Raw genomic sequence first — 114,597 nt, 5'->3', positions numbered from 1 at the left:
TCACAGCACTGGGGCTCGAGTCCTGGCCTGAATCCTCCTGGGGCTTTGCTCTGGCACTTGGATGGTGGTGCCTGCACCTAAAGCAGTCCAGCTGGGCTTTGGGTATGGCTGGTACATCCCTGCCTGCTGTGGAGGTGAGACTGCATTGCCCTGGGGTCACCAGAACACCGAGGTGTGCTCGAGGCACTGTTGCAGAGGGCATGGCAAGCACAACGCTTCCCCTTGAACTCCCCAAGTCTGGTAGGATCCCAGTTGGGCTTTCCTTCCTTTGGCTGCAAGCTCTCTGATTGTTCTCATCTTTTTGTTCATGATTTATAGGGATTCCTTGGTTATCTAGTAGGGTATCTTTAATGAAAAGTCACAGCTGCTTCTCTGAACCTGGGTGGTCCTCTAGGAACTCTAGAGGTGGGTGAGGGGGAACAAACCACCAAACAGGAAAAAACAGCAACACCAAATTTCCCATCAATACATACAGCTGTTCATTTGGGTTTTCTTGAAAAGCTCCTGACTCAACACTGATACTTACAAGAGCATCACAAGTTAAGTAGTGAATAAATTAAGTTCTTCAATTGATAAATCCCTCCAAAAATAAAATCTAGGCAAGCAGTGATATTTCAGCTAAAGTCACAGTTGCCAAATTAATTCCAAAAGCACACATTGCATACAGTGTATATTCATAATTAGTATTATTCACTATGGGAGCATTAAGAAACAACTGGTTTTGACAGGATTATTTAATTAATCTTTTGAAGCCTTTCAGATGTTCATCAGCCAAGCAGAATTTCCCCTCAAGCATAGTAGCTTTACAATCATAACCACGCTGTTAATTTACTCGCCTCAATTTGAAGTGAGTTTGTGGAAACTTTTCAGCTTTGTCTTAATTTTTTGTGTTGCAAAATTTTGTGTAGTCTACTGATTTGTTCCCGAAGTCTGTTTCTGTGGCTCAGCATAATTGATGAGGTCACTGTTGTTAAAGCCAATGTTTGCCCAGTTGTGGCTGCTGTGCCAGCTCACCTGTTGGGCTGGAGATGTGAATCTTCTTGGTGGTGGTAAGCAAGGATGGATTCAACTTAATTATAGCACAAATGTAATCAGACTCTGTAAGCTCCTGAAACACTGCAACATTTTGTCTTATAAACTGGGCTCCTCCATTGTGAGTAAACTAGGAGTTGTTCAATCCAGTCTTGGGGAGTCATAGCTTCAGAATGCTCTTCACAAATGCTAAACAAAATTTGCTTTTAAAACTTCTTCAGAGCAAGTGCTTTTTCTTAGAAATTTGGACTGGCTTAATTTTGCTGACTGTAGGGTATGTAAATACTGAGCAGCTGTCATGGGGAGCTGCAGATGGGACCACCTTTATCTCAAGGAAATTTTTCTGTATATAATGATATAAAATGTTTATACTGTGACGGCTGTCAGAAAACACTTGATGTATCACTTCTGTAAGTCTTTTTAATAGTAACTTTCATCAACCATACCTACCAAGCCTGAGTCTAGTTAGGCCTTTTTTAGGACTTCAGTATACCCTGAACACTGCCAGTAGAGTTGTAAAAGATCATAAATGTATAACACCAAAGAACATTTATTAGTAAGCTCACAGAATAACAGAAAAATCCAAAATTGCAATAGGTTTTAAAAAATTTCTCAATTTTGACCAAAACACTCATCATATTTGTGATTAAATAAACTCAGATTTTAAAATGTGCCCTTGTTGTAACTGCTGCCCAGCTGTGCTTCACAGCTGCAGCTTTAGGCTGTGTAAGCTGCTTTTGCTTCCACTCATCACCGCTGCCTAGGAGAGTGATGCTATCAAGCAGAGCTGAGGTTCATTCTCAGTTGGAGAAAGTTCTGTCTGACAGATGAACTGCAAGGAAGTACTGAGCATTGGGGAGAGGGAGAGAGGTCAGTTTTGTGTGTATGAAGATGCAGGTTGCAGCAGCACTTCCTTGGGTTTTAGTTTTTTTAGGCTGACTTGATCCTGTATTGTATAGGTAAACACGTTGCATGTGTTGTTTGTTGTGTTTGCTGCTTCCACGTTTTTATATCAGAGATCACTAATGTTGGAGTGGTGGTATGAGAGCTGTGTTACATGGCAGTGTATTTTTAATAGAGCAATTTTTGGTGTTCAAGGAACTCTCAGGTTTTATGGTAGTTGTTCTTCCCATCCATGCTCAGTTTGTTGGACAAGAACAATAGTAACTTTATTGACAGTTTTCAATATCAACAATATGTTCCTGTGATGCCCAGTCCTGGCAGGTGCTTAGACCATAGAGTCGCTGAATGGTGTGAGTTGGAAGGGACCTTAAATACAATCAAATTCCAACCCCACTGCCATGGGCAGGGACATGTTTCTCTAGACCAGGTTGCTCAGAGCCCTGTCCAACCTGGCCTTGAACACTTCTGGGAATGGGGCAGCCACAGCTTCTTCTGGGCAACCTGTGCCAGCATCCCACCAGTCCCACAGTAAAGAATTTCTTCCTCATGTCTAATCTAAACCTACTCCCAGTTCGAAGCCATTCCCCCTTGTCCTGTCACTACATGCCCTAGTAAAAAGTTTCTCCATCTTGTAGGCTCCCTGTCTGCTAATACATTATCAAGGTAGCTCAGGAATCACTTGTTTGATACTGACAGTTTAAAATAAGTGGAATTGTGGATTCTTAGGAAGTGATGCATTTGATATACTGAGAAGTGTGAAAGGAAACTTAAAATCCAGCATTGGACAGCATATTCTTAGGATTGATGCAGTAAATCAACACAGGAAGGTGTGTGAGTTGATGCTACCAAGTACAATCCTGGTACAGCTCTGAATGTCAGACCAAAATTTTCCTGCAGGTTTGATTTGAACTTGGCACTCCTGTTAAAAGCAGCAGTACATCCTCCAGCCACCTTTCTATAGCCAAGGCAGCAGGAGCTGTGATGAGTGAGTTCCTTCTGGAAACAATTCCTGAAGTGTTGCATGTATCTAACCTGGAAGCTATGGGACATTGTTTTCAGGTTGATGTTTCTGCCCTTTGGACTCTCTTGAGGTGTACTTGCAATGAAAATGAAGCTTGTGGTGAAGCTCAGCACTAACCACTGATGGGAAACAATGTTCCTAATGCAATAGCAGGGGACACACCTGTTGGGCTGACTAAAAAAATCTGTGTCTTCAGTCACTTAAAATTACTTTGACATTGGAGTAGAGTGAATTCTGCTGCATCTGAGGTAATGCTTTGTGGTGCCTGTTCAGCCATTCACTCACTGACCACAAACTATTTGGCTTCCATGGGAGCAAATAAAATCTCTAGCCAGTTTTTGTGCTTGACCCTTATTTCTCAAAAGCAAGGACAAAAGCCCCAGTAGTGAGTGGGGCTAGGTAGCCCCAGTAGAGAGTGGCCCAGTGCACTAGGCCAGAGCAGCTGGAGTGTTCTGGAAAGCCAATGTCAAAATGTTGATCTTTCTGGTTCTATTCTGCTGCTGCTCCCCCCTTGTTGCTGTGTGTTGGTGCTAGTCACATATTCCAGCACTGGTGGCTGGGTTCTCTGCAGCTTGGTGCCAGAGCTGAGGTTTGTCCTCTGCCCTGTCCAGCTGTGTCTGCTTGCTTTGTTCCAATGCTCACTGCTGCACTCTCTTGTTTTACCTGGTTTTTTTGGTTTTTTTTTGTTTTTTTTTGTTTGCTTGTTTTTTTTTTATCTTGTTAATCAAGCCTGTTTCACAGTGTGAGAAGCTGGATAGAGCTACTGATTCTAGCTCAGGTCCTGTCCAATGCAGTGTCCAATCCTGATATTAACATCTTTCTCAATCTCAAATGGAAATCTTCTTGAACAGTAAATATGTACACTGCAAATGCTGTTATTACCTTCCTACTATCTGTTTCAAGCCTTCCTCACTGAAATTTAACCCTCCCTACTTTTTGTCCATCTGTGGCATGGAGAATAGATTTTGCCTCTCTCTCTCTTTTCTTCTTACATCCTTGGCAGCTGAGACTGCTTCATATTTCCCTTCAGGCTCCTGCTAAACCCCCACAATGAGTTCAGCTTCTATTTGTATGGAGAGTGTGTCCCATGCTCATTCTGAGCACAGAACTCCAGCTGATTCCTTCCATCCCAGCTGAGCTGGACCTGAGGATTACATCAGCCAGCTTTTAGCTGCTGTGTCCTGGTATGGAATTTACCTCTTAAAAACAGGATGCCACTTCTGACCCAGGAGAGTTTGAATATGCTGCAGGAACTAGATGCTTCCAATGGAGCTGCTTGATTATTCCCAAGCCTGCAGTCGTGCTTGCTGCTTGCTGCCAAAATGTAAAATCCTGTATTAGAGCTGCTTCAGTTCAATTTTTCTACCATCTGTTTCTGTGGTTAGTCAAGTTTGTTTTGAACTCCTGTCAGGTCATGTATCCACAGCCTCTACTTCACCTTTCTCTGGCACCTGCCCAATGTTACTGATTAAAAACACAGAGTGGCAATGGAGCATGAAGAGACCCCTGCAAAATCTTCCTGCTGTGTGAGGATGAAATAGTGATAAATATTCCCCAAGCAGGATTTCTCAAGAAGCTTTATCAACTGCTCCAAGCAATTTTAATCCCTACTATGTTTCCTTAGTTTGGAAATATCACATGAAAGAGTATTAAATGCCTCATAAAAGTCAACATATGTGATTATCTGCTGCTTCTCACCTTATGGCTGTGTTGTTGAAGGGAAATGCACTGGTTTGAAATGAGCTGACAAATTTATGCTGGCTTTCATTCATCATCACATTACTCTTCAAATGCTGAAAAGAACAAAACCTGAATCTGATTATGTGCCCAGAAAAAGTGTGGAAGATTGCAGTTGGTTTGATCTATCATTTCCTTTTTCCCTTTTCCAAAGATTGCTCTTTTAAATCACAAGAAATCTGTTAACAACTTTGTTAGCCACTTTTCAGAGTTTTCTGTTTTAGTGCCAAGAATAAGACCTAAGCTGATTGAAAAATCTCACATCCCTCCATACTGATGTGTCAAGATCCCCATAAGTTCCCATGAGATTGCTGGTGGTATATTTGGTAGGGAGAATGGTGGGTTTGTACTGCTGTGTTTTGTCTTAATGTGGTGTTTCTACAAGGAAGGGTGATATGAAGAAAGTAAGAAGTTCTCATGGTGTGCAAAGCCCTACTAATGTGCCTTCAATTGCCTCTAGAGGTAAAAGGAGAAAAGTCCTAAGCTGTCACCAGAACTGATGTTTACCAAAGCCCTTCAGCTGGAATAAAGATATGAGATAAATCTCTGAAGCATTTTGTGATGTCCTAAGTGCCCAGTGATGGTAAACAAGAAAGCAAAGTCCTGTCAAAGTCAGCTACCATGACCCTCAAACACAGGGTAAGGGCTGCAGCTCTCTCCCTGTCCTGGTGCTTTGCTGTCTCAGGGAGGTGGAGTGGTGTGCAGCTCAGGCAGTATCCACAAGCATCTGAAATGTTCAGTGGAGGCATATTCCTACCTGTCCTTCCCTTGGATTTACAGTAGCTACCTGATTTTTTCTGGTCCTTAGGCTTTAGCTGAGATTGAACACCTACTGCTTACCAATGGGCTCCTGTTATTCTTTTCCTCCCAAATCTGACTGAAAGCCTCTCCATCGTGGAAAGCTGACAAAGAATCTTCCCTTGTCAAAAGGGTTCTCATCTTCCTCAACAGCTCATGCAATGCCATTCCATAACTGAGGGTGACAAAACCATCTTGGAAACATTACCTTCCCTCCAGGAAGCTTTTGGCTTCAGCTGACCCTTGAGCAGAAGGCTTAGGATTCCCCAGTCCAGAGCAACATCCCCAGTATTTTCTCTCCTGCTTTTCTAAGTGCCTTAGTTGATTGTCCAGGGTCTCTTCCTGTGTGACTTGGATATCTTTGTGTGCTTGGGTGCAGAGAACACATCTCCTGGGCAGGAGCCCTTCCATCACACCCATCTGAAAGTTTCACCAGCCCCTGCTGCATTTTCATTGCAGTGATGACTGTGATTTGGTTTTTTTTGGCAAGACATTTGTTCTTTTCTACAACAAAGAATGAATTCTTGCTTGCTGGCAGGATACTGGAGCAGCATAACAAACCATCTTTACTGTGGTGCTACCTGCTAAGAGTGGAAGCAGAGGAAGCCTATCATACATTAATTTCCTTTCTCCTTACCCTAGCAGGTAGAGTGAGCAACAAATCACTTTCTTCCAAATTACATTTTTAGTAGAGGACTGTTATAATAACTCTTCTTGATCACCTCTTTTCCTAGACTAAAGCAGCTTAAAGTTCTTACCTCTAGACTCTCCTTAATTTGTCTGCATTGGTCCCAAGACTGGAGGCTGTCCTCCTGTCAAGGCTTCACAAAAACCTGTTGGAACAAAACCAACAGCATGATTCTTCCTTTCCATGTTATGCTCCAATTGAAGTACCTTATAGTTGATAAACCAAATCTATCACTATGTTGTCTCTGTCAGCATAAAGTTTGGATGTTTCTCATGTAGAAGTGTGGCCAAATTGCACCAAGTCTGGGCTGGACTTCAAAGAGATTTAGATGTTAATTAATTTTATTTAAGCACCTGAATACTTTTATGAAACTGATCTCTTGCATATTCTGTTGAAGTTGACACTTATTATTATTAAGGTGTAATAGCCATAAATATAGATTAATGGTTTGGATTTAGGACCCTGACACCTTGATTGCAGATAATCAAATGTCACTTTATTCCAAGGCCTGAGGCAGGCAACTGAGGTGCAATATCAGCTCCACTTACACTGTCACTATCTTGACATGAAATCCTCAATGTAGTGCTGTGAAGGGGAGACAAAAGCTGCAAGCTTTGCCCAATTTCCTTTGCACTTCAATAATCTTTACATTTACACTTCCAGCGAGGTGTCAAAGATCTGGATGTTATATTTTTGAATGAGAATTGAAATAAAATACTTCAGGCATGAAGATAAGTCCTTGAGCCTGAATTCTCAGTGAAATACCAGAAGACCACAAAGAATCAGAGACAAACTTTGTCCTGACAGGTTTTCTGTGCAATTAATGTATTTTTATACAGTGCTAACTTAGTGTAAAGACTCCAATCTTGTGAATAAAATAAAATGAAAAAAAAAACCTAAAGGCAAACACTTGTTTAAAAAAACCAAATGAGAACCAAAATTCCACACAAACAAACCAAAAAAATTATAACATAAAAGTGAACAAAAACCCACAAAGAGCAAAAGCCAAAACAAACACAAAACCCCACAAAACCCATCCCACACTATTGCTATCAGGCAAATGGTAGCAATTTCTAGGCCATTGCAATTTGCAAAAATCTTCCAGATTATGTGGGGCAGCTCCTCAACTATAGCTGACCTTTCCTAATTAAAACAAATTCAATTAGTAATTTCTAGGTTGTAAGTTGAAAGCACCACTATCGCTCTCCCTTCAATGCAGTAACATTTAAATATCCCTTTAATCTGAAGTAATTAGTTAGGAAATACACTAGAGATCATCCTGGGACACTCTTCAAGCAAACAACTGGTACTACTTAAAAGTTTGTGTCTGCTTGCAAGTCATACACTTATGAAAACCTACACCCAAATTCTATAAAAGCTTTCACCTAAGCTACAGTCCCTTTCTGCTTTTTGAAATGTGCAATAAATCCCTGTGCAAATATAATATCATGCTTTCACATTTCAGTCAATAATCTCAAACCCAGCAAATCTCAATTAATCCCCACAGCAGCACATTCTCTCTCAGTGGGACATGGAAGACTATTTCTGCTTAAGAAATCCATGAAATGAAGAACACAGAATCTAGCTCACTGACCCAAAATCTATCTCAGAGTAAGGAACAAGGCCAGAAAGACTTACAGTGCTGGTCCATCATAAAGAGCAGCACTTGCCTGAGGGAAAGAAACTCTTTGATTTACTTTAGATTTACTCATTGTGTTAGGCTTCAGCAAGGGAATGTGCAGGGCAATTTCAAGACCAGGTTTCAGGATTACCCATTCTCTGGGGATAAACTTCAGGGCAGGTTCACCCCTGTCTGAAGCACCATGATTGATGCACACTGTGATATTTGAAAAAACAAAAAGGTTGAATGCCACTTTCTTTGCTTGGACTTCCAGGACACCTCTTTTATTTGTAGCAATTACTTGGAGGCTTTTGTCTGTAACCCTAAGAACTGGAGACTTTTTCTCTAAAATAAATACATAAATTGCAGATTGCTATACAATCAGGTGACCCCAAGAGTTCCAGCCTTATGAAATACAGCAAACACAAGTGTGAGATTGCAGTGTAAAAACAATGCTTGCCACCTTAACTAAACATTTTCTCCCAGACTGAAATGCTCCTTTAGTGCAGAGAAGCCACAGAAGAAATTCTGCATCATATTATCATATAATTACATGGGCTTATTAAGAGCAATCATAGTAAGAACTGAATAACTCCTAATTCCCAGGTCTGTAATGAGCAGGTTACTGAGTTGCCTTGGCTGTGCACAGCTTTCTTTCAAGGCAGCAATTAGAGCAGACCCAATTGTGAGCAGGGTTAGCTGACATGTGGCTTGCAGAACAATTTACTTTGACTGAACTGTTGTCACAAGTTGTTGAATTTGCAGTCACATTAAATCCTCTAGAGCTAATAATAATCTGATAATACAGAGAACATTTTTTCTCTTTCCTTTTTTAATGCATATCTGAGAATTCAGAAATGTAAGTTTAAAGAATAATCTTCCTCTGTCCTGACCTTATGATTTCTCTGTATCTTTGAATGGTAGAATTAGAAGTGAGAAGGAAGGCCTGCTCCAGTTCTGATGTACAATTAGACCAAATTTAGTATGGTAATATTAAAATGATTGTACCACTTTGGTGAGGTAAAGTACACGTTATTCATACCTACCTGTTAAGTTCTGACTGGCAGCCATGATCTACTGTCATTCCTCTGTTCATCTGGCAGGTGTCATTGGCTTAGTAGAAAGCAAACAGTAAAATTCAGGTTGGGTAACTACTGAAAAATCATCTTTTCCTCTATTTTAATTTAATTTGTGCAACATTCTCCAAAACACGTCAATGTGTATGTCTGTGCCATTCTAGAAATGGTTTTTTAACATGAATGAAATTCAGCACTGGTCACATGCTTGGGGATGAGCACTGAAGGCATTTCCCTCTCTAGCAGGAGCATTTCTTACCTGGTGACTATTACTGTACTGAGCAGGGGCCAACCACTGTGCTACTGTTTCAGGGAACACTTGAGGACAGCAACTGATGATCTGAAAACTTGGCTTGGGTGAGTACCATTTGCTTCTAGCAATATTCACCCGCAGAAGTTGGATGGGAGCATGAAAATATAACAGCACAACAATTCTCTTGTGCTAAATAAGGCAGGTTTTGTCTGTCCAGGTGTTTTAATACACCAGCTCTCTTCCATAAACTCTAAGTAAGTTGTAGTACAAATTTATTTGTTTTCAAGAAAATCACAAAATACAAATCAAAGGCTTCTGTCTCAAAATCCAAATATAATACATCTCTAGCTTATAGAACTGATAAGAGATGGACTAACACTGTTTGAAAAAAGTACTGTTTTTCACATATTCCTCAATGCAAGCACTAAACAATCCTTTAATTTCAGAGAGCTTTATTAGGAGACTTTCTTACAAGAGTCAGAAAGAAATATAATGCTCATCGTTGTTTTCTTGTTCATGGTAACACACAAACAAGCCCTAAAGCAATGCAGATTGTTGTGCAGATATAATTTGTAACTCGTGGAATTTTTTAACATCTTCATAGGTTTCACTCTGGATTGCTGCACAACTGAACCAAGGCAGTGAAAATCAGAAAGGTGTCTCAGGCTGCGGTTTTAACTGCCGGAGGGAACGGAGCATGGCTGCACCTTTAACGGGATGCTGGCAAGGACTGGCATTGTTTAGCAGAGCCTGGAAAAGACCAAACAGGATGGGGTCCTGTCAAACAGCTCATCAGCCTTACAGCCAGTACTCCGAGTCCTGCCTTTAGAGAATTTCTTTTCAAGTCCTGCTATGTGTTCTTTTGCAGCTGTGTCCACAGCAATCCCCACTGGCCTCCTCTTCCGAATTCTTGGTTTTTTTCCTCTTGTGTTCATACTGCACCTACTTAAACAATACCCAAGTGAGCTTTGTGGCTAAACCTTGTACTTAATAAGATTCAAAGCTCTCCTCTTTGGGCACCACTCCTGACAACACAGAGGTGGGTTCGGTTCGGCCCTGCCCGGGTGAGGCTCTGAGCTGCTGCCCTTCCCTCAGCCGGTGCGAGGCCGAAGGCAGAGACTACAGGGCGACATAAGAACAATTTACTGAAAAGGACAATGAGAAAAGAAGACGAAAGTAACAGCAACGATATTAATAATAAAAGGTACAAGACAAAGAAACTGTTTACACAGAAAAAAACCATGACGAAGAATCAACCAGCTCTGCCCCACCACACCATTCTTTCCTCCCCTGAAAGACTGAGCATGTCCCTCACACCCTCATCACCTTTCAGTGAAGGGAGATGGCACCGAATCTGCTACCGTAAAAAATTAACCCTGCCCTGGCGAAACGGGGACACACATCCACTTTACTATAGCAGTCCTCTTCCCTTGCTGGGCTAGGTTTCAATGCTGGCAGCTGATGGAAAGAAATTTGTTTGAATTGGACTGGTAATGCTTGCTGTGGGCACACATTCTCCTCCCTAACCTGTGACCCTCTTTTTAACATCCAGCCCCTCCTCTCAGGTAGTTTATTTCCTGCTACAAGACCCTTCTAACACCTGAATAATCTAATTTAACCTAACGGTGTCCTATTAAACCTGTGGGTTAGCAGAAGAACCCATGTGGAAGAGAGGCCATCAGAGACAAGGACAGTGCCCTAGCACACCAAAGAGCAGCAGCTTTTCCAAAAAGACCCTGTTTTACTAGCAGCAGTGAAGAGATGGAGATAAATGCAGCTGTGAATTAGTGTACAAACTGGGTTGTCAACAATTTCTCATTTCCGGTCAGCACTACTTTTTCCAAAACATCTGGTATTGATACTAATCAATTCTCCAGCTTTGATTTTCCAATTTTTTTTACTGTTTTACTACTATCTCTTGCACAATTAATGCAAGTTGTTTGTCCCCTTTTATGGCCACCATATGTTGGAAACCTGAGCTCTGAAGGCAGACTTGGCTCTGCACAAGCTGTCGCAGTGTTTGAGTGGAGCTGCTGGAGCTCTGCCCGGGGAGGTTCCTCCGGACCCATCCTGCTGCACTTGCTGCTGTTTTTTTCCCAGATTCAATAATATTCCTGATAGTTCTAGTCATCAGGGAAAACACTTGCACAAACACAAGCAGGAGCAGTTCCTATAATCCCCATGGATTGTCAACAATTGAGAGACTGAGCTGGAATTTGATATCTGTAAAAGACTCCAGTGAGAAATTTTCCAGGTTTATGTGCTGTTCTGTCTGGTAGTTGTTTAATGTCCAACTCAGAAATAAAAAACACCATTGTCACCAGAAATTCTTTTGATGACTATCTGAAAAATACTTCTAGCAGGATCACTATTTCCTCTGATGTCTCTTAGAAAAACAAATTAAGTTACTCAGAAAACAAACGTCTTGTATATTATTTTGACAAGAAGCCCAGTCAATTCCCAATGTTTATGTAAGTATTATGTCCTGAAAAAAATAGCCTTTTTATCTGGGATATATAATTTTCTGGCAGGTAACTTGTCTGTTTTCAAGCCACAGTACAGGAGATTTCCCATACAGGTGATTTCAGTGTAACTCTGAACTAGAGTCTTGGATTCCTTCAGTGACAGGGTCTGTTGTCCTGCACAAGTGAAGGCAGCACCAGCTCTGCCTGTCTTAAATGCTGACAAAAGCTGCCCTGATGGTGAGCATGAACACTGAAAAACAAGACTATTGCAGTATGAACCAGTTGTCAGCTTGAGGATGGACTTTTCCTTTATCTTTCTCCAAACAGGTAAAGGGAGAGGTTTCAGCATTGTCATTTTCTTGTGGAAGAAGTAGTTCTTCCTGCTCTGGAAGAAATTTTGAGGAATTGCAAGACTGGTACTTTTTTTTTATTATCATTTTTCTCTTTTAAGCATTGTTATTTCTGTGTCTTTAAGCAGCTTTGCACTGTGGATCACATCTATTTTGAAACCTAGAGACTAAGTTTTGTATGAATACCAGTTAGAGAACCTGAATCCTTATCAGCAAGACTCAAATCCCATTAGTATTACATTTTGCATAAAATATTCAGAATGAATTACATATATTTGTAGGGCAAAGGAGCAGTAAATTAGTAAATAGGAAAAAAAAGTATGTAGGAAAGCATGGCTTGGAGTGTGTATCTGAGACTTGGGAAGGTATGCATAATGAATAGGTAAGCATGCTGTTGAATTTGGATAGATTCTGTAGGTGGATGATGGAAATTACACAGCACTTATGTGTAAATAATGCACAATCACTTAGTAACTCTGACCTGTTACTTATAAAACAGAGGAAAATTTTTGCCAGGAAAAGCCTGACAAGAATGCTCAAAATAAGTCTCTGCATGAACACGCACAGCTCCCAGCAGCCATTACAAAGGCAGTATGGCAATTTGGGAATGGTATTTTGATTCACCTCTCCTGCCCTCACTCATCACAAGGTGTTTTTTGCAACTCTGTGGATGAGGGATTCCATTGCAGTATGTTCAAATACTGGAGGGAAAATTCACCTAAAATGTGTGTCTTCTCTACATGCAACTGAAAACAAGTACATGCAGAATCTAATTTATTTATAAAATCTCAGAAATGGGCATGTGCTGCTGTAGATGAATCTAAAAGAACAGCTGGCTCAAGCTAGATGCTGTGGATTGAAATACTAATTAATGTTTTTCTAAAGGCTGAATCTCATACTGCAATTCACCCCAGGACTAGGGAAAAAAGATATTCACAGCAAGAGGCTGAGCATTGCCAGTGTTTATATGCTATTGAAACTTCAATCAAAAGCAGCACAAATTTACCCTGAGCTCTTCCTCTGCTTCCACATCCCTAAGTGGCTCTTTGCAATAGAGCACAGTGTTTGTATTTGGAGCAAAACAATTGTAAATACAGAAGCCAGCAAGAAACTAGTGTTTTCTATATCCTATTTTATCTATTGCCTCTCTGCTCTGGTAATTGCCGTGGTGTTGGCAGTGGAGGGACCCCCAGGTAACTCTGCCTAGCAAGAGCATGAAAGATTGCATTGTCTCCAAGAGGGGCCACATGATGGGGAGTCCTCCTTCAGACCCTCTTCTTTTGGTAAGTAACCAGATCTTTTATAATCTGGAGGAAATAAATCCTCTACATATTTTTCCTATTACAGAAGATGAGAAAACCCCTATAGCTTCTCTTTGATTTCCACAAATTAACTGGAGGGGACTAAGTTGAAGGCCTGAGTCTTTCTCCAGTTGGCAGCAGTGTTTTGGTCTTTATTTCAGCCCCTGGCCTCTGAGGCACCAGGACTCCTGCTGTCCTGGCAAGTCACTCCAAGATAAAATAATGCTGTGCCTTTGGTAGCTTCCCATCAGGCTTTTTATTGCCCCACTGGTGAAGTGCCCCTTCCTTGCTTGGGGAGCCTCAACAGCCTCTCTCTTACTGTTTGTTAATAAGACCAAAGGAAGATATTTCCACAGTACAGAACCCAAAGTTTTCCTCCTGTCTGACATGCTGTCTAAAAAAAATTGATAAAGGAATTAAATATTTCAGAAAACATCATAAATATTTGTACTATTTGTACTTGAAGGTGATGTATGTTTGTCTCTGAATATGGAAAACTAACTCCTGTCCGGTGCATTCAGAATGGATAAACAAGGTGACAGAATGAGGATAAATGCCTTTAATATGAAATCCTTGTTTCTATATGGACATATAGCTATATTTCTCATACACAGTGATGTATTTTCTGAAGTGTTTTTAAGGATTTATAGCTCCAGTTCTGCTCAAAAGAAAATTCACCAGACCACGTGGAAACTCTCTCCTTCCTTTAAGTAGTTTATTACACAGGCAAAAGAGGCAGCTGCTGAAGGCAGAAGCCTGAAAGGGTCAGCAAAAACCCCACATGAGGCAGCCAGTCCCTTCTTTGCCTACAAGAAGAGGAATTACTGCTGGTGGTGAGGGGCTTGTGGGGCAGGGCTGCTCTGGTGGGGGGCAGAGGCAGCTCTGCCCCATTGTTTGGTGGGAGTTGTATCAGGAGATGTTCACTGCAAGAAAAGAGAAGTTCAGCTCTTTCTGTCCTGTCAAGAAAACTTACTCCTGTCCTGACCCATGCAACATTGAACCTCTGTGGAGTATGAGTCTGTGTTCTAACACAACACTCTGATGTCAGCTGAGCTTCTCTGGTGTGGTGGGGGAAGCAAATAAAAGCATGGAAAAGGGGCTAAAATATATCTGGAATCTTCTGCCCTGATGTCAGTGGCCATGATAGCTGCACAATTGCCATGCTGCAGGCAGCCTTTTTCTCAATCAAAACACAACAAAAGGGAACAATTCTCAATGTTGGCACTGTAATTTCATTTCTAATGGCTTTCCTACTATCTGAAGTGAAAGCCCAGCACTGCCAGAGGGCTCTTGAATGGTTTTGACCAATATAAACAAGTATGCAGATGTGATTCTTCCTTTGCAAGCTGATCCCATCATGTATTTACCTAAGCTATTCTCTTCTGGGGGTAGCTTGATGACACACTTCCAGCATAAGAATCACTAAACTAGATTTAGTCATGCATACTTGAGTCACAGACTTGTGTTACTTAATTTAGTACAAGCCATTAAATATTTTTACCTCTGTATTAGGGTCAGGATAGGAGAACTAATCCAGAGAGATTCACGGAGGCTTTATGTGTCATACAAAGTACTCAAGCTAATCTTCCACACTCAAACTTACTCCTCACCACATGTGACTGAGGGAAAAATCTACAGAGGGCACACATTTCATGTATTTACATGTGAATTTGCTGAGACAAGTGTGCATATGTGCAAGGGAAATATTAAACATTAAAACCATCTTCATTTCAAAGCAAAGCATTTCAAGGTGAGAATAACGATGTTCAAGGTCAGCCATAACAGAGGCACAGAATCCCCAGCTGGTCTGACCTGAGGATGTTTTGTTGATACAACATGGAAGTATTGCAGTGGCACAAAATACTGCTTAGTTCAGCATTGCTACCTTGGAGCAGGATATGCTTGTTGGGGTTTCAAAGCACATGGTTTATTAATATATTAAGAGAGTTACACTGGTGCAAACATCCTTGCTACATAGAGACCTAAAGTAAAAAGACACATTTGGCATAATCATTTTGGAAATCTTAATCTATTTATCCTCTTTAGTATTCATCTTGTTAAACATGTACAGCACTAGATAAATTGGTGCTACTTAAATATTTATCAAATGTCTCCCTGCATGTTTAAATAGCAAGCAGGCAGCCAGTCATAAACATCAACATTTTTTTATCACTCTTCCAGGATCATCTGCATTTCCTCTTTGCCCCTCAGAGGCTCAGCATCACAGTCAGCCCAGTGTCACAGAGCAGGGAGAAGCGGGCAGGGTCTCAGGCTGTGCCAGAGGTGTGGGAGCAGAGCCCAGAGCCCCTGGGGCTGAGCCCCGGTGCTGGCACAGCAGTGCAATCCCTGCATGGGGCTGCAGGGCTGGAGCTGTGCTCAGCTCCTTGCACGGGCACCCGCTGCTCTGCGGGGCACAAAGCACGCGTTTCAGCACATCTTTATTCAGAACAAGTTTTGTTTACCCCCATGATTCCAAATCTCACTCTGGCTTCAAGCTGTTGTATTATCACAACCTTTTTCTGCAAATAAGCTTTAAAAACCTAGTTTGCATCATTACCAGGGATTTTAAAAGCAGACCAGAAAGGAGAAAACTATTTTAATATGAATTACAAAATCATAGCAACAACCGTGAAGACAATCTCATCCCACTCCCCTATTTTACTGGTGACTGATACATTTCAGCAGTGCTGAAGTTTGTGCCAGGTGCACACAAGGAATTGCAATTAGAATTTGCTTCCAGCCACGTTTCACACAGCACCGGTGCCAGCCAAGCACAAACATGCATTCCACTGCTGGGCACTAGAAGGAGAAATGGAAGCAAAGTGCCCTGAGCAGACCAGGGCATGGGCTCTGACAGACCTGGGCTCTGACACCAACAGATGTCCTGCAGGTTCACTGGGCTCATCACAGTTGGTTTCAGCTGTATGAGTGATGACAGGACTAGAGCACAGCCATGGACATCTTGCACTGCAATAGCAGCTCCCCCTGAGGAGCCATGCACTTCACAAGCATCTTTGCTTCCCTTTTACAGACAAGGAAATCAGTGAAAAAGAGGTTATAACTTTCTGTCATATGTAGTAAAAGTTGGGGACAAACAAACCAACAAAATCAAACCTCTCTGACTCCTAGTTTTGTGCTATTCCCACAAAAATATGTTTAACCCTGCACCATGTGCAAGCAAGAACACTGATTGTTCATTATTCTTTTCATTCACACAATAGGACATTTACCATCAATAGTTCAGTGACAATATTTGAAGTTATTTCAAGTAGAGTTTTTGGGGGCCCAATTCTGTGCCTTTCAAAACTTTCTTTAATGATACAGATAAAGGAGTGGAGGGTGTCCTTATAAAATATGGAACTGATGCCAATTTGAGCAAGCATTTTGGAGATAGATTTATTCAAAACAGTCTTTAGAAACTGGGGAAGTTCTAAATCAAATATATGAAATCAAATAAAGTGAAAAGGAGGAAAAAAAATCAAACACACACCCAAAAAAAACCCAGCCCTGAAAATACATGCCTTACCAGCAGTATTGCATAAGAGATTCTGGATATTGCAGGAACCAACCTACACACTGAGTATGTGCCTACCAAGAAGGCAGATTCACCAGTGCATGAAGAAGAGGCTCTTTATGATGTGGGATGTTGTTAGGTTGCTTTCCTAAGGAAAGTAGCTCTCAGCTGGACAGCATGTTTACACAGGGGAATATACATGCAAATTGGAGAGAGGTCACAAGACAGAAATGGCAACACGACTCTTAGGATAGCTTTGAAGAACTGGGCTTTGATCCAGAAACCAGAGGACCAGAGAAAGGACATGATAACATGTTCCACTGCATGTTTCAGTTTTCCAAACATTGTTACAAAAAGGACAATCAATTATTCCCCATGTCCACTGAGGGAAGGATGAGCAGAAATTAACCTAATTTTCAGCAAAGAATATTTAGGTTAAATGTTAGGAAAATTTTCTTATTATGAGCATAATTAAATGTTGGACCAGACTGCCTGAGGGACACAGTGTGAAGCACTGTCTTCAATGGAGGTGCTAGAGTGCAAGTTGGACAAGTGCTTCAGGATGTTCTGGGAAGAATTTGCTGCTGGTGGGGGAACTAGGGAACCTTTCCAGTCTGTTTCTCTACACATGTGGCATTTCTCCTGTTATGAGATCCACTGACCCAATAAAATGTAATATTCTTGACACTACTATCTGTCTTAATAATCATCTGTCTTCATAGATGCTTCTGGAGCAAAAGAGAGAGGATACAGGATTGCTCCAACTGATTAAACAATTCAGCTAACAAGACTGAATAAAAGCACTCCAGATAAATTATAAATTATTTTGGTCACAAATAATTTAAAAATTACTTCATACTATGATCAAAGCACTGCTAAATCTGTACTAAACCTCTTCCTGACCACCAAAAAGAAGTGACATTTTGCAGATTTGAAATACAGCAACTGAGGTAGCCTGGATACAAAGGTTAACCTAGACAGATTAATATGAGCTTGTATAAAGCTCTTAATGCTATTCCAAATGCTAATAGTGACTGACATTATAGGGTTTCTTGGAACTGATTTAGAAAGACAAGAATTGTTTGCAATAAAAGTCTGTTTATCTTACAAGAAGAGATAGAATTCCTTAACTAACCAGCAATTTAACTAATTATGATCTCAATTAACAGAAAAAATATTTCTAAACATGGCATTTATCTGTCTGTATTCCCAATGAACCATACACTGCTCTTCAAACAGGGCTCCAGAAGCACTGCTGAAATATATGTTGGCAGAAAGCTGTGAAAAAGGACAAGTTTTATTTTAATCATTTTGCCAGCCAGTAAAGTGAATTGTTTCCTCAAGGTGAAAATGAGTGGGACAGACATTCCTGGTGAGGGGCTTTAGATTCTCACTGTCCATCCCCATGTCTGCCGTTCCATGCCCTGGGATGGACAGCTCCTGGTTAAGCAGTAAATGATCCTCAGTGCTCTTCAGCACACAGGTGCTCTGTGGAGTTGCTTTTGAAGCTTTTCAGCCATGTACATTTCTCCTTTTTATTTCAGCCAAACATATAATTTTCCCTTTTCCTTTTTTTTTTTTTTCTTTTTAGTGAAATAACAAATGCGAGACTATTGTGAATCTGGCAAAGGCATAAGAGGAATTTTGAGAACCTCAGGGAGCTGAGCCATTTCACTGAGAATAATCTTAGCTCACAAATAGAACAGCAGTCCCTGGTAGTATTGCAAATCCTGCTTCAGCAGCAAAAATATCTTAGATTTTTTTTTCCCTCTTAAAGAAAGAGAGAAGATAATATACTTTAAATCTTTAAGTGTCTCTGCCAAGAACTTTGGACCAGATGATCCTTGAGGTTCCTTCCAATCTGGTATTCTAGGATTCTGTGATTTAGGCTTCCAGTTATGAAATACTATCTCCTCTCCTTCATCACAGAAGAACCTCAATGTTAAAAAAGAAATTGAGCTTCTCAGAAAAAAATCAAAACACAAGGTACTTACAGAAAATAATATCAAAATGGCTATAATATAAAATAACTTAGGCTGGAAATTCAACTGGAAGAGTTTTTCAAGTGTGGTATTCTGTGTCCTTAAATACAAACTAATAACATTTGGTGCGTACCAGAATTCAAATTTGGCCAACAGCTAAACACACATTTATCTCATCTTGCTGAGTTCAGTGTAAATTGTATTCATTCCCATCCAAGGCAATGTTTCCTAGTATTTCTGGGAAATTTTATAGATTCACATAGGCAGGAAATATTTTTGATGTGATCTCTCTGCTCTTTGGCAACTCTTGGGCAGAATTACTATGCATACTTTTTTATAACATTTTGCTGGGTTTTGCTCTGTGTATTGAGATATTCTGCAAACTACTTAAATCCAATTACAAAACCACTGCACTGTGCATGTTTCATAATATGAAACAGCTGCTAAGGAAAGCTCAAAATACATCTCATGCTCTTTTTAATTACATGCATTTACTGTACCAACTCTCAGCTCATACAGAATATATAAACTAATACATTTTACTGCAGTGAATTGTGGATTACTTTTTATAGGATGATTGCTTCTACAACTACAGCACAAATTGGGAATTTATTTATTTCCAGACTACAAATAGCAGAGGGTAACAACTACAAATCTGAAAAAGCAAATATTCAAGCTCATACAGAGGCAAATGCTAGGATGACCAAGATACAACAGAAACAGAAAGTTTAACTAAAACATGGTGAAAATTACTACTATTTGGACTATGCCTCTAATCCCCTTGTAAGGCCTTTCTGTGGCTGCCTCATCAGATGGGCAGAATGAAATGCAGAGGAATTTAATGAAGTATCCATGTAGTGACAGAAATGGGAACAGGAGTTTGCAATCTAAGCTCTAAGCAATTAGACCCAAGTATCTGTAATTCAATGTTGAGGGAATTAAAGAGCAGAAAGGCTGCCACAATATGAATGAGGCTCAGATTTATAGTTAAAGCATTAGAATAATAAATAATGGCTTCCAGATTTGTCAAATGGCCTTTTCTACCTTAGCAGCTGTGGACAATTTGCAGGCTTCATATGCTGAAGGGAATACAGCTGCTTTCTAATTGAAATTGGCACCAAAATCCCAGTTTTTTATCTGTCATGTACACTTTGGACCATTGCCTGTTCCAAGAACAGTCCCTCTTTTTAAAAACTTGTTTCATTATTTAACATGTTTTTTCCTAATACTTTATTAAGAAAAAAAGAGAAAAGTATAGAAATTCTACCTGGCAAGATTCAAGAATGGTGTTACACTATCATAATATTTTCAGTTTGTCAAATGACAAGACTAGAATAATCTCATAAAGGTCAAATGGCACCAAACAGTGCTGGGTCAAGATGTAGAGGTGAGACTTGAAGACTTACTGTCACCATTGGGTGGTACCACACCTAATTCTTTGGTATTGCCTGGTACTGTGGACCCACTACACTGGCCATCACTATTGCAAGGCTGCTCAAAAGACTGAAAAAGAAACTGGAAAATTAAATCAGACTACTGAGGTGAAAGCTAAAATTTTAGTCTTTAATGATGAGAGAAGATGTCTGTTCAAACATTTCACAGTACACCAAATTCTACTCTCATCTGACACCCAGGTACCTCTTCCGAGGATTTTGCCATACCTGCTAGCTTAATATTGAAACTAGTCTAAATTTTCCTGGATTTGTGTATGTTGTGCATATGAATCACATGCAAGGTAATCAGAACAGTCCTCTCTGGCTTAAAGAGAAAGAAAAATATAAATCAAGGAGCTTATGAAACAACACCTGCCCATTCCTTTTTTCCCAAGATACAGTACAGACTAAAGAGTGCAGGACTTGCTGCAGTCCCTTTTATGAAAACAGATGATGAGCAAACTCAATGAAAGTCAGTCTTTGTTTTGTTCAGATTATGGATTATGTGTGCAAAGTCTCTGTTTTCTGTGTATATGAGGGCCTCTATTCCCAGGGCAAAGGTGGCAGACTGCAGGGTACTCAGGTGAATGACCTGCACACCCAGACTTCACTATTCTTTAAACCATACCAGTCTGGAGACTCATGTGGACTTATGGAGTCAGGGACTGGGCACTTGAGCACGGATCAAACAAGATAACAGCATGGATGCAGCCCTGCTGCACTCATCAGCTCCCCTGGGAACTCAAGCAGGGAGGGAAGCTGCAGCCTGCAGCAGGGCAGAACCAAGAGGCATTCTGTGGCTCTTGGAGCATGAGGCTGATTCTTGCTCTGCTGCCTGAACAAATACAGCTGTGTGCTACCTCAACTTGGGCCACATTTTAAGATTACATATTAACTTTAAAGGAACAAATCTCAGGTGTTCTCCAACATACATGTTCTCTATTCTCAAAGGCTTAATGTTGCCATGTAATACTTACAAAATAAAAATCATTTGATGTTCTGGCATGCAAAAAGACAAGTAAATGGGGCTAAAGGTCAGTTTTCTTTTTCATATCTTACATGCTTCAACAGTAGAAATATTTCACAATTTCTTGGTCTCCTATAGCTTAGCAGCAGGAAGGTAAAATACAGGAATAATAAATTAATGAGAACATTAGGGAAAGAAAGAGCCAATCTTCCCAGAATTCTGAAAATACCTTCCTTGGGAAAAAAATAATTACCTTATAGAAAAAAAATGTAATTTTGCTTGGATCATGTTATCTTCAGGGCTGCAGTATTTTTCTCAGCCAGAATGAACAGTTTTGTATCAAACTTGAGAAGACTAAGTGTGGTAAGTATATACTTACCACAGTCAAGGAGGGAGCTGGAGCTGTGAGGTGGCAAAAGGGAGAGGCTGCACTCCTGTTTTGTGTGATAACAACTTGTGGGTAGTAGACTGCTATCCCAACCATTCCATGGAAATTGGGAGCTTGGGATGAGAACAGAAATATTGGGTGAATTTTTAAGTGTGGAGCTGAACATAAGGAGAGGGAGGGAAAAGTTCATCACCTAGACCATAAAACCTGGACAATGATAAAAATTGCTCTCTGCTCACACTAGAAGAACCTTAGGGATCAGGTGCTCAGCACAACTCTGTGAAGGGCTTATAAAACCCTAGCCTTTACTATCCTGGTAATAAATTTACAGCTGAGGTATAGTCTGTATTAGATAAATCGTTATACCTCATATAGTTCATTTGAGGAGACTTGCAGTAGGTGTAAAGTTAATAATAGAAACTGGAGTGAAGGGGCCCTGTCAGGTTAATCCTATGTGTGTTGTTTATGAGCTCCCTACAAGATGTTGTAGGTGGTGGTGTCATTGTCCCTGAAAACATAATGTACAGATGCCTTCCTTTCTTGTGTTTTGTTGTGCTATAGATCATTTAATACTGATATTAAAAATAACCTTCTTCCAATCTTCTTTACTCACGTCAGACAGCATTTACTACAGAGCAAGCAGACAAAACAAGGTCACTGCAGCAGCTAAGCTCCTGAGGTAGGATTACATTTTGTGGAAAGCATGGGATAGTCACCCTGTGCTGAGGGAGCTTCTGCTTGTCAGACAGTAATAATTAGAGATGAAAACCAATCTTCTTTTTCCTGAAAAGTGACTATCCAGATCAATGACTTTGCTTCTGTGATAGCATTCATGTATGTACTCAGTTTAGCTGATTAAATATTTTTGTATTGTTCTGTTCTTACTTTTATTGGATTCATTGTATGTGTAAACTGTGTATTACAGCCTCTCTGGCCTCTGCCCAAGCAGTCCATCTCAGATCTCGGCCTTCAGAAGAAATTTATAAATGCATTCATTAAAAAAACCCAAAATAATTAAGCCACAGGAGAGAAGAAGAATCTATCAGTTCTAATGTCCAGGTGTCCATGACAGTAGCCCGAGATGAGGCCACTCTCTAGGTTCGTGCTGTCTCACATACAGCTGCTGGCCACTAGCATTCTCTGCACAGGTGAATTTGTTAGCCAGGACTGAACTTTGAGACTGTGCCTGTGGAACCCTGCCCAGCTGAAACCTGTATATCCCCTACTAGATATCAGTATATCACAAGAAAGAGCTGTACTGGTAGCAGTGCTTAACTGGTCAAAAGCAAGGAATTACCAGTATTGAGACCAGACAGTCCTATGTCCCATGGCAGTACCCTGACTTCTGAAGGGGAAGGCACCAAACTGTGTGTTCAAATTTGGTAAACAGGAGCATCCTTATTTAAAACCTCCTTCCCTATCAGATGAAATTACACATGTGCAGGAGATTTTCAGGACTTCATCCAAAGCTGTAAATTGCTTTCTAACAAGCTGAAATGCCCTTGCTGATATGGCTATGTCTGCTATCAGACAACTCATTACATCCAGTTCCTACAGAAAGAACCTTGGAGATGCTGACCAGAACCTTTTTGTCACCTGAGAAGTATAGGGTGCTGGAGCTGGAACCAAAATCTGGAGTGGTAGTTGGCCATTGCACCACAGCCTGTTACCAAACAGCATCAGAACCAAATCAGGAACTTGAAAAGAATGTGGGAATGCAGAGGAGAAGAGTGTGGAATGAAGCTGCAGAAAATCTTGACTTGCTGGAGCCAAAGACATTTTAATTTTCTTTTGTGTTACTAATTTTGTTCTAGTGGCAAAAAGACATGTGGCTTTCCCATTTTTGTTTCAAGCATTCCTGACTTTGTTCTTTATCAGGATGCCAAGAGGCAAAGCTTGCAAGCAGAAATAAAACACAGAAATGATGGAAAAGCAGAGTCTGTATGGGGGGTGGGGGAGCTCATAAGAGAAGATGCAAGCTCCAAGTACATGCATCATGTAATCCCTGTCATTTTGTATCTTTGTTTAGCTGTGAAATCTGTTATAGCAACTACTACTGGTTTGTTTCCTCAGATGAAAAACAACAGATATAATGTTTAAATTCCCTGACGAGTTGACGTGCAGATTTATCACAGTCACAAGAAAGGGGCAAAAGAGAGTGTAATGGCAAGACATGTAGCTGACAAAACATCAACTCTCTGAAGGCATCATAAAGTGATATAAATCTTCCATTCAAATGAAGGCAATCCTTACTGAAATCATATCCTAAACTGGCATGAATCAATGGTCTACTGCTTTCTAAGCTTGAGAATTAATTGCCCATTTCATTTTTTTATTTTTCCTTGGGAGTAAGAAATTAAGCAAATACATGGTGGAGTATAACATACAGCAATAGTAGTGTTTCCCACCATTTGTATGGATTCCAGTAATTCTTTCAGATTTTGCATGCTTTGTGTCTAATACAGCAAGATGTTTCTCCTGCTTGCTCTAACCCCATTTCTCTTCTCTCACAGAGCCTGCAGAGCCTGGGTGAGGCTGGCTCTAGCCTTGAAGAGTTCACAGCTTGGAGTTCGGGTTGTGAACTCACACAGCCTGTAATCCTTTAAGCCTTGCATCCCACAAAAGAATTAAGGATGAGGAAGTCTGCAGCTGTGGATGTCGGAGAGGAGAGAAAGGGTGATGATGGGGAGCTGAGCAGAAGGAGGCCATGGGCCATGCAGGTAGCTGGTGAGTGCTGCTGGGCAGCATTTGCTAATTGGGAGGGCTGGCAGAGTCCAAAGGGCTAAGCCAGGCCTGAAGGGAAGGGTGGTATTGAGTGGCAAGAGGAAAGGCAGAGCTAGGCAGGGCACACAGTGGCAGAGGACAGGGAAGGACTCGGGGGCTGTAACCCACAGAAAGCAGAGCAAAGTGGACAGGCATTGGGCTAAAGGGTAGAGATGACAAGAGGGATAAGCAGACTGGTTCAGTTTTGGGATGCTGGCAGAATGCTGTTTGCTGTCACTCTGACATGTTCTTGGCAAAGGGTGTACATAAATCACTTTCCTCCACAGCCCTGGTGCAGGGAAGGCATGCTGCTCCTCTCCCACACTTCCATGCACCTTTCTCTCCCTAAACAAACATCCACATGAAGATGAAACACAATATAAGAGGTCCTTATACCTTTCACCTTGTCCTGTTTCTTTTTTTGGGAGGTGGAAAATTTGGAGTTATTATTTAAGTCTCCCCAGGGAATATTATACCTAGCTGGACTCCAACTAATGAAAAAGGCTATTTATCTAATAGACCTTTAATCACAAGCTCTACTTAAAAATCAATTACATGATACAACCATTATAGTTAAGCTCTAAATCTCATGTATCTTCCTGTTATCTGAGGATTTTCCTCTGAGATAACAGAGATGATTGATATGCAGCCAGATTTTCAAATGCTCACCACAGCGTATGGGTCAGGTTTTTTCTTCCAGCTGTTACTGTTTTGGATGCTTATACAGCAGGTTTTCAGAGGCCTTATCACCTACTGTGCTGTGGTTTGAAAGACTGCTCCCTCATTTATGTGAGTAATTAGGGTTCAGCTGCCTTGGGAACCTGACCACAGCTCTGAGTGCTGACATAACTTAAAAGTTTTGGCTATAAAGAACAGAGCTAGAAGGTATCCTGATTAAATTTAGCCCAATCACCCTAATAAGGCAAGAAGGACCACAGATAGAAGATGATGCATTCCCTCAAGGACAAGTTTTCTTGATGTCTCTGAGCTTGCTAAGGCTCCATCCTGTTTTTACACATTGTGCCTTTTGAATGTGGCTGTGTTCCACATGCAGGCAAACCACAGACCAGCACATCCCTCACCGTGCCCACAGGAGTGTGCAGCTGAGCTAGCCCAGGCACAGCTGTGATTCGGATGGCAGGGACACAAGGGAGAAAGGACTGCAAACTGGTGCAGTATTTCCCACTTTACAGTTGTCTGCCTCTACCTGACATGCAGTTAGCAGAGAAGAAGCATCAAGGAAAGGTCACCAGCTGCTCAGAGCAGTTTCAGGTCAGACACGCACTTGGGGTTGCCAGCAATGTAATGGGAGGCAGCTGAAGAGGTCATGCTTCCATTTACCACCTCACAGTGACAAGCTCTGACATCCTAACTAGGTGCTACTTGGACAACATATTTCAGTACCCAATACAGTATAACTTATCTTAACTCAATCACTTCCAGGCACCTTCGGCAAGTCCCTTATTTCAGGCTAGATCCCAATAGGACAGAGAAACTCAGAAATAATTGGAAAGCTTTCTTATATTGATACCAACATCCATGAAAAGAAAAAGGAGATACATGGATAATACTAATCATAAAATAGATGGTGGCTTAATCTGCTGAAGAAATGCCTCCATTAGGAGTGTCAGTTTTGAATCGGGTTCAATATTTGTCTGAAAGCTAGTATCTTTTCCCTATTACTCTAGTTTCATGTCCTTGTTTACACACTCTACAGACATTTCTCATCCAGAAGTACTGTGGAAGCCTACCATAAATGGTAGGAAACCTATCACTTGTATAAATTAGTAACCCAAGAGCAAATCTAAATGTCTTTGGCTCTAGCAAATCAAGATTTTCTGCAGTTTAATTCCACACTCTTCTCCTCTGCATTCCCACATTTTCTTTCAGTTCCTACAGACTATTCCATCCTTGCAGATATCTATCACTACAGCCATATGCCTTCGCTCTGCATTTTAAAATCAGTCAGTGAGTCACTGAGGTCAGTAGGATTTGGCCTTTCTGAATGGAAGCAAGGAAATCAAGCTCACTATATTGGCTCATTAACAGTGTTGGGCCCTCACAGCCCACTATCTGGAAGGAATATTCTCTTCTATTTAGAACAAGGTTCATCCAAAGCTTAAGACAGGAACTGTAATTCTCTTTGTCAGACTGATTAATTTAACACATTTGTCCATCAGTCAAGGTGTTCCGTTTTCCCCAAGACTACTCTGTTGCTCCTCTCTGACACCTGCCTTAGGGTGCCTATGACAACTACATCAAGAACTCGGACAAGAGCCTTTCTCTGAGCTCTGTACCATTCCACCTTGGGTTGTGCCTTTACATATCCTCCTGCTGAAAAAACTAAGATTAGCTCTGGTCAGAATAATTGCTCTGTGTGCAGCCAGTGTAGCAACTTGTTCTTTGATATACATTGCTGGCAAATGCCCTGAGCTGAAATACAGGTAGATTTCAGCAACACGGAATACTGCCTGTGGAAAAAATGTTCGATGTTTAGCCAGGCTTAAATTAGCAATGCAGAGTGGTGCCATAGCTGTAGCCTTGATTTGTTTCTGCCTGCAAAAAGGAGACTAACTGCTTTCTCAATCAGTTTTGTTACTGATTTCCAAGGAACCAGCATAACCTTGGATGCTTGGCAAGAATTCTTGCTTCATCTTGCAATCCATTTGTGATGCTGAATAAGAGGCAAGAATCCTGTTCGTATTTACTGTTGCAACAGAGGAATCACATTAATACACCAAAGTTGCAAATAAAAGTCAAACGCACAAACAAATCTGCACAAGGCAGAAGGAAAGCACAACAGCCATTGGAAGTGTATGTTACTGTATTGCAACCTGTAAGAAATACTTCTCATTTTACCAATAAATCACTGGCCTTCGAGAACAGAGAACAATTAGGAACATAGATAACAGCCCTAAAAGAAATACTAAACCCACGAGGAAATAAGGACGCCTCTCGAGAGGAGTAAAACAAGAATTTTATTTTTTGCCTTCAAAAGCTAATGGAGTAAGTCACCTCGATGGGAAAAGCAAAACCGCCTGGTGTCGACCCAACCCCAGAGGCAGTGGCCGAGGGGAGAGGCACGGCCATCCCGGGGCGGCAAGGCGGATGTGCCTCGGCGGAGCCCGGCACGGTCCCGGCGGCGGAGCACCTTGCCGGCCAGGAGCAGGGCAGCTCGGGATGCAACAGGTCACCGAGCGCTGCGCCTCGCAGCGGGGCGGCCTCAGCCTGACCCGCTCCGCTCTCTACACCGGCAGCGCCACGCAGCTCACCCCGACCCCCAGCTCCGCTCGCCCAGCACATCCCGCCGGGGTTAAACCCCTCACGCTCCTCCTCTTCCTCCCCCCACCATCCCGGCCTGGCGGGGTGGTCCTGCAGCCCCGGCCCGGGGCAGAGCCCGCCCTCCGTAATCCATGCGCGGGCGGCACCGCCAGCACGGCTGCCGCGGCGCTCTGAGGCGGAGCGGGCGGAGCGGGCTGAGCCGTGCCGTGCCGGCCGTGCCGTGCCGTGCCCCGCCGTCTCCGGCTCGCTGTCCCCTTGCGACCGGTGAGTGCTGCGGGCGGGGCGTACGTGAGGAGGGGTCCTGGCAGCTCCGGCGGGGTGAGGCTCCTCCACCTTCTCCCGCTGCGGGCGGGAGGTTGTGGCCGGGAGAGCGGCGGCGGGAGGGGGAGCTCCGCGAAGCTGGGTGAGAGGGGGCGGGTGGCCGTCGAGGGAGGCGGGTGCCCCAGGGAATGGGGCTGCCGGCGGGAAGGGAGCCCAGGGGGCTTAGCCGAGGCTGGGAGAGCGACCTGTGGGAGCGGCGGGATGGAGGCGCCCTGAGAGCTCGGGTGAGGCGGGGGCAGAGCGGCGGCCGGTCAGTGCTGCGGGGCTGGGGGGATGGCGGGAGAGACGGCTCCGGCCGCGAGGAGGGGGCTGCGGCACGGCGGGGGATGCGGCCGGTCCGCGGGGCGCCGGGGCGGGTCCGCTCGCCGAGCAGAGCGGAGCGGCGGGTGCGCATTCCCTCCGGGGGGCTGCGTGTGGCGGCTGGGGAGAGGTAGGGGACAGCTGTGAGCCGCCGGCAGATGAACAGAGAGGAGCGGCGGGAGCTGGGCGGGGAGAGCCCCAGAGATCTCCGGGCAGAGGGGAAGCCGCTCCGCGGGAGGAGGAGGAGGAAAAGGGCGGCCGCTGAGGGCACCTGCCTGGGGTGAGGAGGCGGGAGGCGGCCGTCTGAGCCGTCTGGGGGAAGCGGACGGGACTGTGCTGTCCTGGAAATCGGCTCGTCAGGGGCGGGGGACAGGGAGGCGACCCCCAGTCTTGGCTCTGCGGTGGGTGTGAGCGGGGAGAGGGCCCGTGCGCTCCTGCGGGCTCGGCGCGGCAGCGCTGCGGCGGAGGAGCTCCCTGAGGCGGTGCTGCCGCCGGCTCTCGCTGTGCACCTGGGCGCACCGCGCCTGGCCGAGCGTTTCCTCGGCAGAGGTGAGCTCTGCAGGGAGCCGGAGACCTCACCCGAGAGCTGGAGAGAAGGGGCAGTTGTGGTAATAAACATGGGCTGTGTCTTCTGCGCACAGATGCAGAGGAGCCGGTAAAGAAACTACCACATCGGTCGGTATCCAGCAGGGGCAGAGCTGCGGTGCCCGCGCTCCTCTGCAGCTTGCAGATAAGGACGAGGCAGCATGTTAGAGGAAGAGGTCTCTACTGTTTAAGTAATTGGAAAGAAGGTGAAGGAAAGCTTTGGTCTCAGCTGCTAGTGGGAAATGTGCGTCGTGTTGCGGTATCTTGGTGTTGGGACATGTGCACAGCACTTACCAGTTCATACTTGCCAAAAACTACCTGTTTATGGGCTGGACTTACTGTGTTTTACAATTTTCTAGGTGATGCTGGAAAGTAATTTAACAAAAAATGATCTAGGAATACTGGGATGAGTGCACCACTTAGAATCAAGTTAAATAAGCTATTTGCTTAGTGAAAACGTACTTCAAATATTTAGGCAGTCACTGAAAATCAGACCTGCTTATACTTGGGGGAAGGTATCTCACCTGGAATTTTTACAGATGTGCTTCTGCTTGCAAATGGTTGTGACTTGTAAAAGTGAAACGTTTTCTGATGTTGCTTTTTTAGTATATTAATTTTGGAATTAGTAAGAAGCTGCTCAAAGCAAACTGGATTCTGAATATTCAGTTTTTCCTGACCTGAGTACTTACTTGATTTGAACATACAGCTGGCAAGTCATATGGGTACCAAGCCTGCCTTGTCTGCAAGGTGCTATTGGTTTAGTTTTTATCGGTGCTGCCAAGCTCTATTCTGCAGTCCCTAGTGTTTTTTATGTCTATCTGTTTCTTAATCCTCTTATGGCAACAGGTTGTAATTGTTGGTAGGCCTAGGCAGATTTTGTAACAGAAAATTATACCAGTTTTCTATACAAGACAAATATACAAGATACCTGCCAGTATCTAACTTGACTTGCTGTGTTGGATCTCTTGAAAGGGAAGGTCGTGGTGTGGGTTTGGTTGGTGGTTTTGTTTTTGTTTTGTGTGGTTTTTTTTTTTGGGTTTTTTTTGCATGGTGGATGGGGATTATGGACTTGGATTTTCAAATGTGTAATTGAAAAAAAATGTAATAAATGTACTCAGAACCTTTGTGTGGGCTTCCTATGGACAACTGCATCTACCACCAACCCAGCCCATCCTGGTTCATTGCCAGCAGGCACCCCCACTGAGCTTTAGCAGTCTAGCCCCTGGCTGATTGAATTTCAGTTCACGGGGTTAATCATGGTTGCATCACTGCACCGCAGTGTTGTATTTGCATGGATTGTGGTGTTAAACAGAAGGAGGCCAGTCCCATTGGAACAAAGAGCTGCACATCATGCTGCCTCTGAGCTCTGTTATTCAGAGTTGGTGTATCATAGGAGTTGATGAACTAAAGCATCTTGCTCTGTCTCCTCTTCCCTTGTTAAAGCAGAGGTTGGTTTTGGAAAATACAGATAGGATATATATGAGATGATAATGGTGCTGCATATTTGAGTGATGGTGTTCTCCACAGGTAGTGTTTAAAACCCCAGGAGTTATGCTTAGAGATTTGTACATATTAGTGTCAGCCACAGAATAAAATGCAAAAGCTTGAGTCTCTTCCAAATGGACACTTGCAAACTACACATAATAATGAAAATCTCTTTAATTTATTTTAACTTGTTAAGTACTTCACAGGGTGTATAGTAATGAAATTGGTAGCTTATTTGATAATTACTGTAAGCATTTCAAACTTTCACACAGCTTCTTTTCATTCATTGTTTACTTGAACTTGGAGGGAGTTGTACTGGCAGTTCCTGTAACTCATTGACTGCAGTGATGCCACACTGTGCCTGAGAAATGAGATGCCCACATGCTGCAATGAAGATTAGCATAAACTGATATTCAGTTCTCTTTATTTGTGTTACTCCTGTGTATGTCATTTTTGAAGTTCTCAGAATTACAGATTTCAGGGATAGATTTTTCCTCTTTAATGCTGTTTGTCTAGCATATTTAACTGCTAATAAGCTCCCACCTAAGTTTTTTCTAGATATGAAGAAAAGGAGAACTGCTGGGAGCTTTTTACATCTGAGTTATTTTTAGGTAGGTTGAATATATATTAGATGCTCAGAGGCATCTTAAGTTATAGGTTTAATGGCGTTTCTGCAAGTTTCTGATTATTATTATTAATGTAACCTTGAAAATAGTAGTGTTTTATGTAGCATAGAGAAGAACTGGTGTCAATCTGGAGGAATTGCCCAGTATAGATTGTATATACCATGTTTCCTGTGATATATTTGCCAGCAAAGGGAGAGGAAGAGAACATGGTCATAATTCTGCAGATTTGTTGATTTGTAGGAAACTCACCTGAATTTTATAAAAGCTTGACTGAAAACTCTGTAGAATTGGAGACTTAGTTTTTCCACTTAGCAGAGCACAGTTAGTTTTCACCATACAGGGAGTGTCCTTGCAATTTCAGTAGTGTCCTTGTCTTAAAACTGCCCTCTTTATCTTGGTTATTACATGACTACTTACTTCTAGAAGGTGTAGTGATTGTTTTCCTGTGTTGGGAGAACATTTAAACTATTTTATTTGCCTGTTTGTGTAATTAGATAGACTTTAAATTGTCTTTAATCTAAAATCTTACCAAAAGCTGTCTGTGTACTTTGTCTTCTGCGTTCCCTCTAATATAACAGAGCACTTCAGAGAACTTTGCTTTGAGACACCAATTAAAGAAGTTATCGTCTTCTCAATTTAATCTTGCTCAGCCACACCTAATATTTCAGCGTAATGGATGCTTTTCCATCTGTTTCCTTAACTTTTAGAATCAAGACTCAGTTACCATGTGTGAGCTTTTTCTCCTGACTCACTGAACTGTTGCAACTGTACTTCAGAAATCTCCAGAAAACTAAAGCTGACTTAGAAAAAATATTCAAATCTCTTTTTAAGGAAAAAAAAGGAACTGTTGCCTTTAAGCCCCTAAAATCAAGAGCCAAACAAGGTTAAGGTGATAAAAAGTGGTTACCATTTAATGAAGGTCCCTCCAGGTGCACAACACACTGACATGCATGCTGAAATTGCACTGAAAATGTACATGTGCTATAGGGCTTTTACATGGTATGGGGCTTTTACACTTTTATAAGTTTAGCAAATTAACATAATTGACAAGAATCCCCAGATAGAAGTACAGTTAACGAAGTAATTCCCTGCTGGGTTTGACCCCCTCTGAAGCCCCCCCTCCTTGCTACGAGCTCTATCTTGTTTATGTCTTTTGTCTTGAGAAGATGGCTCGGCCTAGATTCCCAGAAGTAAGACAGGAACAGGCCTTCAGGAATTTGCCTAACAGGAAAAGTACTGGAAGTAGCTAGGAAACTATATAGCTATACAGTAATAGTCCACAGAGCTATGAATATATATGAAGAATATATGACAAAGGTAATTTTGGTATCAGAATAGTAGTGTATCATCTTGCACAATTTTTACTGTTCTGCCATAAAGGCAAAATTATATTTTTCATCTAGTTGTGGTCTTGTGATATTTTGTCCAGTAGATTTCTGGAGATTTGGTAATAAACTTCAGCCTAAGCAGTTTTCACTTTTTGACCAATTCTGTGTTCAGCCTTAGAACAAGATGTGCATGTGATAAAACTGCTTTAAAAAGTATCTTCTAGGATGAAGAAAACTAGTTTCAGTAAAAAATTAAAGGAGGAAAATTAATATTTTGGATTTGAACTCTTTTTTTCTTTCATTAATCTGTAACAGAACATTCTTTTCCATGGTACTATGTGTGTTCTAAATGACTGTGTGCTTGTGTTGGGCATATTTCAGAGGGGTTGCTAACATCACCTTTTTTAATAAGGGTTGGATAATTGTGCTAATCCTGGCATTATTACTATTCATTCTTCTTGGTTTTCATAAGCCATGAAGAAGAAAGGTTTGAGTGTTCCCTCTTAACTCATTTGAACAGTGGAGAAACAAAACTGCCTCTCGGTCTTTGATCTGATCTTGTATTCCTTTGTTCCATGTTTTTCTTGATCTGTCCTTTGAGTGTGGCACTGACTACTCAACAAGCTTGCAATGTGTTTTTGACTTTTTGCAAAGTTCTGGTTTTCAGAAAGACAGCTGGTGTTTAACCAGAGACTGTAAAACATGGGAGAGATTTAAGTCTCACCTTACTACAGAAGTAAGTCTGTGTTCAGCATCTCTTTGACCTGGAAGTACCTTGGAAGCCAAGGTGTTGCTGTAGCATTGAGCTGACTGAAGCTGTGAGGTGTCTGTGTTATTTTGCTGTCATTCTTGCTGGTGAATGGTCTGAATACCAAGGTGGAGATTGAAAGCTTTTCTCTTGGGTAGTGCTGCAGAAAAGAGCAGCAGAGGCCCAGCTGTGCTTGGGGAAGGCATTTGGTGCTCTCTGGGTGGAAGTGATGTCTTGTCGTGAGCAGTGTGCTCCCACACGGCCCTGCCGGTGGCACTGGGGGATCACAAGGGCATGCTGGGCTGCTGGGTGGGAAAGTCACCGCGGTGCTCACTGGCACTCTCATCAGGTGTGTGCAGCTTCCAGAACCAGGGAATGGCAGCAGCTTCTCTGTTACCTTCTATCTGGTTGCTTTTGGTCTGTTTCCTCAGAGACTGCTGTTGCACGCTGAAGTGAAGGAGTCTTACCTGGCTTCTTGTAGATCAAGACATGGTCACTGAATTTGTTGGAAAGCCAGGGGTGGGTGTTTCTGCTTACATTTCTTAGAGTAGTGGTAGATTAAGCTGCTGCGATTTTGTAGATTCAGAATGTTCTTAAACATGTTTAACCATCCAAAGTCATCTTAATGACACTCAGCTTTAGCAAGCTGTAAATAAAAATTGTTGACTTCTCTACTTCCTAAGGAGAGCTTTGAGATAGCTTGAATTAATAGAAAGTAATTGCTGGCACCCAGTATCATCTGTCAAGAGGATAATGTTTTGTTTTTTTTGTGGGGTATTTTTTTTTTGTTATGGTAACTTTTCAGTGATGTATAATTTTTTTCCTCAATCTTGGAAAACAGTTAAGAGTATCTAGGATTGAAGGTTTTGCTAAAAGGTGTAAATTAAAGAAATACAGGGTATGACTTGTAATAAGTGTCATCAACTACAGAACCATCAGGTGGTAATTAAATGCATTGTGTAATTATTGTGACATGACATATTGTACTTAGTCAGAAGCACAATTCATGCAATGCTCCTTTAGTTTTGTTTCCCTTGGAGCTGTATCAACGTTCTCTTTGTTTTTGAAAACTCACTGACCTGGAACTGTGCATAATTCTTTTTCCACCTCTTTCAAGTACAATGTATGTAGTATAGCATATTATTCACAAACCTCAAAATGTTTTTCTTCCCTGTCCTGTTAGGCTCACTTTTGCAGCTGGTGATATGTTCAGTTTTCACAGAAGATTGCAGGTTGTCTTGCACTTCCCTATTTGCTTGCACATGTGTTAATGAGCTGTTTTTTCTTTTTGCCAGATATGATGCGCTGAGTCATTTTCACGAGAGGCTGCTGTACCACTCTGAAGTAAAAATACAATTAAGACTTGAAGGTGTGAGAGTGCACCAGCATTCTTCTGGCTGGAAAGCTACTCCTCAAGTGAATGTATTGAAGATTTCTAAACTTGATTCAGACAAATACCTCTACCTCCAATTTTATGTATACTGCTCGCTATGGCTGTGGAACTCTGTTTGCTGCTGTTGTTTTGTGGAAGTACAATTTCAGAGGTACAGCCTATATACAAACCACCTCCTGGAACTTTGGATTTTGGATTTGTACCAGCCAAGACGTATGATACAGGTGCATACCATGAACCTGGGGCAATAGGAATTTTGTTTAAAATAGTACATGCATTCCTGTACTTAGTGCAGCCAAATACTTTTCCTCAAGGTAAGTAGATAAACTACTTCTGTTAAAAATATAGATTTGTTATTGATGTTATTTTTATTTGTTATATTGATACACCCTGTCATTAATACCAAGACCATAATCAGGAAGTAAAATATATGAAGGACTTTGTAAGTAGCACATGCTATGACTTGGAAATCTGTACAGCTGTGTATAAAAGAATATTTTTCTGCTAAGCATAATGAGGGGAGGAGGTTGTTAATGGAAATGAAATGTTGGTGACCTTTCACAGAACTTTGCTTACATATCTCAGAGCTGTCACTGATGGATTTGAGGCTTGTTTTCTTTACCAAAGCAACATGAGATAGAGGTAGAGGATAAGCTGCTTTGTATTTACTGTTAAATCCATAAGAGACAGCTGAGTTTTGCATATTGTGATAGTCAGGTGGTTATAATATTATAAGATTTAGCCCAGGAAATTTGAAATAAATTTCATTTGTTTCCATCTATGTGCAGCCATGGTCAGGTTTTATGTAAGAGCAGTTCCATTACATAGCCATGTGTAGTTTCTTGTTCCTTTGAAAGCTGTCAGGTTAAAACTTGAAAATGCACTTGCTTTAATGAGACTTTTTTTTCCATTCGTTTCTTTCTAAGCTGTCCCTTTTAAAGGAAAACTTAAGATGTTGGAGAAGTGTGTGCAACCTTATTGAGGTTCTATTGATAAAAAGGTGCTTTTGGAAATTGTGGTTTTGTGGATTTGGTAGTTTTATCAATTTTTCAACATGCTTTTTGTTTCCCTTAGCTCTTAAAAGTGCTAATGCTTCTGTATGATACTGGAATTTAAAATTGTATCAAGATGAACCTTTAATTAAATCTAAGAATTGTTTTGTATTGTAACTGATTCCTTTTGGTGGTTTAGCTGCAACTGTGTATATTACTTTGTAATACAGCTTTCAATTTATAAATGTAAACTTCTAGTAATATAAGGCTTTAAATTCATTAGTCTAATGGGTCACATACATGTATGATATCTGTGAACTCTTGTTTGCTTAGATTTTTGACATTTCTTCATGCATCTCTGACATAACTGTAGAAGAATGAACTCAGCTGAACTTGAATGAATGAATTCTATGTAGGCAAGTGCTCAGAATCCCAGGGGTTAACCAACAGAATATTCTGCAATAGGCCAGAAAAAATGGCCTTCTTGAAAAGAGGCCAGAAAAAGTGACCTGTTTTCCTGCAGGATGTGTCTTTCGAGCAGATCTTGCACAAGGTGTAATGAGGGCAGTTGCATGAAGGTGACAGTAATCTCACCCTTGGGAGGCACTGTTTCCAGATACCTCTGCTTTTGCCTCTTTCCTTCTGTTAAATGATCAGGTGAGCTATTTGTGTCTCTGTGAGACCTGATGGTGAGGATTGCCATCTGCATTCAGCTCCTAGAAGTACACCTCCACTCTGCCCAAAGCTCTGCTTGAATATTTTGTTCTCTTACGATTGTAGAAACTTGATTTCACTGAGACATTTACTGTGTTTCTGTGTTACTAAGAGTGTGGTCTGTAGTATTGTATGTCAGAATTAATATCCTGTGACCTAAGCATGTGAATAATTAGTGAGTATAGACTTTATGGTCAAGGTTATTTTCTGGTGGGACTGCTAGTAGTAAGTTCTACATCAAGTTGGTATTGTGAACTCCAGCATTAAAGAAGTAAAGAATTTGTTCTTAGCTTGTAAGCTTTGAATATCTCCAATTTCTCCTTACTTCCTTGAAGATCCTTTTTGCCAAATCAGGTATTTTCAGACCTTTGCCTTAGTAATTTGCATTAAGTGAAGTCATGTTCCCATGGCCCCACATACTTCACTGCAAAACACAGATTTGGCGGATCATGTCAGTTTGAGTCATACCATTTAATTGGCTGATCCCCATAATCTCTTTTGCCATATGCTGTTCTGTTTTCACATTCAGTGTATTAATAGTGCAGTTACATATTTAAAATGGTTGTTTTGTTTTGTTTGGGTTTTTAAATTTGAAATAGAGTTAATTCTGATTCAGAGATGAAAAGAAACATGATGACAGAAATCAAGCCTTTTGATGTTTCCATTTCAGACTTCATCGTTATGATGGAACTGGTGCTTCAGAACAGTTAGCTCCAGGTTGATGCCCCAGTGTATTGCTTATAACCACAGCATAGGGAAGTATAATTTGTATGTAAGCCTTGGCAGCAATCACTTAGACCTTTGATCTTAATAGTCTTATATTTTTTCCCAATACTTGGAAGTACTCGATGTTCTGTTTTTCAGTGTATTAGTATTCTTACCTGGGAGGAGAAGTGATAGGATTGTCTAATTGCATATAGATACTCCTGCCTTTGCAAGTCATCTTCTAATCATGCTCTGATGGATGACATTCATAGTCCTTCAGTCCAAAGTATGCCTTTATACTTGACACTTTTATGCTTTATACTGTATAAATATATACTATATATTTACATATACTATATGCCTTTATGTTTTATTATTATGCTATGATAAAAAAAGATAGTAAGCACATGAGAGCCTTTGCGAAATGTTATTCTTAATTGCATGCTGCTAAGGCTCAACAGTTGAAAAGAATCACTTAAACAAAAAGTCAGTCAAGAAATACTTTGTGAGATGGTTTTCTTTCTAGTTACATATACATAAGTAATTATTCCCTTCTAAATTAGTTAATGCCATCAAGTTTGTGGAAATATAACTTTAATATAAGTTTAGATTTAATAAGTAAGTTATTAATCAGATTAAATATAGTTCTAATGTAAAGTACAGTAACAGAACCAGGGTGAGGAACTGTAACACCTTTAAGATTTTTAAAATTACTGAATCTTTAAGACCAGCACTTTGCTTTTTGGATATGGCAAGAAACTAGCTCAAAAGAAGTGAATTAGGATATCTGATTGCAGTGCTTCAGTGGGTCTAAATAGATACTACTTTCAACTCCACCAGTCAAATATTTTTGTACTCATTACCAGACGATGTGCTGCTGTAAATGGGAACGAGTTAATTCTTACTCAGGGAAGCAGCCTCCCCTTTGAGTTAATGATACACTGGAGTGGAAAATACTGATCGCTGGTTTGCTACCTGAGGCTCAGTAGATGACTTTAATCTCAGTGTGCCTTTGTTCCTCCATGGTAATGATTGTGCTGCTCCTCCTTTTGTTGAGGACTGTTTAGGATAGAGGCATCATTTTCCTTCTTGCTAATAACACCACTTAAAATAAAGAGATGATAATAGGAAAATTGCAAGTTCCTTCTATCACTTAGCTGAGAAAGATGTCCAACAAAATGAATAATCAGTTTTTCTTACATAAAAATTTTCATAAACTGTAGCATTGATTTATTGATAAAGTTGTCACTTCATGATTGTGAGATGCCAACATGCACAACAGATGCATGTCACCTGTTGTGTTGGAAACCATCAGATATGAACTTGGTATGGACAGGGCATTGTCAATATGATGCTGTGGCTGCTATGAATTATCAGTTTTGTCTTTGTTCCCATGGCAACAGTTGTTAGTTGCAATAAGAGAATGTTAATCTGAGATTCCAGTTGCCAGCAAATATTTGGCTTCACAACTTGTGCCTTGTAATGAAAATATGAAGCTTTCACAAAGGAAAGAAGCTGGGAATAAAGCTCCTGCTCCTATTTTTAGGTGAAATACAACAAAAACTTACAAGCCTGTTTACCTCACCCTACTGTAGCTGAACATACTGCAGAACAATTTTACCAATTAAGTTACAACTGTTTCCCTCCAGCTTCTGACTTTTACTCTAGATAAGCATTTCTGCTAAAGCGGGAGGGAGTTCAACTTTAACATAGAAGTCAGCTGTTCAATGCAGGTACTTTCTGGGCAAAAGATAGTGTGAGAGTTAAATGCAGTGTTTGCTGTGGGGAACAAAAACAAGATGAGTTTTAGACCTGGACTACACCTCTCAGTTCTTTCTGACTGCAGAATCTTGCTTGCTGAGCAGTTTTATCAGACTGAGGATCAGAACTTGAATATTTTAATGTCAGATCCTGTGTCTGATCCCTTTTGGTCTTTTTCCCCTCATCTAGTCAGCCGTTAAAGCAGCTGCAGATTGTGAAGTTCAGCAGGTTAGTCTTGTGTTATCTAAGTAATAAATCACATGAGTGTATTCAGCAATTAAATTATTTCCAGATATTTTAAAGAAGAAACCTGCAACTTGATGTGAAAATAAACTGTATCTGCAGCTATTGTAACTGTAACAGAAAATGCATATGCAAAACCCTGTTGTTTTGGGTAGATTTCATGAGCTCCTACGATACTAACTTTTTTTAATCTGTTGGCTGTGTTGTTCTAAAGCGAGTAATCAAAACACTTTATCACCCCCTCTCTTAAACTTATTAAGGCAGAATTATTTTGTGTGTGTGAAACTAGCTTTTCTGCCTTTTGTAACTAATTCTTCAGTGCTCATTTTTGCTTTAAGTTTGCTTCCTGTTAGTAATAAGTTTTCCACAGCTCTCCTGTGGAAGAATGTTCCCTGTGGACAAATGCATATGTCTGGGTTTTTGAGCTAAGCTCAGTTATGTGTAGTTGGCAGTGCCTTTTTTTTAAAACTTTAGGTTTTCCCAGGAATGTTGGGCATGTCTGCACAAGATGAAAGGATTATGCTCCAACTCTGCAGGTGCTACAGTCCAGCACCATAAAATTTTGCACAGGTACCTGTAACCATTATGACATTTCATAAAAGCATAATTTAGGATATGCTTTTTTCCAGTTGTGTGAAGTTTCAGTTTGGATGTGATATGCTACTTTTTTGAGCTAGTGTTTGATAGCAATCCCCCTGTTCAGGGGGGTTAGTTTTCTCAAGCTTTCATCTTGGGGCTGGGTTGGGAGCACAGGTGGCACTAGTACAGGAACTGAGAAGAGGGGAAGAGCAATCTGCCCATTAGTAAGTTAGCTGTTAGATTGGCTTGTTAGGTTGGCTCAGTTCTGTTGTCAAGTGACAGTCAGTGCCTTCACTCCATGCCTCTGGTGTTTTTCCACTGCTGTGAGTAGAGCTGTGGTGTGAATTTAGAAAAGTGGCTTAAGTGTGTATACCAAAATGCAGGTGTGACAGGTGCACTGCAAAATGCATTGACAGGTGTTATATACAGCAGGGATGGGGAATTGGGATAACAGTGCTCCTTCATTTGGAAATACACTGACAGAAATTTCAATGTTGGAAATACTGGAGAAGATGGAGCAGCAGGAAGATATGAGATAATTTAGCCTCTTCTTTTCTCTGCCCACTCATCTACATTTAAGGAAGTAGTGTTAAAAAATCACTGCTCATTTCGTGTTGGGAAGTTAAGAGCTGCTCTGCTTGGTGAAATGCCCATGTAAGTGAGAAGCAGTCTGAGAACATTTCTGAAACAGATTTAAGGCTGGCTTTTTAGTTTTCTTAGGCATCAGAAGAGTAATTCTTTTCCCCCAGATTTATTCAGAATGTCAGACTAACAGATTGCTTGTCAAAAGGACTTTGTGGGCAGGGAGCAGGGCTGTTTGGGAGGGGAGGCTTATATAGATGATCTGCTGGAGGTTACCATAGGAAACTACAGTTGCAAATGTTGAGGTTTCTCTGCTGCTGTCCCGCCTGCTTCTTTTGGATTATGTAAACAAGGAACCTTTTTTTGCAGACAGGCATTTTAGGGAAAATATGGAAGTAACTTTTTAATCACTATAGCATGGTTGAAAATCTGAAATTCTTGCTCTTTATGCCCAACTGGAATTCTTTCTCTACAGTGTCCTCAGTGCTTGCCCTGATCGGGTATAATTCTGCCTGCCAGCTGTGCCTAGGAGAAAAAAACATTCTTTGACAGCAATTGGAAAACATCAGTTCAACTTTACAATTTCAACTTAGGACAGAAGGGAGAAACTAAAGAAAACAAACCTCAGGCAGAGCTTGAGGGCATTGGGTTACTTTCCATGGGAAGGGTACTTGAAAGTGGCATTAGCACAGATGGCTGTGGTAATTCCTGCAGGGTACCTCAAACAGCCATGCCTCTTGGAGTTTAATAATAATCATAAATTAAAGAGGCTTACAGTTGTGTGGTATTCAGACAGCTCATATTTCCCCAATCTAAACTGCCTTTTCCCATTCCAGATGAGACAGCTGTGTGCTTTCTGTCTGTGGGAATATCTCTGGCCAGTGGGTTAGTTCTGTGTGGAGTACTGAGGAACACGGGAAACCTACTGATAGTTACAGCATGGGCAGTTCTTAAAACTGCCCTGACTCTGTTCTGTTTGTCTGTGGATGTTAGTGGGAGACACAAGGTGTAGCCAGAAGGCTGATCAGCAGCATTCCCTGCTTCAGTGCACAGAGGATAAGTTCTGGATGCAACTAAATCCAGGGTTGCTGACCACAAGGAAGGGAAGGGTGTGAGTACAGGATAGTATTGTGACTGAACATGGCCTTGTTTGTTTGTCATACTAGGCAGTCTTCATTGGTGGGTTTTGAATATTTTTTAAGAAAAAAGCAAGGGTACTATGATCTAGAAATGCATATATTTAGATAATTAGAACTGTTGTACTTTTAGCACCACAAAAAGTGTGATAGCTTGTTTGAGACTCGCAGAGCATACTTGCAGCACCTCCTATAGTGAGAAATGGGACAGAACAGGTTTTGAACGAGCCACAGTATCTGGCACCATGGATGAACCTCTTGGAAAATTACCAGCAGCTGCAGTCACCTTTTGGGTTTTCGGGCAACTCTTCTCAGGCACCATGTTTTCCCAGTTTAGCAGTGGTTTTCATCCTGCCCCTTCATTTAATTTTTACAGACTTAGCTATCCACATAGTGCTGAACCTCATCCTCATTTCTCACTTATAGCTCCGGAACCAATGGGGGAGAGAGAGGAGGCGAGAGGGGAATATCACTGAATTTACTGGAATTATGTTTGCACAAGTTTCCAAGGGACTTCTCAGTTCTTTCATCATCTTGGCTGCTATGAAGCGTTTTGAGTTAATCATATGAAACACTGTACAGGGACTTCCTGTTATTGGAAAGGCAGTCATTTGAGCTTCTCTTCTTTGTTACAGACCATCATAATAAGATAGCACAGCCTAGCCCTATTATATTTGTCTGGTAATTTGCTTAGGTGGTTGTTCACAGAACAATAAAGTTCTAAGTCTTGTTCAGTGATGTCTTTTTCTTGAATGATGTCAGCTGAAGTAAGGACAGCTTGATAGATCTTTGTAAGAAATCTTTCCACAGTCCTGCTAGTCAATTTTCATTACATTGAAAATGACTATCAGTATTTTTTCCTCTTCCTTTTTCTCACTATTGTTTTTGCTTCTCAAGGTGGTCTGTGTAACTTTCAGATTGTAACCAAAGTGGTGCCTTTTCTAAGTGAATACACAATATTGAAAAGTTGCTGGAGCAAAATAAATGTGTAAGTATTAATTATACTTTTAACAGTATTAAAGTTTTCCATATGTATGTATTAAAGCTTTTAGTGTACTTCTTCCTTTTCCCAAAAGTGAGCTATCTTCATGTTAGAAGAGAAAGCTAGGCGGCACAAATGTTAGTCAGTGTAGTTTAAACTGACTAATCTATCAGTATATACATTTTAGTGTAAGCCTGGCAGTTATAAAAAAGCCCCACAAACCTACTTAGACACCTTCTTCAATAAGCACATAAATTTCTTACCTAAAAACACTTGTGTGATTGATGACTTGTATTGCATGATAACGTAGTCAGGACCTTTCTTTTGACAGAAAATATACAAAATTACTTTATTTTGGTGAACTTTAAATTGTGATTACAGTTGTGAATGTGAATATTGCTACTACTTGTATTGCTTTGGCTGTTTAACTCAGCTGAAAGATGCCTGTACCTGTACTGAATAAATCCAAGCATGAGGCCTAATTAACTCTCTTCAGAGTAGCAATCTTTACTTTTGCTTTGATTTTTGAGTGAAGTACTGGTCTCTGTAGTATTTTGAACCAATATGTATGCCCCAGTTATGAAAACATATGTGGAAAGTTGTGGCTCTTGCAAAAATGGGAAGCAGAGAAGGAATTCTGAGGAGTCTCAGAGAAGCTGCCAGAATGCCTGTAACTGTGGTGATCTGATCAGCAGGGCTCCAGCATGTCATTCTCAATTAGTTATCTGTGTTCATATTTCCAATAATCCAAGTTGTGCAAGAGAGGGTTTTCTGTGCTTTCCTCAGTTTACAGCAACTCCTGAGGAGATAAAAGAATAGAAAAAATGTTGTTCATACTGACCAAATACTGCTTTGATCAACATTACAAGTCCATTATGTCCACACAACCCAACCTGTCAAGAAGTTGCTGAGCCTGTGCAGCGTGCTAAACCAGACAAACATACAGTGCACCAAGTTAAACCTTTGCCTGTAATCTATTGTAAATCCTTACCAGATGGTGGCCTAGGGAGAACTTGAGGTAGCTAGGCAAGCAAAGCAAGTGGCAAAAAATAGCTGTCGTGGCACAAACAGTGTGCTACAGAAGTTTTGTTGCCTTCAGAAAAAGAGAGACTGTAGTTTCTGTGTGGAACACTTCTTCAAAGCTTTCAACTTCATTTTGTGTCTGCGTGATGCATGCAAATTCATTGCAGCCTCCTAAGGAAGGATTTTTCTAAAGGCTTCTCTCTCTTTTTTCTTCTTCCAAAACTACAGCAAGAACAGAACTTTCTTTGTACCAAGGAACAACTAGAAAGCCCCTGCAAAGGTTATTTTCAAAGGAGAAATCTTTCATTCCATGCATAGTGTAACGGTTGATATTGTGGCTATTTCTTTTTTCTTCAAACCTTTTCCTTGGCCAGGCTCTTTAACATTGTCTGTGCATGTTAATGGAAAGCAGAATGTGCCTAAAGAGAAAATGTGACTGTGTTGAAGAGTAACCTCAAGTTAATGACCTCAGGTTTGGGGCAGCTGTGTGGTGTGAGGATTTTCTTTGGAAGACGTAAAGTACCATTTTGGTCCTCCTGACTAATAACTTCCACTTTTGGGAAATGGGGAACTTTTTGTGTGTGTGTGAACGAAGTTCATAGACTGTTTCCTTTATGTGATCGACCGCTGTATTGTTTATTTCTTCAGTAGGCCAGTGTTACTTTCAGTTTGGAAGGGTGTGTAAAGGGAGTCTTCTTAATTTCACGTTCCAGTTACCTTGGAAGCTGTTGCTACTGTGCAGTTCCTTGTCTTCAGCAGTTTTCACCATGCTTAGTCCTACCTGTACTGTGGCTAAAGCTCTCCCTGTTAGGCCATTTCTAAGGTTTCAACCCTGCTCACAGCTTTTCATCTCCTCATTACTTACTTCATATGGCATCTCTGCTCCCTGCTGTCTCTCGCGATGCCCCACACTGCATGCAGTATAATCTAAGGTGCACTTCTAGGTGGTCTGCTAGCTTGTCCTTTCAGTTATGAATAAAGCAGCATATGCTTTACAAATCTGCCAAGATCTTATACATGTATTTATTGTGTTTTTGCTTGTGTCATATTGTGTGTTTTTGAATTTTGTGACAGCCAGAGTGCTGTAGGATAACAATACATAATTAAAGAAAGCAGAGTCAAAGAATGGGAATGGACAGTGATCATGTTGATGAGAGGAAGGTTTATGCTGAAGGCAGGAGAGGGTGACAAGGCAGACTGCCGTAGCAGATGAGAGATTAAAATACTTAAGCAATTTAGTATGTATTTGTGGGAAGCATACATTAAAACAAGTTGTTCTGGGCATTGTGTAATAACAGGTTCTAGGGCTTTATTTTGTACATTAGTGGTGAAGTACAGCAGCAAAGTTCCTTGCTTACTTGCCTTTTTCTCTTGTCCAAAAGGCATGGTGACTTTTTGCTCATTATTTCTTTCATGCACCTGAATAGGTGGTTGAATAGAGACTTTTCTTTCACCACCTCTGAATGGAAATGGATGATGCTGTGTGTGGGCTACTGAAGCAAGGGAAGATCTGTGTGTTGTTCAGGATTTGTGCTGAAAGGGAAGAGGATCAGAATTGTCTCTTGAAAAGAACAAGAGGGTGGAAGCTGAATCAACCTGATGTTCCCAGTAACTCAATGGAAAGAAAAAAAAGTGAATTGTGTAGAGAGAGACTTTGCCGAAAAAGAGGGAGGATAAATTATCTAAGGAGGCTGGCGCTTTTTTCTTAGTTCTCTTCTAAGGACAAGGGCTGTGTCCCAGGTCTGTCTGTGGAAAACGCTGTGAAGAGGGGAGTGAAGCTTTTCAATCTGAAGTTGGAAAGGAATAGTCTAGACTATGTGAGTGAATGCCTGGATTAGATTCCTTATCTAGGAAAAGCACCAAAGTGATGTCTTATTATGTGGGAATTGGGAAGATCTCCTTGTCTATGAGACTTCCAACTTGTCCTACAGAGTGAGTTTTCTTTCTGCTATGCATAGCGAGGACAGACCACATGGGGTGAGCAGAGTGAGTGTATCAGGCCCTCCCTCTCTGCAATCACTAGCTGTGCATGATGGATTCTTCACAGCCATCAGCATTCCTGAGCTCTCACCTTGCTCTGCACTGGAGCCAGAAGGAAGTGATGCTGTGGGATTAGGGACAGCAAGAGTGAGCAGAGCCTTCATGGGGGCAGGAACAGTAAGGGGGACCAAAGGTAGCCTTGGGTTACCTTAAAAAGGAGACCTCTTCACAGAGAGCCAAATCTGACCATGGTAGAGGCTATGGCTTCAGGCTTTGGGGAAACACTCAAAGCCCCATTCAAGGTCAAAGCAAGTATTTTAAAATGTCAGTAAACTGAACTTGCTTTAAGATACCTAGAAGGTTTTTGTCTTTGATAAGTCTGAAAGGCTTTCCTGGTTTTCTTGGCTTTGCAGGAAATATTCATTAGCGTGACTCTTAATTAGGAGAAAAAACCCCAAGTCTGAAGTAACTTTAATTCATTAATGTCAGACTAACTGACCTATATTCAGAGAGGTTCTGAACTATTAAATGTGTATGTAGTCCATTGACTCTGTTAAAGAAGGACAGGAATGGACTGAAATATTGTTTTATACATGAGAATGAGATAGCAATGAAGTAGTTACTAATTGATCATTTGTAATATCTATGTGATTCTCCCCTGCTGTTTGGAAAAAATCTTCTTTTAGCGCAATATGAATGCTTCAGTCATAGTTCTTACTGGCTTGTTTGAAGACCTTTCAGAATAGAAACCTGATATATTATGTATAATTCCCTAATATATTATATTTATGCACAAAAAGACATTAATTTCTGGCATAATTTGAATAATGCTGGATTTGCACTACAGCTGAACTGGCTCAGTGGAATTTTTTGAGTGAAGTGAAAGCATAGCATTCCCAAAAGGTTTTACTTCAGCTATTTTCCTGTCACCTAGATTTGGAAAACTTCCTTAGCAGAAGAATTTGTAATTAATTTATTTTGATACTTAATTGCCAGACAACTTATTTTAAAATCTCTATTATTTTTGCTATCCCTTTCTGTAGAGCAGTACTAAGAAGCACACTTAGTGATAACCTCATTTTCCTGCCAGACTAATGAGATATTGGGTCTATATACACAGCACTTGTGCAATGCAGGAATTAGTGATTATGTTTTCTTAACTGGTGATCCTCAGAAGTACTTAATATTTCTTCACAAATTGCATTGGTAAATTAACTGTTCATCTGGCTAGTTAGATTTACTAGGGCAGATGGCATTTTGCATATGTGATGAGAGCAGGAAGGAGTCAGCAAAGCAATAATGTAATTAGCTGTGTAAATGAGCCTCAAAAGGTAAATCTCTTTAACCCCAATGATAAAATGTGTTTTGTGCTAAAGCTGTGGATTACTGGTCCTTTGAAACAATGTGCACAGCTAGGCAAGCCAAGATTTCAGAAGTAATCCAGTTAATTTGAAAACAAAGGATGCCACTTTTCATCACACCTTCCTAACACTTTTATGTTTGAAACATAAGTACGCCCCAAGATGTTATTTTGCTGTAATAGAAGAGAGAGTTGTGTGGAGTTACCTGAATTCAGTTGTAAATAAAAGCTTATTTGAATGCTAGAGATGAGATGTTCTGCTAGGGAGGAAAGATGCTTCATAAAAGCAGACCAAAATCCCAGGCTGAATAAAATGTGAGTTGAGCTGTTGTTTCACTGTGCTGCAGTGAGCAGTGTAGCCATATGTAGCTCCTGTTTACACTGTACCTGGCACAGGATGTTCCCCCATTTTACCCTTAAGTTCTGCAGTAGTAGCTGTGATCGTCATCAATGTGCAATAAAACGTGTAGAATCACAATGGTTTGGGTTGCAAGAGACTTTTAAAGATCATCTGAGCAGGGAGGATTTTGGTGCTGTGAATTCACCAAGGCCTGTTTATGCCTATAGGTGTGTGAGTAACTGCAGGTAATCTCACATTCAGTTCTAGCCAAAAATATTTTTATGGGAATATAATTTCCACTTTTCATTTAAAATTAATCAAATGGGGATACGTCTAACCATGTTGATATTGAAATAATAAATTCATGGTAAAGACTGGTCAATCACTGTGTGCTGTCTGGTTAGAAAAACACCCTAGAGCATCATGTTACTTCTGAAAAATCATTGCAAAGTAATCTAAGTAGTAAATCTTTATTCAGCAGGGCAGTCTCACATTCTGTAAAATTAAGAGAAAAAAATGGGCTGTGTAGCAGCCCTTGAGTTGTGCATGAAACCTGTACTGTTCTTACTAATAAATTTTATTCAAACCGTGTAGGAATCTTTTGCAGCGATTTTCAGGTTTTCTTGTTTATTAAACCTAAAGATGTTTTACTTTCTGATGAATAAGCTTTGGAGTCTCTGAATTTCAAAAAAACTTACAGAGTGATATTTTCTGCATAAATTTGTTATAGTGTATTCAGGTTGACTTTTGTAATTTGTTTTTTACTCACAGGCTATAAAATACAGAAACAATGTAAATAAAATTGTGAATCGGGAACACTCTAAGTAATTTAGGCATATCACAAGAAATCAGAACAAGTTTTGGGTTGTTTTGGTTTGAGTTTTTAAAGTATTGTCTCCTCTGAAAAGCTGACCAGACCGGCCCTGGGTGACCTGTGGGGGGTCACTCTGGCCTGAGCTGGGAGGTTGGACTGGATGATCTTGAGGGGTCCCTTCTGTTCTCAACTGTTCTGTTTCTCTTGAGTAGTTACTTTCATATGCATAATATGTACCAACAAAGGTCCATAAATCTTTGTGGGTGTAGCAGTGGGGTTTGTTCATACAAGTGTGCAAAACTTAATGTAACATGTTTGAGGGTTTGATTTTTTTTTTTTTAATGTTTAATTTATTATGGGGACAGTCACTCAACTAGGAGAATGGGTAAATGCCTTCAATTTTTATTTAACAGGAAAAGCTAGTATTTTTAAGATTTTCTTGTACCAATTCTCAATAGTAGGAAATGTATCAAAGGACATTTTTGTCAATAATAAAATCTTGCTTTCTTTCATGCTTCCTGGCAGTGTTTTTACTAGTGCACTAAATAATTTATAATGGAAATTCATTATGATTGCAGGATAACTTTGGAATAATTTATACTGAAGGGGACCTTCAGACATAATCCAATTTTACAAAGCAAGATGATCCCTGAAGTTAGGAGCAGTCTGGAAATCAGAGCAGGTTGCTGGGGGCTCTTGTGGTTACCTTCAGAGCAGCATCAAGGAGAGTGATGCCACAGAATCTTGGGCAGTTGGCTCCTGCATCTGATCACCTGCACACAGTCTGTGCTGCTTTAGGGACAGAGGATCTCAAAAGCTTTTCCTTTTTATTCCTTCCTATCACATTCTAATTGAAGCTGGCCAGTTTCTTTTAATTTGCTGTCACACAGTGCTAAACAGTTGAATCAATATGTTAACAAGAGAGTTGTTTTACCCATTTTCCTGTATGCTGAAAGCCATCTAGCTGTAAAAAAAATTTACTGCATTTATTATTTCATGCAGCCATATTTATTAGATTTATTTATGTGGCATAGAAATCAGCAGGAAGAAAGAAATGTTACCTCTGCTGAAGAGGAAAAAATTGTATAACAACCAGTGTGAATTACATCTTTGGGGTTTGTGCAGTTTTGCCCCACTTAGGTTTGTATCTCCTTGTTACTGAAACATTCAGAGAAGCACAGATGCTGCCTGGGATGGTCTCCCTGCCAGGAGGACTCTGCTGGTGCCAGTGTGAGAGATGTTTCAGAGTTGTAGTGTGATCAGTTGTGTGTTGCCCATGCAGTGTTGTGTGCCTTTTTTTTCAGCAGTCTTATGACTCCCAAGATGCAGACTGTGAAAGGAATTGCAGGTATCATAACTCTTTTCTGCTTCCCAGGTGCTTATTCAATGTATGTTTTAGTTTCATTTCTCTTATTGTGGGATTCAGCCTTATCTTGTACTTTATGTATAGTCTTTCCAAAATGAGGTTGCCTCAGAATAGAGTCCTTGCTTAGGTACCACCAGCACTTTCTGAGTGTTTTTGAATCTACTCCCTATGCAAGGAATGATTTGTGGTTTGGCACTTCACTGTTGCATTAACAGATTTTTATTTTTTAATTAGCAGTCTTGCTGGCTGCAGCTCCCTTAAACCAGGAGTTGGTGCTTTGCTGTTGTGTGTTTACTTTCCTTGGACAGTTTTCTGTGAGGAAGTCTTCAGGATCTCTTCAATCACTCGAGTCCATGTTCCCACTGCAGGTGTTGAGGAGGGAGAGTTATGGACACTGCTTGCTTAGGGATTTTTTTTTCCTGAGCCATTGTGGGCTGAGAGAGGAGTGAGATCACAACCCCTGTGAGCTCCCTGAACATACTTTGAGTGCTACAATAAATTGTGAGAGGCCTTGTATTTCTGGGAGGTGAACAGTCAGTTTTACACCTTCAGGTCCTTTATAGATCCCCAGGTTAGGTAACTTACTGGAGATTTTTATCCTCCAACTAGAGGTTGTTTATTAACTATGTTAATTTGCACATGGGGAGACAAAAAACAAGTAGGTAGTAGGATGAAGAGCACAGGGTGTAGCGTTCTTCCTTGAGCTGTTTGAGGTGTAGTCTTTGGCTTCCTGACGTGCTTCCTCCTCAGAGACCAGAAGTTTGGTCAGTTATTTCTCCTGAACATCCAAACACTGTTGATTTTACCCTGTGTAGCATGGAGCATGCCCAAGGCCATTGGTGCTTCTCTGAGGCAGAGGGTCTGCAGAGCTGGTGATGCCCCTCTCCTTTGAGTCCAGGGTGTCACAGAAGTGACCGGGAGCCACAGTTCCCAACTTAGGTTCCATAGGGTAGTCAAAACCTTGATAATGGTAGGCCAGTGATGTCCCAAAAAGGGGATCCATTTGTTGCAGCTGCCAGGGTTTACTGAAGGTGGCACTAGTTGTGTTAAATTCCTACCTTTTTTTTGTGTTGCTGTATTTTTTTATATTGTGAGTAAGTTAGAGTGAGAGTTGGATCAATGCACAGTAAATACTAACATGTTAGGCTTTCTGATTTGTTTTGTTGGTGTTACATACTCCCTGTTGATCCAGAGATCAAAAAAGAAAATACAGAAATAAAAAGTGGGAAAAGGATTGGGATAACGTTGGCAGGATAAGGATCTTCTTTGTACCCTTCAGTCAAATCATCATTAATATGCTTGTTTTGCACATTATGTATCTAATGCTGTGTATATCATATGCTGTATGTATGTTTATGCATGTATGTACTTGGCATAAACATGAAGCAAAAACTGATACCCAGAACATTGTCCAAGTAATTGATACATATGTGATGAACTTTTAATGATTTTATGGTACAGAGGAAGACCTCAGACAAAGCTTCACTGTATTTCAATAGCAACTGATTAATAGATAGACAACCTGGCTATATTCCTGTGAGCTCATAAAACACCCAGTTGATTAGAAATGTTGTTACTAGACAGATTTATGGGGACACTTATATGCTTGCCTATGCTGTTGATTGCTATTCTTAATTTCATCTTGCCAACCTAACAGTAGAATTCATATTATTTCTCTCCTCGGCTTTTGTAAATTATGTTGTTTAAAACTGTGGAATATTCTTGCTTATTTTCAGATCTCATCAGAAAAATAGCACAGCAGCAGTTTGGAAATACACAGGGCGATTATCAAAAGGTAAATTGTTTATGTGTATCTGCATAAAATAATGAAAATTATGACTTTGAAATTCAGTTTTTTTTCTAAACCAGGATTTTAAAAATATATGAACAGAATACAAATATGGGGTTTTTTTAATAATAAGTATGATGTTTTCCTGAAAAATGTGAGACCAATTATAAAGAAAATTCCACAAGCCACTGTAAAGAAACTACTCATAATTAAGGATGACTTACAAATTCCAGCTGTAATGGGATTGTCGCACAAAGATTGATGGCTCTTTGTATTGAAAAATATAGTTTTTATTTCAAAAACCTTAGGAAGAACCATTACTGCTTAGCTCTCATGTAAGCTTCATCTATTATTTTCGAAAAACTGAAGTTGTATTATAAATATGCTATTTATATATTAGCAAGAAGATGGAATGGAATGTGCATGTAAGTTTTGGGCTGTTCTGGAGCAGTGTTGCACTTCTGAATCAGGACTTGAGCTTCTGCAGTAGGAATTAAACTGTGCCCAGACAACGGACAAATTACTTTGTGTGAGCAACTCACTTCTGGTGGCCAGAGTACAGTGTGCCCGCCAGGAGGTGGGTGTGTGCTTGCACACAGACACTGAGCTATTGCTGTGACCAGGATGGCTTTCAGGTGCTTCTGAGTCTTCCCAACAGCAAGCCTGTTTCTCCAGTAGCTTGATAAGCTCTGCATGACATCCTGGTGTGTGGGTTTTGTTCTTATGCTGCCTCAAGTGACTCTTGCCAATCCTATCTGCTTGCCTGTGGGACTCTAGATAGTGGTGCATCACTTGTTCCTGCATTCCCAGGAAAGAATAAGGGTAGGGCTTGGATGGCAGAGTTTTGAGACACACCTGTTGGACTGTAGGTGGTATCCCTGACCACAAGCAGAGTGCTTAGTAACTAGTACGTAAGTCATGAGAAACCTGAGACTAGTCCTGTGTAGGGGACATGATTATAGAGTAGCAGTTAAAATATTAGGAGTGCTTAAGAAGCAGAACAGATAGAGGGCATTCGTCAGTCCAAATTCTGATCTGAATACAGTGCAAAGCCTTGAAACAAACTTGGAAAAGGAAAATATATCAGGACAAGTATGAGTGTGCTTCAGAAGACAGAAGCATCAGCGAGAATCAGCAATGAATCAGCATGGCTGTAGATGTGCCCCTGGAAGTATTTCCAATGGAGACAGGGAAGTGTGAATGTTGCTGGAAGATGTGAATAAGTAGTTAGAGATGTTTATCTGTGGTTCTGATCACTCAAGACTCAGACTAGGATGAGTTCAGGAAGTGTCCACTAGGGTGATCTGGGAAACCTGTAGATCTTCAGACAAAAATGGAAGAGTTTGCTTAGCTTAGGAAAAGAGTTGATAAGGGATGTGGTTACTCTTTTGAAATATATATGGAGAGGAAGCATGAGGAGGAAGATTCTGCTTCTTGGGCAAAATACAGTGCTAGCACTGAAGCATGGGGACTGAAATGAATGTATGAGAAGACTTGCTCGCCAAGAACTGATTAAAGCCCTTCAGTAGCAGAAACAGGAAATCTGCTTCTCCTATTTATCCTGTTTAATTTCTCCTGTCATTCCTTTGTATCATTTTTTTTAACCTATTTATAGAACGTGTTAGTGACCCAGGAGGCCCTTCCCACTTCTGTGCTGTGTCCTGTTGTTCCCAGTTGGACTCTAACCATGAACAGGGGCAGCAGTCTGCCAGGTCAGCCCAGCAGCTGAGCCGTGCCTGCTCAGGGGAGCCAGCTTGCTGCTGCTGCCATTGCTTTGCTTCTGCTGGGAGGCTGCATGCTTGAGATGTTGAAAATCATACCAGATTGGTACCAGATTAATAAGGGAGGGGAAGCGTTAGTTATCCTTCCATTGATACAGGATAAAATATGTTAATATGTTCAAAATATATTTTGAACATTTTAAGTAGTACTATACAGTAGAGGTTTCAGAAGGGTGTGTGTGATGCTGATAAAAAAATTGCTAAAACTTGAATGTTTCTGATTCTCACATCAGACTTTGGGCTGAGGGGTCTTGCCATCTCCAGCTTGTCTGCTTTTCTTCCAATTAGGAGAAAGGGGAAAGCACTGTCAGCTGTGAATTTGGCAGGCAGAGATGAAGGGGAAAATAAAATTAATTAATTTTCCACTGTAGAAACAGAGGGGAAATTGGGTTCTTCTGAAATTCTGTCATTGAATATTTAGTTTTCAGTATTTTTCTAGTTCTGGATTAGAAAATAGCACTGTTAAATAGATTTCTTCAGTCCTTCTTGAATGCATTTTCTTTTTTTCTTTTGAATAATTTAAATTGAACCTCTACATAGTTAATTAAAAGTGAGGGTGAATTTTGTGTGTAATGTATTAAGACCCCAAAACTGCTACTGGAGCTAATAAAATAAAATAAGCACTGAGAAGAAAAAGTTAAGAATATAATATCAGTTATGACAAGTAGAATTAATGAAGAAATTGACAAACTGCAAAATAAGGCAATCTCTGTCCTTCTGTGCGATAAGTTGGGAATTACATGAAATAGATGCTCAATGTGGAAGTAACTGGTCTCTCATTGTTTTAATGAAAGTATATGTTGGACAAATCCTACATTCCTTTCATTCACCAAGGAAACCAGAAAATAGCTTTGTGTTTTATTGTAAATATTTTCCCATAATTATTTAATGGTGCTTCTGTGCATTATTTTACTTTAGTGGCTTGTTTGTTATTGTTTCTGTGTTGTTAACTGCAATGATCTAGTCATGATTATTTATTCATTATTCATGGGATTTATTTTTTGTGCATGCTGCCTGTGTATTATACACATTCTCCATTTGTTTTGACTTCCACAGCCAGAGAATGTTGTCCTGACTCTTCAGGTAACGTCTTACGGTAGATAATAGATAGTTTTGAAAAGAAACTAACTATATCTGCACTGCTCCTGTTAAAACATCCATAACCATTTTTAATAGTACTTTAAATACTGTTTTTCCATTTACCTATTTTAAAATTACATGCTGTCATTTAATTTTTGAAGTGTTCAGCTACAAAGAAAACAGTGATTCTTTTGCCAAATCCAGCCAAATTCTTCTTTCAAGCATGCAGTTAGTAGTCTTCAGAAGGAAGCACAGGTTTTAACAAGCAGTTAATAATAATTAAAAGAGTAATTTTCATCTTAGAATTGGTAATTAGGGCAGAAATTTGCAACTCTGCTAATGGTGGTACTTGATGTATTTGGCTCAGTTGGTAATTAGGGATTGTGAGGAGGGGCATCAGCAAAGCTGGAACTAGAGCATGATTGATATCTTGTGAGAAATTGTAACTTATTTTACAGGACAGTTATGCAGCCTCAATTTCATCCTTTTGCTGCCAAGTTGCCCTTGTGCTGGTGGATCTGTAAAGCAGCAAAGGACTCAAAGTACTAGTGTCAGAATTAGTTCTCCTAAGATTGGGATAGGAAAGGAAAAGACAGATGCTATCTCTGTGCACATACACCTCCCTGGCCTGCTTTCAGCTGGGTTGTGTTTTCAGCAGAGGGAAGCAGCATGGCCAGCTCACAGTGTGTCCCCTGGGAGCCACGTTGCCTCGTGTAGGGCCCTGCCAGGGCTGCCTGGCCCAGCTTCTTGCTCCCAGGGCTCTTGCAGTGTGAAAGCAAGCCAGGGTATTGCATTGCCTCGTTCCCTTTCACTCCTGCCAGCTTTTGAAAGCATCCTTTTAGTTGCTGCTGCTTTGCTGTTTGGCAGCAGAATAAATGTCTTTACCTAAGAGATCTTAAAATCTGTTGGCTTCTACATGTTTTCCAGTCCCTAAGCAGGTTTAAATTCAGCACTGTGGAGTAACCTCTGCCATTGTAATCGATCATCCCGTGAAATACTTCCGTTTGGGGTTCAGATTAATTTTTCTGCTCTGAACTGAATGAAATGGAGAAAAAGTGAAGCCTCCTTTTCCCCCTGATGAGGTGTTGCTCTAATTAGCCTTGCTGACATTTGTGGAGCCTTTTTGGAAACAGATGTGAGAAACAGTGAATTTGTGGTCTGGGAATTCAGATGTGTTCATTTTTAACCTTTTTCCATTGCATTGATTCACATTTATTTTTTGTGAGCTTACTTCTCCCTTAGCACTCACTCTTGTAGCTTGCCTAGCTAATACTCTAGGAAAATAATTATTAGCTATCAGCATCTACAGTATTATATATCTTTTTGTTAGAAAAGTTGTCAATTATTGACAAAATATGCCAATTCCATAACTTCAGTAACTCAGTAGATGATTTAGTCTGTAGTTTGATTTTTGCTTATTTGCTCTGTATTGATTGCAGTTACTGTGTGATATCTGCTGTTACCACTATTTTTGTCTGAATTACAGGCCATCTACTATGAAATCGGTTTTATAGTCTCCGCAGCCTTGGGATTGCTATTTATTTTGTTACTGCCTCTTGTGGGACTTTGCTTCTGTATGTGTCGTTGCTGTGACAACTGTGGTGGGGAAATGCATCAAAGACAGAAGAAAAATGCTGACTGTCAGAGGAGCTGTTTTGCAACATTTCTTTTTGTTGCTTCTTTAATAATAAGGCAAGTGTGATTAAGAGAACAATGTGAACCTTGGTGTAGCACTTACTTTGCAGTGTCATATGACAAATGCTGTTACTGTATTAGCCTACAGGTGCAGTAGTTATTGCTTATTAAATAAAATGTAACTGCATTATAAAAAATACTGCCACTGTTGCTATCCACAGGTCATTATGTACTTAGTTAAACAGAATATAGATGTGAAACAAACCAAAAAATTATGTTTGGATTTGGCAAATGACATTTTTGCCAGTTTCAAAACAGCAGTTGCAGAACGTTGCATTGCACTTTTAAACAAAAGAGACCGTATCCTGTGTTCAGCCCCCATCCCATAGAGAACCTGAGATATCACAGACTGCTTTGTTCTTGGTGGTGCTGTGGTGGTGAAAAAAGCAAGTAAGTAACTTCCTTCGGTATTTGCTGTCTCCAGATATTTATACTAATTCAAAACAGTGGAATTTCTTCTGGGTCCTGTGTTGTGTAAACCATGCATGCATTCCTATAAATCCTGGAGTTTGGAGACATTTTTGCACTGTTGGTGTTAGGACTATACTCCTTTGCTGGGTAGGTAATGGGTGATGAGGAACTACAATCAAGATTTCTTCCTGCTTTCAAAATGCATTGTTTGCTTTAAGGGTTTCTGTTTTCCTTTAACTTCTTCATGTTTTCACTTGCCTACTATCCTTATTCTGGGATTATATTAAAGAAGAAAAAAAGTGTTTTGATCTATACAGTGTGACTGTTCAGTCATACGGGATGTACTTTGTCGCTTCACTGTAATTTTTTTTTCTATTACTGTGTGTCATGACAAGTGGTGACCTTGCTTACACTCAAATAGAGGACAGGCTGATACTGGACCATACTATTTTCTCCCAGACATCACTAACAAACAGGACCCTCAAGAATTTGAAGACTCGAAAACCGAATAGTGTAGGGTGATAGATGCATCCCTGCCATGATGACAGGACAAAAGTTCTTTATGGTTCAAGTCTATCTTGAAGACAGTAAGTTATTAAATTACCACTCAACATGTTGAAACATGTGAGGTAGATCACAGAACTTGCCAGCTGTCTTTCCACCATATTGCAGGACACTGTGTTGCAGCATGCTGCTTTCTAGCTATAATGACTGGGGAATGTTGTGTGTTAGTAGAAAAATTAAGATTGTCCCCCTCGTTGATCTCTTTAACCTGTGCATTTGCTGCCAGCTATCCTTCTGGGATCAAGCACAGCCATCACAGCCTGGGAATGATTCTTCCCAGGTCATGACTGGCAGATCAGTGATCCCTAGAAATATGCTTTCCAGAACTAAGGAAATTGGGTCTTTAATGTCTCCTTTTTTCCCCCTCTTTTTTATGAAACATCATGATATATCAGATGCTTACTCTAAGTGGGGGGTCTAACCTGAAATCAGTCTGCAGGTTGAGGGGAGATAATCTCATGTGAGGACTCTAATGCTGTGAGTGATGTGCAAGGCAAGATAGAACTTTCTAAGGCCAGTATTAGTGATCCCGGACTGACTGAGGGCTCAACTCTCCAATGTGTCTGTGTAAAAAGAGAGGTTTTCCTGCCCTTCCTGGATCTTCTTTAACAAGGGACAAGGAGATGCCATGCCAGGATCTATTTCAGCCCCTGTCAGGTTGCTTACTGCTGTGCTGTAACACAAAAGGACAGTCTTACTGGTAGCCATTGCCCCAACAAAAAATACTCAAGAAAGCCTGAGGTTTACTTAAAATTGTTTCTACCTGTCTTGTACTGTACTCAGAAAGTGTCCTTGTGGTAACTTATTTGTGGAAACTTTATTACCTGCTTTTCCCCAAAGCTCCTATGCAATTTCAGCTTAGGTGGAAGGTTTACCTGTAATTCTTCCCAAGATCATGCTTCTCAAGGACTGTGCCAGAGCTGAATACATAAGCATGGCAATAACCAGAAGAGCTTAGTCCTGTGTGAGTAAAATGCTTATGGATACTTGCAGACAGAGGCAAAAGAATGAAAAGTTGAATGATCTCTATCAATACAGGATTACATTGAGATGTGCAATGAAATTACTAAGGCAGACCCTGTCATTGTTGGAGTATAATTTCAAGTTCATGAAGCATGGGAGGCCTTCTTTGGGAGTAGGTCTCCCAAGCCCCTGCCAAGGGACTGGAATGCCACAGACTCCTTCAGCCTGAGCTGTGCTGCTTCTGAAGATGCATTTAGCAAGGCTGGTGTCTCTCTGTGTACCCTGAGCCCACACGTCTGCCAGTGGAGCTTTGCTTTAAAGGCACTCCTGTGGAACATACACGTAGATAGCTGCTGAAGGGCCTGGGAAAGATTTATACGGGGTGGACTTCTTAAGGATTACCATCTAAGTGTATGTTCTCCATCTTCTCCCCCTTTCTTGCAGTGCTGGACATTCTGGGATTCTCTCATTGAGCCAGTTTTTTCCTTGTTCTTTTTTTTTTTTTCCAGTCCTTGATATGGAAAAATGGTTTCAAACTGTCTTTCCTTGGCTGGAAAAGACAGGTTAAATGTACAGTGGAGAGTATTGGTAGGAGAAAGACTTATTGTGGAGCTTGAAATGGACTGTGTATCTAGGGAACAGCTCTAGAAAGCTCTAGTAGTGTGGGGATGGGTTTTCTTGTGTGTCAGGATGCAGGTTCACACTGACATAGATATGCTGTTAATACAGATTTTAGAATATTTCAGCCAGTAGATTTTAATCATGATGAACATTTCTTCTCACTTTTCCACTGATGTAGTACTCTGGTAACTAGAATGAGATTTTAGACTCGGCTTACTGCAGTGGTGTGTAAAGGAAGTGTAACTTTGGCATTTTTTTCTTTCAATTTGAGAAGAGGCTCCAACTACATCTGCTTTCTGCAGATGGGGCTTCAGTGAGAAGTATGCTTTCCTCAAGGAGTGGTATAAGAAAGAAGTCAGAAAACCTGTGATTATAGATGAAGTTGTGTAATTTTAGGGTGTAATTTTCCAGTAGATGCACTTTCTGTTTGAAATATTTCTGTATAGATTGAGTCAAAAATACATGCCGTGTTTTTGGTAGTTCACAGCTTTTATACATGAGTGTTTACCTAAGAAGTAGGATTCTATTGCTAAAGAGTGGAGGGTGTAGAAATAATATATCAAATATATAGCTAAGTAGATTTGATATTCCAGACTTGTGTTACCAATTGCATTATTTTCTTCAAATGTTAACTGAAAGTTTAGGGACAGAGACCTGCTATTAGATTTTACTCACTGTCATCTGCAAGCTTAGGCAAGCATGTTTTCTCTGGGAAAGAAATGTAACTTCATTAGTTCTTGTACATTATAAAGAAATGTAACTTCATTAGTTCTTGTACATTATAAAGGCAAAGTTTGATGTTTAAGAGAGCATACATTGTAATACCAAATTTGCTGGTGATAGAAAATGTTCTGGTTATTGCATAGAAAAACATATAGTCAGTTTTCTGTGCCTCCAAGAGAGTTTGTGTTATAACCTCTTTTTTTGAAGTAATGGATGTTCGGGAAGGCCAAGTCTGGAGGAAGGAAATGGTGTTTGGCATCTTGGCAAGTACCTAATCAGGCTTCACATTTGTCCTCTTGGCTTTGTAGGATTGGTAATACACATTGTCCAGAACCTGGAAATCAACATTATCTGAAAGAATTGGTGGAAAAGTTGATACAGAAATATCTCCGTTATTTAAAAAAAATTCTTTATCTGGTAGCGAGTAAGGGATTATTCTTCCAATATGTAAATGAGCTCAAGGTTTCTATTTAGTGACTTGAAATATTTTTGCAAGCTCAGCTAAAGGAAAAGCTTGGTTTCCCCCCTGCAACTGGTTTAGTAACATTTATATGCATCAGTGAAACCTGGCAAGAAACTTGAGTGTGGAATATTGGACTCCTGAAGAATTGTTAAAACAAATTTATTAACCTGTTACAGAAGTGGCATGTCCTTTTTATTCCTGCTTTCTGACTTTCTCCTCATAGCTGCTTATTGAATGTTGACTCAAGGCTCAGTTACATAATAAAAAGATTTTTCCTCTCATGTTGTGTGTTTGTTTAGTTACATTCAGAGTATAGTCACACTTGTTCTGGCTTCTTGAAGTATCTCCACTATCTTGTTTCCTCCCACTCCTTCCCTTTAGGAAGCTGAAGAGAAAGATATTGTGCCAAGATCTTACAAAGTACTGTTTTGTTAGTGTCCAATTGACCTTTCCAATCTCTGAGCATAGAACTGAAAGGATAAAAATGCTGTCTGTCTAAAGAATGAGGATGTGGTTATAAACTCTGAGCCTCAGAGCAATATACACATTTGCTTTTCCTGATAGCTTGAGATAGTTTATCTTCTGATTAACAGAGAAAAGCTAAAAATATTTTGATAGCAATTGCCATCACAGTAGAGTGAAAAGAAATAACATATTGCCTATATTCAAAATTAAACTTTTTACTATGCTTGTCACAGAATTATAGAAAGGTTTGAATTGAAAGTTACTCAGTTCCTTGGTATTTAGGCATTTTAAGTTCTCTTTCCTTGGGTGATAGGTGATAATAGTGTCTGCTTGAGTGTTGGTCAGAGTGGCAATAAAACTATGCCATTTGCTGTAGGTTAAGTAGGAGGATAAATGTGTGTGTCCCTTTGTTCCTTAGTGACATCTGGGAGGTTAATTAACAGCCAGTTTTGAAGACAGAGCTGTGAAATTTTGGTTAGAGAACAACCATTTTTTGTCAATCTCTGTCAGCTCCTCTCATTAATATTTTTGGATATTGAGAAAAATGTTAGTAAAGGAATACTGATATGACCTGTAGCATATAGTTCTTCTCCCTGTGACCTGCTTTGAAATGAGAATTTTCCTTCAGAAAGTACTTTTCAGAGCAACAAATTCTTTCACATGTGTCCATTTTTATGAGAAGAACAAGCCTTTACATTGTTTGGAAAAGCTAAAGTAGGAAAAGGAAAATAAAGATGAAGGTTCGGTATTGATTCACTGAAGAAAGAGATGAGCATCATAAATCAGGGTGTTTGCTCCTGTCTTGCAAGGATACAGAGGTTGTGTTATTTTAGGTACCTGTTAGCTCTCCATAATTTCATTTATGTGGCTGTATTATGGCTGCCTTTGAATGCATATTTTTTCGAGCAAGATACACTTACCATGTATCTTTTTCCCCACAGAGAGCCTGGATTAGGTTTTCTGTAAGTCTTATTTAAAAATACTAGTATCTAAGTTTCTTGACACCCCAGCTTAGGATATTTGACAGTCAGGCAGGAGTACAGTACCATTAGTGATTCCCTTCTCCTATGTTTGGGTGTCCGTAATGGTCTTGCAGGGTACTGCCTCTCTAGTATAGAGCTGCAGTACAAAGTGAGAGGCATCACAAATGTGCCAGCCAGGAATTGCCTTACCACACCTGACTGCAGCCTCAAGGCAGTGTCTGCCCTTTGGGGATAAATTCTGCATGTGGTGAATGCATCTCAGCCTTCTGCTGGTGAAATCTCAGTTAGTGCTTAGCCCATCAGATGGGTTTATAGTCAGCCTGGTTTTGAGGCTCTTACCACTCTGGTGGTTACTCTTGACTTTTCTGGTACTTGTCTGCAAGGTTAGCTGTTGTGAATGTGAAATGTCTAAAAGTCATCCTTCTTTTTAAGTCAGCTTTACATCTAAGCTAAACAAAAAACTAAGGTTCATGTATGATAAGAGATCTTTGAAGTCTCTCATGGGACCTTTAATTGCCTTTTAACTTACTGTTTGTGCAGATCTGCCCTGGCATAATGAGAACTTTACAATGAAAAGTGGTCAAATAGAAAATAATCATCAGCAGCGCTGACAAGAAGTGTAGCTCACTTTCCACCTTTTGTTTCAGTATCAGGAAATGCATATTATTTTAGCATTAATATGGACTATTTATGTGCTTTTGAATGAACCATGCAATTACATAAATAAATCGTGTTATTATGAATAAACCTTGCTGAAGTTATCAAATGAAAAATACTTCTTTTCACAGTTAACTGGCAAGCATTTGCTTGTAGCTCTGTCAAGGTTAATGGTACTTGTAAAAGAACCTAATGTTTCTAGGTCTCATACAATTTACTTAGGCTATACATATTTTCTGACAGTACCCATGCAAATGGATTTGTAGCTGTACATTAATAACTTCAGAAGACTTTGGGGTAGCATTGCTTTTCCTGTCTTTTTTTTTTTTTTTTTAATTAATAATACTGTATTGGTCCTTTTGGCTCAGTCTTACAGTCTGCCTCATGGTGTATGTGAGAACCTGTAGTAATTTATGGAGACCTTTATTTCTTGTGATAATATTGACCTTTTTTTGGCTATAATTTTTTGATTCTGTCTTATGTTAGAATATACACTTAACACTAACAAATATCTGTTATCTATATTTTTTGTAGTGTTGGAGTGCTCTGTGCATATGCTGCCAATCAGCATTTAACAAACCAAGTCCGAGGAGCAAAGAAACTGGTTAACAGTAATTTTAAAGATCTGAAAATTTTCCTTAACGACACTCCAGCGGTAAAGAAATTTTTCTTTATGGGGAATGAGGGTGGGAGGGAAGAGGTATAAATAAGAAATACTGCAGAAAATAATTCTTTCTTTCTGTATACCTGCCATATTTTCTTTATGCTTTGTATGTCAGTCCTACCAAGTAGAAAAAATGATGCAAGGTAAGATGTTTTCACACATCTTACCCTGATGGATCAGCATTCCTTGAACAACTTCTGAGCTGTACTTTGGGAGTTAGCTGCTGTGATGCTTGTAGGCTCTTCCCTCCTACTCTACTAGTGTAGGTCATGAGCAGAAGATAAATAATTTGGGGAAAAAGGTTTTAAAAGGAAAACATTGAAAAAAAAGTATGACATGAAAACTTGGATTAGTTCTTGCTCTTTCCTGTTTCCTTGTTTTTTGAGCATACTTTATGGGCTTTGGGACAGAGCCACAATAACTTCTTTTCAAGGAATATTTTGGACTGTTTTTTTCTGTAAACTAGAGTCACACTATACCATACTGTGGTAGTATCCCAGTCACAGTAATTCTGGGGTGCTTTTCTGCTGACCCGGGCTGTGTGAGAGCAGGAGACATCTTGGGAGATGCCTCAAAGGTTCTCCTATCTGGAGCTCTTTCCCAAACTCATTTCCATGTGGTGTTGTGACAGATGGGTGCTGGAGGTATTTGTCAAGAAGTAGAGGTTATGCCAATAATCCCTCTTGAAACAGAGTGCTTTTGGCTAGTCTGGAGCTGATGCTGGGCACAGAAGGATCAATGCAGTCACATCAGAAACCACCAGAATCCCCTTGACAGTGTTCTGACAATCGGAAACTTCAGAGGAGAAAATCTGTTATGTAGAAGTAACTACTAATAGAGGAAAAAAAAATCAGACACTAGCTAAAATGTTAATAAAAACAATTATTAAATTTAAATTTAATTATAAAAATTAAATTTAAAAGTGTCAAGACTTGAACACTTCTGCCAGAGGTTAGTCAAAGTCCCACTTGGCAGTTTTTTTGTTTCAGTGTGGGATTATTACCTTTTCTTTTTTAGACTTGGTGCTAATGCAGTCATCAGCTGTATCTCATGAGTCATTTTGTCAGACAAGGTGCAGGAGTGTCATGTATACACACACATCTGTAAGAACTTCTTGAGGAAAGGAGAAGAGCTACAGTTTTTTGAAAAAAGTTCTAGTAGCCAACTAATTATCTATAAAGCTCTGAAATTCAAACTGATGTCCTTGACTCATCAGTATGAGGTGTGTACAGCATATAAGAGGATTTGAAAAAGAAGTCCTGTGTTAAGAGTTCATGTCACAGGGGATTTGCAGACTGTGAGTATTAAGCAATAACACTGTTAGTTACACAGAATCACCTTTTGTCTCGGACATTGGTGGAGACAATGCAAAACCTGTAGCACTGCAAAATTTTAGTCCTTTGGTTAACCTAGGTAGACCAAAATAATAAATAAGTAAAAATATACCTACAACCTTCCTAGTAAGAAACTCTCAATTTTTTTTCTCCAGTGTTAGAAGAAGGAGGACCACTTCTTACTTTGTCATTTAATTAGATTCTCTGATTAATAGGTTGCTTCTAGGGTGGATTGTTTTGTCTTTCACAGAAAGTTTGAGACTGCAAGCTATATACACTTTTGCACACATTTGAATCATGCTTAAAATTGGAAATCCATTTGTCAAGTGTTTTAACCTTTACATCACTTTAGCTTGATTGGGGTAGAATTCATAGTGCATTATTTTAAAGATGCAGAAATTAATAATGTTTTTTCAAAATTAGTGTAAGTTTTCCACTTAGAATGGTCCTTTATTAGCCTTTTCTCCAAACCCAGGATTTGGTGGTAACTGAGTTGCTGGTCTACATTGTTATGGTGTTTTATTAGAGCTCAAGTTGAGACCAAATCCACTGGGGGTAAGCAAAACTACTTGTATTAAGACAGAGGAGGCAACTCCTTTCCACAAGAGAAGCTCTGAGAGGCTGCCCAAATACAAATCCATTGGCTCGGTGAATTGTTTCAAAATTGCCACCACATCAATGCTATGCCTTTCCATGAAGGAGGAACTAGTGCCAGAAAAAATCAAGTAACAGAGTTGAAGACATGGGACAACTTACTGGCCTGACTGACTTGAAGCCTCTGTAGGGCCACTGTGCCTGCTAGTTAATATTTTTGAGCTGAATCATTGACCACAGAGATGTTCCAATTAAGTAGATGTACTAGTCAAATAGTTTTTTTAATGTGCTGTTCTGCTAAGCAACTAAAATACTTGGTTAGTTGAAAACAGTAGATGGCCAGTGTTTGGAGGGGTTTGCACACATATCTTCATAGTGACTATTTGACACATTCAAAAGCATTAATTTTTCAGTTTTTTTAATAATTTTTTAAATAATTTTCTTCTCAGCAAATTGACTACTTGGTGAGCCAGTACAACACAACTAAGGATAAAGCACTGTCTGACCTAAATAGTAAGTATTTTTATTTAAAGGGGGTTAGCAATGTGTATTTAAAAGCTTCAGTAAGATAATGTAATTAGCTCATAGTGCAAAGTGAAATTTCATTTATGAGAATATGTTTTTCAAATAGAAATGCTGTTCTTAGTGGTAAATGAGACTAAAATCCTTTTCACATAAAGTGTCTCAGAGCTGATATAATGCTTAGTATTTCCTGAAATAAAAGTATTTTATTAAATTACTATCCAATAAGTCAGGCTAATATTTTACTTTCCTTTTCAGATTTGGAATACTTTGGAATATTTGTCATCAGGTTTTCAAATGGGAGCCAAATATCAATGAACAGAGTTACTAGCAGTTGTGATAGTTCCAATGAGAGAGATCTCTGTTTATTTTTCTTGTTCTACCTTTGTCCTCTGTTAAGCTAGGAGTTGAGTTATAAGCTTATCTTCTTTCTAAAGCTGCTTAATGTATTTGCCATTTCAGAACAAGTACTTGAAGAGCAGGAGATAAAATTTGAATTAGAACTGCTGTTCTTTCCCCTTCAGCACAGTTACAGTATGAGGCATAATTTTTAAAGCTCTCAATAAACAAAAATAACCAGAAAACTGACTTTTTTTTTTTTGTAATTTAAGATTCACTTTCCAAAATTCCCAATAGAAAGGGCTGACCAGAATCAATACACACAATGATTCAAGGTGCATTGTGTGCCAGGTGTTTATAAATGCATACAGTTTTGCATTGTTGGATTGAGGGATTGTTGTTGGGATCAAACTGCAGCTGTGGCATTGTGCCACTTACAATAAATTGATTCTCATGTGCAGAATCTCTGCTTCTGTGTAGGTTTAAAATTTATATTACAAGTAGTTTTCAATTCAGCCAGCTTGGCACACCCTGAGGTTAAGCTGTCTTGTCTGTGTGAGGCATTATTGCACATTGAATATGCCTGTGAAAGTAGTAGTAGCAGTAGTTAAGTAGTCTTCCTACTTAATTCTCAGCAGGAACACTGTGGTCTAAAAAATAGATGTAATCTCTAAGTCTATGATAATAATAACAGTAATAATAAAAAATTGATGTTTGTATTTTAAGTATAAGCTTGAAGCTTCTCAGCCACTCCAAACTGAAATTTCAAATTAAATGTTTATTTGTTCTCAAGGCAAATTTATAGTGTTAGTTGACAGAACCTACAGGATCTGTGATGAGAGCAATCATCAAGATAGCTTTTGTTTTCTTGAAATATCAGAATTAAATGTGTGGCACCTGGATGCAGAAGGATTTTTCCTAAGGGAATCAATAGTAGTAGGAATCTCTAGAGAACTGTAGATGACTTCAGTTTGCCCACCCTAAGGAAATGTGGAAAAGTGTTTTCTACTTGTTAGAAGGTCTCATCCCAGGCCAGACATGATAGTGCTGGCAGTAAGGGATGCTTCTGTACCATCAAGTATTCCTATCTCATCAAAAGGAAAACAATTGAAAAATCAGTTTACTGTGAACTGAAAATGGAGAGGACCTGGTGATTACCTAAAGAATGTGTCACGTGAGAATGTTTCACCCATCTTGCTCAGCATTTCTCTGTTGCTTTGCTGAAGAAAGGCTCATTTGCTTGTCGGCAGTGAGACTGGAGGGTTTGGACGTGGAAGGAAACTGGGGCTGTGGTGTCTGTGCTGGATGTTCCACATGAGGGTGCAGGGGCTTAATGAGCTTAAGGGATTTCACCAGACCTGACTGCCAGGGCTGGTTCGTGGGTGACCTTGATGTGTGTGGATACATGAGGAACAGGAGAAAGGAAAAGAAGAAACTCTTTAGTTTTCTCTTGTACTATGAAACATAGTGTGTAGTGAAAGACTATGCCACAAAATTCTTGTCTGGATGCTGGACCTCTTTAAGATAAATGGTGGGAAAAATCCTGTTCCCAAAAAAGTAGTAAATGCAGTGAAATACATATTGTGTTTTATGTTGAAACTCTTGTGTGTCTTTACCCACGTGGTCAAGTTTTAATGAATATTTTCCACCATATTTTGATTTGCTTCTTTCATTTATGAACCTATAGGTAACTAAAGCAGAACTGTGTCTCTACATTACCTTCTCTCACTTAAGTTCTAACTGTCAGGCCTTAGAAAAATTTCAATAATACATGTATATTTATTCATATGTGTATGTAGGTATGAACGAAATTGTGTATATCTATAAATATATATATAATCGTACATATATATATATATATATACATATATATATATACACATATATATATATATACATACATAATATATGTATTTTTTAAGTTAGGAGTCCGATAGCCAGTAGTTTAAGTAACAGTTTAAATTGAGCTAGTGTATAATGGTTTGGTTTTTTTAATCTCTCCAAACTACAGATGTTGGACCTGTGCTTGGAACCAGAGTTCAAGAACAGCTGGGAAAAGAAGTACGTCCTGCGCTTGATGCAGCTCTGACAATGGCAGGAGGTAAAGGTGTACACAGTGTTGTATAATAGTTGCCATGGTGAAATAGGCACATCAGGGATAACTTTGTACAATACCATGAGTCAACATACCATTTTTCTCCATGCCTGGATATTTATTTTAAACGGAGGATTTCAAAAATATTAAGATTGATAAATACATTTAAAACCTAAATAAAAATTTACATATTATTGTTGATACTTAGTTTTGGCAGTCATTGAATAAGGATAAAATCTGAATTTCCTGCTCCAGGTTGCTGCACCTTTCTGTTGAATATAAGGGAAGCTAGGAAAACTGTCTTTTTAGAGTTGCATAGTTATTATAGCTATAACTATATGCAGATTAGTCAGGGATTTTTTCCTGTACACTGCCAAGATTATTATGAGTGTGTTAACCAGCATTTCTTCATTATATCTTTGAGTTTGGCATTGTTCATTCCAATTTCTCTCTCTCTGTAGAGAAAATATTCCTTTATTACTTTTTCATTTAAGGCTTCTTTTTTCACGGATCAGATACAGCTTACAGAGCAAAGGGAAGACATCCATAAACTTGAGTCACTTTGGTTTTGGTTTTTTGGTTTTTTTTTACCCATGAATTCTTTCTCATTCACTTGTCATCATTCTCCTTTTTTTTTTGCTTTATTTCTCTTGTTTTTCTTGAAGTCAAAGTGGAAAGGGCTATCAAAGGTAAAATCCAGAATAAAACCTTGTGTGGTGTGAAGTGCACTTTGCTTTTGTAACTTTGTGTATTCTTAGTTGTGTCTGTGTGGTTCTTTGTTTACTAAACACCTGCTCAGTGTTTCGGATTATTTTCATTTTCTTTTGTTTGGTGTGATTGGGATGGAATCTAAAGCCAGACAGTGTGGAATACTCACTAGTGCTTGGCTGGTTCAACATCTCCTTACCTTTCATCTTGCAGCTATATGATTTGTGAGTTGAATTATAAGGAAAATACTGAGAATACAATTTGATGGATATGGGCTTTTAGTTTCTAATGACCAAGCGTTAAAGTTCTTTACTGAAACCACTGAGGAAAGAGAGGTAGGGAAACAGGAGAAAAGTGGGAAGTGGATGAAATACCAGTAAAAGTAACCTGAGCACATTACTTTCTCTGTAGAAAAGCATAAGTGGTATATTTTTATATGCAATAAGTACATATTATGTGCTAGAATTTTCTGTGCTAGGGTTTTTATGGGAGGGAGGCAGTAATTAAATCAGTATTATTAAGATGATCGTATGATTTATGCATGTACACTTTCTCTTCATGTCTGTACTTGCAGGCTGCTTTCTAACAAATTTTTTTTTGAATTCTCATCTTTGCAGCCATCAGAGAAACAAAGGAAGCACTGGAAAATGTGAGTGTCTCTGTAGAGGTTTTGCAGGAGGGAACAGAGAGACTTCATGCAAACTTGACAGATGTTAAAATGCACCTAAGCAACACCCTCAATGACTCTGCATGCAGTGCAGCTCAGGCTGCCTCAACTTGCAATATCATCAGGAATTCATTAGCTCAACTGAACATCAATGCCAATTTTAGTGGGGTAAGATCTTTTAATAATATTTTTCAGACTCTCAAAGTGTGATTGCCTTGAATAAGCCCAGTAGTATTTCTGCCATTCAGTGGCTTGGTGTATGCTGTCACTTGTGAGATAAGTGACCTTCCCTTTTTCCAGTCACTCTTTTCATCTTCTGTGTAGAAAAGGATAAAATGTGTGTCAAGCAGCTATGTTAAAGTGCTGCTCTGGGCAGTGAAATAATCTGCCCTCCCAAAAATGAGGGTTAAGCTTTCCTTTTGTACAACAAAGGTTTCATGAGTGTTTAGGAAGATTATCCTAAAGATCATTTTAATTTCTTTACCCCCTCTCCTAACTTTAAAATATTTACTGAATTAGCAAAACTGCTACTTCAATGTTTTTCGTTCCCAGTTGCCAGGTGTGAGCTCTCAGCTTGCAAAGATCAATGATGTCCTTAAAATAGACCTTTCTAGTCTGGTTCAAAAGGTATGTTTCTTGACAGATTTTTAAACTGTTAATGAATAAACTGGGATATGTGTATCACTTGACTCCCCGTGGTTTCTTAAGCAGAATTCTTTTGTTGCCACCTCAACCTGCTTTGTGGTTTAATATCTCTCATTGTTTGGCCAGGATTTAACACTTGAAAGTATGAATGCAGTGCTTTGTATCTACAGGATAATACAAATCTAAAATGTTTCACAAGTTGTCTGCTTGAAAGAACAGTCCTTAAAAAATGAAAAGACAGAAATGTGGATCCCGTAGCATGGTCTCTACTTTTTAGTTCGAACTAAAGAAATAAAAAAATCCATTGTCTTCTAATTAGTTTTATTGTATTCTAGCTATCTTGAAATATTTATTTCAAATTCTTTGTGTGCATATTTAAGATTAAATCTGGTGAAATGGACCAAGAGTCATGGCTATTAGCATTTTTTGCAAGACCTTCCACAAAAAGCCTACGATTTTCACCTAGGAAAAGAATGGCTTAGTTTGAGTAGTTGGAAAATCTGGGAGTCTGAAAACATGTGCTAGGACTAGGAGGCACTTTCTGAAACCAGAGGCTGTGTTGAGACCCTTTCTTGTTTCTGCAGCTATCAGGTTTGCTGGCTTTAAGCATGCACTGCAGTGGTGTCCAAATGAGCTCCTGAGTTTGGTCTCCATGGTGTGGGCCCCTTCTTTCCCCTCCTCACTGAAGAAAGCATTGCAATGTCTTTAGAGGCAATTGGATTTCATTGTTTGTAATATGGATTTCGAGTTGGGAAGGCACAGAGTTAGAAACAGGAGGTGTTAGCCTGGTACAGAGGAATTCCTTTCACTTAGTGACCCTTCATATGTGTGTTTCTGGCTTTTAGATGAGCTATAAGATATGACAGGCAGCAGAGTTTGAGATGTCTGTGACTGATTAATATGTATTTAAATATAGGTATTTTTTCCCCAAGGAATATTCTGGAAACCAAACTATATCTGAAATATATTTAGAGTTTCTATTTTGCTTTTACTTTCTCTAATATGCAGTGATAAAACCATATTTTTCTTAGTCTTACCATATACATTTTAGTATCTATGTACTTTTAATCCGTGATAAAAAGAAAAAAACCTGCAAACAATTTGACAATGAGAAATATGCTATTATTTTTTCACCTTTTATTCTTAGGGTTATGCAGCATTTAATGATACTCCAGACTTGGTGGTGAATCAAACCAGGAACATTTTATCAGGTGAGAACAAACGATCTTTTCACTATGTTTAATGTTTTTGTTTTCCATCATTGGTAATATATTTTTTGGCTAAGTATCGTTAAAAATGGAAATGTGAAACTTTTAACTATTTTTTAAAATTTGATGCCAGAGGAAAAAAACATAGAAAGCAACTGTGTCCGGATAAGGACTCTAAATTAAATCTAAAAATAGACAATGTGATATTTTATTTTATCTGTTAGGCTTTTTACTGCTCAAGCAATGAGAAATCTCATGATCTTCATTTCACACTGATGCTTTATTTGGTTGAAAAAGTAATTTTCCTTCACTGATGTTTTTGTGACATATTTAGGAGTGTGATGTAAGAAAAACTGACCCCCTCCTGCTGCTGTATTAAAATGTGGTGGATGGCAAAGTGAAAGTCAAAATACACCTTAAGGATAACTGAAATGGTGTCTCAGTTGTTTTATTACTTAGGCTTTACACTTTTGCTCTTTCACTGTACCTGTATGGTAGTATAGCATATGTATACTAATCTGTTCTAATTTTTGTTCTTGCATTGTGGACCTGTTCTGCATTATATATAAGCAGCTGTTCCTTGTAAGTTTTTCTGGTTTGTTGGTTTTTTTTTTTTTCCTTCCCCTCCTGGGCAAAATATACCACAGTATAGCTATAAGGATAGTGTACTGTGTGAACTTGTCTGTAATGAGCCAGTTTTCTAAAACTGATATATTTTTCGTTAGGAATTCTAGGGCAGATTTACTCATTTTCCATATTTGAGATGTGTAAACACAGACAAAACATCATAATTTATCTATTTATAAATTGTTGGGGCTTTGAATTTGAGTTACAAAAGCAAATAAAATAAACAGGTTTACTAGAAAATAAATTGCATTTATCTGTAAACTTCTAAAATAACTGTGATTTATTGCATGGTTGAATCTGAGGAGTAATCATCAAAATAGACAAAGGCTTGTGATTTGAGAAAGAAGGAAATATTGCCTACCATGAAATTATAACCTGTAGTTACACATCCTACTTTTTCAAGTATGTTTCCAATTGAAGGAAGGGAAGAGTATAGAGAAACTACATTTTACACAGAGACAATATGTATAATAAGTGAATTTATCATGGCTTTGTATATCTAAATAGTGTCTACCTAAACTGTAAGTAGAGGGCAGCATATTTGGTCATAATCTGAGGGGAAAATGGCTTAATGGATTGTTCCCCCAGGAGTGTTGCCAACTAATTGGAATGAGTTCATTTAAGTAATCTCTTTTAATAAGATTGGAAATAACAGGTATAGATTCTCAATATAGGCAGTCCAATTTATGTCATAGTGTTGTATTCCCAAGACATGGAGTTTAAATAGATTCTGTTCTCCTTTGTAAACTTGGTGGCTAATTGTCTTGCTCAGTGTTGACATTTGCTATATTGCATGAAATGCAAGATTTAGGTTGGCTAGGAAAAAAGTGGCACATTCATTATAATGAGAGGAAGGAGGACGTCTGCATCTTGAATCATTAAACTGAATGCTAAAACAAAGTGTGCATTTTGAAATGCCATTGTGCTACTTCAAAGCTTGATGCTTTTGTTGCCTGCTTGTGTTTTCCTCACACTTGTCTTCATGGGCTGCTTGTTACATGTGGCAAATGGCTTCATAGCATTTTATAATGCATACATGGAATGTAAATTTCCTCTAAGGATCTGTAACAATGAAATATGTTTGTTCTTTTAGATATCAAAAGTGTGCTGGAATCCATTGGTTCAAATATTACTACCTTCACAAGAGCTCTCCCTGTTCAGAAGATTTTGGCAGATTTGATGCTGCATCTTACACAGAGTGAGGCATACGTTCAAGACTATTTCCCAATAGTGGAGCAGTACGATTTCTACAGGTATGTACAAGAAGTAAGGCAGGACTGAAGTGCTACCTGTTGTTAATACTTTGTATTATTTTAATGTTCTGTAAAGGCAAGTACACTGTTAATGATGAGCACAGTGAAAGAAAGATGTATAAAGCAGTTGTTTGGTACTGGCATTTTGGTAGAAGTGAAAAACACAGCTAATCAATAACTGGGTGCTGTTTCACCACAGAGCAAGAGGTCATTTCTAGTCTGGAGACCTTCAAGACTTTTTCAGGAAGGATAGATAAAGGTGGATGTCAAACACCCAGAGGAACTGATTATTTTATAATGCCAGGGTGACATTTTATCTAGGTCTTGTTTCCGTTGAGTTGCTGGTAGATTGTGAGGGCAGAGGACCAGAGAGGCCTTGAAACCAATCCATTGTTACTGCTCCCTTTGTACTGCAGAGTGGTATTCTGCTTCACACCTGGTAAATCTTTGTGGACCTGTACCTGCCCCTGCTGGTCTTTGTGGTTGATTATACCTTGAGAAAAACATACTTCTTGAGACTTTTGTGTTTCTTACAGTTGAGTAACTTTGTATTTTGACTTGTAAAACTTTTCATTTCGTACCATCTGTCTTTGTCCAGATTTAGTAATTTCTGTCCACAAACTCATCAAATTCTCCCAACATTTTGTTTGATACTTTAGTTGACTTTATAATCAATATTTGCTTCTGTGTTTGTGCCATAATCAGTTTCACTGCTATAGAATGTATGTTGCTGGCTTTAATGCAGTGATAAACAAAAGTTAACAGAAAACTGAACTTTCAGAACCTTGCTTAGAATCTTACCTTTAGCGCATTTCTTATCTGACAGTTTTTGTGGTGAGCCTTAATTTGACAAATTTATTGATATTTTCATTGAAGCTCATATTGCATTTAATCAAATAAATATATTGTTTTATTCTGCTACAAGAGAATATATCTTATCTGTATGGCATTTAAATACCTGGTTCATCAAACCTACCCTAACAGTACTTCCAGTACAAATGAAACCAATAAGCCTGTAGTTGCCCAAATTACTTTCTGTCTATTGCTTTTTTAATTACGGATGCATTATTTGTAGTTCTTAATAAGTATCCTCTTATAAATATGCCTGTCAGTATTTCCTATTTTTTTCTTGGCCGTGCATGTTCATTACAATAGTTCTTATACAGATTTTTCTCTACTAATGTACAGGGAAGAGAAAAGACAACTTAAAAAATAAAAGTTGAAGAAATTACAACAGAAGGGAAAAAGAAGTGCAGAGGGCATTGGGAGAGGATGAAAGGATAGATATGTAATGTGTGAATAAATGGATATGCTTCAAATAACTGGACACATAGAACTGTTACATGATGTAATTAATAGAAATGAAAGTTCATTTCCTATCCAAGATTTTTCTCCTGATCAAGTTCCATTAACTGTTTCAGATGTTGAAAGCAGTCCAAGTCAGACACATAAAGCCTAGGTTTTTACAGCCTTAAATATAGTTATTTACAATTACAAGCCTAACACGGTGTGCAAAATGTTAGTGAGTCTCACAGTAAGAGCAACTGTATACTTCATGACCAAGGGCCACCCCACATTCATAAATTTCTCCATTTATTCTTGAATAAATTGCTGTTTGAACATCTGCTTTGAGTAATTGTTTGCTCCACTTGGAGCACTTTGACTCTTCAGTACAGTTCACCTGCATTAACTGGGGAACACCTTGTTCCTGTGGTGTGTGTTCCCCAGTCCTTCAGTAGCAGCTGACTGCAATTCAGCAGTGACTGTGTGTTGGCCCAAAATACATGCTAGTGTAGTAAATATGTTTATCTTTGCTGACACTGCTTGCTCAAACAAAACCATGAGTGGGACATTTGGGAATGTAGTATTGCATGATGTCTCCTGAATGTCTCCAGTGTGTTCTTCATGTGAAAATAACAAAGAACTTTCTCTTTTATTTCTTAGGTGGCTGGGTTGTCTCATTCTGTGCTGCATGTTGGTCCTGATTCTGGTCTTTTATTACCTTGGATTGCTATGTGGCACCTGTGGGTATGACAAACATGCTTCTCCAACAACCAGAGGCTGTATCTCCAACACTGGAGGAAACTTTCTTATGGCGTAAGTTTCACTTACCAGGGAAAAAGAAAATAAAGGTAGAATGTTGGTTTGGTTGAGTTTTTGAAGGACATAGATATGAAAAGAATTTGATTTGTTACCTAGGTATATCTGCTGAGAATAGACCTAAATATTGATTCCACACACTTACATTGAAGGACTTGGGGATTTGGGATTGTTCTTTCATGGAGGATCACTGCTGAAGGATAAAATTCACTGGTATAAGGCGAGTGCTGTGGCTAATGAATTTCTGTGCAAGTCCCTTTGGAAAATGCAAAAACTGGGGAAATTCATAACTTTCTAGTAAACTTGGAACATTTATTCAAAGTTTCAAAAAAAGCCATATGAGAAGAAAAAAACCACTTGACCTCCTGACAATGTTTCTGGATGTTTTAGGTTGAAAAGTGTCTAGGAGAGGTTTAATGTCATTTCTGCTGGATGCAGGAGAAGATTGCATCTGAAAGTCTAAAACTTTTTTCAGAGCACCAGAAAGTTGAATTTAAAAAAGAAAATTGTATGGTTGTGTCCCTTAAATGTAATTTTTAAAACAGTTTCAGTTTGCATGCCCAATGCTAATGTGAGGTTTCAAATGCATTTTAGCTGAAGACTTTACAGGGCTGAAACATTTAAGGTGCTTCAGAAGGCAAGAACATACTTGGAAAACAGAGCTATTTCAACCATCAAGCAGTTTTCATATTTCTGTTATAGCTGCTATTAGCTTCACTGTTGCCCCAAGTATGTGTGTCTATATATATATGTATACACAATGTGTTCTTTTAAAGCATAAACTTATTCAACTTCTTTTTCAGTGGTGTTGGATTCAGTTTTCTTTTCTCCTGGCTGCTGATGATTGTAGTGGTGCTCACTTTTGTCACAGGTGGAAATGTAGAAAAATTGGTCTGTGAGCCCTTTGAAGATAAAAATTTATTCAAGGTAAGGTGATTCATGTTTTTAAACAATTAATAGAATCCCCATGAGTTCCAAAGGTCTTGTCTATTCTGTATAGCATATCATTTCTATAGGACACTTCAAGTGAATTTGGATCTGGTTTTACTTCCTCCTTACAAACCAAATAGAAGCATTCATCCTTTCTTGGTTTAATTTGCGTTGCAGTGTTAATACTGCATGCTTGTCTTCCTTTGGAAACAGATTTTTCTGATTCAGTTGTTCCTTGGTAATGAGGAGCTTTATTGTTCACTTTATGCACCAGAGAGTTTGAATTCACTGTTTTTGCTTGTATTTTCCTTAGTGGGTGATAAGCTTAGATGTAGTTATGTGTCAAAAGACCACATATTAATAAATACATAAAGAAACTTGGAGTTGTAGTAACATTACTGAATTTTGTCTTCTAGGTTTTGGATACACCTTACTTACTAAATAAGCACTGGAAAAACTATCTTGCTGGCGTCATCTTTAAAAATCCGAATGTTGACTTGACTTTTGAAAAAGTGTACAGGTATTAGAGTTATGATTAAGATTGAATTCAGTTAATATTTAACTCCTTTTTATCATTCAATTTATACCTACTGATTTTGTGGTATCTTCTATGCTTCATATTTCAGACACATCAAAAAATTGCACATGTTCCAGAAGACATTCTGATTCTAGTGATTCTCGAGCAAAACCAATTTGTTCCTGTGTATGAATTATTAGAGATAGTCAGCATACTACTGTATGACAATACTAGTCAAGCTAGTTGATAAAATACTTGTGTCTTTCAGAAATTGTTAATCACTTCTCTTATTGACTGAGCTTCAAAAAATATAATCAGTATTTTGTTTTCTAAAGGACTGATTTTCTTAGAATAAGAAAACATTGTTAATCATTCTGTTAATACTTAGTCCTCAAGGTGGCTTTTAGGCTGATCTGTGTATTTGTATTCTTCCAGTGACTGCAAGGAAAACAAAGGAATTTATACTTCCCTTCACCTAGAACATCTGTTTAATATCAATGAGCTTTTAAATATTAGTATGGTAAGTAAAGAAACTATGAATGCATCCATGATTCTGAAGGATGTTTGCTTTTGAAACACCATATAGCATGTCTGGGTTTTTAATGGGATTTCAGTTTTTTACACACAAAACATCCTACAGGGAGGCAAGAGCTTCCCAAACTAATCTGAAGGAAAGAAGCTAATTTACAAATAGGTATTTTTTTACCAGTCTCAATGGGCCAAGAAAGCTTTTCTGATGTGCTTTTTTTTGGTGTGCTGATAGTAATGTTTGTTTTAACTTTGAAACTTGTGTGGAAGGTTGAAATCTATCTTCCAAAGACTGCTTATGGTGTTCAGTGACAGATTTCTTTTTATATAAATGCCTGTCTGGGTGTGTTATCCTCTGATTCCAGTCAGATTTATGTTGATCCAGGATATCATGTACCTTAGTTCTAAGAATTATTCTGGTTTGGTTGGAAGTAGTTGGGATAAAATAGTCTTTTCACTTAAGCTGTAATGATATATGACTGCACTGCCATTACAGGACTGTGCTAATTTTGGGGTTGCCTATAATACATGTCTTCATTACAGCAACCCTTTGGGGGTTACATGTTCCATTCTGCCAGGTACTGTACCCACCTAATAGATAAAGTCCCTGCCCCAAATGATACATAATGAAATGAACAAGGCATATTCACTAAGAGGGAAAGTTATTTTGAGTTTCCACAATGGACTAATGTAAGAGGCTTCAAAGGAAGTCAGATTTTCAGATTCCTCAGCTATAGCTCAGCAGCCACTGCAGGTAACATGGTTTTGGTGCAGTGCAGAAAGGTTCAGGTAACAATAACCAATCACCTTTAGTCACCACTAAAGGTATTTAGAGGAATCTCATCCAGTCCTGTGGCAAAGAGTGTCTGTCCTGGCCACAGCTGAGATACTGACTTCTCTAGGTTTCCTTACTGAGGGCCAGGGGTAGAACTTAACAGTCTTAAAGGATAACATTTCCTGGAGGGATGTTAGTTAAAGCAGAAGAGAAGGCAAGTAAGCCATTGGTAAGAGACAAAGGCAGGTTAGAACCTACCTGGTGGATTCTGTTCAACTTAATTGAATTAAACTGATGTGAGCAAAAAATTAATGTGTGCTTCTTCATGGAAATGAGGAGTCAGCAAAAGCACAGGATGCTTTGGGCCCAGGATGTAGCAGAATATGTGCTGGTTGCAAACTACTTTTGTACTTTGTTTTGTTTCTCTCTCAGTATACAGAAGATGTAGCACTTAAAATTGAACACATTCAGATAAACCTCAGCAAAATCATTCTGCTGGATGAAATTGGGAAGGAGAATCTTCTGAATTTCAGCTCTTCAGGGATAGATGGGATAGACTTTTCAGCATATTTGACAGAGGTGAGACTGTAGTCAACTACAGACATGACTGGGACAAAACATAAAATAAAGTGTTTGTTTAGCAATGGGCAAAGCAGCAAAATCTGTTTATGTGCGAAACACCATGTTTTGGAGGTTCATACAAGTTGGGGAAAAAAGCACTTAAGAAGTTTAAGTTAATAAATTAAAAAATAAAGAGTAGACAGTATAGGTGATACAGTTAAGTGCAAACTGTCTGTAAATAAAATACTCCTTTTCTTACTGCTCACATCTTGTTTCAGATCAATAAAAGTGTTACCAAGGTTGATCTTCTCTCATTTGCTAATGATTTAGAAGCAAGAGCAGACCAGCTGGTAAGTCCAATTCAGCAGTATAATAATACATAAAATATATAATTTATATACCATATAAGTATAAATACATAGCAAGGTAGACTTTATGTGGGAGAATTTTTGTACTTCAAACGTTTACTTAATATGGTGCAATGTCATGTAAGGAAAAACATTGAAGATCAGTGTTGCATATGAGTTGTACTTTAAATTTTGCTAATTATTGATTTTTATATATTCTTGTACATTTTCTGCTTTGAAAGTGCATTTTCTTAAGTTCCACTCCTTGTTTGGGCAGTGAGGGGAATACTCTGTTTCAGTATTTCCTATTGCCATCTTTACATTTTAGGGTCCCAGTTGGAAGAAAAATTGGTTAGATGCAAAATTAATACTATCAGCTTGTAAGGACTCTAATGAGACCTGGTGCTCCATTGTGGAGGGAAAATGCACAAAAGAAGCTGAATTATCTGAATGGCTTTTTGAATGCAGGACAATGGTCAGAGGGTATTGCTACAACATTGCCCACAAAAGAATCTGCAAGTGGCGCAGATCCATGTTGGCAGTGCCTGTTCAGCTGATCTGTTTGTTGTGTATGTCCAGGTCAGGTCATGCTCATTTCTCAGAATGAGGGTCATGGTTTGGGTGAGCCCAGGACAGATTTCCTGCACTGCTGTGCAGGAGGAAGAGTTATGTTGCACATGTGTAGTTGCTTGGATCGCTAAGCGACACACAGCAGAGTGAGACCACCTTGTTTGGAATGTATCAGATATCCATCCCTCCTCAAGTGGAGGAGGGCACTAGAGGAGGCTTCTGGTTGTTGGCTCTACCTCTTGCATCATTCAGTCATACTTGTTGCTGGGTTTTTTGTTGGGTGAAAAGTTTAAGTGAGAGCTGGGGTTCTTCAAACCTAGTTCCATAAAGGAAAGTGCATTGTGTTGGTAAGTTGCTTTCACTATTTTTTGTAGAAGACTCTTAAGGAATCATCTTAAGAGTTGTGAATAGATCAGACAGAGTGATTTCTTTATACAAAAGAAATAGTTGTGTAAATAAGTAAATGTGTTCACTGTTACAGCATACATTTTTATTTCTTCCTTTAGATGCTATTTAGTGTAATCTGTCTTTAAAATACCAATAATACAATATATTATAAAAGTTAGATTGTTTAAAAAAATGGTACTGGTTTCCAAGGATATTTTATGATCTCACTTTTTTACTAGTGATAACTCTTAAACCAATCAAAAAAACCACCCTAAAAACTTGTGGAATTAATTAATTTTGGGTGTCTAGTTTGCATCTTTTGGCACCTGACACAAAATTCAACCTAGCTTTTTAGACTGAAAGGAGCAAATGGAATAAAACGTAGATCAAACCAAGGGGTTAAGGTATGGAGGAGGAAGTAATACAACCAACGTGTGGTGCTAAGTAAATGAATTAACTTTGTCAGTACAGGAGATGAAGCATCCTGGAACTGCTCAGTGCTCACATGAACATTTCACAGGGAGCGGTCACATCTCTGGGCACTGAGGTCTGCCATTATTACACATCCAGAATGGAGTCAGCAGTGTGTATTTACTGTGTATGCAGGGAACCAAGTGATTTTTCCACCAAAAGGAAATGAAAAATAAATTTATAACTGAGAGCAAAACCAAATTTTATAATATTTGGCAATGGGTATGAGCTCCAGACAACCATTTGAAAATCAGAACAGAAACTCGCATCTTCTGACTGAAAGGTGGGAGCCACAAAAATAGGAAATAGCCTTCACGGGTGCCTTTCCAAGTGACTGGCTGAAAATACTTAAAATTCTGTGCCACTCACAAAGCAGAGGGTGCCTCAGGGTGATGTCCACATTTCCAAAACAAAAGCAATACCATGATTGGGTACTTGTCCCAGCTGGGGTGCAGGGCTACAGGGTTCTTGCAGTCAAGAACCTTGTGGTGAGTGTGAGGGAGATGTGCTCACTCTTCTGTATTTAAAATGACTTAGTGCATCATGTGAAAATTCTCTTCAGTTAAATCTGTCCTGATAATGTTATAGCCAGATAAGCAAGGTAGTATATCTGATTTGGTTGCTGAGGTTTGAATTATTAATACAGGGGTTGTTTTTTTTTTCCCCTCTTTGTGTTGTGGAATTCAGTTTGTCATACCCCATTTTTAGCATGAGCTGTTCTGGAGTGGATGTGTAACTTTCATTGTTTTTTGATTTGTTGGAAAGCTTTGAGGTTATTGAACAATACTGTATAATTGCATTTTTTGCAGCCAAAAGGAGCACTGGAAAATGCCTTAAAGGGACATGCAAACAACATTCGAATGATTCATAACCAGCAAGTTGTTCCACTGGAGCAAGCTATGGTAAAATATTAAAGCAATACTGAACCATACTTGTAGAAAATGCAAATCTCTAAATATCTTAAAGAGGACTTCTATAAGCACAGGTTGTATCAATGAAGAGTAATCTGGCTAAAGTGTGTGTTTAATAAGTTTTCTTACTTAAAATGCAACTGTTTTATAGTACTGTCTAAAATAATGGCCTTTTCCCCATTTTTTTTCTATAGCTATTTATGATTATATATGACTAAAAGAAGCAGTGGAGAACCTTACAAAACTCTTAACCCTAAAACCCTCTAAATCACTCATTTTCTCTTTTTGACTGTCAATGGTCTTCAGTAATAAAAGGCATTATCGCTTTGACACTTTATTTTTTGGAGGTGGCAATCAACAGTATTGGAATTGGGAACTCCTGGGATTAGTATGTAGAGCCAAAGTCTTTTTGATTGATGCTATGAAAGATGCAAAAGAGCTGCTTCTGCCTGATTTCGATGCAGTCCTGTGTCAAGCTGTGACTCTCCTTCATGTTAGGTGTTGCTTTTTCCTCCATATATCATGAAGACTTTTAGTTTATCCTAGCATCTGATATTGTGTGTCTGCACCACTTTTAGAAATATACTAGGTCTTCTGGTCCACTCTGATTCTGTGCTGTTCTTTCCTAATTAACTCCTAATTATTCTCATCTCTTTTTTCTTTTACAAAACTGACTGTCAAGAAATATGTTAAAGCTAGGGTAAGTGCTTTTTCCCTTCAGAAATTGCACAATATAGAATTCTCTGAACATGTGGGTCTGAGTTTAACTGTTCCATCTTTCCTCCAATCTTAGTTTGTTGCATCTAATTTCAGTTAAATCAGTGCTGTTGGTGAAGTACTGATTCAGTGATTAAACCCACAATGTATTAATTCTAATGCAGCTGTTGTTACTGTTGTATACAATGTGATTTGTAGTACTAATAACAAAATAGTCTGTAGAAGATCAAAGCTTAAATATAAGCTTAAAACACGTGGGCTCTTACCTGTAGTAAGAACTTGAAGCTTTTTTTTTCCTTCCTTTCCAATAGAGTACTTTAAATCAGAGCATTAGGTTACTGAAGAGGACTTCATCTGAACTTATGGTAAGCTTTTCTTTCTGGCAACAGGAACATTTTTCTGTTTTAAATCCTGCCATATATGCAGGGCATGTATTTTCAGCAGTTTTCTTCTGTTTCTAGCTGTTCCATTATTGCAAGAGATTGTAATGCATTCAGGAAGTAATAAGGATTTAGATCTTTCTTCTGCATAAAGGAAAATAAAAAAAAGAAAATTTAGGATGGTTTGGGGACTATGAATTATAAACTGAACTCTCAGGTGATAAAATAGGCTTCAGTACCAGTCTATATAGTGTGTTACTCATTTTCCTCAGAATGTCTTTTCTAGAATCCTTGAAAGCAAAACCTTGGGGGAACAACCACAAAACACAATGCAAAAGTAAAACTGATAAAAGAGAGCTATGTGATTCACATCCTTAACCAGCTTTTGTTCCATGCCCAGCTCCCACTGAGGGCTGTTTCCTTAGGTTTTACTCATTGTGTTCCTGCTTCTGCACCGTCAGCCTTGCTCTAGGATTCTGGATCTGTTTAGAGGCTTTTCCAGGGCAGCCCACGTTTCCCCTCTAAGTAGTGCCTGCACCACAGTGAGACCAGCTGGCTTCACTGCCAGAAAATGAGCAACAGGATGATTGCTTTCCTGGAAGTAAAGCTTTCAGCCACCAGCCTGCCTTGTCTTTGGTAGCAGGAATACAGCCACACTAGTAGCAGAGTTGTAGTCTCAACAACTTTATGGGCCATACCTACCTTAGGGCTTCTCATTACATTTTTCACCCATCCACAGCAGCAGAGCAGCTAGGTATTTGTTAGAATCTGTGATTTGAAAGTGGGTGAGAAGGGAAGAAGCCATGATGTAAGGTGTTGATAAGAAAGGAATGATGTTTGACTCTAAAGTGTATGTAAGAAGCATCTCTGCATGTTCAGGCTCTGTGTACACTGTCCTTTGTGTGTGTTCTGTGAGAGAATTTATAGGGGTATGAAAAAATACTTGAGTCCTTCAGGTAGTTGATTAGAGGCATATTCTGGCTGTACAGAATATGAACTACTTCAGTCATCAAGAGTTGTGATGGTATATGGCCCACTGTTTTCTTCCTGTGCACTTTGTGTGTTTGTAGTGTATATGCAGACATTGATTGAAAAAAGAGAGTGAAGATAAAACCTCTCCTAGTATGTAAATTAGTTATGTAGGTTCCAGGAGAAGATACCACATCGTGTCCACTGACTCATCCTTTTTTGGAATGAGACAATATTGAGATGATCTTGAATCCTTAGGCAGGCTCATGTTCTGTCTGTAAATGTATTTTTTGTCAGGTTTTGACAAGACAGTGGCACTGGTTTGTCAAGGTTCCTGGCAGTGGCCATATAGAGCCATTGCAAAAGCCTGAAGGGGATTTGTTTATATTAAACATAATCTCTTCCTGTCCAGGTTAAGGTGAAAAATGTCATTAGTGCTGTTAATGCTGCCCAGGATCTCATAAATAACAATGCTTCCCAAGTTATTGTCCAGGTAAGCTCTATTTGATCAATGTACATTAATTTATGATGTCACAGAGATAGAGGTTAATTTGCTTTTGTTCTCTTTGATCTGGTCCTAGGAGACAAAAAAGTACATGGATACCATAATAGGCTACTTTGAGCAGTACACGGAGTGGGTCAAGGAGTCAGTAAGTTGCATTTACTTTATTAGAGAAGCTGTGTTTAAAAATAAGAAAGCTAAACAGCATTGGTAATAAAATCAATAATATAATCTTACTTTGATAGTGTGTTTTATCATTTCAGGTTTTAATACATTTGTACTTACTGTGAGTGGGAAAACCAGTCTCCTATAGTTCTGTTGCATTTACAGAGTGGAAATAAGTTGTGTTGTTTGGAATGCGGTGCAAATTTAACAGTATTGTTTTCAGGGCTAGCCTGAAATCTACCATTTTGCCAGTACTTCACTGAACCTAACCCTGCATAGTTCAAATTGATGTTGTTAGCATCTTATTATATTTTTCTCTCGTCAGCTGCAGCCTTTGAGAAAGTAAGCTGGTGTTTAAGAGACTTTCAGTTTATAGCATATCCTACTATTATTTATTTTGAATTTGAATAGGGTAAGGCATAACAATTTAGTAAACTATAACTTAAGAAAGTTTAGAGATTCTTATTTTATTTTGTTAGATACTTAAAACTGTTATCTCATTTTTTTTTCAGATTTCAATGGAAGTAGCGGCATGCAAGCCTATTGCCAATGTGATAGATACAGCAGTAGATATTTTTTTATGCAGCTATATAGCTGATTCTGTGGTAAGAAACATTTTTTTTACTCAGAATTGGGGCATCAAGGGGAAAAGTCTTTCAAAATACATCTGCATTTAATTATTCTGGCTCGACTGTTCTGAAGTATCACATACAAAGTTATGCAAGCAGAATATTCTGATATGGATCAAGTCCAAAGACAAACCTGTGCTGGACTTCCTGGATTTTCAGTAAACTTAAGCTTCTATTAACAAGAATTCTGTAAAATTAACTGATTCTACAACACCTTGAAAGGGAAAATGGAAAAGCATAAAGATCTGAAGCTTCATCTGTAACTGTTGCTAACTTACAGGGGTGAGGTGTGGGCAGGAAGCAAGTAGAAAATACCAAGGAAAAACCTTTTCAGGTATCTTTCCTGAAATCTAGAAAACTGGAATGAGTTTTTATCACTAAACTTGTAGCAGACAGATCTTGATTAATTTCTGTATGTTGGAGACATTGTGCATGCCTTGTAGCAGGATAGAAGGGAAATCATAGCTTTTTCATCTTGCCAAAAGGACTTGGAAAGAGGACAGCATGTATTAAAAGTAAAGTTAGACACCATGTGCCTGGAAAGGACCTAAAATGCCTCCTAAACTATTACTTAGCCTTATGGCGCTTTAATCAGATCCTAACCACACCACCTGTAATACATATTATCAGTCAAAGCCAAAACACTCTGGCCTTGATGATGCTTAACTGTGAAATGTTTAGTTTCGTAATGCTTAACCATGAAAACCTCCTAATCTATGTTGTACTCATTGATTAGCTCATACATTACAGAGCTGCTGTTCTCCTTTGTGGAGCCATTACCCCTCTGGTGAGAGATGGACCATGGTTTCCCTGATGATAGAACTTAGTTGAGTCACTTGGAAGTTAAAATGCCTCAAGCCAATACAAATCAAATTTGAAATATCATTTTAACACCAGGTGATAACTCAGCTCAACTGTATAATAATGAAATTAGTTGCACAAACAGGGCTGCAGTTTGCAAGTTATAAAATGCCTTAAGAAAATGCTGCAACCTCATCTTTTGACAAGAACTGCAAGAACTAATTTCTTCTTTGTTCTTTTGGTAACAATGGCTAGAATATCAAGCAGGGGTTCAGTACTTTACTGATTAGTTTTCTCCATTACCTTTTTTCCTTGATTTTCCTATTGCTTTTATTTCAGAATACCTTCTGGTTTGGTTTGGGAGGCTCTTCAATGTTTCTAATTCCTGCCATAATTTTTGCTGTAAAACTCTCTAAATACTATCGTAGGATGGATACAGAGGATGTTTATGATGAGTAAGTATATATTCCAAAACAAACTTAATGGCAAATGGATTAAAATGTTTTTTCTAGTGTTTCTCCTGAAGGCTCTATAATTCTAAAACCTGTGCTGCCAGAGTAGAACTGCATGTTCCTGTGTAATGCTGCAGGTTTGGGTCAGTGCCTGCAAACTGCTTCATGCAGGTGGCCTTTGGTAGCCTTGACTTGCCAGGAATGCAGATGGAGCTGGCTCTGACTTTGAGAATCTCATGTCAGAATGAGGTCTTCAGAGCTTTGTGAGCAGCATTTATATAAATAAGTCCCAAATGTGCAAGTTCTTAGCTTTGCTAAGTAACCTGTTAAAGTGAATTGTGCCTTATTTGTAGTTTCCTTGAATTAATTATTTGCTTTCTTGCTGTCTTAGTTATTCCTAACCAGTCTTTCCTTTTTCAATTGCAGTTCCTCTGTCTCAGGGACTTGGCATTTTACTTTATGATAACTATTCTTACGTATTTTCCTGTCAGTTTTTTTACTGTTTTCTTTTCTGCTCCTTGTTTTGCTCATTGTTCAGTTAGCCTGTGCACTGCATTTCTCCCATTTCACAGTGGTTGTTTTTCATTGCACATTGACAAGTCAGTAGAGTACAAACAGGCATGTACAACTGAAATTTCTCACTTACTAGAGTCTAGTTAGTTAATTACTCCTTCTTTTCTGTGTTTTTTCATTTTGAAAATATACCCATGAAAACATAAGACATTTGCTGATATTTATTGAAATTATTTTATTAATATGGGAGGGTTTATATTTTTAATGTAACTTGTTCCTTCAGAAGAGGTAACATTCTCTTTCTCCAGACTTGATAGATTATATTAGAGTCTCCAACTCAACAAGAATGGAGAAATAATTAATTGATTTTTGGAGAATATAAAAATACTATAAAATTTAAAGTTATAATTATACCATAATTGCTGAATGTTACAAAGAAAAAGTTATATTCTATTGTACAGACACAGTGTATTTTTGCATATAATACCATCATCCATGTACATGTCTTAGAAGCCATATTGTACATAGTGCATCTTATAGTTAACATGGTCTTTCTTGGTGTATTTATTTTATTACAGTACGGAAAATGGTAATAATGGTTATCATAAAGAGAATTTATATGGTATACACAATCCTGTTTTTACAAGGTAAACCAAGTCTGAAACTGCATGCCTTCATGTGTCCTTACTTCAGCTTCTCTTTTAATCACATTTCCAATTTTCTTCATGCTTTAAAGTGAATCTCTTAATTCTCTGGTGGTCTTTTTGCATGATTATTCACTGTAGCAAATGCAGTATGATGTATATTTCTCAAATATTCTTTATATAACACCTGGTATAGAGGTATTTTCCTGCAATTAAACAAAGTAATTGGTAAATTTGATCTTAAAATCCATGTAATCAGGTATTTAGTGAGAACAGTGGTTGGTCCTAAGTTGACAAACCTATTAAAATGCTCTGTTAGCAGATGAAAGTGGTAGGATGGAAATGCATCCTGAGTAGTTTTACTTCTTAAATGGTGAGAAGAGATCTGCTGTAAAAGGCAAGTGTTTCAGGTATGCAGGAATCATGAACGTAGGAAATGGGTGCTTGTGCATGGGTAGCACTAGAATGTAGCATCACAAAGCAAGAAGCTCAAGATATGTTTAAAAAAAGGAGAATGTTTGGGTTATTTTCTGCCTCTACAGCTTCTGTGCTGTAAAACATTAGCTAATTGTAAGACTCAGTTTCCAGGAGGATAATACTCTATATTCCATAACTTCATTTTTGCTTTCGCAAAACTTGCAAGTTGCTTAAAAATGGTTTAAATTTATGATTGAAATCTGTAGCTCACTGTGCCTTACTTTGCAACTTCATGACTGAATGTATAGGTTGAGTATTTATAAAGAAGATACCACTATGCTTTAAATAACAAGTGAATAGAGAGAGCTCAAAGTTTGGGTCTTGACAGAGTTCATGGTTACATCTGGTGATGATGATGAGGGTGGTTATTACTATTACTTAGGACTGGATTTTACAATAATTATTTACTGACCAAATCTTCATTCCATATCTCCTTCTGAAGAAAGTCTTTATATAACAATATTTTTAGTGATATTTACAATCACAGCTGTGGTCTGTTCTGCAATTTAAGGGTGCTTACTCCCCATATTAACTGACAAGGAGTTTAAGTCAAAAAATCTCTCCATTGGCACATCTAAGGACTCTCAGTTTTAAGGATTTTCAAGATTTTACAATAGAGAAAATCAATCATTTCCCAGGCCTTAGAATTCCTTTTCTGATCTTTGAATCTTTTATATGACTGTTAATATTTTTGAGGTTCATAGCATGTTTTCTTACGATAGTCATTGATAATTTCATTTAGCATTGCTGAACAACCTAAAAATTACTAGCATAAAATAATCTTTTATACAAAGATCCACTAATTCAGTCCTGACTTATTTTGATAAAATGCTAAAATTTACAAATTCAGTTTGATGCAGTGCTGTCTTCTGATGTGCTAATGGAGGTAATTTGAAAAACTGCTAATTATGGCATACATGCTTTGAATTTCTCAGTATGGCATTCCCATATGAATAAAATTAAATTTGAGTATACTCTTTGCTTTTATACTATCCTTGATTTTTCTCATTTCCTACAAATTATTTTTGGATATACTTTGAGAGATACGATTTTGAATAGATCTCTGTACGCCTATGCTTTTGCAGGTTTAAAGAATGCCATAGGGTTGGGTTTGGGGTTTTTTATCCTTCAGAATTAGCTGGATAATTTTGCTGAAAAGAGATGCAATGTTTTTATAACACTAAGATACCTAAGTACATGTAAGAGCTACATGAGGTATATGTGTCTCACACAGGTATTTATATATATATATATATATATACACATGTGTCAAAGGCACAAATAAACTCAAATGCAGCCACCATTTTTGTGAGAGCAAAACATGAGGCTGGATTAAATTTACAAAAGAGAAGTGTTGAATAGGCAATCCAAGTATTTATTTCTATAGTGAAACAAAAATAACCTGAAAGGTTGGTGGAGAAAACCATGGATCTATTTCCTCTTGTTTGAAAAATACTTGATTAAATGAGTAAAATATTGAGACTATCTTAGGCCAACTGAGCTTGTCTTACCTAAGTTTAGACACAGTATTTCTGTTCCATTTGTGGACAAAAGAAAATGGTGGGTTTATTTTATGTTTGTTTTTGTTTTTCTCATGTAGCTCTGTGGAACAGTGGTAACACATATTGGAAGTGTTAAGGGGTAAGTAATAAACTTAAATCAATTCTAGATCTATTACTACTTTACTATTTGAGGAAGGTTGCTCTGATTGCTGCAATAATGAGTATGCTATACATCACACTGCCCCAGACAAGCCAAGGCAAGCGTGAGGTCTAAAATCAAAAAAGTTATTCAGCCATACTTATGTTTGTATTAAAATCTTTCCCTTTGTTCTGTTTAAATTATATTAAAATTCAGTCTTCGTAAATTTTTTCCTAATTTTTTTGTTATTATTTCCAGGCTATATAAATGAGGCTCAAGACTCTTCTATGGGAGTACATCATTGTTCTTCCAAGCGTATTGGCATTTCCATTCATCTGACAGATCCTGAGCCACTTGTTTTATGTCAGCTGTACTGTAAATCCCAGATGTACTATTGAATGTTATGCCATAAACTACTGTACAGAATATTTTGTGATCAGGGCACTGCCTCTCAAATACCACTGTTCAAGGCTTGGATTAAAATGTTTTTTTGTTTTTTTACTTTTTTACACTGGGCTTTCTACCTTACATCACAGTATATAAATTAATTAGATTAACAGCCTTTGCCTAGCAATTCTCTTAAAATTGTTCAAGTTCTTATCTTAAATTGTTGATTTGTGTTAAATAAAGTACATACACGTTTACATAAAAATACATTTTGTATACCAGAGACTTTTGTATATACATTTTTCTTAAAACTTCTAAGTGTTTAGTTAAGATTTTAATATTGTATAATACTCTTCACAAATGAATTTACCAGCATGATCAGTGTTGCTATTTGGTGCTCTTGAATGACTACATTGGACTAAATTTGGATTGTAATGGGGTCCACAGTGTCTCTTTGTGTGAAGCTCAGTTGCAGTTTTGTTTTATCACTTTTTTTTTTTTCCTTAATAATTTAATATTTAGTGGATTTTGCTGTATAGAACTGAAAGGGACTTCTTGGAGAAGTTTGTTTTTAAACTTTGGGTGGGAGGGTTCGGGGTGTGCGGGATGCATAATATAGTGAAAAAGCTAAGCTTTCTAGAGTTCAGTAGTACTCAAAAAGAGCATGAGGGATGTCCTATGTTGGCAATTTTTGGAATGCTTTACATTCTCTATCTTCCTTTTCTTCTTTCACACCCACTTCTGTAATGTCCTTAATAGTATCACTGTGGCTCCTTGGGAGGCAGTGGTAGTATTTTTGCTAAATAATACTGTACTGTGATTTACAATATTGAAATTCAAATCTGTTTAGCAATTGGAGTTAACATTTGTACTGTTAGAGTTATTTAACTGAATTTAGGCATATGGTTGAATTGCTGAATTAGTTAACAGTAAACTTTATCAACAAGGCCAAAACTGTGTTACCAGTGTAAAACCTTCTGGCAGGTGAAGTAGTCAATATATTGATCTAAAATAGTATCTCTTCATCTATCACTATTGTTAACTTTGTTTCAAACAGGGTTCATTGTCTTGAAGTAGAGATAATCCTGTACATCATTATTATAATTTTAAAGAAATGCTGAAAAATGATAGCAGTCTTTAATCCGGAATAACCTTAAATTTTTCATATTTATGTCATAAATGGAAACATTTCTAATTGACAGTATGTAGCATATGTGTATATGTAATGTTCAGAACTGCATATTTTTAAAAGTTTCTATTTTTAATTTGAGAAAATATTCCCAGTTCATTTAAATAAAAAAGATCTTGCTTAACTACATTATGTTGCGTTCTCCCTTGTTTTGTTGTGGAGACATCGCCCAGAAGAGTTGCACAGAGTTAAAATCTTATGAGAGTGAATGTCTTTACCCTGATTAAAAATCTTTGCTATATTTGACTTTTACTTTTGCAGCAGGAAGGACTGAAAGAACTTTCTGGGTGAGGGAGCTTGCAACTTCCACCAATAATGTGAATTATGCAAAGATGGTAGGATTCAAGCTATGAGCTGTGCAGGATACCTGTTTCTGTGTAGCACTGACAGCAGAATTAAATATTTGCTGGTTCTTCAGCTCACACAGTTCACTGCTGACATCCTTGCTTTCCTTGTAAAAGGACAATTGTCTTCTACTGTTATGAAAGACCACTAACTGTTTAATCTGAAGCACAGGCAGACAGGACTGAAATGTCAGATTAGAATGAGCCAAACACTTGGTGGAGAACACAATAGCTAACACATAAATATATTTGAGTCCAAACTTTGATATTTCTCTTTGTCCTTGTGGTTTATTTGTTCTCGTGATTAGACATGAAAAACTTTGAGAACAAGAGATCTGAAACTGGTATAAATTAACTTTTGAATTGTTTTGGACTCTTCAGAAAATCTAAAAATTCTCAGTGCTCTTGTGCATAACAAAGTGTAGACAATACATTTTTTTGTCATATATTAGGAGGTATTCAAGTGCTTGCAGGAGGGATTTGAGGTGGGTAAACAAGATTCTTCTGACTGGCTGAAGGGTGAGAAGACTCCCCAGAAAACAACGGAAGAGTGAATGGTAAGTCATAAGTAGGCTTATGCCATTGTCCTAAGACTTGGCTGGAACCACACCACTGTGCCTTAGAAGAGAGAGGAGGAACTGATGGAAAGAAGCTAGAGATGAGGTTTCTTTTAAAAATGGTATTAAAATAGCCATGGAGAGGGAATGAAAAGAAAACAAGATTGTTTTCTCTGTCAAATGGTATTTACTCATAGGAACTTGATGGCACGCTGACTGGAAGAACAAGGATAGGATACCCAGAATGGCTGTTCAGGTGGCTGCATCTTCAATCAGGCAGCTTTCAAGTTACCTGGGCTGCCACAGCAGCAAGGGGCTCTTGTCCCTCTTTTTTTGTTGTTGATGTTCTGCTTTACCATCTGTGTTAAAAGGAATGGTTTTGCCGTAGTATTTTGTTTAGCACTACCTAGGGAGTGACAAATACACAAACTGCTGTTCTGTTCCATTATGTATGGCCAGTCTTAAACCAAGGGTTTCTAGCACTCCACAGTTACTGAAGCATACCTAAACAATTCAATAGCCCTTTCCAGGAGCTGGTCAGGTCAGCTGGCTGTAGCATATTTGTTTTTGGAAGAAGTGCCTCATGGGGGTCTTACCAGAGAAGTACTGTGGATTGCCACAGCAGGGGAGGGATTTTTCCTCAAGACCTTCTGAATGCTAAGGGAGTTACAGTGATTTTTTTCTTAGCTCTGTTTTTAGTTACTGCAGCAGAAACTGCTAGGACAGGATTCTGCACTACAATATTTCTGTTCTCCTGCCTTTGTTTTACAGCATTTTTACAGCTCACTTATTACAAATAGGAAAATATCTATTTAAAAATAAGAAAGTGATGAAGTGCAAATACCTGTCTGACATGCTCTGTGGTCTGTTCCCTGCTGCTGAGACCTGTGATAAGTTAGTTCTGCTAAGGTCTTGCTCTGTTGGCTGAAAGTGACTGGTGATGTGAAAATGATGATAAAACTTCCAGATGTTTGGTATTTTTTTAGACCTGTAATACCTTATTTTGCTTAAGCTTTATTTATTTTCTTGCGTACCTACGTGGCTCAAAGAATGTGCAGTTGATCCTTCCATGCATCCCCACTGCATGTCATGTGTGGACAGAAGGTAAAGCTAAAGTTGCATCCATACTGTGAAAATCCACAGAAAGCCCATTCTACAAATCAGCTTTTTTACCAGGACACTTCAACTACCAGGACATCAGAGATTGCTTTGATACTTCTATCTTTTTTTAGTTTGATATCATCTTTCAAGTTCTAGCATGAGGATAGCTATAAAGCAGCTGGAGAATGGAAAATATCTGTTAAAAATCAAATATGACATGTTCATCCTGGATAGGAATGTGCTTCTCAGTTATACAACTATCGTTCTGTATTTTAACTGCATTTACAAGACTTGTCTTGTTACCTTCTTGGGAGTTCACACTTCCAAGGTTATTTGACACTCCCTCAGGCTATAAATTAGAAGCATTTGCCTACTGAAGTGTGATTTATTATTTTTATAAAAATGCCCAACCCTTCCATCTCATGTTTAGCTGGAAAGAGGCTTCTTTGTGCACCAAGGCTTTAAATTGTGAGCAGCCGTTTACTTACTGCTTTTACTTCTTTGGATCGTGTTGTTCAAGGATCTTGGTTCACTCCTCTCACCATGAAGAGTTTTGCTCTCCTTTTCCTAGTTGTGATCTGTGGCATGGGAGGACTGGGACAGAAGCTGAAGCCAAAGAAAAGAAGCAATGGTGAAGAAATCAAATTTCGGACTAAAACCAAAGATGTTTGCACAATAACCATGAGGGGTGATGATGAGGAGATGAAACTTAGAATTGAATGCAAAAGCCAAGGCATGTCCTACTGGTGTGAATTCACTGGCAAGCCATCAGTCTGTCGTGCTTTCAGAAACAATCCAAAGATTTACTGGAATCAGATCGCCGCAGAACTCAGAAAGATCCCGCACGCTTGCGAATCCATGGAAGTGTTGAAGACCACCATGTGCCAAAAGGCTCCCCCGGAGGCTCTCATGAGGCAAATAGCAGCTGGTGTGGAGCCAGAAGATCTAGCAGATCAGGAAAAATTGGTCCAGAAAGCTTCCATTCCTATGAGGGAAGCAGGGCAAAGCTCTGACCCAACCCAACATGGTCAAGGGTCTGAAAATGAAACAGAAGCGATGAAACTGGCACGGGAACATTGCTGGGAATCTCTGCATGGTGTCTGCTCCTACATCATTGGCATCCTTAGGGGTTAAGGATTTGCTTCAGGTAAAACTAATCTGGAAGCACAGTAGAATACACCTAAGAGTAATTCTATTGTACTTTGATTTTGGGGGTCTCCAGGATGTGGACAGGGAGGTGCTAAGCTCGCTTGCTAAAATCTAACATTACAAGGCTTTTGAGGGGCTAGGCAGCTTAAATTTCCAGTGATCCATATTGATTCAGAATTCCCATACACCCTCCTGTGAGGTCTTGTATGTACTGAGGTATTTGCCCTATCTGTTAATCCTATGTATTTCAGTTCTAACTGTTTGAATTGGGCTAATTTTTGCCTTCTGTCACTCCTTTCCTCTTGTGCTGACTTCTGGATTTATACCAGGGAAGTAAGATAAATAACAAATGCATCAGATCTAGCCAAATGCTTTAGTTAGAGCAAACTGCATTCAGAGTCTGAGGGAATAAAGCTTATTCATCAAAACTGCTGGTTAATAATGAAATATTTTACTCTAAAAATTAGTTCATAAACCCCTTGCAGAAATGCGCAAACCCAAGTGGACTGTCCTGGTTTGCGAGTGTGTTACTGCAGAGCAGTAAGGGATCACATGCAGGCACTTGTTTGGTAAGCCTCAGGTTTTCAGCTAGCATTTAAAAAGGCAAAGTCCTTTATTGCAGAAGTGATTGGTTTTATACCCACTTCTCTTCCAGCTCAGAGAGAAACCCAGGAGCTGATAAGTGGGCCTGGCAAACATGAAAGAAATGGGAATATATGCAGTGTGAGCTGGCAAGCGTTTAGGCTGCTAATGATAATTTATGCCTAATACAGAAAATTGACTAATTTTCTCTTTTTTTGTTTTTTTTTTTTTTTTTTTTGTTTTGCAGAGCAATGCTATTACAGCTGAAAAAGGATCCTTGCTGCATTGTAATAATTTAGATGTAGGAATTTTGCTTTAAAATCAGTAATTTCTATAAATCTTTTAGCTTTTTCCGTTTTAAATGAAAATGCAACTTTTTAACAGCTCTGAAAAATTCACAGAACTGGATTGACTGTGCTTAAAGTGTTAGGATGAACTAAGTGCCCTTTGTCTAGTTATACACCAAGGTGTACTGCATTTATGTAACCTAGGATCTGCTTGACCTTGCATAGGTTTTTGTGTGTACTGACTTACTTCAGTTTGTTAGAGATGAAAGCTGTTAATGATAATAGTGTAAACAATAAAAAAGTTTTTTTGAAAAGGTACTTGTGTGCTTTCTTGAAATTTTAACTAGTGCTGTTTGTATAAAGTCACAGTATTTGACACTTGTTTCTTAAGAGATTGTTGGTGGAATGTGTAAGAGAAATTACAGGTCTGAGTCATTGCTTTTCCTCTGTGAACAAGTTTGCATGAATATTAATACTTTCAATGTTATGAGGTTTATATTACAATAATGAGTTTCAGCCAGCAGGAAAAAAAAAACCCTGTAGAAATAAGACAGTAATATAATAATATGTTTCTGAACATAGCAGATTAAAAGTGTTTACCAGAGTTCAGTGTTACCAGGACCTGTTAGTGGGACTATTAATGTTTGGTTTCAGTAGATATTCGGAAAAGTAACTTACTTGGCAACTTGGGCACTTGCCTGAATCTCCTCAAAACACAAAACAAGATCTAGTGGCCTATTGTCATATTACAACACAATCACATTCAGATTATTGTTTAACAATGATCACTTTTGTTCCCAAGTGAGTTTCACAGCAGGGATGTAGCTGGAAATACTTCACACTGTAGAATTTAATAGTGCTCTGTGTTTGCCTTGCAACATTTCTGCAAGGTATTGTTGACTGAAGTACTTCTCCAGCTTTATTCACAGATTTGGAATTTTCACTACACAATTCCAGATCATGATTGTCCAGTCATTAAACTTTATGCCTTGTACCAGAAAACTTGAAATAATTTTCTTTCTCCTAACCTCTTGATATATATGTAAAAGAATAGCAAGTCATGAACAGAGCAGAAGGTTGTATGTGCAAGGCAGAAATATAATTTGAATGCGGATAAAATGTGTAAGCTGTATTTTTTTCTGCCATGAATGCAATGTGGTTCATTTTCACTTGTGATCCCAATTACCATTGCCAGGCTCTTGTGCTGTGAGTAAAAAATGTAGTAGTACACCTACTAACCTAATTCTGTCATAGAAATGAATATAATTGTTTCATTGCAAACATGCACAATGCATCAAAGTGGTATTAAGGAACTGTTTACGATGTTAAGGGGAAGTTAAGAATTTTCCAGAGGTATGCTTTTAAATATATTAAAACTCCTGTTATGTATGATGCAAAATCTACTCTGCAGAGTGAATATTTTGCAGTAGTATCCACAGCAGTAATGACCACAGAAATGAGACAGTGAATTGCACTGGGAGAAATCTGGGACAATCGGTCACCCACCATACTGTTAGCGGGAGAAAAGAAGAGGTTTCATCCATTCACCAAAAGAACATTTTCCTTTTCATGCCATCTTCTCTTTGTTTACACAGTGAGCTCAGGAGGCAGCAGAGTTTTCTGTTGCTTTGTAGAACTGTTGATATAGTCTAAAATGTGTGGCCATCACTAATTCTGCTGTTCCCCAGGGAGCTTGTGTCTCATTTCAGTAGAGCAGGGCTCTGCTGCAAAGGGCTCCCTATACTGTGCTGCCTGGAATGGCCACCTGAAGTTTCACGGTTGAAAGCAGAAATCAGTCTTGCACCAAAGGCCCCCCTTTAAGAAAATGCTTTTTGTAACATACTTGGGACCATTGTTAAGCACCACATTTTAGAAAGAGGTGAAGGTGATGCATGCCATGGATTGCATTTCATTAGGCAACGCTATGCAACCTTCAGCAACTCAGTTAAATATAATGATCTTGCTTTCAAAATGTTTAAAAATTGGATGTTAACTGAAATACTCCACTTCAGTGTAACAGTACTGTGACTGTATTGGCTACATTACCATTTAATTGTGTTTAGCACCAGAAACATACAGTTGTTACATTTCAGTTTCCTTCCGAGTATGAAAGTGCTATTCATTAATGAAAGGATGAATTGAGAAGTGTTTGTGGTGGGTTTAGTGCAATCTTTGGGTACCAAATGAATGAATGAAACCTACTGTTCCATTTCTTTTAGGTGAACTAGTTAGTCCTGTATATGTAAGTAGCTCAGGAAATCCATCTGAGTGGAGGTGGAATTTATCTCTATTTTCCTGACAGAGGAACAACAGGCCAAAAAGCTTGTCTGGATTCCTGCAGGCAGGGAGACCATGGATATCCAGGTGCTACTTCTGCTGATAATTCAGTGCAGTGTGAGGTATCCACCTGCCTCAGAATCCTCATGTTTAGGTTTCCATAGAAGCATCACAAGTACTTGCTACTTTGATAATGGAAGCCTCCAAGAAAAAATAAAAATCAAGCATCTGGAGAACCTGTGTATGCAAGGATGTGTATTTGACACACTTAAGATCCAAAAAAGACTGGAGTGGGTCCAGTGGAAAGCTATCAAGATGGTGAGGACTGAAGCACACTCCTGTGAGAAAAGACCAAGGGAATGGGTTTAGTTCAGCTTGAAGACTTGGAGAGGGAACCTAGTAGCTGACCCTCAGTACATATGAGAAAGCTGTACAGAATACAGGCACTTCACTAATGTGTGTGATAGGAAAAGAGATGCTGGTCAAAAATTGATTAAGTTATTAATTTATTAATTGGTTACAGTTCTGATTAAGGAGGATAAACACAGGAATGGATTCCTCAGAACTGCTCTGGAATCTCCATCTGTGGAGCTTGTCAAGACCAACTGGACAAAGTTTAAAGCAGCATATTCTGAGTTGATGACAGCTACGCAGTAGTGCACTCTGGTGTTTTCTGAGAGAATTGTTTAGGTGTGTTCTCTGGTCATTCTTGCATTGTATGCAGCATGACATTTTGCATTCTTGATTTTTTCAGTAGATGTCATAGTTAATATGGCATGGATTTTAGGGACAGATACCTCTCACAAGAGGACAAAGGAAAAATTTAAATTTCCCCAAAGTTTCCCACTGCTCTTCCTACTTCTGTAGAAGCTTTATGGTTGTCTCTTTTTTCCTGTTTCTCTTGCTGTTGCCTTTCCCAGTCTCTGCTTTCTTCTTGGAAGAGGGGTCGGTCACACCACAGGAGATTTTTTCGGAGTTCTCTGCTTTTCCTCTTACAAATTAGAAATGTTCTAATCACACTTCACAGATCATTTTACTGTGACAAAAAGCATCTGGTACATACATAGAAGTGGTATATACAAGAACAAGAGTAAGAACTCAAAGCAGATGAGGTGCAGTCAGTAGATGACAGGACATTTATATTATCTCACAGACATGTTGTTTGCTTTTCCATCCTGAGTCCAAATTAAACTGCTTGAATGATAGGCAGGAGGCCAGGTCTGGATTTCCAGAGCAGCTATGCTGCTATATGTACAGAACAAGAATAAAATTGAGCAGATGTCTGATGTGGAGCGGAAGTTCGTGTTCCCCTCCCCGCTGCCCTCCTCAGCGGGTTATGAAACTGTTTGTGTAACCTGCTGCTCGCCCAGGCCTCCCTCCCATGGTGGCTCTGCTGCCTCGGGCTCACCATGCTGGTAGTGAGGAAGGGAAACAGAGGTGTCCTTTTAGATTCTGCTGGCTGCAGATGTAAAAACCCTGCCTTGCTCTGTCACTACTGCTGTGGCCCATAAAAGTTAATGTGCTGGTGGTGACATTGGTTGCCCCTTTATTTGTCTTACTGGTGTAACATGAGGGCACTCCAACAAATGCAGCTGTAATAAAGTGAATAAAGTGCCTAGAGACTAGGCTAGAAGCTTCACAATGAAGGAAATGGTGAGCAAAATTCAGGCTCTGACCTCCATTTCCTCTGCCAAAAAGCCCAGCAGGAGGGCAGGAGTGCCCATTCTCCCCTCTCACCCCACTCCAAGGCACATGCAGACAACATATGGATGCTCTCAGTGAGGTACTAAAATGATCTTATTTCTTACACTCCAGAAGTTTACCATGGGAATCCACAAATGTGTGTTTGCAGCTGGGGAATAATTTGGAATAATATGCTCTTGGAATAATTTGGTCAGTGGTGGAAGGTGCCAGGAGTAAGGACTGTGGAGTAGGGTTCCCACATCTGTGTGCAGAAAACATCACTGGAGCCTGTCATGGCTGTTTGGTGCCTCGGATGGCACAAATGAAGCTGAAGCCCAAGTGTTTGAGCAGCACCTGTTTTGGCATGGGGGGAATTCACACAGCCTCGAGGAGGGCTCCTCTGAGCGAGCTGCCTGGCCCAGGAGGAGCAGCTCTGGGGCCCTGGGGGTGCTCCTGGCGTGCTCTGGGGCCCTGGGGGTGCTCCTGGCTTTCTCTGGGCCCTGCTGCACTGCTGGGGTTGGGCCGTGGCTCTGGGCTGCTGAACAGTGCTGGGCATGGGGGTTGCTGCCAGGTGTTGGATTGTGGCTGTCCTGCAGGCACAGCCTGGGAGCAGCTCTGCTCACGGGAGGGGTGGCTGGCAGGACCCTGCAGGAGGGTGGAGGCCACACCAGGAGAGACACCAATGTCTTTCAAGTCACATTGGTAAACCTGGGCCATGGGCAGGGGGTTTGCCCCAAAGGTGGGTGCCAGAGCAGGAAGAGTTGTGGTTTTTCAGAACAAGATGTCTTTCTTTCCCCAAGATCTTCCCAGATACTGCTGTCCCCCATGACCCATCCCATGCCACGTCCTCTCACCAGAGAGATGCTCCATGACTTGTTAAACCTCTCTGCACAAATCCACATGGTGTCTGCCGTGAAGGGAAACTATTCCAGGATGACAGGAGGAATTTTCACAATGTACCAGACAAGGAGAGGTAAGAGCCATTGAAGGACAGAGCATCATGTGCAGTCGTGTGCTTCCCCTGCCTTCTTGGGCCTGAAGTCTTTTGCATTGTTGGAATCAGCTCAGTGTCCTTTGGTTTTGCTTCACACTGATCACATGGCACTTGGACATCTCAGTCCAGGGTAAATCAGCAGCTGAAACAAATCAGAAACACCATTTCCCTTTGGCTTAGGGAACTATAAAACTTTTTATAGAACTCTACATATTTCACCTCAGCAGCAGCATGTTCTTTGGCAGGATCATACTTCATTTGAAGCACAATAGAAACAATCATGATTTGAAGGAACAAGCAATATTTTTTCTTCCTCACTATTAATCTCTTTAGGGTTTTTTGTTGTTTTTCTTGTTTTTTTTTTTTTTTTTCCTTTGGGTTTCTTTTGTTGTTATTGTTTTGGTGGAGGATTGTGTCATAACTGTTTAAAGATCACTTTTAATCTTTACCACAAGAAAAAAATATTCTTCTGAGTATATCATGGCCTTTTTTAAAAAATCTACATTTTAGTTTAACTCAAATAGCAAAGAATAGTATATGACTACTTTACAGCTACAGCATAATTTACATGAGCAAAGAAAAGTCAACTGTCTTGGATGAGAAAGCAGTGTAGAAAACTGACTGACTTTAGTATCTATGAGAAGGCACATTGTAAATATCTGAGAGACAGGAAGAAATTCTGCTGAAAATGACATTCTCAGGTTTTTAATGTCTTTGTTTCTTCTGCCAAATGTAAAATTTATTAAAAAATGATTCCTGCCATATAAACACATATAATATTTTAATTTCTAGTGTGCTTTCTACAACAGCTTTGTGTGAGTGCATCACTTGTCAGCACAGACCTAGAAAGGAAAACTGAATGCAACAGAATACTGTTCTCAGCTACAAGTGTCTCAGTGGTAGATATTGTTTAAGATTGTAATACATTTTATTTCTACATTTCCTACTATTTGTACATTTCAGGGTGTTTAAAGAAAAAAAGAAATATAAGCATGGCTTCTTGCATCTGTGTGACACAGACGTATCATTATCCATCTTTAAAAGGTTAGGAAAGAGACATGTAAGGGAGCCTCTGACAGCAGATGTGTTGACAGAAACTAGGATATTAAAGACTTCTATGGGTGTATTTAAGCAGAAACAAAAATGTAGCACACAGTTTCGTAATTCTGCTAGATGAGTGCACACATGGGAACAAAGCCTGTCCCTCACCCGCTGCAGCCTTGGGCTCCCAGGCAGAGCCAGCCTGTCCCACTGTGTGCCTCGGCTGTGCCATCAGGGGCTGGTGCACATGGGTGCAACTCTGCCCTGCCAACCATCCCTTTCTCAGGTCTTGCTGCTTCTGGTTGGATCTGCCTCCATATCTTTTCTTCCAGACATAAATCTGTCATGCTGCAAAGTGCAGATTGATATATATAGTGTGCCGTTAATATATGAATACAGTGAATATAGTCCTGCCTATGTGTGCCAGCACAGGGTTTAATATGAATCTCCCATCTGAATGCAGCAGTTTAATTAAGTTTATACTTAATTTAAATCATTACTTTTCAATTCTTTCTGTTTATCTCCTTAAATGCAATGATTTGGAGAAGGGACAAAAAGCTGATAAGGAGAGGAACAAAAATAATATTTAAAACCTAGTGGTTTTATATTTTTAAAAAGCTTTGTGCAAATACTAAGCAGCTAGTCTGGAGTAGCTGGCTCAACAGAGAACACATTGATGGGTTAAGAGAAAAGGGCTTTTGATGATGCCAAGGTTTCACTGATTATTCCAAAACTTAAATTTACAAGTGTCATTATGGCAAGAAGATGGCAATGAATAAAGTGAATTTTGCCCTTTATGTAATGCTTAAATAAATTATGGTTTAAATTATTTTGTGAGATCATTTCATGAGTTCTGTTGCCCTTCAAAAATCTCCTTTTTACCTTTCAGAAGCTGTAGAAATGTTGCAGTTTTTATTCCTGATCCAGTCTGGTGCACTCCATCTCACCCCCTACCACAGCAGTGGGTCAGCCATTGAGCCCTTTTCTGATGTAGACCATACAGAGCACTTCAGTCAGCAGCTTGTCCTAGTTCAGAGCAGTTTTAGACTTTTAGTGGTGTTGAAATGAGGCAGGTCTAAGGGTACTTTGCTGAGCTCAACTGTACTGTAAAATACCATTGTCAAAAGGAACTGGGTAGCTCCATTTATTTTCAGATCTGAGTCAAATCCTGACCTAGCACCACTGTGTTCACCACTAAACCATATCCCCAAATGCCACATCCACATGGCTTTTGAACACTTCCAGGGATGGTGATTCCACCACTTCTCTCAGCAGTCTGACCAGCCTTTCAGTAAAGAAATTTTTCCTAATATCCAGTATATGCCTCTAGCAGAACTTGTGGCTGTGACCTCCTGTTCTGCCACTTGTTACCTGGAAGCAAAGGCCAACCCCCACCTGGCTACCACCTCCTTTCAGGTAGTTCTGAAGAGTGACAAAGTCTCCCCTGAGCCCCTTTTCCTCCAGGCTAAACACCCCCACCCTCCTCAGCTGCTCCTCATGGAACTTCTGCTCCAGCCCCTTCCCCAGCTCCACTGCTCATCTCTGGACATGTTCCAGCACCTCAATGTCTTCCTTGCAGTGAGGGACCCAAAACTGAACACAGGATTTGTCCCCCAGTACAGGGGACAATCACTGCCCTGCTCCTGCTGGCCACACTATTGCTGATACAGGCCAGGGCCATTGGCCTGCTTGGCCACCTGGGCACTTGCTCAGTGTGACTTGTTCAGCCACGGTCAAACACCATTGTCACCAGCACCCCCAGGTCCTTTTCCACCAGGCTGCTTTCCAGCCACTCTCCCCCAGCCTGCAGCACTGCCTGGGGTTGTTGTGACCCATGTGCAGGACCTGGCACTTAGCCTTGTTAAACCTCATCAAATTGGGCTCAGCCCCCTGATCCAGCCTGTCCAGGTGGATCTGTTCCTGCAGAACCTGAAGTCATTTGGACTGTGTCATCAATACACATATAATAGTCACTATCTAGTAATTAAAGATTGTGTTAAATAGTCAAGGACTCAGATTCTGAAGGCTGTGGATGAGCAAAGTGGGAGGTGGTTATGGGAAGGCTGTTCTTTAACAGATACAGCTTCCAGCCCTGTTCCCAACCAGCAGGTTTGTTAACAAGGACTTAGGTCCTCTTACCCACTTAGAGGAGAAACGTCCCTGAATTCCCTGATGGCATGAAGTAGGACATAGATGTGAGATTCCTCTACAGGCACAGAACAAATAGAATTAAAAATTAGTAAAAGGTTACTTGGTGCATTCATGTGACATCAGAGGGGAAAGTGGTAATTTAAACTGGAATTGGAACTGTAATGCTGCATCTTCAGCAGTGATATTCTGATGTACTGCTTTTCGCCCATTTTCAAAAAAGTTCTGGCTGAAAAGAACTGAATTATTTTAAGTCCTAAATATTTAGAATATTGCTAGTTCTCTGCAAAACCATTAGAAAGGTATTAATACCTAGTGTTTAGGACTATTAATTTCTTGTCTGTTGATGGTCTCCACATGGAGGAGCTGTAGAGTTAGAAATGATCCAAGAAAAAAACACTTCAGAGATGTCCTGTCTTCTCTAAGTTAACTGAGCAACCCCAAAATCTATCATAAATGTTGAGGTATGTGAATGCTTTCAGCTTTTGCTGACCATAACAAATAGCACTAAAACTTGGAAAGATGGATTGGGAAACTTTTTTACTTTTTTTATCTTGGCATCTATTCACTACATACCTGAACCTGCTGAGATCACTAAAATGAAAATGGCAAATAAGATTTTTCCATTTCCTTTGTCCTTTCTCTGTGCCTTTTGAGGGCTGTGTCAGATGTGGGAATGCTGAGAGCTGCCAGCCCACACAGCAGCTGTGAAATGCAGACCTCTGTGGTCATTCTTCTGCCTTGTTGAGCTTCCAGCAGGAGTTTTCAGAGCCCCTTCCAGATGTGAGCTCTGGAGCCCTACAGCTTATACTGTGTTTCAAGGGTAACCCAAGGGTCATGGAAGATAAACTTTATGGCTAATCCTCGCAGTGGACAGGTCACATTTTGGGGCTGACATGCCTTGTGGAGGCATAGCTTGTGTTAGTCCAAGACCACTTTTTCTATGTAGCTGAAATAGCTTCTTCAAAAAAAGAAGGAATAATCTAAGTCAGTCAAATAGTTGTCACAACTGTGACTGCACCTTCCTGCTGTCATTGCTGTGGTAACTGCTGTGGTTTAGGAGCCAAGGCAGTGTGAATGCAGCTTGGACATCAGTATTTTTAGTGAAGGAAAAGTGTTGGGAGTGAGCCCTGTGTTGGTTCATTTTCATCTGGAATCCACTGAAATAAAAATTTCTGTTAGTTATTTGCAGGATTTAGGTCTCTGTGATAAGTGACCCCAGGCATCAGTGAAGCCTCCCACAGTCATTCACTCTCTCCAGTGGGATGGGGGAGAGAAATAGAGAGGGAGGAATGTGGGTAGAGATAAATACATTATAATGAGTGAAGGGAAAAGGGGAGAAACCACAGCAAGTGATGCAAAGACATTTTCTTTACACCTCCCCCAAGCAGGCTGGCGCCCACTAAGACTCCAAGCTGGGTTTGAAGGACAACCCCCAGTTTTACTGCTGTGGGCAGTGTCATACAGCATGGAATAGCCCTGGGGTCAGCTGTCCTGGCTCTGTTCCTTCCCTGTCTCTGGCACACCCCCAGCCTCCCTGCTGGATGGAGAGGGGGCAAAGTGAGAAACAGAGAATGCCTTTGTGCTGCTCAGTGACAGCAAAAACATGGGCATGTTGTTAGCACTGTTCTAGTCACAAATTTAAACACAGCACCATATGGGCTGCTATAAAAAGCTAAATCCATCCCAGCCAGACCCTGCACAGTCTCCTGCACCATAAAATCCCTGGTTTTCCATTCCTCTTTCCTGGTTTCCTTTTCCTGGAACAATTTCTTCCTGTTTCCATTTTCCCACTGTACTTAAAAAGTGTGCATGAAATGAATGTTTATGCCTTAGAAAGTGCTAGAAACACCTTGCTGTGCTTGAAACCAGTGCTAAAATTATAAGGCAGTGATAAACTCATGAGTGTTTCTTAGTTAAGGTGGAACCATCCATTCTTCTCTCTCCACACAGAATATGCACCAGTCTTTTCAACAAATATACAAACACACCCACGAATATTAATGACTATAACAGAAAGAAATTATTCAATGCATGTTATGTTATGTTTTATGTTATGTTATGTTATATTATGTTATGTTATTATGTGCTATATATATATGCACATATATATTTATTGGTACAGCTGAATTTATTTCCAGACTTAAGCTTTATAGAAAGGGTGCTGAGAGCGGATGAAGACCAGAGTTATCACTGATATAATTACCAGACTTTTGAAAATCCATGTATTCTGAGCAGGACTGCATTAGAGAAAAACTAGAAAGGAAATCCATGTGTCTTTTATTTCTGAAAGTAAAAGGTTCAGATCACATGTGGTTTACCCCAGACACATCCTCAGAAGAAGTAGTCAGCAGCTGGGGAAGAATGTCTCTCTAATACACATCTTGTCCTGTACATACTCTGCCTTCAACTCCATTTACGTTGATCCTTGTGTCACTTTGCAAAAATATCACAGTGTGGAAGAATTTCACCACTGATCTAGTCAGCATTTGAAATATTCCATACTTCCTTTGCTGATCTTGGTTCCCTTCACCTAGGCAGGATCAATTTGTATTTCTGCTGTGTCTACACAGTGAAAAAAACCTAAAACAAATACCTAATACCAAATAAATCTTACTTTCATGAGAATCTGGATTATAACTAGAAGAGGGCTGAATCTCATTTCTTACCTTCATCCTCCTGAAGTAACTCTACAAGTGTTGCCTTAATGCAAAATCTTTTTCTGCTTTTCACCTGGAAACGTATGGGTACCTTTGTGCTGCAGTGCTTTAAAGAGAGCTCAGGCACTCAAGACAGCTGAAAGAGGTTGGAGCATCAGGCTCAGTGCTTATGGCAAGCAGGGCAGTCCCTTGTGTTCTAGTGATACTGTCTGATGATTTCATGCAATGTGTCCATTTCTGCCTTCTCATAGCTACTCATGGCTTGCAATGACCCTGAGCAGACTAAAGGCAGTCAGTAATTTACAATGGCATCTTTTTGTTATTTTACTCACTTTATCTCTCTGTAAGAGACCCATCCTTTGTGTGATTGTATTTCTGAAGCTTTTCTGGTCAGACAGAGAGGCTCTTGCATTGCTCTAAGCTGTGGAAGCCTTAGCAGACTAAGACAGGAATCTATCAATAACTTTTTCCCTTGCCTGCCAAACTTGAGCATGTCCTGAATATCATGAAGCTGTGCTAATAGATCTAGCAGCCAGCCTGTTCAAATAAAACCACAGGACTTTGAAATCACTGTGCTTGGAAAATCTTTAGCTGTGCTCAAGTGAGAAATTATTAACTTGTATTAGAGCCAAAAGTAAATGAAAGTGTATGTATTCAGCTTTTAAGGATAAGTTCTTCTGGATATTGGAAAGATCACTATGAAACACATTTCAGTCTACTATCCCTTTATTTCATGTTATTTTTATTTATTCTGAGATTTTTTTTTCTTTTTATACAAAATGTATCCCCTGTATTCTATGAAAGATAAATCCTGCAGAAGAAGAAAAAATCAGTTCTGGGGGTTTTATCTATCAAATACCATTTTTTATTTAGTGATTCTGTAACATTATCAGAAACAATCAAGATCTTAAGGTCTGCTTAGATTTGGATATGTTTACCACCAACTCTTGTGTCTTGTATACTAACAACCATTTTTATCATGACGTCAATATTTAATACCCTGTATAGAAGAAGATAATCATGTTTATTTAATGGCAAATATTTATACCTCTTTAAATTGTTTCAACGTCAAGGCAAACTTTCTTTAAGGTCGGTCTGACATACTTCCACAATAAAATTAGGGGAGAGGAGACATCTCAAATTTTCCTTGTTTGAATTCGGAAGGCCTCTTCCTGCCAAGGCAAAACACTTTGTAAACTCCCTTTAGCATTACAATTTTGGGTCTTCTGTTTAATATGTGGGTTTTTTTCTCTGTATTATCTCATTAAATAAGAGGAATTTCCTCATTATTTCAGAAACATTCCTAATGTCTATACTCCACCACGGGCTTGATCTGCTTGAATTAGTCAAAACCACTTGTATTTTTGTGAAAACAAAATTCAAAAAATATCTCTGTCCTTGACTAGAGGGATGAAGCAGTGCTCTGCAGGTCTGAAAGCCAGCTCTGCCAGTTCCAGCTGCTGTTCAGTGAGCAGGGATTAACAGCTGTGACTGCCACATGTGAGCTGGGAGCCGAGAACAGAGCCTTGGTGGTAACCAACGTCAGGATTCTTTAATCAGAATGTTGCCAACATAATGCACCATGTAAATAAAGAAACACTACAAGTAAAAACTACCAACTTCATAGATTAAGAAGGTTAACAGTAATACTAGACTTAAAAATGATGGATAAAATTATTAAGCTGTTGGTTTCACTTAGAGATAACCACTATACGAAGCAGCAATGTTCACTCAATTTGCTAATGTTTGAGTAATTCAGTTCTTAAATGCAAAGGTGAACCTCTGCATGAACTGGAATTTGCTATAAAATAACCTTACTATTTAATCTTGTAAATTGCTCTTTGTTATTAGCTTAAAATATAAAGCAGTCATTTGATTTCTGTTGTTCTGTGATTAACTTACAGTTAATACTTGTTTGAATTTACTAGTGTTTGTTTCTTTTTGTTTGGTTTCATGATATTAGTTTTCATTTGGATGCTGTTCTGCCAAATTCAGTTGTCAATTTTGGTCAGTTTATTAAATAATTGGATAATTGAATAAAGTCTCAATGAAGAGAGGTATCTCAATGCTGCCTTTTTTCATATTTATTTAACTAATATGATTTTAAACCCAGGTCAGAAGTAACTGAAAATTGTTAACTGATGAGTGATGAGTTTGCTTGCACTTCTTTCAAATAATTGTGCCATCATGTAGAAAAATTAATTAGCAGAGCTCAGTGCACTGAAATCATAGCTACATTTTAAATTAAACAGCCACTTCCAGAGAAAGGCCAGTAGGCTGTGGAATATTTTTCTGAAGTGTTGGGCACAGGCAGTGAGATGCAGAAGAGCTGGTGATGGTGTCAGTGCCTGTGAGACAAGTATTTTGTTGTTGTGTGAAAGGGCTGCAGCACTTAGGGCTATTAGTTTACTATCTTTTGTTAGTCCTCAACTCACACAATCAAGAAGGAAATGAAGTTACAGTTCCTTGCCTGAAGCTTGTTTACCCAGGGATGGGAATGCCGTGCCCACAGCCACGGTAAAAGGTGATTAGGTAGAGGTGTGACTGCCACATCTGTTCATTAGCACCCCTAGTCTTTCAGCAGGTATTCCTCACAAAGTGATGTACACCTACAGCCTGTGCCTCATTATATTTTGTCAGGGAACAGCACAAGAACAGGCTACTTTGTTTTAATTACAATAAGAATTCCATATTGATGATGTGTGTGGTTATACACCAAAAATTGCTTGAATGCTGCAGGACAGTACTGATGGACCTTAATTTGAAATGAAAGTAGCTCTTCACATCACTGATGCTGGATCTGTTTTAATTCATCCTGCCTGAGCATTTGCACAGACAAAAACATCTTGCTGCCACACTGACAAACAGCTGATATTCTATGGAGACCTATTTTAGGTGGTCAAAGAAGTTCAATAAACCATTTACTATTCAAAAATTAAATTAAAATTTTACTGTTTGTATATAAAATTTAGTTTTTATTCTGTGAGGAAAAAGCTATGATCTAACAGGAGCCTCTTGATGTCACAGAGACAACACCACAAGAAACTACAGTTTGCAAATAATGCATCACTGCAACTAATAGCATCAACAACAATAATTTCCTATGTAAAAAACACATATATGTGAATAATATTTAAGCAGCAAAAAGAACTAACTGAGGAAATACTATGCTTCTTCCACACCAATTAATCATAGCTAGGAATAAGGACAAAACCTCTTCTCTTTGCTTAAACAGCAGAATTTAATTATTGGTTTAATTATAACAATTCTGATGAAATCTAAAGATGCTAATTACCTGTCTCAAGTTTCAGTCAAAAGACACAGAAGTATCTCTGGACTGAGATTTTCCACACAGAATTTACACTGGGATTTGGGTATCCATGTTGTAATTCTCAATTACTACTTTTATTTGCTAGTGCTGCTAATTTTTTTCCTATGCCTTTTTATTTGAATAACTAAACAGCTCTCCATAAGTTTTGCATTCAGGTTTGCCATTTGTTGCATGGATTAAATTGTCTTTTGATGAATTGTCTGCATGCTTGTTCTGTGGCAAAACTATGTATGCACTTTACAAAAAAGTGCATACATAGCATTTCAGCTCAGCAAGGGCACAACTAAAGTGTATTTTAAAGTGTGCATGACAGAAAGGAAAATATGCTTTTTTGGAAATCATATTATAACAGGTTTTTGCACCAACTTTTTCGTTGGCAATTAGGTGCTAATTAAGCATCTAAGAAATTGAGCCCATATTTTAATTTTGTGTACTTTCCTTTCAAAATGAAAATTGAAGGAAGTGACTGTTCTGATCACCTGATAGTACAGCTCCCAGAGTAATTTCTGAGGTACAGGATGAATATATGCCCAGGTAGGTGGAAGACATCCACACAACATCAGTTCATATCTAATAATAACAAAACAAACCAAAAAGATATTCTGAGGGCATAGCAATAAAACCCCCTGATGTCCAGACCAACCTCCATAGGCTGAGGTTGTTTTTGTGCACCAAAATATGTCAGTCTTGGTTTCCTGAGATTTTGAAATCATCTAAGCAGGTCAGATAAGAGCTCCAGCTGGCTTTAGACAGATTATCTCAAAGATGATAGTGCCCATGTCAACAAACACTTGACTGCAAAACTCTCTACAGAAGCTTCTGCACACTACAGACAGGAGGAGCTGACAAGTCCAGCTTGCCACAACCCCGGGGAGGGAATACCAAAGGAGCAGAAAGCAGATTTTCACTTTTGCAGCCTTTTCTCTGCCTGTCTTTCCCTATTTTTATGAAGTAGTAGGACTAGGTTGATATGTCCTATCAACAATGGAGCACCTGAACTGACATTGACATTAAAACTGATTTTGCTTGTCAAAACCATCAAAACAGGGAATTTTGGAAGTGATGAATGTTGGAGTGCTTAAATATTTTCAATACCTTGTGGCTAGTTTCACCAATAAATGGCATTTTGTAAATGCAGACAAAAAAAAAAAAAATCATTGCAACATAATCTACAAGAAAATTCCCTTTCCAGGCGAAGAACATCTGTCATTTCCAGTGAATATCTCTGAGAAAGTCTGTTTCAGAGCTGGAACAGGAACACAAAGGTCCTTCCTGTAAATCATGTGCTTGGTCACACTTCCCATGGTTCCTTACATACTCTCTTCTACCTATCTGGAAACATAGTTCAGCTGCAGTAGGAAGGTGGTTTGGTGAAGTTTTTGGTTTGGTGAAGTTTTTGACTTTGGCAGTTCCTTGCCAAAAGAGCAGCTTGCCCAAAGCTCTTATAGCTGAACCTTTTGAATCTGTCCAAATATTTCAATTTATAGTACGTTTACCCAAGCAATCGGGCATGTTAAAACTGAACCCAAAACATGAGGTTAGCATTGCCCTTTGGCTTTATGCTGTCCCCAGAGTAATTAACCCTGATGAGAGGTTCATTAGCTGCAGCACACAGCCACACTAATGCAGCTGCACAGTTTTGAGGATCCCAACTAAATACTAAATACTTCAGATGGCACTTTGCCTACTTGTGGTATAGTTTAGGATTTTTTTTTAGTTTAGGATTCCTGAGCATGACGGTGTCTCCCTTACTTACCTCTTACATTTTCCTACTTCTCTGATTCCATTCTACTACACATTATTATATATTTTCTGATCCCTGAGTCATCCCTGCCCCTAATTCATCATCCCTTGTCTGTGTTAACTACTTTCACATTTAGTGGACTTTTGCAAAAAGTTTCATATATACTTATGCCAATCAAGAGTGCACAGGCAACATCTGATGGCTGAACTCAATCAAAAAGCAGACATATCTTTGGAGATAGTCCTGATATACAGATCAAACCCTTTGCATTTAATTCTCTACATTTCCGTCCTGTGCATGTTGCAGAATTGCACTTTTTATTCCTACTTTTGTTTGTGATTTTTTTTAAAGAAATTAAGAGTCTCCTCATTGTCAAACCAGTCTAGACAATGCCTTGCCTATAGCACTGTCTTTTGATATCATTCCATTTACATTGGATGGGAAAGAACCAAAGAGGAATGCCTATTTATATCTTACACCAGTTTCTGCTTTTCTCTCTTCTTGCCTCCTTCTTTTATTCTGATATTCCCCAAACATATACAACAAATCCCTTACATTTCTTCAGTAAAACCTGAAGCAACCAAGCTACAAAGAGGGATGCCTATCCCCAGCACTGAGTGTATTTTTAGATTTATCTGTTGCTTTTTCTTTCAATCTGGTCCCATAATGAGCACTCATGATGTAACCCACATCTTTACACAAAAGTTGTCAGAGGGGGGAACATGGATCATTGCTATGCAGCTGAACCCGAGACCTCTCTGTCACTACTTCTGCATGGGCTTGAATTTGTTTCTGAGTTTCATGCTTATGGACACTGCCCTAAATGCAGTCATATAATCAGAGAATGCTCGAATGGTTTGGATTGGAAGGGACCTTTAAATACCATCTAGCTCCAACCCCCTGTCACAGACAGGGAACCTGCCACTAGACCAGTTTGCTCAGAGCCCCATCCAGCCTGACCTTGAACATTTCCAGGGATAGGAAGTTCACAATCTCTCAATAACCTATCCAGTGTCTTGCCACATTCATAATAAAAAAAATTCCTTACTCATATTTTATCTAATCCTAATCTCTTTCAGTTTAAAGCCATCACCCCTTGTGCTATCATTACATGCTTTGTACAAAGTCCCTTTCTGGCTCTCTTGTAGACCCCCTTTAGGTACTGAAAGGCTGCTGGAAAATCTCACTGGAGCCTTCTCTTCTCCAGGCTGACTCACCTGCTTCAGCCTGTATTCACAGCAGAGGTGCCCTCTGATAAACTTAGTGGCCCTCCTCTGGACTGGTATTCCTTACTACTCATATAGTTACTTATTATAGGTGTTTGAAGTTGTTCAATACCATTTTTTGTGACACAGGGTAACAAAAAGTTCAAAAGGTAATTTTGATATGCTTTGTGGAATTGTTTTCATTGTCATTATCAAATTCTGTTAAACGCAATGATAGTGCAATCTATTGAGGGCATTGCAGGATGCATCCCTCAATAGCTGGTAAAAGACATTTTAGATGAGATCTGATAAAGTTCTTGTCATTGTTCAGGAGGAGGGAAGGACTTGGCTAAAGGAACACCTGAATTACACAAGCTCACCTTGCCACCCCCACAGCCCGGCAGTTTTTGTACCAGGAATGAGAACTGGCTCTTTTCCAGGAGGTGTGTCAGAGGTACGTGAGCCTGGCCCTGAAGTACCTTATTGTGTTGTAAGTCTTTCTGGAGACCACAGGCGTGTCCCTGCCTTTATAAACCCCGAGCTGCTCTTCCAACCAGCTCTGACTCTGACAAAAGAAGGGAATTGCATCAGGAGCTGTGTTTGGGTGTCTCTGAGCCCTCTGCAAGGTATGTATTTTAGTTATTTTACTTTTGCACTGTTCCACTTGCAGCAAAAGGCTACTGTGAAATCATTATCCATTTTAATGTTATAAGTTGCTGTCTTTGCAACAGAACTGTGAATGCCATATGAGGTTCCCTAAAGAGGGGTTTATGGAATGAAAATTTGTGTGTAGTACAAGGCATGAAGGAAATCGAGTAAGAACTAAGTAGAGCCTGCTCATATAAGCTGTTTCCTGTGTATTCTGTATTCTAAATTCATGTAACTAAAGATATTTGCAGATAACTGAATGTTGAAATAGATTCCTTATTAGCCTGGCTGCACATTGATTTCTGCTTTCTAACACAAAAACTTGGCTACAGAGATAACTATGATGGAAACATTTAAAAATACATTTAGGGATTTAATCATCAAAATTCCAGGTTCAAACCTCTCTTTGATCCTGAAAGCTGCATTATAAAGGCAAACACCTACAGAAATAAGCATGTTCTGTGCAGATGCAGGGATCACCTTGATAATAATTTGCTAACTAGCTACATTTCAAAACTGAAGTTGCACGTTTATCCCTGGAATTTGGTGGCTTTAAACACAGCCCAGTACACTGCAGGTTATCTTCAACAGCAAAAAAGGTTGTTCTGTTTGTTTAGCAGTCAAGATGGAAAAGAATGCATCAATAGTTACTTTTTGCTCTCTGGAAAGAAAGCCATAACCAACAAAGACAACCTTTTTTTTTTTTTTTCAGAGCAAATTTGAAATACTGGCATAACCAGTGAATTTTCAGGGTGCTTAGAAAATAGTTTTCCTCAATGTAAACCAAAGAGTTTCCTTTTTGTCTGGCATATTTTTGAAGAATAGCCAGAGGTTGGAGTCAAAAATTCTTATGAGTCATTTTACAGAATGAGAGATAGTGGGAGCAACCCTTTTATTGTTATCATTTAAGATATCCATCTGATATTGACAAATCCAAAGTTTAAATTCCTTCTCTGAGTGCAGAAGAAATTTTAATTAAGGTACCTCAGTCACTGGGCAGTAGCATGTTCCTGGCAGTGATTCTTCTGTTCCCCATTGCATAGATAAAGAAGTAACTGAAAGTTACTCCACAACCTCTTACAAGGATAATTCATAATGGTATTTAAAACAGGTACTATCTACACAAAGGACAAATAATTTTGCTGATAACATCACTTTAATAGGTACCAAAGAGCAGTGCAATGCCATGTCTGAAGAACTTCAACTCTCAAATGTATTACAGCATTATTTGAAAATGGTTTTTATTGTTTTGTTTGTCTGTTTGTTTGTTTGCTTTGAAGGCAGATAACAAGAAGGACAGAGACCATGAGGATCAAAAGCTTTGGACTCCTTTGTGTGTTGATGCTGGTATCTCAGATGCTACTAGCCAACTGTGAAAGACAGAAGGAAAGAAAAAAGGGAAGACAAGGCATAGAACATGGTGGAAAAAACCAAAAGGAATCTAACCAAGGAAATGAAAAAGGGCAGAAGTCAAAAGGAGGAAAATCATCTCCAAAAGGCAAGTTTGAAACCAAAGAAAATGCTGAGTGCACCTGGTCAGTGGTGGACACAAATGCTGTCACTGTGCACGTACAGTGCAAGCACGGTGACACAGAGTTCTGGTGTGAATTCTCTGGAAACCCTTCTAGCTGTGCACAGTATGCAGCAAACCAGAAATCCTACTGGAAACAAGTCTCCCGATCTCTAAAGAAGCAGAAGCATATTTGTCAAGACCCCAAAAGTGTACTAAAATCTAGATTGTGTAGGAAAGGCCCACCAAGTGCTCACCTCAGGTTGACTCACTCAAGCCTGCTAACAGCAGTGGGTCTTGCCAAAGAGAACACAATGCATCACGCAAAAGAAGCTGTTCAGACTCCAGCAGATGCCTCTGTGACTGAAAAAAGGCCAGAACACAGTCCTCAAGACTGTGTTGAAGATATAGATTACATTGACCAGAACAAGGTGGCTGAGGAATACTGTCCAGAAATCTTGCTTTCTTTCTGCAAACTTTTTGTCACAGCAGTCCAAGACAAACGATGCTGAGGAGGTGTTTCTAAAGCTCTGAATCATAAAAGTCTGGTCTCTTTTAAGTTACTGCAAACTAATCCAGATTTTATTCTCATGTTATATAGTGTATATAAGCAAGAAGGAATATATTTTTCTGATTTTGTATATACACATCAGACTACTCTAACACATTTGAAGATGTTACAGATGTTATGTGCCCGCAGATTGCTGCCCAGTGGATGTGTGACCAGTGGATATCACATACTCTGTGCAGAAGTGTACCAGTAATATCCTTGGCCCTCTTTGAGCTGTGCTAGCCACAGTGACAAATTCAGTGTCATGAACTTCTTGGTTATGCACAATGCTTCTGACCTAAAAATTATTAAGAAAAATAAACTTCAAAATGCATTAAAAGTATTTCCTCTCTCTCATTGTGTTTTACTAGATTTCTCTATAAGTGCTAAAGCTTTGTCAAAGAATGATTTTTCACAATATCCAGGTAAAGTGTTGTTCATAAAGTAGTTTTAAAAATACTTCTGCAGCTTTGCAGTGTTCAGCTTTTGATAGTGAGATACATTATCGTTAGATTTTCATCATTGTAATAATGAAGGGCAACAAGATTTTCTAATTGTCAATAAGTGTGCAAATTGTCAGGTTTTAATCTCACCAAAGGATCTCAAAACACTTTGAAAACACAAATTCCCTCTTTTCTCCTACAGTCTGAAGCACATTGTACAAACTTTCTCAGAGACACAGGGATAGAACGAGTTACACAAGTTGTACATAGGTGCTTATTCAATACATAAAGAGCTCATATTCTACACTGCCTGCATGGGTTTTTGAAATTCTGTATTCTTTTATCTTTCTCTATGGAGGACACTAATATTTTTCTGTTCATTAAACTTCATCTGTGTTAAAAAACCCAAACAAAAGATCAAAAATCCACAACATAAAAACCCCACCCAAAACTCCAAGAATAAAGATTTTAGACAATGTAAAGCTAAAGAATGACAGCTAATCTTTGCCAGTTTTTGACAATTCAGCTGGAAGAATTGTAAAATACAGCTTACACTTTTCTTGTGGATCTGAGCACAGAAGTATGGTCATCTGCTAGTGGTCTGCTTGAAGAAACTTTAAATTTCATGAAAACTATTCCCCTGATAATTTCTACCACATTAAATTAGCATTTCTGCCTCTTGAGAAAATATAGCCTGTTTCCTTCTGTTAATATGTCATTGCTAGAATATTTTTAAGATGTGTAGTTATGACTTGAATGTGGGATGATGCTATTAGTCAGAGAAACTGAGAAGGATTCAGGTGCAATTTTACAAGTAAAAATGGCAAAAAAGAAGCAGATTCTTCTACTGAAGCTGTAGTCTCTGCATGCCCTGTGGAAACACTGGTTGTTAGCAGGCTGTGCAGGATAAATTTGGTTGGACTGGTGCCCACAGCAAAGCAAAATTCCAGTAAAAAGGGGCATCAACACTAACACATGTGAGGCTGGAAGAC

The 114,597-nt window shown here is 39.1% G+C and overlaps 3 protein-coding genes across 12 annotated transcripts; all 3 read left to right on the top strand.

Annotated features, from left to right (window-relative positions):
* The first annotated feature begins 13,207 nt into the window (after positions 1 to 13,207).
* On the top strand, positions 13,208 to 89,480 carry PROM1 (prominin 1). 10 transcript variants are annotated; one of them, XM_085577729.1, is made up of 28 exons: positions 13,208 to 13,227; positions 34,263 to 34,674; positions 50,674 to 50,732; positions 53,564 to 53,590; positions 55,074 to 55,279; positions 61,667 to 61,787; positions 64,174 to 64,237; positions 66,597 to 66,686; positions 68,006 to 68,223; positions 68,608 to 68,682; positions 69,848 to 69,911; positions 71,629 to 71,788; positions 73,733 to 73,885; positions 74,692 to 74,815; positions 75,235 to 75,338; positions 75,771 to 75,855; positions 77,071 to 77,217; positions 77,478 to 77,549; positions 79,784 to 79,876; positions 80,568 to 80,585; positions 80,914 to 80,967; positions 82,364 to 82,444; positions 82,533 to 82,601; positions 83,131 to 83,223; positions 84,388 to 84,503; positions 85,592 to 85,660; positions 87,735 to 87,775; positions 88,034 to 89,480. In XM_085577729.1, exons 2-27 carry the CDS (start codon positions 34,458 to 34,460, stop codon positions 87,751 to 87,753), a joined length of 2,598 nt encoding a protein of 865 aa, XP_085433855.1. In that variant the 5' UTR covers positions 13,208 to 13,227; positions 34,263 to 34,457; the 3' UTR covers positions 87,754 to 87,775; positions 88,034 to 89,480. The 10 variants fall into 10 exon arrangements, 9 of the variants coding, with proteins under 9 accessions (XP_085433855.1, XP_085433857.1, XP_085433856.1 ...); XR_014954742.1 differs by lacking the exon at positions 13,208 to 13,227 and having other exon boundaries at positions 34,458 to 34,674; positions 84,927 to 85,660; XM_085577736.1 differs by lacking the exons at positions 13,208 to 13,227; positions 34,263 to 34,674 and adding an exon at positions 42,041 to 42,060.
* Positions 89,481 to 89,621: 141 nt separating this feature from the next.
* FGFBP2 (fibroblast growth factor binding protein 2) lies at positions 89,622 to 93,687 on the top strand. Its single transcript, XM_085577740.1, has one exon. The coding sequence runs from the start codon at positions 91,897 to 91,899 to the stop codon at positions 92,485 to 92,487; it is 591 nt and encodes a 196-aa protein (XP_085433866.1). The 5' UTR covers positions 89,622 to 91,896; the 3' UTR covers positions 92,488 to 93,687.
* A 17,235-nt stretch (positions 93,688 to 110,922) lies between these two features.
* On the top strand, positions 110,923 to 113,505 carry FGFBP1 (fibroblast growth factor binding protein 1). The gene is made up of 2 exons (XM_021554326.3): positions 110,923 to 111,080; positions 112,383 to 113,505. Exon 2 carries the CDS (start codon positions 112,408 to 112,410, stop codon positions 113,122 to 113,124), a length of 717 nt encoding a protein of 238 aa, XP_021410001.1. The 5' UTR covers positions 110,923 to 111,080; positions 112,383 to 112,407; the 3' UTR covers positions 113,125 to 113,505.
* The last annotated feature ends 1,092 nt before the right edge of the window (positions 113,506 to 114,597 follow it).

Source organism: Lonchura striata, chromosome 4, assembly GCF_050655825.1.
Source record: "Lonchura striata isolate lonStrDom1 chromosome 4, ASM5065582v1, whole genome shotgun sequence".
Classification (NCBI taxonomy): Eukaryota; Metazoa; Chordata; class Aves; order Passeriformes; family Estrildidae; genus Lonchura; species Lonchura striata.
The sequence above is the reverse complement of the archived record's forward strand: the minus strand, read 5'-3'. Positions and strand labels throughout refer to the sequence as shown.

Coding starts and splice junctions, on each gene's coding strand:
- PROM1 (XM_085577729.1), top strand. CDS start 34,458: ATGGCTGTGGAACTCTGTTTGCTGCTGTTGTTTTGTGGAAGTACAATT. Junction 66,687..68,005: donor AGCTCTGACAATGGCAGGAG/GTAAAGGTGTAC, acceptor TCATCTTTGCAG/CCATCAGAGAAACAAAGGAA. Junction 80,968..82,363: donor GGACTTCATCTGAACTTATG/GTAAGCTTTTCT, acceptor CTTCCTGTCCAG/GTTAAGGTGAAAAATGTCAT.
- FGFBP2 (XM_085577740.1), top strand. CDS start 91,897: ATGAAGAGTTTTGCTCTCCTTTTCCTAGTTGTGATCTGTGGCATGGGA.
- FGFBP1 (XM_021554326.3), top strand. CDS start 112,408: ATGAGGATCAAAAGCTTTGGACTCCTTTGTGTGTTGATGCTGGTATCT.